Raw genomic sequence first — 120216 nt, 5'->3', positions numbered from 1 at the left:
AACATCCTATTGATGGTGTTTCTGGCACTAAAGATTTGCCTTCTTTCAATGACCAAGTAGAAGCAAGAAAATACTTTTATTTAACATACACAAAAAAGAAGTTCTTATATATTACATCTGTAATTAAGCTATGGAACTCACCAACACAGGACATTGTGAAAGCCAGAGGAATAAATGGCTTCTAAAGAAAAGGTAATGTGATTTTTTGAAGATGGATCTATCAGTAGATTTACTAAATACAGTGAATGGAATACAACTTTGGCCTCAGGAAGCCCCTCAAGGACTGGCTGCCAGGTGCACTAGAGGGGCTGAGCACCCTTTTCTAGACATGTTCATATTTCTTCTTAAGTGTCTACTACCAGCCCCTGTCTAAGTCAGGGTGTGCCCTCGAACCTGACATGGATATAGTTTGTGGAAAGCTTTCCTCTTTTATGCTGCCTGCATAATCAGGGAACACTACCCCTGAAATGCCTGGAGCTGAGTGTCCAACCACTGAGTCCTTACTCAGGTGATTTGGAAGAGTAAAACTGTTAAGCACTCTAGTCATTTCAGGGATCAGTTGCAGTATTAGTCCTTCCCTTGCTGTTAAATAGTTCTGGGATTCTCCAGTGGAAGCTACTATTTATCATGATTTCCAGTTCACTCTCCAAAGGCAAAGTCCTGGTGTACATGTGGGAAACTCTCAGTGAGGGTGCACATAAAGCAGAGGCAACAAAACTTCAAAGAAATGCCAACCAAAAAATAGCTAAGAGGAACCAATAGAACTGTAATCTAAGATACTCTAAAAACACTGACAAAAACCTATTTACTTTAAATATTTATATAAACACTGCTATTTTTGACCTATGCAATGTTTTGTTTCACAATCTAACAATAGTTTATTTATGTTTAATACCTCCATCTTCTGTTATTTGCCCCACAGCCCAAGCAGCCAGTTGTTCCCTTCCTCAAATCACAATCCCTGCAAACAGCTGCATGTATAGTGTCCTCCTCTCTAAAGACTCATATGGCATCTGTAGTTCCCATAGCGCCAGATTCTACAAGCAAACCTCTCTTACTGGCATAAAAACCCATCCCCAAACTCCTTAAGACTTTAAGTATGTATCAGCAGATTTATATTCATTTTTGTAAAAGAGTGGTCAAATGCTGTTTTCATGCAGTTCCTTCTTTCACAGTCAGTTCAGGTATTTGCTCCTGCAATATGATGCAGCCTTTATTTCCTGCAGTAGGTGCTGCCCTAGTGTTTTTTTTCCCACAAAGACAAGCAGCAAGGTTTGACTCAGTCTTCCCTCAGTGATGCATGAGAGCTGCAGATCACAAACTGCTAGCAAGGCTGACAACAGCTAATTCAGTCATCATCTCCTCCCAGGAGACCGGTGGGAAGTCAGCTGTTGAGAATGCAGCATCATCAGTAGCTGCTGAATTTTTCCTATAGATTTTTGCTATATCCAAGTACAAGATTTCCATCAGCATTTATTTCAGAGCTGCTTGTGGACTACACAGACAAAGCAGATGTTGGATCAAAAAAATAATGTTTTGGCTTACAATGAGCATAAGTATTGAAGCACTTAAGTTGGAAGAGAACGAGTAAGTCTGTGTTTTGCCATTTGCATTTCTGTTTGTTTACATGGAAGTAATTTAAAAAGAAAAAAAACAACTTTTGAAATCATGCAAATATTTAATAATATTTGTAGCTGAGGCAGCTGATTTCCATAAGTGGAACAAAAATGTCCTTCAATATATTTCAAGGACTGTTAGCAACAGGTTGAATAAGTTTTCAGGACCACCGCCTCCCTAAGATCCTGCTCTATGGTGAACTTGCCACTGGCTGCCGCATGAGAGGAGCCCCGAAGAAAAGATACAAGGACTCCCTGAAACAACATCTCAGCCTTGGCCATATTGATCACCATAACTGGTCTACTCTGGCCTCAAATCGGGAGGCTTGGAGACACACCATCTATAACGCTGCTGTCTCCTTTGAGAACGCACGCAGGATCACTCTCGAGGAAAAAAGGCAGCGCAGAAAGAACCGTGTATTGCAGAATACACCATCTAAGGAGTCTTTCTGCTGTGCCTTTTGCAATCGGACATGTCTGTCACGTATTGGCCTCATAAGCCACCAGCGTGCCTGTAGCAAATGTGGATAGAGCCTTCCCAAATCTTCGTTCGCGAAGCCTAGCCATGATGATGATTTCTGATGAGGCTAAGCATTTAGTGTTTCTGTATAACTATAAAGGAAAATTTTTGTGGGAACAAGCTTCATCTTTTCTCAGGTAGTCAAGGACAAGAGGTGCCAAAACAGGCCTTAGTAGGATCTGGAACAAGTAGGACCTCAGCAGTTAATGTCCACCATCCAGGATACCCACAGCACTGAGCAGTGTCCAAACTCAGCTGTCGTCTCTCCCATCCCTGATTGAACAATGGTAGGCATGAAATGTTGGACCTTAACCAAAAAATTGATGCCAGCACCTCAATACTATCATTGGTAACAAGTTAAAGAAAAAAAGCAAAGCGTGTTAAATACACATGAAGAGTGCATAAAAAAGGAAAACAGACACAATGGATTCCCAAGCCAGACTTACTCATCCACGGCAAGTTCTGTCTCAGAAAGCATGAGGGAACATAGGCTAAACATGCCACAATGCAATGTGGGTGCCCTGGGAGAAGACAGCTTATGTTAAACTTGTTAGGTGCAGTTCCATTCATTGAAGCATCTTTGTGAGATTTGCAGTCCAGACTTTACTCCATGGATGAAACTGGTTTCAAACAGTGTCATGCTTTGATGTTAAAAAAATAAGCAACACAACATACAGCAACTCCAAACTGTCCTTTTCTCCTTAAGGACTGTGCTGTTAAAAGTCTGTGGGACAGAAACTAAATAGCACTGTTGCTTTAAGTCTCATGTGTTCATTCCTGCTGTGACTAACAAAATTGGATGCAAAATGCATTTTCCTGTCACTCCCTAAAGGTTAGGAAATACTGCCCAAGCAATTTCGGCCTGATAAAACTACAGCAGGTTCAAAGTCAGAAGGTTCAGTTTTTCCCTTATGGAACTGTGTCACATTTCAACCATGAAACATCGGCATGCTGAGGGTCAGTTGCAAGCTGGGGTGGAAAGGAACCTCTGAAGACATGCACCAGCCCAATTCACTTATGATATTAGCAGATCTAGTCAAGATAAAATCTAGCAGGGAAAAACACATTGAAGTCAGATGAAAGGAAAAGTTTTAAATTACCATTCTTTGACAATGAAAGGGAAAAAGTGAGTCACATTGACTTCTATCTACCGTACCAGCCACATTACAAATTAATTAGAAATGACTGTATACTACATGGCCATTTATTTGGCTCATTAATAGGCACTGAATTAATTTGGAAAGGATTTTTGGTGCCTTTTTCTAATTAATATTTTTCTAAGACAACTATGATGCATCTTTGCATTAAAAACATTTACTTAATTTTCTTCCCTTCAAACACAGCTCTTCATACTCTCTTATGCAGTAACTTTCCTGTACTCACTGTAGAAGCAGAAGTACACATTTCAGCCAAGAGCAGCTGAATAATAAGACATAGGGACAGATTCTTTTCCCTCCTGATTTTCTACTTCTCATATCCAAGTGGAGCAATGGGACTTGACAGCTCTGAGTTCAAACTTAATTCATCATTAGGAAATTATTCAAAAAGTTATAACGAGATAACTAATTTAATACACTTTGCTTCAAGGTTTATTCCTTGGCTTTTTTCCCAGATATAAAGCATCTCTGTGCAATTATCATGCAGATGCTGCTGAAAAGACTTTAAATGGTTGCTGCTAATTTAACAAGATATGTTGGCAGTGGCAGAAGAAATTAGAGGAAAACTGAAGTTGACTGAAAACTTAACTGATCCCTAAAAAGAACATGGTCAAGGTATTACAGAAAAATAACTCATCTCCATTTATTGGTAGCTAGAAATCTTCACTGGAATCTTTGTCACCTTGTTAGGCTTGTATTGCAGAGATCCAAACCAACACAGTGCAGTTTTAAGCAATTAAAGAAACATTCTAGTACAGAACCTGAGCTTAAGCTCCCACTGATTTTAGTCCCTTTAGTGCTGAAATTCAGAGTGCTTGTAGGCTTAGATCTTGTACACTGACCAGGGTTTGGAGGAGGGGATGTAACAGAAAAGCAACAATAGGACTAAAATATTTAAAATTATCTGGGAAAGGGATACCAAGAAAGGTAATTTCACCATGACAGAGTAACTGCATTGCATCACGTGCCCTGAGAGGCTATGAAATCTTCACCCTTGAAAATTCTGAAACTGGACATGACCCTGGGCAAGCCTATCCAAGTTTAAAGTTAGCAGTAAGGTGAACAGGGCTGGGACCAGAGACATCCCAGGCTCCTCTCCAGCCTGATCCTTTCTCTAGCCATCAGATGATAGTTCACACATGAAAACTAAGGCAACCAGAGATGCCTAATTTAAATGAGATTCCTTTTCTACAGGAGGTGAGCCTCAAGGCAATAATAATTTCAGTGTAATCCATGAGAAGGTGCTTGATTTGATTTTTTTCAGATGCATTTGGTTGAAAATCCTATGCTGTTCAACTCAGTCCACCACAATTACTGAAAAAACTCAGTCACTGACTTCAGCCTGTTGTGGGTCACTGCACTTCACCCTACACTGCTTCTTATGAATCCCTTCAAGGGCTGCACACAGCAGCAAAGGCCTCATTTAAAAGATCCAATATTGATTTTTTCAAACTGTAATTCTTGTGGAATTTGAACAGTTTAGCACCCAAAATTCTCTGTCCTCACAATGTCCTGTGTTTGAGCCCTCTGTAATGTGCCCGCCTGCACGTGCAGAAGTTCAGGTCTCAGTGCTGTGTACCCTCAGCTTCCACTCACACAGAGCTGTAGCTGACATCCAGCAGGTCTTGTTTTTACCACGGAAGCCACGTACCTCCGTCCAGAACGTCCTCACGTGAGAAAAAAGCCCACTGCCAAATAACTGTTCATTTCAGAAGCTGTGTAGCAAAATTAAAGCTAGTAAACTACCTTTACAAAGGATTGCTCTCCTTTATGGGCACGTTACAATGCAGACCAGTCATGTCAAATGTGGTTCACTTTGAAGGTCACTATAAGATTTATGAGTTATTAAAGTAATTCAAAAGTTATTCCAAGAAAAATAAATTATATCTTGTATAAAATAATCCACGGGAGACTAGTAAAGAACAATCATTCGTTACTTTCAAGACAACTTTAAAAAGTGCAATATATGCACACAGTGTTGTCAAGGCAGTTCTCCTTGCACATCAGTAAGGTTCAGTCAGATCCACAAAGCTGGGTCTGGGATGTTTGAAAAGATTAAATAAGTCTAGAGTTTTGCAGGAATTGTATGAGCACTTGATAAACAAATTTGTACTGGGCTATGGTCTGGATCATAAACACTCTCTGCTCCCGCAGGTGTCTCAGCATCACAGGAACGTCCATTTTCTGTAAAGCAAAGGGGAAAAAAAAGAATAAGGACCTAAGTTCATTAAATCAAACAATTATTGAGATTTTACAAATGGCAAAGAGGCATCAGGGTCACAAGAACAAAGGTTCCTTGGACAAAACTAAAAGTGCACGCAAATATACTGATCCTTTCACTAAGAGAGAAGGGAACTCATTGTCACCAAAAGATCAAAAAACTCCAACATCTGACCTTCCACAGCCAAGTCTATGTTAGCAAATAATACTCCAGGAGAAATAACTCTGTAAAGTGAAACAAGGACCCATTATCCACAATACGTGTTTTGCAGACTTTAGGCCAGCAGCAGTTTGTTGCCATCTACTGAACATCCACTAGCATCCACTGGGACATGTTAGGTGTTCTCCAAGAAGGCATCTTCCAATTTGGTTTCATCCAAACAAAATTCACTCATCTGCCCCGAAAAATGCTCTGCAGCAGGAACTAAAGTACAGTAATTAGGCACGGATAAGGAGATTCACTGTGAAAGTACATCCTTAACCCCATGGAGCACACTGGGGCACAGGCACCCTATAATGATCTGAACTCAAAACCAAATGAGTTGTGTGAAACAGAGGCCCATGAGGTAAAGCATTAAAAATCACTGCAAATTTCATTAGGTGCTATCATTGGATCTCTGGCATTTAAGGAACAAAAAACCTGTGATGCTATTGTGTTTTATCTGTTACAACAGGTACACAAGCAGCTATTCAGAATTCATTGAGCCATGAAGCTCAGCCTGCTAGGCTCAAATTCAAACAGCGTGTAATATGACCCAAGATGAGGGATACAAATTTTCTATGGCAGCAGTAAATGTAAGCACTAAAATTCATGCTGTTTTTGAGGAAGCTCTTAAGCAGTTCAAGATACAAAACTGAAGAACAGCTACCGTATCAGACGACATAAGCTGCACTTTGTAATGCCAGTTTGCCATTACAGAAACACAAAAAGGAACTTAGAAAGTTTGAGTAAGGTTGCTGCTAACCCTTGGAGGCCCAACTGAGCATGGAATCTGCTTCCAGACACATGGGAAGTTTCCTGGAAAGTTTAAAATAAAAGTCACGCTGCATATCCATTTCTGTCCATATATATAAAACCCAGAATGTCCATTCCATGTAAACAAGTCTTAACTCATAGGCTATCACTTTCTGAAAACAAGGCCAAATATTCTGCCACATACCCCAACAAGCTGTTATAAAAGGACGTCTCTAGAGAGTCAACAAGTATAAAAATTTGTGATGAGTAATGCCATTTTATTATCAAATGGGTTCAAAGAAAAATGTAAGCTCTTTCCAGTTAACTTGGCCAACATGGAGAAAGCCTCCCTGTGGACTCAGATGCTTGCAAAAGCCACACGGTCCTTGCTGAGCAGAGTCATGTAGAACTTGATCTCACCTGAAAAACTGCAACAAAAATGCAGGCCAGCTTCGACCTGCACACCATATTTCTCTCTTGGCAGTCTGGTGCATGACAGCTCATTGATTTTTAGTGGACCCACAGTGATCCGTGCACCTCCTCAAAATGGAGATGACTTCACCTTCTCAGAAATGAAAGAAAACTCCATCCTGTCTATTAAACCTCACTATTTATAGCCAACTTAGCATTTGACTCCAGGTAAGGAGTCCCTTAAACTCACCTTCATTATGATGTACATGTCAAAAAAAAAAAAAAAAAAGGGCACATAATGCTTTGCTAAGCTGGCACTTGTAAACAGAACAAACGAAAATGCCACTCATTTCTAAAACTCCCAAACTAAAAGACCTCCCCTTTGAAAACATGCTGCAGTTGCAATCATGAGTTAATGTCCCAGTGCCAAGTCTGAACTAAAAGATGATAGAGCAGGATCTCAATTACTTTCCTCTACTACATGCCTACAGCAGCAAGGATGTAATGATGTGACATTTACTTGCTATGCAGCAGTGACTGAAATGCTATCCCTGCAATGAGATACACAGCTTTAGACTCAACCAGCCATTGCCCAGAAGCCACAGTGACTGAAGCTGTATAGATTTTGATTAGACACGGCTTTTTGCCCAAACCTGAAACCTCAGACTCAAGGGTTCTGGTTTTTGTTCCAGCACTACTGCAGACTTTCCAAGATGGTCTGTATGAAGATTGCCAGATTCCTTCCTCATTTTCCTTCATTGCAAAAATGTTGATACTTCTACTTACTAGGACACTTCTGAGGAAATCAACCAATTCCTAAGACTAAAACATTTTAAGTGATAAGTAATTTTATTTCAGGAGAAAACCCCCAATTAATACTACTACAAAATAAACAAGTGAAAAGGAACCATCTCTGTGCAGAATGGAGTATCTGTGACAAACCAAAAGCATACTGTTATGATTTTTAATCTTTTTTTTTCAATTAGGTTTTAACAAACCAAAAACATTAACTTAGTACAATCTAGAGCAACAAAGCCCTTAAGGAAAATTTTATTTAATATTAATGATGATTTTCATTATTAATCAAGACAAAAGAATCCTTTAATTAAGGGACATCAGAGAAATCCTTATTGAGCGCTACCATCAGGTCCTAGAGAAGTTGATGAAAATTCTTATGAATGATGTCAAGGCTCACCCTCATGCTTAGATGCTGAGGTACTGCCTTTATCTTCACTTGCTACTCAGCTACTCTTTCCCAAATGGGTGACTTCTGTAAACCACAGACAAACGGAGGTGGCAGACAGCGTTACACAACCCTTAATGTTTGTTTCCGTGCATATACAGAGGTTGCTACAAAGTAGACACAGCTACACTGATGGTCACAACCAATTCAGGGACAGCTCTTCAAACTCTCCAGCTTTCCTCTGGCATGCAGAAATTTCATGGCTACTGTGTGCACAACAGAAGCAGTCACTTCCAGGTGCCAGTGCATAAGGAAGGTCAAGGAGGCTCAAGAGTCGGAGCCATCACCCCACACAGGAGCAGCTTCTGAGCAGCAGTCAGCATAGGAAGGCTGCTGGGTTCTCAAAATGCATACCTGTGGACCCTTTCTTGTCCAGGCCACCTCCTTCTTTTCCTTCCTCACCCTCCTACCTCCCCCGCAAATAAAAAGCAAAGGAAAAAAAGTGTCAGTTGTGACATCGATCTACAGGACAGTGTCACCTCTAGTGACGCCCAAGCAGAGTTGGAGGAGGCTTGTCTGTCAGCTGACCTGAGCCCAAGATCTCTAGCCATCTTGTAACTACAGAGTGATGAGCTGCTGGAGTCTTCAGTCTTCCCTGAACTCATTCAGTGGCTGATTACTGGGAGAGGCAGATGATATATGTCTATTTGTTACTCTTGCTGCATTCCTATCTCTACAAATACTCTCCCATAGAGCATTTTCTTTGGCAAGAGAAATCCCTGGTTTCCATAGCTGTCATGAAAACTGTGTGTCACGTTGTTAGTTAAGATGCGATGTTCTTCCTAGACAGTTTCTCAGTGACACAAATGAAAAGCAAGTTGCTACACACGGTTACTCTACTGGTGATCTTATTTTTAACTCCAGACTGTATTACTCGTCATATTGTCTGCAAATCTTAAAGCCCTATTCCCCATTGGAATACATACACACACCTTATTCTTAAAACACAGTTAAGTTTCATTCCAGGTGAGATTAGGGTCCATATGAGAAAGAGGAAGAAGTCTAAAGAGCAAATTTAGAGAGCAGAAAACTTTAGTTAAAAGAGCAAGGACATTATTCTCTAACCTCTTTCAGGTACTCCTTGTAAACATGCTGTCTCTAGACTTTTAATTAAATACAGGTATAAATTAGACTACATTCTTAAAAGAGAGAAGAAAACCCTAATTTTGAATGCATTAAAATAATCCTAATAAAAAATGCATAATATCAACTAAACAGAAAACTACAACAAGTAACCTTCCATGGGTAATCTCTGCCTGTTACATTTAAGGCTCTCACATTGCTCACAAAGGTAGCAGAGAAAGAAAGCACTTCAATGCCTTTTAATTTTAACCTCAGAAATGTAGCTAGCTAGTCAAGGAACGAGCTCGGGTCAGGGATTTGTCCTGCAAAAGAAGCTGACTTACTTCATTATGCTCCAAGCACCCAATCATCAGTTCTGTTAGGATAACTACTCCAGTCCTTCCTACCCCTGCGCTGCAGTGAACCACAATGGGAGGGTTGCAGGTGTTGCTGCTGTCCAGCACGCTGTTGGTGTGGCGACGCACAGACTGTATCTCCTCCAAGTAAGCTGCAAGGTAAAATGCAGGCAATGTTGCAACATCTATATGTCTAAACGTAAAATTCGACAGGGGGAAAGGGTGAAAGAATGTGGAAAAGTCATTCTTTACCTAAGTGGCAATAATCTACATTTTTTACAACATACTAATTATTTTGGCCAGGGTGCATGGAACAGCACTGCATCCAGCAAGTACCAGCTGGGTGTCAATTATTACTTGGGAGTCTGCTCCTTTAAATTAAATAGTTCTTTTAAAAAATTAAATTCTCTTTTCCCCCTTGCAAATCTCCAGGTCCCCTAAGCAGATGATTCTAGACATTACTTACAGCAATTCCTGCTATTAACAGGCTGGGATCAAAACAACAGCTAAGTCCTATTGAAATTGCTGCCTGTCAGATGGGAAACAAGCATCCATCTGCCCTGTTTCCTCCCTTCCTTCTCCTTTCTAGACTGAGATGGAATCTCACCCACCTGCTCAGGGTTTGTTTCTCAATAGTTATTATGAGCTTTTCTGGGAGATCACTGCCTTAGTTTTCCCTGAAGCCATTTCTAGAACAGTTACACTGTGTGGCTGTCCTAGCCTTGTTCAACACAACACATTCTACTGTCAAACTGCACCGAGAACCTTAAGTACTGGAAGCTTACTTAGCTTCTCAGCAGTCAGAGTGGGAAGTGAGACCTGAGGTGAACTCTCCTGCACTGACTCTTGATGTCATGGCACTACAGCCTAAGCTGTCCTTTCACCACTGGCAGGATGCAGCTGGAGGCCTACCAACATCAGAAAAGCTGAAATTTTAATGCACAGTGAAATGGGACCGTAAGTGGTGGCAAGTAATAGGAGAGAGGAAATGGGGACAATCAGGTTCCAATTACTGCCATGCCCAACCACAGCTACAAGAGTTAGTAAAAGAAACAAAGTAGAGAACAAACTAGGAATTGGGCAATAGCTTTTCCTTAAAGACAGATCCCTTGGCACTCCTCTGCTGAAGCCGAAATGTCTTTTTTTTTTTTTTTTTGCCCTGGTGACAGAACTGGGAGAAGAAGGACACGCTATTTACATCAAGCTTGTACCATGCAAAGGAGAATGGACCACTAAAGGACTGTAGCTGTGTCAAGACTGAAGTAGAACTAAAGGACCTTCCTGAGAGGGGACTTAGCTGCCACAGAGCTACACTGCAGCTGCAAAACTTTCAGGAATTAAGAAGGCAGGCATCGTCAACATGTCAGTACACCATGGACAGGCTCCTTCAATGTTAATTTAAAGAAATCTGTATTAATTTAATTTAAAGATTCTCTGCCATAGTGCCAGATATGTCACTTTAGTTAAATAATGGTTGAATTCCTATTACTTAATATGGAAATATACATTACTTATTAAGAAGCAGGGAGTGTTATTCACACATTACAGATGAATATAATGGCTGTATTTTCAGAAATGCATGAACTAGGACCATAAGTTATTGGGAAGGCCCTTGAGCATCACATGTGGTTAGAAAAGTGGTATCAAGTTCAAACTTAATGCATGTGTGTCAGAGGCCTCTGCTATTTTGCAACAAGAAAAACTGGAGGAACTGCACCATATGTCACTAAAACCTGATCCTCTCTCACCTAGACCTCTCTAATCACATTTGTGTGCAGCCTAGTACCTCCTACACTCATTAGGTGTCTGGGAAGTGGTGATAACTTACACTGACAGATCAGCCAGCAGAGGTATCCTATTATTTAAAATTTCCTGAGTCTTTGGCATTGCCGCTGCCTTGAATTACTCTTCCTGTTAATCACCTTAGCTGCTACCTCTTGAATCCCACTTTTTTTCCTCCAAATTGCAGCAAAGTACAATCTAGTTGAGGCTTTTATATGCCACAGCAATAACCATTTAATATCAATCCCAGGTGTAACTGGGTTCAGTGAATTGAATTCAGTGTGAGCAACCTTCTCCTTGATGTATTTTATCATGCAAGATAAAGAAATCTTACATAAAAAGCCTTGGACTTCTTCTGGACACCCATGGTCTGGCCAGTCAGTATACTGCAAATGCCACACTGTCCTCTCTTGTCCAGAGAGAAGATGCTTGACCTTCAGACCAGTAGTTGCAAAGCAGCCAGAGTCTGTGCGGAACTTTGTTGTCACCTTGAACTTCCCATAAGTGGCTGAGCTGTGCTTAGAGCCCAGTTTAGGCCAATAACGATGGCTCTTACTTCTTCCTCCCTCCTTAAAAACAAAACAAAACAAAAAGCCATTAGTTCCTGCAATTATAATTCTTTGTAAACAGAGGACATAAAACCGAAGATAAGCCAAATATTCTTATTTCAAATTACTGGAAGAGAAAAGAGCATCCCACAAAGTAAAGAAAAATATCCATTAACACTTAAACCTCTCAGCCATGTAATATTTGAAAGTGTAAAACTGCTTTGAAGAACAACCTCTTGTCTTGTGGCAAAAGATAGCTACTGCCTGCAACACCTTGGTAAATATTTTCCCCCTGGGGAAGCCTCTCCTTTAAATGAAGGGAGATTCTCTCCAGCGGCTTCTAGGTATCTGCCCTTGATCAGCCTTGGGAACTGGACAGTGACTTGATGTGCTCTGCTACTCCCTGTGTTTGCTGAAAACAACCAGGCATAAAGCTGAAAGCTGTGTTAGTTAACAATGCGTGTCAGTTTTTATAACATATCACATAGTTCTTGGATTACAGTAGAAATAACTGTTTTGCTTGGCATTAGAATAAAAAAGTTGTGGGGGATTTTTTTGTTTGTTTTTGTTGTTTGGTTTTGGTTTTTTTTTTTACATGGACACTTCTATGGAAACAACAGCTTCTGGTCTCTTTTCAGCTGATAAGAGTGACAGTATGCAGAACTGGCCTTGGATGGTGTGGAACTCTCTGTCATTTTAACCAAGAGCAGTTCAGTGCTCTCACATTCCAGTGGAAACATCTTTGTTTGGCTTGGCCAAAGCAGGGGCAAGGGGGGCTTCTGCTTGTTTGCTTTAGCACTTGCCAAACTGAGTATCAGAATGCTACAAAGTATAGTATGAGAGAAGTACAGGCATATGTTCAAACAGGGTTATAGGAAAAAGGGATGTTGATAGAAAAAACAGGTTACTGGAGTGGGAAGCAATGATAACAGGAGATTTGCTCACATCAGGAAGAACTGTATGCTGTGATTTCACATACCTCTTCAGCTGTGACCATGGCTATAACATTCACTCCCTGTTCCCACACCATCTGCCAGAAGTCATGGCATGTGTGTGGCAGAGGTCCTTGGGTAGCAATGTAGTGCCATTCCTCTCCACCTACAGTAACCTGGGAGAAAGGAAAAAAGCCGAACCAGTCAGTGCCCAAATTCTCAGCAGCACCTGTGCCAGAACCACCTTTTAAACAAAAGAGACTATAATGAAATCTTTACTTCTTTGTTCTTCTGCTTTTGTTCAAAATTTTCAACAAAAATCATCCTTTTGATTAGATCAAATCTGACAAAACAATCTTCAGTGCTTCCACATCCTGTCTTGATGCCCATAAACATAAAGCTTTGACCTAAATGCCATCTATCTTTCTTGCCATTCTATCTGGATCATACACATAAAAAAACCCAAACAAACAAACAAACAAACAAACCAGCGAAAAAAATTTTTTTTTTGAGACCCCGTTTCTGATATGTCTTAAGTACAAACAAGCAACTGACTCACATCCCTGGCCTTGGTGACAGACCCAAGATGAAAGAAAAGCTGAGGACCAGAGGAAGCGCATATGTGCATTAAAAGGGCATCGCCCTGCTTTGCAAATTAACACATGGTAGTGCAGAATGTAAATGACATTGTGCATGACGAGCTAAAGGCCTCTGTTGTTTAGGACCTCCCTCGATTATTTTCCACTCAGACAAAAAGTAATTTATTAAACAGACTCTTACTACACTGATCACTGTTGAAGATGCGGCCAAGCCGTTCCTAGAGGACGCAGCTATGCCCACACTTTGTACATAACAGAGCTCAACAGGCCTGTTGCCAGCCACAGATGAGATCAAGACAGGCTCCATTTCAAGTTACTCTTTCTCATTTATCTTGGGTTTTTCTGTTCAGAAGCTGCAAATGACCATACAGTAAATCCAGTGCATTAAATGGTTTTCAAATACCACGAGAAATTAAAAATTATCTGACGCTGTAGTCATGCAAATCTATTTCCCAATACATAACTGGTTTACCAACCACATCTGACAGAAATATTTGTGTATTGCATGATGGTGAGTAATGAAATTCTTTTTAAAGCACTAACACACAGATTTACACACTATAAATCATATAGTGCCCTAAACAGACACAGCATTACCTTGGAGTTAGCCAGTGTAAAACGCTACTTCATTTAATTGATGGAGGCAGAAAGTTATACTTGTGCAGTTAAAAAAAAAAGTCATTTGTGTATAAAAAATTGTAATTTTATGACATAGTTTGCTATACACCAGGAAAGGTTTATAAAAATTTTTTTAACATTTTAGGTAAAAAGTCAAAGTGCTTTCAGAGCTACTACATATCATTTAAAAAATATGCTTAGCAGTAAAACCAGATGAACTAATTGTTTTGGAAAGTTGAAATATTTTTCCTTCTCAGGATAAGGCCTCTTACTTCTGTGTATTAGCCCAGAGCCACTTCTCGTAAAGTTATAAATCCCAGAGAAGATTTACAACTGAAATGCTGACATGTCCATAAATATCAAGGTACTGGCAGACAGTGCTACAAGGAACAATCAATAACTCTGACAGGTTGAACCATATAATGTGTTTGAGGTACATGTCTTTGAATACATTTTCAGAAATAGAATCAGTTTATTTGTTAGTGAAACAACTGCTCATTAAGTTGAGATGCTTGGGGTTTTATACCGGTAACTAACAGTTTCTGTATGATAAGTTTTTCACTTCATTGAAAACTGTTTGACTCTCTACATCAGCTCCTTTTCTTATTTCGTACTGTGCAGGTTTGGTTTTTTTTTTTTTTTGAATGATGGTTAAAAGCTGCAAGACCAATGCAGGTAGACTCCTCAAGTTCTTGTACTATAAACTGCCCAGCACTAAGTAGCATCTTGCACTTGGACTCATGGCCTTGTGCTTGCTCATCTGCAGTCATGAGTGCTGGCATAGCATTACTGAGCTTTTTGAGTTAATACTGGCATGACCAAACAGTCAGATGAAGTGCTCTTAAGAATTTTTTTGCTTAATCCACAAATTTAATTGCATTTTTTCTCTTTGGTATAGATGTTGATCTTCATATTTTAACAGCAATGATCAACGGTAAATAAGCAAAGAGTTATTGTAAAACTGTGGGGCTCACAGACTGAGGTAGTGGGAGCTGGAATCCTCCAGGCATGGATCTTATCAGGATGATAGAGGAATTTGCTTTGTCTACTGACTTCTGGTCCAAATATCCAGCCTCCTGGCACATGGTATGAAAGGACCATAAATAGTCTGAAGGGAATGGGATGCCTGGAATGTTTACTGCATTCTAATGCCCTAACTGCAGGAAATTAAAAATTAAATATTGGGCTGAAAACACAGACACACACTGTGCTACTGAGGTAAATTTCACAGATGTGATTTCACCTTCTAAGCAAAAGCACATCTGCTTGGCTCCTGCTTGCGCCGCTACGAGTGCAAGAGGGAAATACTGCCAAGGCCCTCTGTCAGGCATCAGAACATCACTGCCCGTTTCTGGGTGCTCTATGGATGTGAGATACGTGTGTGTCCAACACATCAAGTAAAATGTGGACTCAAAACTAGCCAGGGAAAACTCTTTTCTGGCTAGTACTGTTTCGTGGGCATAATGAAGGAATCCTTTTTTTTTTTTTGGCCTCCTATAAAGTAGGTGAAAAATTCTGGGCTCAGAAATCCGCCATCATAGCAACATCTGATTATGCAAAAACTCAGTATCTGCTACCTACCAGGCTATGCAGAAAAGTGATAAACTGCTAGGATCCTGGTTCAGAAATTGTTTTGTATCACCAGGATTTAATACTGTAAATCACAACCAAAGCCAGCAAGTCTCTTGGAACTTTTAAAAGGCTTTTACTCAAGGAAAATATTAATTTAACAGGATGTTTTATTCATTATTTTTGAATTATTTCTTTTTAATTTGAATTTTGACAATGAGAAAAAGCAGACAACCCTCTTTAACAACATGAGAATCTTTCATGTGAGGCAGAGGACTGCTGTTACTTCTCTCATGGTGCAGTAAAAGCCAGCAGAGGACTTTGCAAATAGTGCTGGAAGCTTAAGAGAAAACGAGCATCTGCAGTCACTGCAGCATAGCTCACTGTTAAAACTGGCCATGTTTGCAAGTAACAGTCAGATCATACCTTAAAGTATTTCTACATTGAATTAACATGAAATCTGAAATTTCTGGTTAAAAACATAATTTGAAACATGGAAGTTCAATGCAGTTTCCAGTCAGAGATACAGGGAAAGTATTAGTAAGGTCAATGCATACCTTAAAAAATTTCTTTTAAAATTAGTCAGCTCTCAGCATAAAAGGAATGAATAAGTTTCTTGTATATATAATTTCAGTATCTATATGAATATGCATTACTCATAATGATATGCCTTTCCTTTAGGCATGGAACTGCATACATGGAGCTACAGTTCTGATTTTTAAAAATCACATCCTGTATGCTAGTAAATTTAAAAAGATTCAATCAAAGCTTGTGCAGTATTCTTTCCAGGGTGCACCAGTCAGCTGTAGGGACTCCTTCTGCATGGGTTGTTGTAATCCCCCAGTGGCCTGCAAGACTTTTGGGACTGATAATTCAGAACACATACTGACTTCTCATTTTTTCTGGTGCAGGGTCATGAGAATCATATTACACTGCAGATATTGGGGCTGATCTAATGCATTTTCATGAGGCTTAAGCAACATGGCATCTCTTTCTACATTAACCAAGAGATACTCCCCAACCAGCTGGCAGAGGTGGGCATAAAAAAAGCAAGAATGGCTCTCTAAAATGACACCCGAGTCTTCAGCAGTTAAACCAACTTATGCATGATGTTAGTTGAGAGGGGACCTTAGAGACGCCCATGCTGACACACAGGTACAAGGACACATTCTGACCACGTTACCTTTTCAGAAGCTCCAGAGTTACAGAAAATGCTGCTGTGCATCCAGAAATTCAAACAAAGCTTTAGCATACCTCCATTTGCAAAGCAAAATTCGAGAAAGCTTTTACCTTTATGTGTGAAGCATTGATGTAGCCTGTATTATTTTCTTTGGTCGGCACCAGCTCTACTCGGTTCTCCTCGTAAGGAACGACCTCCCTGATGCGATTGCGCTCAGTGTTTTCAGGCAAGGCAGCAGTGGTGAAGATCCCATCTGCCTTTTTCTTTGGAATCTGCTCATATTCTGTAAACACCATGCCCTCTTCCAACTTCCTTCTCAAGATTTTGCACTAAGATTTAACAGAAAGGAACATCAATACATTGGTTCTTCTGGGAAGATTGATTAACCACTAGACCCATCCATCCGTTCTTTGAATTCCAATATACAGCCATAGCATTCTCTCACTCGCTTCTTTTTGCAGTTATCTGAGGAAATATGACAAACTTATTTCTACTGAATGAAACCACAAGCCAATTTTACAGTTTAACATTCCACCTCCACAATTTTGAACATGGATAGCATAAAAAGCAAGCTTGCGCCAAATACAATCTTGGTTCAGTAAGAATTTCAGTATGAATATGTGATTTCAACATAATAGATACTTGTAAAAATATTTTAAAAATATTTTTTCAGGAAGAAGATCATACTGTGAGAAGTGTGATGTGGCTCACATTTTCAAAATACTCCCTAACTTGCAAGCATGCAATGTCTGTGGTTGAACACAACCCCAAATATGTACACACAGAGGTTAAGTGCTGCTGTCTGTGTACCAGACAACACCAGGCTGCAAATTTCTATGCAGAAAACCAGGAAGATTCTTTGCAAATATGTTTCTCAAATTTTAACAGCAGCAACTGTTTTTAATTTCCAAAATTCCATACTCATGGAACATCTGTATGTGCAAACATCAGGAGGGAAACAACTTTTTTTTTTCCCTTGAAATTTAATCCCATTAGAGAAATTAATTGAACTCCTTAGTTATATCAGAAAATGGAAGACAGTATCTAGAGGACTGTAGAACTTCACCTGATCATGTGAAAAATGTGCAAAGTGTTAGATTTACAGTTTGATCATGTACACATAGTACAGCCAGGTGAAACAGAGAACAGCCTCCATTCTCACTGCCTTCAGTAAGTGTTCAAGACACTGAATGCTTTGCCTGCATCCAAAGACACGCCGGTTTAAACCACAGACCTTTTGCATTAGTGGCTTTGAAAACTTTTAAGAGAAACTTTTTTTCACATTTTAGATCAAATTTTTCCATTTTAGAAACTTCATGCTCTTGGGAACAAAAAGAATGAGCAACATTTCATGAGCCTCCATCTTACCCTCTCATCCATTGGCACCTTGGCGACTTCATCCTGGCTGTCCTCCGGCACTGGAACCCTAGCAACTGAGAGTCCGTTCAGTGCTGCCAACATCAAGGGCCTCTTCTGGGCCTCCAGGCCTGCCATCTTCTGCTTTTCTAGATTCTTTTGGCAAGAAAAGGCACGTTTTCATCTCTGTGTGATTATTTATAATGCCAGTAAAATGCTGGAATGTTTTTTTAATCTCCAAAATCTGCAACTCTCTGGCCAAGGAATGCAGATGATCACCATTAGCATCGTAAATTCAAATACAACCTCTATTCTTCCTCTTATTCCTCAAAGGCCTGCTCCTACATGAGCACAGAATTTTAATTTCAAAGAAGCAATCCCAGCATGTAATGCAGTTTACATGCCATCAAAAGACATACAAATACAATCTCGAGCATTTTCCTGCAGACATTATTCTGAATGCAGGACACACAAAGCATCATTCTGTTATGTTAAAGTAGCACTACCAAAGCCAAGATGCTTGGAGCATCTCTTAAAAGCAATAATTTCAATCTATCATATCAAACAGTAAAACATAGGCCATTGTTTCTCTTCTGTGATGGTAATACTTAAAATGAGAAGTCTTCTGATGCAGTCAGTTGTTATGGTGATTCACACAGCACCCATGATATATTTCGCACTAAAAACTGAGCTCACATGTCCCAGAAACTGAATATAACAGCAGCCAGGGAGGGATATTGTTTATCATATTCATGCATCATATTATGCTATGACATAGAGAACCAGAGCATGAATTTTAAATTCATCCTGCTGCCCCCTCCTTATGCCACTGGGAGCTGAAGCATCAAAAGAGACAGAGCATCTGCAGAAGTACCCAAATTAGGAACATTTTATTCTATTTCCTTAACAGTTCTTTCTGCTGGATTTGGAAGGAGAGATAAGTACACGAGATGCCTGGTTTGGGGTACACATATGGAAGCTGTGGTCACCAGACAAGCCAAGCTCAGCTCCTAGAAACATACTATTGGACCTGAATGCCCTCAGACATATGTAAATGGCTTGATTTTTCAAAAGCTTGTGAGCTTTTTCCTCACCACTGGGTTCCTCCAGAGCACTAAGCAAAATACAAACAAATAAGCAGAACAAAAATCCAAACCCACTCTGCTTTCTTTTCATACTTTCAGAAAGCAGGAAAATGCATGAATTTTTTCTTTGTTTGGGGATTTCATTATTTTTACTACTTCAAAGGTAAAACAGAAAAAAAATCTCTGTTTAACAGATCAAGGTCATCAAATTTCCATTAATATAACACTTGATTCCCATGACAAAAGGAAGGTCTGCACATGTTAAGATTCCTCATCTAGGCTGAAACTACCTTAAAAGCCTAATGCTAAGACTACCCCTTTACTTTCAAAACAAAACCAAAAAAGCACCTTTTGACCAAAGCATCTTATTGCAGAAGAAGAATATTCAAACAACATCCAAGCTCTCTTCTCACCTTCATTTCCATCCTAAAATCCTGTAGGTTCCTGCATTTCAACATTTTTTCTTTCTTCAGAAGATCAAAAAAGCGCATATATATATATTCATTGTTATACCAATGTCTATTAATTCACAAAAAGTCATGGTTTATAGTCAAGTATCTATTTCAGATTTAGAGTTTAGGAGTTGGCAAGGAGTAAATTCAGTCTCCACATTGCAACTTAGTAGCTCAGGTTTGATTCCTAACAATTACATCAGCATAAGGATCCCCAACAAACAAGAACAACAACAAATATGTTTAGAAAACTTCTTTGAATATACAGTAGTATTTTAAATCTAACTAGTTATTGATCTAGTACATTACAAACTCTTTTCTGCTCTAGACCATTTAGATACTTCATTCGTTTCAGACCTCAATTCTGAAAACAAGAACTACAGCATACACTTTTCTTTCTGTGACTGCAGTTGTACTCCTCCACAGCACTGCGTCAAGTACGTGTAAGTCACTAAGTGATAAGTACCCCTCATATTTCTGTCATTGCTCACAGGGGCACCGAAAACTTTAAATACTTTTTATTTTAAATTCATTGCAGTTTTAACAGAACCCTATTTCTCATACTTGAATGCATTTTTTAAAAAATAAACTGTCCAGATGCTCAACTACACAGCCTCTACATCTGCTGCTTCTGTATTTAGATATCTGATTCCTCGGTTACTGGCAAAACCAACAATCCATATCCTAGAGCTACCAGGGTTTTATTTAGATAACTATGTTACATAAAGTGGCAGGAAAGGAATTAAAGATCATTCGAAGAAAATCAAGAGTTCCCACTATGTTATGTGATACTTAACTCGACATCCTTGCAAAGAAGGAATAAAATGCTAGTGCTGAAACCAAACCTCCCACCCATCTCGGCAAACACATTTCAGACTCTCCCTGCCCTCAGATCCATGGAGGCTGGAGAGGTGTGCAGGCAGAGGGGCAGCAGACATCAAGGGGGGCTTTGCTGTCAGCCCCCTCACCACCGGCTCCATGCCCTGCCACCCACCTCAAGCTGGCACAGCTGCCAGGGTGGTGGCATCCTCAGCTGGGTCAGACACACACCCGGCCAGCAGCCAAAGAGCCACAGCTGAAGAAACAGACAAGCCCAACAGCAGTGCATGGGATCAGCCCCTTTGGTGGCCATACAGACCCACAAAAACAAATTGTACCTTGTGCTTAATATCACATTTCCCAACTATAAGCAAATCCACAACTTTCCACCCACACGTTCCCCACAGTTTACCTACCCAACAGTTTTCTGGTATGGAAATTGACCTGTGTGATTACTAATTTCCAAGAAGCCACCGTAACAGAGGAAGGCACTTACCCTCATCATGATTTCTCTTTCTATAATGCTGTCCTCAATAGAAAACATTTCAGACACAGGCCTTTCCTTGACTGGTTCTTTCTTGACCCGCTCCTTCACACTGGTGAGGTCTGGCTCTGAGATAGAGGGCCCAAGTGACGACCCATTTATTGCCACTTGATCAGTTCGAGACACACTGATGGCTTTGGAAGGCCCCGGCCTCATGGCCTTGGCCCTGGCTACAGCCACAGAAATGCTAACGTGGTCCTGCCTCAGGGCTCCATTGCTGACACTTTTACGAGGCCCAGGATACTCCGGAGGAGGTTTATTTGGTATTCTAGCCAAGGCAGCTTGCAGCTGAGCACTGTACTCCATGTTCTCATGAAGGGCTGTTATCTGTGACACAGATTCTTGGGTTTCTTCTTCGTCTTCACTTTCACTGCTGTGTATCAGCATCGTGGCATCAGAAAATGTCTTTTTGTGATGATAATGAGGAACTTGCTGAACTTCGTGCCCCATCTGAACCGATTCTTCTGGCTGCACCTGCTCCCGCAAAGTGTTCCTGCGTGGCAGAGGGGCGTTTAAAGTTTTTAGTGCCATGGCTTCTATACCACGCACCATGTTGCTGATGACCTCCAAACTGTGGCGCTTGTTCACCGCTGCATGGTGCTTCACCGCCATGAGGGGCTCGCTGACCTCCTGCAGCGACTGGCGGACAACCGGCGAGCTGTCCTCTTGGAAGGTTTTTACTGAGAGCTGGACTTTACGAGTGACCAGGTCAGGGCTGCTCCCGCTGACATACTTGTGCCGGTGGCTTGCCAGGTCCGGTGTGCTCGTAGCAGGACGTGGGCGCGGGTACGGAGGTGGGGGTCTGAAGAGATAGTTCTTTAACATGTGAGCGGTGTTGTAATTCTGGCTGCTTTGCAGCTGCATGTTGGCCAGTTCTGGGGTGCTGACAGTGTGGGATATGGCACTGGCTGCTGCTTTATTTTGAGCAGCATTATTAGGGTTCATTTGTTCAGAGGGGGCAACAGGCTTGTTATAGCCACCACCCTGGGGCCCGTACGTAATTGTGTAAGGATGTCTCTCTCGAATCTCAGGCTGACTGTAAACTAGGTCTTCTGGCTGGTTATAAGCATGTGTGTTTCCAATATTGAGATTCCGCAAAGACTGACTTTGGCTATCCATCTGGATCACCCCCCTCTTCATTTGCCTCATGACGGTTTCATAGTCTGGAGTTGGTCGATAAGATGGTACTATGATTGCACTATGTCTGTGGCTGGGGATATAGTCTGCTCTCATGATGTCACTTCCAGGGATGCTCAGATTTGAGGACATTGGAGACGCCTGGATGAAGTTCTGTGAGCGATTGAGGGAGTTCATGCTGTGGGCACTGCATACGCTCCCATTGGGTCCATTACCATTCAAGTAGCTGAAGTCCATTGGACACCTATCCAAACTGGTCTGAGACCTACAGTAGAAGGTTTCTTCATTTCCATGAAAAATGCTATCTGTGTAGAGCAAAGACATAAATGTCGACAATTTTAACATACAAGGACTCATTCAATCAACAAAACCTCAAATGCAGCCTGCATTAGTGAATACAGAGACAACTTAGTGTACAAGTGCAGGGAGCATGTGGTCTTGAGTCATTGAAATATAACTAAAACAAAGCTACTAAGGTAAACCTCACAACAGCAAAATATGGTAGTTCAGATCCTTGTGGGAGACATGAAAGGGGAAAGAGAGGAAGCGTTTTTGCCTGAGGTGGCAAGGAATAATAAAGGGGCATCTCCTCCCTCAGCATTCTGGAAGGGTTCACTGCTGCTGACACCTTAAAAATCCAGTGCTGCTAGCATATGGTTAACCTAAAAAGTTCTCTTATCTTTTCTGTTGATACGCTGTCTGTGATTCAAAGTAGCAGAGGACTGCGGAATTGGAAATCCTACTTCTGACTAATCAACAGTTTTGAGGATCTGAAGTATGATATCAGTTGGGTAATCAAAGCTCAGGGGAAAAAAACAAAACCAAAAAAAACCCCAAAAAACCCCCCCAAACCCAAACCAAACAGCAAACCACCCTACAGAGGTGCTATAGAATATTAATAATTCAGCAAAGCATATTTGTGAGGAAATCTAATAGTAAAGACCATATCCTGGATCATAACTTTACTTCAAGACTATCCATGTTGAAAATCTTGTAACAGCGCCCCAGACTCTGAAATCGGATAGTTCTCTGACAATATAGCAAAGTCTGTGGTAAAACTAAGGGAACTTGACAATTCTTCTAAAATTGAGAATATCCTTCAGAGCCTCACCTTCAAAGTAAACAGTAGTATCTGCTAAATCAAGTCTACTGTATGCAAGGGACTATAGTAAATGTCTCCCCTTAAAACTTATCAAATCCTACCTTAAAATTAGTCAGACCACCACAACTCCAAAACACTATCAGGTATGACAGAGACTTTCTCTGCTGGTGAGAGCACTTCAACTGTACCTCTCATGAACTGCAAAGAACATTAACCTAACAGACCTGGCTACGTATATTCCAGAAGCTGGGGTAGATAAGGGTGTCAGACTGAAGTTGTTTAGGGGCTAGGCTCCATTTCCAGACTTGATCAAAGTAACCTGGTACAATCTCTTAAAGAATTTATTTGTCACACAGGGGCATAAAAATAGTTAACCCTCCTTACGTTTGTAAGGCTAACAATGCAGGCAGATGTCGGTGAAAAACTAGCAGAAAAGATTATCTAAAGATATCGTTTCATGGACAGGATGCTATGATTTCTCCTACAGTAAGATATTTGCTTTATCCTTTTCCCTCACTTGGTTTCTCTCCCTGGCCCCAGCTGGCACTGACTTTGAGTACAGCCATCATACTCCCTTTAGAAATTATTTTTTCAGCTCACTGAGCTGGAATACCAAGTTTAAGGTCCATATAATCATGCACAGATATTTTAGAGAAATTTGAAAACTGAAATTGGACTTTAAACAGAAGACTTACTGCATCATTAACTATAAAACTGCTTGTTCTCTTGCAGCAGCAGCTCCCATTTGACCATGATGGCATTGTAAATCTAGACATAAGGGTTAGGAGCTTCTTTGCATATGCATAAAATTGAAGTCCATTAAAGGAAAAATTTACGCTCCAAGTACCTTGTGAATTATGTGTTTCAGTGTAGTGTTCTCCACACTGGACATGCATAGGAGGCAGTATAAAAGGATGTTGTCTTGGCTGAAACAAAAGCACAAAGAAAAAAAAAAGAAGTATTAGAACTTCATTCGCTACCATTTCTGCAACGGAAACAGGAAAAATGGTCCTATGCCTTTTCCACCGAATACTGCTCTTTCTTACCCAGCCAAAGGCACATGGCTTGGCAGTTCTTTATAGAACAGAAAATAACTTTTTGTAAATTGCTTGCTAAATTTTGTTATAGAGCCCAAAGCCGACCAGTTAAGACTCCTTTAAGCTCAATCACTTCAAAAAACAGCAGCCACACTTTCAGCTCTTTTAAAGTTTTTCAAACTTCTATTAAAAGCCCTTGCCCTTGAAGAATTAAACCCAAACAGACAGACACCTAATGGGGACAAAAGCAGGAGACGGAACAAATTCAAGGACCTAGAACACTGTTATACAAGCAACAGACCACAGATGGACTTAAAATAACTCTGCAAATTACATGAACATTGGATCCCCTAGCTAATGAATTAGAGCGTTCCGCCAGTAATCTGCACTGTAACAAGTTTTTTAGTCTCAGAGGGTGTGATTCAGCATTAAATCAACAGGATTATTTGCAGAAAAATAAACCAGAGCTGATGCCATATTGACCAGCTTTGTCCATTGGTAAACCAATGTGTTTGGCAATCGCATTTTGCCACCTGCACTGCAATGTCCTGCCTGATGTCACTGAGCAAAGTTTACGAAAACATATTTCAATTTATGGAGTAAGCAGAAGGAGAAGGAAGGCACTGCTTTCTCATGAATGTATCTGCCTTAACAGCAGAATAAGGGCTTTTTATCCAGGCTGATTCAAGTAGTTCAAGCTATTAAGGAATACCGTGAATGCCCAAGGCAAAAAACCTCACCAAATAATCTACCTTTGTGTGCACACACACTAAATGAGCATAATGTAAGTTTGCTAGTGAAGAGGGGTGGGCAAGGGGTTAAATTCACATTTTCTGTGTAACTGGTGAGAAGGAATGAGAATCAAAGATACTGAGCTTACATATGAATCCTTGCATAAAAAAAAGCGCCGTGTTAAGCCAGAACTGGAAAACGACAATATTTCTGCTACAACAATCACTTCTGATTGTACTCTTGCTGAACAATATGGGCCAAGGAGCCTGCTGTTGACAACTTTAGTAGAGGAGCTGAGTCTAGAACTAAGCAAGATGTTGGAAAACCTAACAAATGGAGGGCAAAGGAAAAGTGCAAGGAAAGAGAAGTGACTTCAGACGTATACATCTGAAGCAGACAGTTTTCTTTGTGATAGATGTTATGAAAGGTACCTGCAAGAAATTGGGGAATTTTTTTTGAAGGCCCATCTGCCTCTTCTGATAAAAGAGAAGAACCCTAAGGTCTGCAGAATGTCAATATCCAAATTAAAGATCACTTGGATTTCTTTTTAAATCAGGTAATTAAACATACCATCATATTAAGATCTCCTACACAGAGGGGGGTTTTGCTAGAAAACCAGCACCACTGGGTAGCCTGACAGGAAAAAAGAGACACCATAAAATTATTCTAAAGTAGTAGTTAAAAAAATACAGGTTCAGCATGATGCCAAAACCATATAAAGGGCCTTAATCTGAAAGTAATGAACATGATCCCTAGTGAAGTGGCAGTGCCTCACCTCAAAGATTCCACTTCACTTCCCATTTCTGCCTATTGATTTATTGCCATACAAGACAAATGAATAGGTAGGTGTATGAAGGTATGTACAGTGCAGACAACAGTCAGGAGGGCTTTTTTTTCCTCTTCTAAAAAGAACTGTTCCAACAAGTTAACAGAACAATTATGAAAAAGGCGGTTGAAAGTTCATCGTGAACAGGCAGCAGCCCAGTTCATTTTTCAATTGATGAGCCCACATTCCTCCTTTTGATCTTTCTGAGACTTGAGGGTTTTTAAACTTGTTGCATGCTTATGTTCAAAACAAAGTGGCAGCAGGATTTGAAGCAGATTTCCATTTTTCATGTATAAATATAGAAAGCAGCTCACTTTTTCCCCTTGTGATATATCTGAGGTCACAGCATAAGAATGCAAAGCACATTTCCTTCAGCTTTTCCTACTTATTTTCAGGGACCAAGCTAGTAGATACCAAGAATACTGTAACTATGCCTCCGAGAACACAATATATAGCCCGTGTATCACATCATGACACCTTAGAAGCACGCTAAGAATGGAAGGACAAAGAAATCTGGAAACGGCTACCACAGTTTTCCTGCCAGTGCCTGGGAAACACAGAATGCACCTTTTAGATCTATTGGCCTATATATAGATTTACACAAGCAGATAACCTCTGTTGCAGTCCGCAGTGATAAAACTACCCTAATATCAGTACCCGCTTAAGCTTAATTCTGGAAACTTTTCACAAGCCATAACCATGCTGTGAGGATTATGTCAAGAAAACACTTCTGCCCACATGAGCTTTCTGCAATGCAGAAATAGGCTAACAGAGTTTTCATTCTGGAAAGGTCTACAAAGCAGGTATAACCTATATGAGACATGAAAAGTGGCAACCTGCATAGAGATGATATTGCCCTCTGTCTAAGGAACCAGCAGTGCCACTGGTACAGAAACTCACGATCTGTTAAATAAGAGCAAGAAATACTGACACACTAGATGCCAGAATTAATTAAAAAAAAAGAGCATTTTTAGAACTGATTGTGGCAGGGGGGGAAGAGAGAATCCCATGCGATTTTTTTGGTAAAGATTTCATGAAAAAGTTACCCAGTTTTTTCAGATTTCTAGTTTTTCTGGAGATTAGTTAAATGGAAATAAGTACGATTTCAGAAAAGCTCTGAATTCCAATCCTTACTGAGTATATTAGCTTAACTTAAATTAACAGTAACTTCACACAGAAAATAGGCTCCTAACCCAAGAAGCTGGTAAATTTTAAGTAGTCTTTACACAAAAACATGAGGAATTGAAAAAACGTGAAATGTAACATTATGTAAGGGCTAGGTTTTGATGCATACAGCACAGGACACTTCAAATTCTTTCTAGAGGATATCTACATATTGAAATAACCTCAATCCAGTAGAAAAGATGTTCAGTTTCTGCAGGGCAAATGAAAATATAACGCCTTGAAGACTGTAATTTTAAATACTCAGTGGTGATATTATCCAGTTAAACTAATCAACCTGGGCAGCCACACCCTTGAAACTCATTCCAATCATATTGCCTAAAAGAAGTGAGCTAATGTGCTTATTTGAAATTTAGAAAGTACTTCATCCTACACAATGCCTCATCCCATCAGAAATTATATAGACATTCTGAAAGGTCTCACTGTGGCACATACCAAAGATGACCTACTCCAGGTGGGCCGTCGTCGGATAGGGGGAGGAGAACTTGATTGTCTGTGGAAGAAAAAGAGAAATAATAGAAACTACAACACTTCAATTCTGAGTCAAGAATAAACAGGTAAAACAAGACATGAACAATCTGTAAGTATTGCTTATTAATGAGATTTTTAGATACACGAATAAATGAAAATAATTCAGGTTCTTCTCTAAATATGGGTAGTATTCCAGTTCCAAACTATACATGCCTTCTTTTCATTATCCCGTTTGGCTTACTTGGAAACAAGAGAAAGAATGATTCATTTTTTAAACCAGAATTTAACAAACAAGTCTCTTAAGCAATAAAAACTGAACATGGCACACAGGCAGTCTCAGATGACTTAAGGTAAACATTTAAAACAGTGACAATTTTATGAAATTGATAGCAATCACTCAAGAGCAATGCACATAGATCAGGAAGAAACAGAAAAAGCAACTTTTAGACAATACTAGCAGAGCCACATACAATGTTAGAATAGCCAGGTGCAGTGGAAGGAACAAGGAGTGTAGGAGATAAAAAATATGAGAAAGGGAAAGAAACAAATTGAAGGAGGTAGAAATATAGTGCTTACGTGAAGAGAGGAAAGGTGGAATTTGTCCTCTTACAGTTTCTGATCTGGTGAATGATGTTATGTGCGATTAGAGGAAAGGCACACAGGAAAACAAACAACTCATTTTAACACAGAGAGCAGGAAAATTATTTGGCTAGAAAACACACATTGACAGCATATGCTGTCATCAATATCTGTGGCTCTAACACCGAAGCTTATATCACATGAGACAGTGGTAAGGAGAGCAGTTCTACTGACAAAAATACATTTAAATTCTAGTTATTTCACTCAGTGACCTCGTGACATTCCTTATCTTCATTAGTTTGCGAGTTGCATATGAAGCTGCTACATACACCCAGTTCGTGATACCCATATGCTTAGGGTTTAGTGATTAGAAAGAAACATGTTCAAAAGCTATTGCTTCTGCAGTCTGTATTATGATTGGTAAAAAAATAGTTCTCCCTGTTTACCCCAATATACAGCGTCAAAGGGGAAATATCCCAAGATGACAGATTTTGTTTTCTTTCTTGACTGTCACGGGGGAGACAATCAGGATCTTCCTTTGAATTCAATCTCTTTGGGACCATTAAAATTGAATTTAGTATTGGACTACTGAAATCCATTATATGCTGCTAAGAAGTATCTTTTCTGGTCTTCCACTCACCTCCCAAGAACTGTAAGCACCATGTGAAATCTAATCAACATCTCTTTTCTGTAACTGAAAAGATCACTCAAAACAATTTGCCTCATTGGACTCTCCTATGCTTTAACTCCCCATATGTTAATATAATGTGTGCACACGTAATATTAGAAAGCTAGACCTTCCAATCTTCTCTTCATCATTTTGGCTTTATTTTCCAACAGATGGCATTACCCAGTCGAACAGATGGGAAGTCCAGGTCTAACTAGAGTTGTTGATAGAGATGAGACTTCTTCATATCTTTCCAGCTAGCTAAGATGATAAGTTTTGCAAGAATTTAATGTTCTGTGCTATACACACCCAGCACATCATGAAAACTTCTCAAAACTCTAATATTTTGCAAGCTAAATTTATCTCAACATAAAAAAATGTGTGCTGGTGTAAATGAAACAGCTAGCAAACAGACATTTGACTTAAAACTAAAGCCTAATGAATCCTCCTTCAGAGTCCACCCGTGTGAGAGGACTAGCTCAAAGCCAGTTCCTAAGAAAGTGCTCAAAGTAGAGCCTAAAGGAGACTTCAGGTTTAGACTTACAACCTCTGCTGCGCTGTGCTAGTACAGCTACGCAGATTAATGTGCCCAGGTGTCCTCCCTTTCTTGGGACACATAAGAGACAGATAAATTATACTGCCCAAATTAGAAGATGACAACCTTTCCACTGCCCTTAGCTGCTAGATAAGCAGTGCATCTACTACTGCAACTCACATTTTGACATGATAACACATGTCACCTTTCACTCCAGTTTATACTAATACTCTGAGTTATAAACAGCAGAGACCAAGGCCTTCAACTCAAGATTCTCTGTAGGATTTGGCTGCTTGGGGAGCATCAAAGCCTCACAAGGCTCAGAATGAAATTTCATTTCCAATTGTCTGTTCTTGCTGTTGGTTAAAACAAAACAAGAAAAAAAGGGAAAGGGGAAAAGAATACCTGATATAAGTGACTAGGAAAAAAACAAAAAAAACAAAAAACAACAAACCCAAACAAAAACAGACATGCCAAAACTCAGATCAATTCCAAAGCAGAGTGTCAGGAAACAACTCTGAAGAAAGAATACTCACTCTGTGCAGATTTTGTTCTGTTTGTAAAACTTGTGTCTCGATGCAAACAGGCGTGAAATATATTTGGCATTTTCAAGATCGTCCTTTAAAGACAAGAAGAAAATAGGGGGAAAAGAAAGTTTATTTTGTTACTCTTACCAAGAAGTGACAAAGAAGAGTTTAAAAAATGCAATTGCAGGAATGCTTGGTAAGATCCACCATGTACAGAATGTGTCTGCCAAGAACATGTCTAGTGCCCTCAAGAGCATTCAAGGCATTAGATTACTGAAATACAGTGGCGTGCCTTTACATGCTGCCACTTCGCGGTTAAGTCACAGTAGGAGGGACAACAACAAAAAAATGGCTCAAGCTTGCTGGTCCAGTTTCTATACTGGCCTTGGTTCAGGGAGATGTGGGGTGATTTTAAATAGCACCGAACAGCAGCGCAGCCCTCTGAGTTCCAGTATGCGCACACATGGTGGCTTATGCCCAGTTTCTACAACTGCTTATGCTGCTGTACTTATGCCATCCAAAAAGCACTTCAGTTTTTTGCAGACTTCTCAGCACACTATATTTCAGGATGCTTGGAATAGAATACTCATATTGTTACCTAAATGAAGTTAACACTCTGCATAAAGTAAAATGTGAACTGTAAGGGGGGTGGTGTTATGCAAGTGAGCCTCTCTAGGAGAGTGGAATTTTAAAAGTTTATTTTTACATAAGTAGCTTTCTTGATGACACTGATCAGATCTTTTTCTTACCGTGTGAAAGAGCACATTCTCTTCTTTGTTGATCAACTCTAGAACAATCGAAGACTTGTTATGTGATATATTCCCAATGTCATTCCACCTGTAGAGTAAAAAAAATGCAGTAGAGTTTGCCAACACATACATTCAAACATTTCACAAACACATTAAGAATCCCTTAGTCAACATCAGTCTCATTTTATGGGAAAGCTTTTTAGTAGCTCTTTGGTGAAGAAACATGGTCAGGAAAATAAGGAAGTCATGTTCTGATTAAAAATGAAAGGATAGTCAGCTCTTAAACCAAAGCAGGAGAGTTAAAAGAAGACTCACAATAGAAGACAGATCAAAAATACATTAACAATAAACATTTTACTGAACTGTGGCATTTTTTAACTGATTGATTTTAGCCACGTGTAATAGAATTATTTTTTTAAGTGCCATTCCTCTCCAAATGCTGTTTCCAAGTTTCATTAGGTGCCAATTCTTGCTAAAGAAGGTTAAGTTGACAACATGGTTATGTAGGCTATGCATACCATGCTAATACTCTGGTTTTATGTTTGCAATCTTTTCTTTTTTTTCCCAAGTAATTGTCAGGTTGCCCAAGATCAGAGTTATAATCTTCTTACAAATAGCTGACAGACATTTGCGTACATTGCATGCAATCCATGGGGATGGAAAGGACTTGTTTGTTCTGTTTGCAGCACGCATTCCTCTTCATGTCATGGCAGGATGCTTGAAGTGCATATTTCCAAACAGTAAGAATCCCAGCACCAACTATAATTTTTACATGTAAAGAAACTTTTTGCTTTTGTCACCTGGCCCAGTTAAAGGATTATCTAATTTCTTCTAAAAATTAAATATGCAAAGTATCAGCTATGTGGAAAAGGGAGCCCTAACATTTTTTAAGCTGACTACTGAAAGCCCTTTTAAGGCAAAAAAACCCAAACCTGACATTCCATCTTAAGTCTGATACAAGCCTTAGCTACTGATTGAAAATCAGTGCACCTCAAAAAACACAAATTTTTTGGCTGCACAAAATTCATACTCTAGTAACAGGGACTAGTAAAAATCCACTTCAAGCAAATAGCAACAGTAATGAAAATACCCACTGGAATAGTAGCAAAGAAGAACGAAACTATCATGGAGATTTCTAGCAACATTTTCATACAGAACAAACCCACACAAGAAAGTTAATGGAAAGACTTAAGCGATTCTTAATAACCAAAATAAACCGCAGAAGAAGTGTGACACAGCCAGGACTTTCAAAATTACAGAATGAGAAAGTTCAACTTCTTTTCAGTGGAGCACCTAAATATGGCAACCAGATTTCCAAAAACGTTGAGCTCCTGGGCTGCCAGCTGTGAGGTTTAACAGATTTGCATTCAGAAGCATCAAAGAAGCAGACATAAAGACAAGAAAAGAAAAGGAATCAAAGCCTTGTAAAATAGAACAAGATACATGACAGGCAACTACAACTTTCTTGCCATCAAACCCATTCACAGACATCAGAAATTGTTCTTTATCTCATCTCTTACGGCCAAGAGACTGATCCTGAAAACAGCGAGGTGACTACTCCTTAGTTAGAGGATTGGCACTACTAAAGTCACATATGTAAGTCAGGAAAAAGTCCCACACATGGATCTCTGGAAAGAAACTGTTTTAAGACAGAAGACTCTAGTTTTTACCTATAAATCACAGTTGTCCTGCCAGTTCTGTTTTTTATGAAGATTCCCATGAAGAAAATACCAAGGTGTATGTCATTTCCATGATTGTCCTGCAGAGAAAGGATAATATATTTAGTTTAATAAAGAGACTGGTCAATATATGTATAGGAATGCATGCTGAACTACCAAAGAGAAGCCCTTCTTCAGTATAAATGCAGGACTAACCCTTGACTAACATATATTTTGCTGTTTGATTGGACTGATTTTTATTGTTTCAAAGCAGTTAACACTTCAGTGGATTCATTCTGTTGATTAATGGAAACAGAAGAAGGCTAAATGAGCTCAAGGTTCCCCTCTATCAAACACCAGGCAGACCACAAACTGGCATTCATTGTATAATACCCAACATCCCCTACCATTGTGATTATAGCTGTCTAGAGCCCCTGTGAATACCAAAAGCAACAGTCCTTTCACATTCATAGTATTTCTCCAGTCATCTGTTAAAACATGTAGAGATTTCAGAACACCACACCTGGAGATGGAATCCCTCTCAAAAGCTCTACCTTTCATGCTTCCTCCTTTAAGTATTCTGTGTAGATGTTCACAGCATGTCACCATAAAAAGTACTTGTATATCTATACAGATACATCCTCAACTGACTTTCAATTGTTGGGTTAAATATTCAACTGCATACACCACATAAAAACAACACAAGAACAGTGGACTTTGAGAAGTCCTATTTCTCTCCTATTCCCACCTGTCTCCTTGTGGGCTCCTGTTTGAGAACCATGTGTTCCTGTTCCATTTTGCAATCAGTTTTCTTAAAGCAGCTTATTACTGTTGACAAAGAGGTTATTCTACTTTTTGTACATTTATCAACAAAAACTCACCCTCAGCTGCACTTATAGTAATTGATTCATACTTTAAAGTGGTAAATAGAAATCATGCTAACACAAAGAGTGTGGTTAAAGAACTGCTAGAAGAAAGAATATGAGAGAAGTTCATGCACTATGCATGCGCATGCTGTAGAAACCTGCATTTTAATAGATCAGACTACAGCTGTTCTCCTGGCCTTGCTGTACTTGATCCTCAGAAGGCAATGATAAAGTATCTGCACCTGTTTGTAACTACTAAGTGTTAGGCCTTCTACAAAGAATGGATGCCAATTTTTAAGCCCCAGCCTGTGCACTGACTCTCCATGCTGAATATGCCAGCTTCTTCCAGAAGACTGCAGAGAGTCTTCAGTTTAGTCTGATTAGAGGGCAATATATTCTTCCACCTTCTTGCCAGAAGCAGCTTTAGAAGGCAAAAAGATTCAGAAGATGTTGGGGAAAATGTATGTATTTATACATATATAAATACATATACATATGTGTGTGTACACAAATATCTATATAGAAAAAAGAGAAATGTATTTCTAATAGCATTTTCTACCAGGGAAAAGAGAGAAATCTTTCATTTTTCCCTTTGAATGCAGTTTTATTTTTCTCCAAGGCCAGCACGCTGCTCTTTGATACAAGGTTAACATCTTCCTGCAACTTTGCAGAGCGCCCAGTATACTGTTCATACTTACCTTACTGACATGCAGTAATATCTAATGACATTTCCAACACAGAAATGTCTTTTGCAGTAGTGTGTGGCATTATTCCAAATTAATTTGAGGAAAACATTGATTTCATTCATTGGTAATAAAGATTCCAAATTTGTTGTTGTTAGGTTGAAGTTTTTTTGCCTTTCAGCTCCTCCCTTTCAGGCCAATTCTTAGATTTGTGCTAAAGGACCAATTTTGACTTCAGCAGAAAACTTGTTTTGTTTGGTGTGTGGCTGTGCTTATTTTTAAATTCCTAGTTATCTTTAACTAGCAGAAAAAACACTCAGAGTTCACCACACAGTGGCTGGGTTGGTTCACAAAGAGAAATGGGTCATGTTGGGAACAGCAGTTTTCAGTTTCTCAGCACAACTTTATCATGGCACCATGTGCTCCATAAGGCCAGGCAGTCAGACTATCCATGGCAGAAAGGGGCTTCCAGTGAAGCGAAAGTGACTGCAAATGCAAAATAATCCTTGAAATTCCCCCTTAATTATACATGTGTGGAGGACCCGTGTGCACATCTAAGACACTGAGGAAAGGTGATGTTAATGCTTGGTAAATAGTGACTTAGAAAGATATGAGAAGGTCTCATTTTCCTATCCTGTTAAAGACCAGAGCTGAGGTTCATTTGCCCCAGCCACTCTCCCACAGATAGCACTCAAAATAAAAGCAAGGAGCATCTCTATTTTCCAAGTGAGAAGGCCCAAGCACATAGCAATCTCTTCTGTGACAAGGATTTTCATGAAAGAGAAGTAACACTACAGACTGCTGCAATGTCCATTCAAACTACCAGCAGTCATTTCACCCTCCAGAAGAGTGAAACAAGTCCTGTCTCTTTTGGACAACATTACAAAGGTTGCTGCAGAGTTCTGCATCATTTGATTCAGAGGTTCCTTTATAATATACACTAACATACCTTCACAGGGAAAATTTCCTGTCCAAACCCATCCAGACGTTCCACTTCATTGATGTACATTAACTCAGCCTCCGCTGCTGTAATGCCACTGCAATTAGATTAACAAAAGGGAGCAAAGAGTTCAATATCACACACACATAAAGAAATACTACTGAAAAAACAGGAGTTTCCCAAACCACCTGAGAAGACACTTTGGAGATGCTGTGTAGAAATGCACAACACAAAACCAACTTTCAGCACTAGGATCATAATCAGTAAGGGGGGAAATTTTACTAAATGTCACTAAGATAAGGTACAAAGCACAGTTCAAATTACAGGAGGAACAAACTGAACTGACCGCATTACTCAACTTCTGTATGCATCAAATCTTTTCCAGGCTTTATCAGGCCATTGCATCAGGTTGTGGATAGTTTTGGATGGCTGATTTGAGCCACAGGCGCCCTAATTTGCCTGAATAGTATATAAGGTCACTGAAGTTTCTTAAAATGACTTAAAAGGAAAGATACACATTTTCAAGTTGGCTGTTCAAAAACACAGGCACTAAATCCAAAAGTTAAACAGATTCTCTTTTGTAGGAGAGAACAAACCAGCTGAAAAGTTTTACACACATGTCTACACATGCTCCTGTCACAGCTCAGGAATTCAGAGAGATTTCAATTCTCTAAAGCAGGTCAGAATAGATTGCAGGTTTAAAGACCTTGCTCCAAAAGAAGGCCACTATTAATTTTTCTCCTCTTTGCTACTCCTTACCACAGCTTACAAACAGAAATATAGGGCCCAGATAAATACCTGAGAGAAAGGAGGTGGAATATGATCTACCTGCTGAAGTGAGGGAAAGTATTTCTTTGTATTGCAGAAATAGCACTAAAGAGCACAGCGGGTGGGAAAACCTTCCTTTCAAGTCTGTGAGTTAACCCAGATCACACAAGCAGCCCATGGCAGAAAGAGAATAGAACCAGGCCTGCTCATGGCCAGCTTGGAAGCTGTCCCTTTGGTTGCATCAAAGGCCAAGGCTTGCATTGAAGCTCAGACTGAGAATGGCCTAAGACTCAGAGATTGGTATTCATCTTTTAACACCCACTTTGTCATGTAATGGGCAATGCTGCATCCTTCAGATAACATTCCTGTTGCATATGGCATATGGGCACTGCCATTTTTCCCAGAACAGCACTCTAGAGGTTTGGATACATCCACCACTGAAATACCTGGGCAACATGAAAGAAGCCTGCTCACAAAGGTTTTTTTACTGAAGGACTAATGCACGCACTTCTAGCGCATTAACTAGTAACATTATACTATGTCTTCTCCATGAGACTTAAAACCCAATTCCTGTTATTTTCATTTCCATTACACTGGGAGCAAGTGCATCCCCACCTCTCTTGAAAGAGACCCTTGGATCACCCCTGATCAAGTCACGAGGTCTTTCACCATCAGGATTTAAATGAAATCAAAAAGAGAAAGGAGTCTACAACATAGCACAAGTAGTGTTACACACGCTTATTAAACCTGAGGGTGCAAATGCTCGTTTATTTGGCATTAAGTTTCTCAATCATTTTGCATTTACAAGAGGCAGATACCCTTTTGTGGTAGATTCATTAAAAATCCAGTGAGACAAAGCATAATAGTAACATGAATATAGGCTAGTTAAACACTGCCAGGAATGCATGGGGGAGGCAGGGAAGTACTACAGGGATGATAAAAAAAAAAAAAATCTGAACTTGTAAGACATCAAGCTCACCTGTGAGTCCGGTGCTCCTGAGCAACCTTTTGAGTCAGCTCTTCCAAGACAGCTTCATCCTGGTTCCAATCCTGTAAAAATATGAAGTTGCATCAAAAACTACTCAACCAAAGAAAAAGGGGACAAAATGGTACACAGAAATTATGACAGCAGCTATTTTGAGATTGTTTACAGTTCATGCTCTTCTAGGTAGTTACAGAAAGAGAATCTATCACCAATCAAATTTAAAATTCAGAGCATGGGATAATGAAAATGTGCAAGGAGAAGACAAGAGTTCTGATTTTTTTATAACTTTTTTTGGGAAAGTAAAATGATACTGTTAAAAATAGGGATAAGGTGTTTATTATTCCAAAATAGAGAACAGAGTATGGAGCACAGATAAAGAATCTTTTCCTGGATAAGGACCAAAGAAGTCTTTAAAAACACTTGGAAATCTACGAATTAATATACAGCTTTTAAAACAGTCCAAAATGATACACAGAACACAGATGAATTCCTGAGTATTTTTTGTCCCTTCCTCATGTTAAAGGGATTGAAAGTTTTGCTACCTCTTCAAATATGCAATAAAACATACTTTATGCTTGCAAGACATTTCTGAGCAGAAACTTTTATATTCTGCAAATTTAATAAAGTGTGGTAGAAACAATTCTGAAATAATTGGAAGTAAGTTAATAAAGGAAGTCAGCTCATAAATTCAAGGCCAAAAAAAGGAAGCTGGAAAACTTTCTTGCAAAACCTCAAAGTTTTTACATTTATTTAAAAAAGCCTTAAGGCTGCCTGTAACGTACTTAAATACACTGCTTCTTGCTCAATGGGGCCCTCCCCTCTGATATTTGCTTCTGCCACAAAAAAATGTGAAAGTGGTAGCGTGCTAATGAAAAATGGCATGGTGCATGCCTATGCACAGCTACACACCTGTGGGGTGTACTGTGTACATAACTTTGTTCTTTTCACTGCTGAAGAAATGCCATTTGACACACATTGTAGCCTCACAAGATCAAACAGCACAAACATAGCTGCCCCTCCCTCATCCACAAGCTCACTTCACTAATGAATTTATAGCAACGTTCTCGTTCTATGCCCAGGATTCACTCAAATCCTCCCACTTGCTTAGGGACTAGTTTGTATCTGCAGCACTTAGCAACTGTTACTGAACTTGTAGTGAAATATTTACTATTATATTCTCTACTCCTCCCTAGAAGAGCAAAGACAAGTAGCTAAAGAAATATCTAGAGAAACAGCTGATCTAAGAGTAGGCTTCTAAAGGCTGTAGGAAGCAGACACTTTGCCCATGTTCTTAAATTCAGTAACAGTAGCATGGATGAAATGCAAGATATCACAAAGTGAGCACATGCAAAACAGAAGACAGCTGATCACACCAGCAGGGAGGCACCTGACTCAAAATCAGAGGTTCTAAGAGATGGGCCCAAAGAATAAAATGCTGAATCACAGAGAAATTAACCACCTGAAAGATCATCTAGAGATCTAAAGCCTCCCCTGTTTTTCTTCCGAACAGAAAAATCGTATCAGTATATCCCTGGCAGTGTTCAAGGCCAGGCTGGATAGTGCATTGAGCAACCTGGTCTAGTGTGAAGTGTCTCTGCCCATGGCAGGGGAGTTGGAACTAGATGGTCTTTAAGGTCCCTTCCAACTCAAACCGTTCTATGATTCATTCTATATTGAAAGAACTCTGCAGAAGCTCAATAATTTACAAAGTGATACCCTGACAACACATTTCTCTGTATATATTTGCAGCCATCTTCTTTCCCATTAAGGCTCTCATACACAACTTGGTAAGTCATCAACTATGCACAAGATCATCAACTACTTATCAATAGATAAGGTGGCTTACCAGAGAAATCCTGCTCCACTAGTCAGGGTAACAGAAGTTTATTAGTGAAAGGTCAATACTGAAGCCACATTCTGTATGTGTATTCTATACAAGGCATATTCATATCTCTGTACATTCATTAATTGCCCTTCTTCCTGCTGACTTTTTCAGGTGGTATCAAACTGTCTACTGGTTCAAAATTGCACTTGCACTTCAGGACACTGTGCAGATGTCACCTTTTTGGACTTAAGAATGGACTGTCCACTGCAGTTCCTGTACAAAGAGCATTGGTAAGCGGGATGAAATGCTTCTGCAAGTGCCTTTCTCAGGCCTTCAAATTACAGTCAGATGAATCATTCTCCCTCTACCGCTCCACTAATTGCAGAGGGAAACCAGATGCCTTAACTTCCAGGCAGCTAAACTCAGGGCACCCCACCCTGCTTCCAAATATTTTTTCCAGTTAGAAAGAATTCTGTGATCTTTTATATTTTATGAAGCTTACACTCAAAATTTGTGCTGATGGTCTTATTCACCTAAGATAAAGTCAGCCTTAACTTCAGCAGCATTTTTTTTTTCTCTAATTCATCCTCCCACAGAGGCTCTATGTCATGGACTGCAAGTGCTTGATGTTTGCCACAGAATTTCCAACATCACTAGTGATCTAAACTCCTTCCCTAAGCACTGAAGTTATTCGCTAGTTTCCAATGTAAATTTAAACCAAATTTACAGCACAGTCCCTGGAGAACATTTTGAGAAGACCTTATTCACGCTTCACTTCAGTCCGATAGTCAGCTGATGTAAATGCACATTCTCTTGAAGAAAGGCTGCATGGTTTGCCCTGTGACACAACATTTACTACACCAGCAGCCCTTATCTCCCTTTGATATGCCACATTACTGATACCACGGTACTGCTAATATACATCTTTTTAAATAGTTGCAAATTCTTTTTTTGATTTGAAGACATGTTTCTTTTGTTGATGCCTGATCCTAGTGGAAGCTTGACAGGAACTGAAATTGGGTTGACCTCCCATAGCATAGGATCATTCAGCTGCAATCAAGTACACTTCAGGTTTTGGGGAGCAAAAATTATTTCCACTACTATTAGTTCAGCGCTGGTGCTTTTACTCTGTTATCAACAAAGCCATCTCTGAGGCATGGAGAAATTATTCATAAAAGACCATAAAAGAGAGGGATAAGGAACTCACCATAGGAAACAACACATATTCTCGGAGGAAGTCATGAGATTCAAACTGATTATAGTCTCCAAAATCCGCTGGAAAAAAAAACAAACACAGTTACTCATTTGGGCACTTTCCACACATGTTAAGACCACACTCAACCTTGCATAGATGCTCAATTTCAAGTGGGTGAATTCTCTCTGAAGCCACAACCCAGCACAAAGATTTCTGCTTGTGCTTCAGCTTTTAACACGGAGGTCTGAAAATAAGTGTTGTTACCATAGATCAAATAACAGCCAAGTAATTTCTTTCTTTTGATCCCTAATATAATGACCATTTGCAATGCTTAACCATCAGGAGCACAAGAGTTTCTTTTTCAGTAGCCTTCTTGAACTCAACCCCATTAAAAAAGGCTGAGATTGCTCAGCCTCTTTAAAAATGGTGCACCCTTTTTTCTTCTCCAATGTTTCCAGCCTTAAACAGGCAAAAATAAGTAAACAAAATTTAACTTATCTCTACCACAATTCTATACAGTTGTACAAAAGAGGCTTAATTTTACAGCCTATAAGGTTACAATCCAGTAGTCAATTTTATTAAAAATTGTCAACAATCAACATGAGGACAGGTTTATCCTTCTGCAGCCAGTGTAACAGTACAGGCACTGTGTCAGCTTAACTGAATGGCACACACTTTTCTACTCGCTCTTCTACTTCTCCTGCATCTCTTGAACAGGTATTCATCTCCATGCTCACATTCGCTTGTATGTCAGGCTAAGGATTCTTGTCTAAATGTCCTTGAAATCATGGAGTTTTGAAAATGCTTCCTTAAAGGCTAAGCTGCATTAAAAACTCAAAACAATGCCTGTATTTATCTATCTGTTAAATACACAACAGCTTATATCAAAAGAATATCTTGCCAGGAGGTTTTTATTTTATATTAATTGAACTGCATCAAAGGCCATCTACAAGATTCTCATATTATATAAGATGGAAATCCCCAACATAAATCACATTATCTAAACCTTCTTTCAAAGCTTCTAGACAATTTCGCATATCACAGGATGCCAAAAATGCAGTTTCATTTTGTTTCTACCTCAGAGTTATGTTTTAACATAAACAGAAAGAAATCAAAATGGGCATGTAGGTTTAAAAGAAATAAGTATTTCAAATACCTTTGGTTGCATCACATGCAAAGGACAAATGAAGTAATACAATGTCAGGAATAATAAGACTGACTTGCTCTCAAAATTAGAAAAAAGCTCCAAAAACAGAAACAATGAAACATATTAAGTATCTATTCAGACCTAACTTACACAGAGGAAGATCTTCATTTACCTAAACTGAAAGATTCATTATGGAATCTTTTACATAAATTTTCCTTTATTAATAAAACATTTCAAGATTTGACAATAAACATTTTTTCCTTAAATTTTTAACCAAGATTAGATACTAAAATGGTATTTCTACTGCTCTAAAAAAGACCATATTAGCCTTATTCTTGACTGAATCTTTAATTTACAGAGTCAGATCTTCATGTTTGCTATTTATGTATACACTTCCCCCTTCACACTCAGAGAGCATCCACGGAGCTCTATTATTGAAACTCTACCTTAGGTTCTCATAGTCAGTTTTGGAAAGACAAACATACTTTATTCAAATACAGGACTGCTTCCTCTGCCCATATACATTATATGATCCCACTTTTATTGATGTCCTTAGTAGGCTCAGAGTAAAAATCATGTTGTAAGAAGTAGTTTATTATTAATTTATAACTCACATAACAATTACAGCTATGTGTTTTTTCATACTTCACATAGCACTATACAGCAAAATGAGTTTTTAATTAAAGGCAAAATTAAAGCTGTTGCTGTGCTCTTTGATGTAATTTGCATTTAAAACCAGAGAACGTGAAGCAAATTCATTATTTCAAAGTACTCCGTGGTCAGGGTTGGAAGAATTGGAGTTTTGTTCAGATTCACTTACATGAATTTTACAAATAGGAAAGTTGAACACTGTGATGTGGTCCATCATTCCCTCCCTTAGGGTGTGTTTCATCAACAGCAGTCCACCCATGTACTTTTAAATCAATAGAAAACCCAGCTGTTGTGAGTAGGAGTCATAGAAGGCCTTAGTTAGTGCCCAGTCAACATACAGAACAAACCAAAAGAGCCATTGTTGGAAAAAGGCTGTCAGGTCATGTCATCTTACCTTGCACTGCCAAGCCAGCCAGTCGAATTCCCTGCTCAAATGAAGAAATTAATCGGCCATCAAGAACATCCTTTTTCACTTGTAGGTAATACTGGTATCTACAGACAAAAAAAGAGCATGAATTATAACACCCATATGTTTGCACATTTCCTACAGAAAAAAGACTGCTGAAAGGAAGAAAAATTCACCCCAAACAGGTCAGGCTGTTAAGCAGCAGTCTGCACCTGGCATCAGAAGCTCCACATTACCAAAACAAATTAATACAATTTCTACATGTACAATGCTTCCAGGTGGATGAAAAGGAAAATAAGAAGTTCTAATTTGTGTTTCTTGTCTGTGTTGTAGAAACATATCTGCTGGGATTAGTGCTTTCATTTGTAGAGGTTACTGAACACAGTGCAATCGCCAATGCAAAAAAAGGGACTGTTTCATATTTCTTCTGCTCTTTTGCTCCAGTGTCACCATTTTGATTGAAGAAAAACAGTTTTAGTAATACACACTGGTCTGCAGATGTAATTTTAACTGTGGCCCATATAAAGGTCTCTTTAATTAGCATCTTTCATGTGTAAGAATGACTTAGACACACAAATCAAGCAAACCCACCTTCTAATATAATGCACTTTCTGATCCGCAGTAGCTAATCACAAGACAAACTGTAATAGCTAACCACACTAACAGAACTCACACATTTGGCCTTACATTTGTAGTAGAGTAGATTAAGGCAAATAGGAAACTTTCCACAAAACCCTTAACAAGTTACTGTCCCCATCCATGCATCCCCTTCTCCACTGAACTGGACCAGATCCATAAGTCGGTCGAAGCTGCATGGGTATGGTAGCAGTCCCTTTGGCATATCAAGTTATAGCCCCATGGAGACAGCTTCGTTATACAGTTGAGTTACAGCAATATACTGATCTCATGCTAATTAGCTTAAACTTTTGGTGCAGACATATGTAACCGGTCACATCTGAGATGAAACACAACTCCTTCCCCGCTGACACGCAACTCCTCATCAGGTCTGAGCCCAAAAGGTCAAGGTACTGTACCAGTGTAGCCACAGTCCACGTGTGCACTCAGCCTCATTCTCCCAACCCCTAGATGCATCTGGGTGGCCCAAGTTATGAACCCCAAAAACCAACAAAGGGGGCTTTTTCAGGCTGTGACCAGGCATGCCAGTCTGGCTGCAGCTGAATCAGGTTAAGAGGTTACTGCATTCTTCAGCTGCATGCATGCTTGCTCCCTAAAATGGAGGGCATCCACTTAAGATGGCATGGTTTTAAAAAATAATTGCTTGAGATAAAATGGGGTAGAAAGAAATTATATACAAGCATACCAGCCAGTCCCAGAGACTGCAACCTCTGTGAGGAAGACAGCAAAGAGCAGTTAAAAGTCTGTGTGCAGTAAACTCCTAACTGGGCCCAACTGCAACCAGCACAGCACATCTGAGCTTACCTTTGAACCTTTTAGCAAAGAAACTGTTCTGCTCTTGTTTTAGAGTGTAAGTTACCTTCCCAGCCCCAACCGTAAAGGAGAACCACTACAACATCACTCCTGTTACAGAGACTTTACTGCCTTAACTATACTTGCAAATGTTACCATTTAGTTCTGTGTTGAGGCATTAGAAAAATATAATCTCATTTAAAATGCTCAGATTCAGCTTTCACAAAGGCTAATAAAGATTAAAACTTCAGGGGATTTTGAACTTTGAGTGAGAGAGGCAATGTAAAAAGCATATGGCTTCTCAGCTTGAGCCCTGTGCTTCAGCCACAAGTTTCACACTTGCTTTGTCTAAGAGACAAACGAGCTTGTTTCCACTTCTTTGCAATGACTAAATCCCAATTCTGAAAATACAAATGCTTTCATAAAAGCTTGACATAAGCTACTTTATGAAGTATCCAGGTGAGGAAGTGCTCACTGAATTTGGTCTTCCAAACTTGTAATCCCAAAAGCAGCTGTTGGTGCCTATGCTAAATATACATGTGAGTTACATATCCTAGTCTAACAAGAAGAGTAAAATCCACATCTGCCATAAAGTTAGAGCTATTGTTAAACACGAAGTTAAGAGACTACATGAAAGTCAAATCAGAGTAAACTCTTACAGTGACATCCTAGATCTACAGAAGTCAAGAATGTCACCAGCTTCCATGACAACATGATTTCAACCACAGTGTCCACATAACTATAAACCACAGAAAGAATTACTTAAGTAAGCATCACAAAAAATACAATGTCAGTGTAGTTACTGTAGTATCAAATATTACGACCTAGACTTTCAAAAGAAACATGATGTGGAGGGTTAGTTGCCATTTTAGTTGCCAATACTTTAGGAAAATTAAGACAGCAAACAACACCCACAATCTGAGAAAGACACCCATTTACAGGCAATCTCACCCAATCATCAGAAACAGGTTGTATTTAAAAATCTTAATACGAATATTCTACAATATTACAGAATCACAGAATGGGTTGGGTTGGAAGGAATCTTAAAGATCATCTAATAAGTTCAGAATTTATTATGTATTGCAGATTGATATACAGTAAGAGTTTAAAGGACATATATAATTAGTGCTCTGACATTAACTAACACGTGTATCCATGACGAAAAACCTCATGGAGAAAGTTGTCAGCTTTCACAGGCTAACGCTCTGAAATGCAATCACCCGCTATGGCTGACACCTGTTTCAATGGAAGTGCCAAAATAAACTGAAGAAGACTGAGGCAGAAACCCATGGACTGTAACTGCTTCATCTTTGCCCCTGAACAACAGTGACAAGTGACAACCACCTAAGCAGTCCCCAGTACCTCTTTAGGTAGCTAAATAAAGCACGAAATGGGACATGTCCTTTCCCAAGGCATGAACTAGGGTGGCTAATTCCACTGTCAAGGCAGAGAAGGAGCATACCCTGGAGGAAGCTCCACTACAAGGCTCTAGTAACTCCACCAGCCACAGATTCATGGCTCAGCCATGCTGCAAAACTGCGGTCAGACTCCCTGCCCAGTCAATGGAGAGAAGCAATTGGCCCATATTCTGTCAGGGATTTGAGGCTCCTCCATCTGAAATTATGTTTATGTTAAATGCTGTTATTATGTCAATATGCTAGCTGAGACTGCTCTTTGTTCGCTTGGATTGCAAAAGTAGATTTATAATTTGAGGGAAATCAAACATTCTAAACATGCTTCAACTATAGATTCACTGAGGAAAGCTGTTCCAGGACAGCAGACAAAACATGCATTTCATAAGCCTTCTATGAGGTGGCTTAGTTGGGAAAGCAAATGGAAAGTGAACAAAAGATAAATTTGCAATCTGCACCTCCAAATAATAAAGGACAAAAAATTCAAAATTAAGACTTACAAAGCTTCAGTCACAGAGCCATTCTGGCATATTAGGGGTGTACAGGGCAGAAAAGGCACTGCCATAGCCAAGTGGGCTGAGAGCTGAAATCTCCCACCTTCATTGTCCACTTTGGGTTAAACATTTTTAGCAGAGCCATTGTGTATTCAATATAATAAAAAAGGCTACTGCAGTTTGCCAGCCTGTAGCTAATTCCAAGGGGAATGGGAGTGGACAACAAGTCTAAGCAAAGCCATCATTATAACGATATCATTTCCCACAACTCTATTTAGCCAACATACAAAACATTAAAAGTATATTTGCATGTATTGCATCAAAAAGCAGACTTTTTATGTGTTGCTTTAGCTGCAACTAGACAACCATAAGACATCTCAAATCCAAAATAAACATCTGTATTTTAGCAATCCACACTACACAAGAGGAAAAAAAAAAAAAAACAAAAAACCCCACAAAACTCCAATAGTATTAGTAAGCAGGAGATAAGGGTACTGGTTTAAAATTTAATTGTAATACCCAGATTCAGATTCTGCTACAGCTGTGTAAATGTAGGGAAACTCCATTTGCCCATACAATTCTGCATAGACCTCCCAAGATCAGGGTTCACGTTTGTTCTCCTGTCACTTCAAAAAGGAACGTGAGTGTTTGTATAGTGTCACTGAATTCATTGTACCCTTCCATCACCACTATTTATCTGATGTAAAACCGCTGTTGCTATTTTATACATGCAGAGAATAGCTTCATTAATTTCACCAATTTCCATTCTTTTCAACAATCAATGTTTCAGATACCAAAAACCACACAGAATCTGGCCTGATCAATATGGGAAGCAAGACCTTTGTAGAGAAATTAAAGGCTTGTTTACAAAAGTAAGAATATGGGTTAGGTTTGCAGAGTAATTACACCGAGTCTTCAGGATTTTCTTACTAGTGATTTCCACAAAGAACCACACAGCAAATACTTCCTTACCTTAATAATTACTCACTATTGTCAGATATACCAGCCTTGGTAATTAACCAGTATCCAAATCTACTAGGAAGTGCACAAAAACAGAAGAAAAAAAATGCTTTTTGCCAAAGGGATTTACAATCTAACTGTATATTTTATACAAAATGGTGAAACAATCAAGTTAATAAGGATTAATACTGTTTGAATACTGTGATGTGATCTGTCTGCATTTTTGTTATTTTTTCCCTGGTTTTACTTTCCTTCTCTGTACATCAGGGACAGGAGGGGGTTTGGAATATACACGTTATCTCTAGTGCAGCAGGAAACAACTTAAAAAGCTTTTTCTTTGATCAGTGTGTTTTATCTGGAAGTTTCAAGCTGGTATAAATACTTTACAGTTTCAGTATCAATAAATATTTACCTTTAGTGTATCTGAAAATAAACAAAGCACTACAAAACACGTATTAGTTACTCAAGAGGTACAACTCCTTTAAAATAATCTCTAATGATGCAATTACTGGCATGACTAACTTTTTTATAACTCATTAGGTACCATTTTGGCATCAAGCCTATCTATTGGATAACTGCACAGCTATGTAGCTTAACTTCTTCTCTGAAGGAAAAGAGAACTGCTTTACCATTTCCTATATCCAAAATAAGAAGCCTTTAAAGACTCAAAGAAGAAACAGATTGGTCCACAAGTGGTTCAGCTCAAGAATTTTAGCTCTTTTTTCAAGTTCAAAAAACAATTGCAATTAGAGTACAATACGACCTTCTAAAATTAGGAACACAATAAAAGTCTCATTGAGTTACAACAACAGTCCAAGTCAGCTCATTTAGGTTTATCTTAGTATGGTAATACACTTCTGAGGAGAGATGCTGCAATGTACACTTGCGCAATAGTGTGCCCATAGGGGAAGCAGTTTCTCCAGAACAGAGGTCTTTTATCATTTACTAAAATTATTTCAAGCATTAGTTTTGATATTGATGTGTCTATTTTACACTTCACACCTTAAAACCTGCCATGATTTTGGCTGTGATACTACTTAGCAACAGGATTCCACAGACACCCATTTGCTACACTTGAAACAGAAGCTCATTTTTTATTTTAAGGACAGGGTCTTTCATATTTTCTCAGCCTTTGAGTTAGATGAACTCAGTTCTTCAATGGGTAACTAAAGGAACTAACTGATAATGACCAGAAAGTGATTTCTATTTATCTATTATATATTCGAGACAATCATATTACTACTTAATTCTTACTGGTTTCTAAAATGTGCTTTAGATGTATTAGGGACCCTTAGCCCAATTTTATAGAGTATCTGAGGCACACAATTGGTAAAGCTACTCGTGTGAAGTTGGGCAGGAATCCATGGCAGATTTGAGAGATGCAGGTTTTGTTTCCAAGTCTCAATCCAGAGCACTACTTACTGGATGCTGCTTATTTGAGTGGGTCACTTAATATCCTGCAACAAATCTGACTGCAAACTTGGACTGGATTTTATATGGCAAGAAAGGCAGACAGACAGACAAGACTGGTCTTTTCAGATACAACATTCAGTATATTGGCAAAGATGGTGTTATGATTTCTGGGCTTGAGCATTTTAGATGCAAGGATTCAATCAGCACATATTAATCTAAAGTCACTTTTAAAAAAAAGAGGTACATAGATTGATGATGTCATTGTCAGTAACACAGCGCTAATGCCTCATCTTTGCCACTTTAAAAATTTAGATGGTGTTGATAAACGGAACATCTCTAGTTCACTTCTCTGGAATTTCATCAACTTCTCTCCCAGCACAAGTCTGATTTTTCACAGTACTAGACAATAGCCATTTTTCTGGGGTTTGTGTTAGAATATAAAAAACAACGGCAGTGCTTCCACTAACATAAGGGTAATATTTTTGGAAGGGTATTATTGAGAACAAGTCTACCACACCCTACTACAGATCTTCAGGAAGATCAGCAGACTTGCCAGAAAAAAAAGAGAGAAGGAGAAGAAAGAGTCTTTGTCACACACGCAGGAGGAAATTCCTTCAGAAGCTCAAACTGTCAATGCCAACAGTAAAAACATAGTCATAACATTTTGTAGGGTAAGGACTCTTTGATCATAACAACCTTACAGGGTAGGTCAAGGTTAGCTTCAGGTAACTGAGAAATGAAGTTGTTCAAAAGCAGCATCCAACTGCCTCCATCCTGGTTTTCTTTACCAGCTGGATGGAAAACATGACTGAAACTAAAAGCAAAATAAATTAAATACATGGGAAAATTTGTGTCATTCCTTTCCTCTTTCCTAATGAGACAGAACAATGCTGGCATAGCATCATATTCACATGCAGGACTGGAAGAGGAGCACAGATTAAAACACATATCACTCAATCTCTTTAAAAGCACCAGCTTATAGCTGAAGGGGAGAAGAGGCCACTTGGCTAAAACAGGCTAACTTCCCAATGATGGTCATTTTCCATTTGTTTTGATATGCAACCTGTGAGATAAGGACAAATAATGCACAGCCTGGATGCCTAGTTTGCTCAGTGAGCTGCAATGAGGAACACAGTGAAGGGACAGCTACCTCATTTGACCAGTGAAGTTCCTACCAAAGGCCAATGCCTCCCAAAGGTTAATGGCCAGCTACACAGTCAACTTCTGGCTAGAGCAGGAAATCCTTCGCACACCTAAAAATGGTCTGATGAAACTTTTGCACTGCTTAGTTGTTGTTTACCATCTCTATTTCAGCAGTTTATTACTGAAAGGTTGTTCATTTGCATGCCTTCCCCAAAAGACAGTCTACTAAAATTTCAGATCTCCACCTCCTCCAATTCATTACACAGCTGGAAGATTTCAAAAGTAAATGCAAAGTATTTTCAGAGCAATAAGTTTATTGACTGATTCATGCCAGAAAAAAAAAAAGGCAAATTTCTGCAGCAAAACTGAGCACTTAAAGAAAAGAATATGTGTATTACAAATGGAAATCTGACTGTTCAGGAGGGCTTTATAACCTCCCACATATAAGGAGTATATGCTTCCAGTATAATCTGGTATCAAAGTCTTGTAGGTCTTTGGTGTCCAGTGTTAAATGGATGGCTAGTGAAACCCTCAGCAGTTAGACAGGAGGTATCATCACACTCAGCATCCTTACTGGCAACAAAAGACGGAACTTGGACTGTACAGAAGTGCTCTTCCAGTGTTTTTCTTTTCCTGCCACTTCTGATGGGACACAAGCACAGACATGTAACACAGGCCTTGTTGCAGCCCGCAGACATGACACAAGCCTTCCAAAACACGCACTCCTTCCATAAGAGGTTTAGCCAGCAGATGCAGCTTTACAGTATTCACCAATTTCTCTCTATTTAAAAGAAACCCCCCAACCACAACAGGTCCATCCTCTGTACTGGTACTTTTTGTTAAGAGTGCATTATACTTTTTTCATACTCCAAGTTCAAATAAACCCACAAATACAAAGTGAAACTTTAAATAAAAAGGCCAGTAATGGCATGCTTTAGCAAGAAAGGAAGGCATGCCACAACCTGATCTTGATTTTCTGCCCTTGAACTCTTGAATTAATTATAACAAATTACAGGGAGCCCCACTACCATTTATAAGCACAATAAACTCCCTTACAACCACCTATAATTTTATCAGAGTTAATCCAAATACCTAAAGAATTATACAGCACAAAACTCCAACATGCCTTTTAGAGTAAAAAAAACAGGGGAAGCCATATTCTGTTTTCTTCTGAGCCCTCTCTCAGCAAAGGCTACGTTTGGTCTCTGCAAACTGGAGTCCAGCAAAGCCTGATAATACCATGACAGAATTCATATGGAGTGGGATTGCAAAAGTAAAGGAAAGCAAAACAACCAAAATTATATAATGTGAAGAAATTTGTACTTTAGCATTTTCAGCTGAAAAGAACTCCATTCAATGCAAGCATAAACATTACACACAAAAACTAGAATAAAAAATTTGGAGTGAAAAGTTTATTATCTGTACATCTTCGAAAAAAGCAGTGTATCCATTTGGTTTGGGTTGAAGCATGCGCTAAAAGTGTAGGACATGGCTGTCCTACTGACTTCACACTACTCACATCGTTAGACTTAAAAACACGCTCAACTATGTGCTCATAACTCCTAAACTGAGCAAAACACTCGCATTTGGCTACAGAGATCCAAAAGTTACAGTACAGGAGACTATTTTTTCTTTTTAGCTTTACTTTCTTTTTTGATTACAAAAAAAGAAAAAAAAAGGTATAACTGAGTTGAGTAGGTGAATTGCAGCAATGCCGCATACTGCTTTTCACACACAGACCTCAACAAGGTTGGTTTTTTTTGGTGCAAACCCATAAGGTCTCACACAACTGCTGCCTCCACCGTCACCTTTCTACTAACATGTTCTCCCCCATTCCCATATAGGAGAAGGCTCTTCCTCCTTGCCCATGAGCTGTGTGTGGCAGAGGCAGCTATCACTCTGGTGTAGGACTCTGGATAGTAAAACAATTCTACAAGCCATCACCTGTCCTTTGCTGCATGACACAAAACATGGGCTCCAACTACAAACAGGAGCTCCAACCACATATAGGCTTCACCTATATATAGGTGCTCACTCATACGACATGGCATGCAGCCTATGTGTCACTTCCCACTTGATTACTCACATCCTCAGAACAGCAGGTCCCCCACACACAGAGCAACTCATGCACCCAAATCTTTAGATGGCACAAAACAAAAGTCCATAAATGGCAGCTGTGAAGATCCGTCCTCACAAAGATACAAAAATGAAAAGATGAGCCATGGCTATGTATGCTGAAGACTTCTAAATCTCATGGGGAAGAGGAGCACAGCAAAACCTGTTGTACTTTCCTGATTTGGAACTAGATTTCTGCAAAAATTACATTAGATCCCAAAAAGTTAATAATAGCCAAGATTTACTTCCTTTATTCATATGTGCTGACTCAGTTCAAAATATGCTGTTCCCTGCCCTGAAAAAACAAGGCAGCTAACCTTCAAGCTTCATCTAGTGTGGGAAAAGGTGGTTTAAGTTACATATGGAAGCAATATGAGTCAACAGTTTGAAAATTCTCCTGGTATCCAGCCAGGTTAATGGTCAAGCAGGTTAGAATATTATGCTAAAAAATGTTGTGAGTTAACTAGAACACATGTATACTCTGCAACACTGAAAAGAAATAGATAACTTATATTTTAAATTGGGATTAAGTATATGTATAACTATTCTTTGGACCCAAAACAAACACGAAGACTTCTCATTTCCCCATTCTCTCCCCCTTATTGTGCCAACTGGAACAATAAAATAAAATGTATACACCACATATGCCCCATTTCACTTTTTAACATATATATTTTAAATATTTTCCTCCCATTCAGCTCTAAACTCTGGAATGACCCAAGTCCACCAGGTTTTTCTGGCTAAATGTACTGCTGTGCACTGATGCAAAAGCTGAACCAAGTGAACACATATACCAGTGAACAACCCGTATGCATATGTAAGCATCCAGAAGCACATCACAAAATAATTGGTTTGTGGGTGCAGAGCAGCATGTAAGTGTATTCAGGTGTTACTTTATTCAAAGAGCAAGTGAACATGTTCAAACTTACAAAAGAATGTGTGCTTGACCTGAACTTTTAAAAAAAACAATAAATGCTCTGGTAGCCTGCAGTGAAACCTTGTTCATGAATTTATAGAGCTCATTTACAAAATCCTATCAGTGAAACCTTTAGGCAGTATCCCAACCTCACATAATCAATATCTGAGAAAGCTCCATTGATTTAGTGGAATCTTGCCTTGTAGGGAGGTAAAAACCCAGTCCATTGGCTACTGCCTTTTACAGTAATCTGCTCCAGCAATAAAGAAAACACTGCTTGAAATGTGACACAATGAAGTTGCTGCCTATCTATAGGTCATCAGTACAACAGCTTGTATTCCTGTGAAAAGATTGTTGAAACACCTACATTAGTGCTCACTGCCAGCAGAAAACAGGAAAACTCAGGTTGCTTCCATCTGCCAGAGAGCTTGGTGACCCTAGTGTTTCCACAGGAATAACTGAAAACAGTCACCCCACACATCAGTAAATCATGCAATAAAACCACAGCCCAGGAAGTTGTAGCGACCCAGCGAATGCAACCCTGCAAAAGTGAACACAGCTCTGATAACAACAGGAGGTTGCCAGAGAAATATGTCAATCAGTGCCCTGTTGGTTGGGTAAAAGAGATCCATTTCATGAAATGAATAATTATTCTTTGTAAAAGCTTCAAAAACAGCTGAAGATATCAAGTGCAAAAGCAGCTGCCAAAGATAAAACAGTGAACCAGTAAACATCTCACTGCACAGGAATCTGACATCTTCCGACATTGAGATTTCTGCCAAATTCTTGTTGAGATTTTCAGCTGCATAAGGGCCTCCACACAAATACTTCTTTTAAACACATTTGGAGACTTCAGGATTGTACGGACATCCAATGGCAGCTCCTTTAGCATTATACCTTGCCAGCAAGGCAGAAAAAATATTAAAAGTATTCAACTGCCTGAAAAAGAGTAATTTTAGAACTAGTTTTCAAGGTTTATGTCTCAGCTACAAGGGAGGGGGAAAAGTTTGCTCCAGCCTGCAGTACAAACCTCAAAATTTAAAAAATTTTATTGAAGACTGGCAGCGCTACTATAACCAAGATTTCCACTGTCTGCTGAATTCTCAAACTTTAGGAAGCAGTTAGAAATCCCAATCAAAAACCACAGATCTGTTTGCTCACATGCTGCTGCTACTGGTTTGACCCTTCTTCTGATGCTGTAGGCAAATTTCAGATATCTATCTGGGACTTCTAAACAGGAGACCAATGAGCCACAGTTCCCCTTTTCAAAACACATAGTAGAAAAGAGAATGAATCACCTGCAAAAGTGATGCACAAGAAAAGAATCCTGAATCATGCTGGGGAAATGCCCATTTCTTCTCACTGATTACACAGGAAGTCTAGAGCAACCTTCACTCTTTAAGGCTTCATCGAGAGAAACTACATGACTGAGACAGGACCGATCTGTGTCATGAAGACTTTAAGTAATATATTCCCTAGCAGTCTGTATTTCCCTAAGGAGAAACTGCCAGTCACTGCTACTGCATCACATGGGAAGACAAACAGAATACTTAGCCCCAATCTAGGTAACATACTCATCTGTCAAAAACAGTGCCTTAAACTGCACTGGGAGACAAGTCAGCAGCAGCATACCAATCTGTGAGGTACACCATAATGCTGACCGTGTGCACAGTGCTCCCTAATGAATGGACAACCTCATTCTGCAGTGACATACATGGCTACTACATCTTAAGGGAAAAAAAAGGCAGTCAGGCGGTTTGCAATAGTCTAAATGACAAAGGCAGTGAGCGGCACAGTTCATAGGCTACAGGAGGAATTATCCTTTTCATCTTCATTTGAGGAGACAGAAGTGCCCATTAGCCTTTATGTGAGATTCAAGCAGCCAGGGATGACAAGTGTCTTCCCTTCTTCCACTGTTCTCCTCCTTTCTCCCATAAACCAAAAAAATTGAAGAGAAGGCATATTTTTTCCTTAGGGAAAGTAAAATCAGTCCATCACAGTAACTATTTCTGTAGCTGTTCTACTAAAATCTCACAGAAGGAGAACAGACGTTGTGTATTCAGTACATTTCAGGTTAACTTCCAATCTTCTTACTGTTAGCCACAAGTGAGAAATCAGAAACAGATATCTGTTTTTATGCATCTGTTGGTAGTTGCATAAACATGCACAGTGCCTTCTCCCAAATAAAGATTTGCTTAATAAGACCCTAATATAAACAGGTCAGAAACAAGCTTTCAAAAGTTGGGCAGGGCAATTTCAAGTGAAGTGGATGATAGGCTGCTCCTCTCTCATAAGAAAACAAGCACCATTTGGCCTTTACTTTGAAACTGTCTCATTTATGCAAACGTTCTTTCTATTTAATGGGCAACAAGAGTTTACTTTCTGATTCTCTTTTTTCTCCTCAATTAAGAAGCAAAAGGAAGCAGGTCTAGTACCAGCATGATACTAGAATTCCATGGTCTTGTTTATTTTCATAAAAGCGTATTAAAATAGGGGCTATTTTTAGGCTAGCAGATTACTTCTCTCATCTCTTCCATGCTGCTGAAAACCAAGTCCTCTGCTCCGTTCAACCTATCAGTTCAGAGGGATGACTGCATATAAAATATATACTGATGCAATGTAACAATACAACCATAAAACTGAACTGCATCCACTTACCAAGCACTTCCAGACCCTAAATATTCTCACCTTTGGCCAATCCCAATGGGAGGTGCTACTAACACCACCTATCTGCTCAAAATCAAGGCCTTTGATGTAGTTTGAGACCACTGGAAACACTGAAAAGGCAATGTCACTGATGCTCTGAAACGCTGCCATTTTTCCAGCACATAGTAGCATTCCCATTTGAAACCAATATTGTCCTTACAAATTTTTAAAACGTTGTAACTGCTGCACAGCAAAGCCAAGGAACCACATTTCTCCTGCCTCTGCTGCTGTTTCAGATTTTTAAGGTACAAGACAACCTCAGCTACTGTAATCTCTTCTCAGTGCTCTCTCTGATGTCAGTAGTGAAAAGGAGACTAGATTTAAAAAAGCTTTCAAGTTTATTCTTGGTATATGCACACCAGGAAATAAAAACGTACTTCACCTCCAAAATTATTCACCGTTAATTTAGTCCAAATTGTCTTTTCTCTTCATGCAATGCAGAGTGCCATGAAGTATAAACGAAAGGAGCAATTCTGCCTGACACAGTTGTTGAGAGTAAATACCTAGACTAGGTTTCTTGTAGAGTTTAAAAGTATAAGTAGATCTAGCAAGGCTGTGTTGTTAAATAGAACTCCAGCTGTGTAAGCAGAAGCTTACTATCCCTACACTTGTGCTCTTGCCTTAAGACATTTTGCAGTTCAAAGAAAGCAAGACACAATTTTCCACTTCATTCCAAAAAGTAGGTAAATTGCAGTTTTCATGAGGTTGTTCTACTGCCAGTTACAGCAAGATTTAAAATCACTTTTCAGCACTACTTAATATAACTGGCTACTAGCACAAAACAAGAAAAGGGGACACATTCAGATCATACAAGCAAACTTTCAACAGATTTTCCATAAATGCACATGCACACAAAATGGGTACTCCTAACAACACAGCTAGGACTATGCAATCATATGTGTGTGTGGCACTGGGAAATCTGACAGGAGAAAGCCAAGGACTAAGAAGAAACAAGATTTAAACAGAAGAGAACTGATGCTCTAGTTTGCCACAGTGCTCCACCTGACACAAGTGCTTGTCACCAAGCAGTGGCGAGGACAGCTTCCTCACACTCTGAGAAAAAGAAACAGTAGGTGTGACTCATCCCAACATGCATCTTCATACATAAACCAAGCACTCCAAGCAGAAGTCCATAATTCTAGCCTCATCACCATTTCAACTGTCAGATATCACAAAATAAATATGTAGGCCACTTAAATAGTTTTTGTTTCCTTGCAGGAAGGCAGAAGACTCCTCCTGCAACAGAAGTTGGTAAGACCTTCAAAACAAGTTTCAAAATGCTTAATGTATTTCCTTCTCTTTAAGGATCATTAAATGTCTCAAGTATTAGCTTCAGTCTTGTGGACCTTCAGCTCTTCTTTCTGGAATTAAGGTTCAATCGTGACCACCTCTGTAATCAAGATACATTTTTAACACAGTGGTTTGCAGCCGTGTCCTAATCATAAACAGTCACTTCCTCTGGTGACCAGGAACAGGACATGAGGAAATGGGATGAAGTTGTTGTAGGGGAAGTACTTACACAGGGATTATAAAATAGGGACAAAGCAGGGCCTGTTGTGATAAGACAAGGAGTAATCATTTTAAACTAAAAGAGGGTAGATTTCTCCAGATATAATGAAGAAATTATTTACAGTGAGGGTGGTGAAGCCCTGGAACAGGGCCCAGAGAGGTGGTGGTTGTTCCATCTCTGGCAACATTTAAGATCAGATTGGGCACCCTGATCTAGCTGAAGAGGTCCCTACTCATTGTCTGGGAGAGCTGGACTAGATGATTTTTAAAGGTCACTTCTAGCCCAAACTATCCTATGATTCTTCTGTGATTCCGAGTTCAGATTGGACATTAGGAAAGGGTTCTTCACCCAGAGGGTGGTCAGTCACTGGAACAGGATCCCCAGGGAAGTGACTACAGCACTAAGCCTGGCAGAGTTCAAGGAGCATCTGAATGATGTTTTGAACCATATGATTTAATTTTAGGTAGTCCTCCCTGGAGCAGGGAGTTGGACTCAGTAATTGCTATGGGCCCCTTCCAACTCAAAAGATTATGTGATTCAATGAATCCTCCTCTGTCCTCCTGTCCACATCTACACTTTCTATCCATCTGGCTCCTGCACTTTTGAAATGGATGCACAACTAATGCATCATCATACAGGACATGTATCATTTTACAGGACATGAATCAATCCCCCTCAAAGCCATATTATTATTGAAGAATGATATTTCTTTGTTTGGTAAAACTAGGTATTCTTTTTCCTTCTGGTTTTTGAAAGCTACAGAGTATTAGGAGTCATACCTCTCACATCTTTATTTCCTTGCTCTTTACCAATCCAGTTTGAGGGTTTTTTTGAACATCTAAAAAAATCCCAGACTGAAATTCATATCATTATCTCACTTCAAGAGCTGCAAAGTTTAGGGAAAAGCCTAACATAGTAAAAATCACAAGCATGCACAATAAAATTGCTATGTCATTCTACCGAGTTGCAGAATTTTCCAAAAAAATCTGAATCATTTATGGTTTCAACCATCATAAAAGCCATCCACATTCCTTATCCTCCAGCAGCAGTCAGCAAGAACTGCTCAGCATTCAATGCAAGCTCAGGCCACCCAACCAACCTACAGGTTCAGCAAGTGTCTCCAACAGCACACATGCTCACGTGGACAAGAATGATAGATACTAAGTGCCTTTTCCCAAGTGCAAATGCCTCCAGTAGCATGATTGGCATGGAAGGATTCAACCCAGACTACCTAAGACCAGAGAGGAAGCTCCTCCACTATGTGTAAATGGTGTAACATTACTATACGAGAAGAACAGAAACTCAAAATGTAGCCTTTGCTGCCATTTAAAAGGGCCCAACAAAAAAATTTAGAGCACTCCAAAAGTATCTGTTCTACTAAAATTGAATATAGAAATGGGTCCCATCAGGAAAGCAATACGTTAGAACACGTGACTTAGCCCCTGAACACAAAATTAGTATTATTTCCTTACCATCAGATATAAATGTGAATCTGCTTAATGCCAAGAAATTCCTGTTACAACATTTCTAACCATCACAGCCACTGCCTTCAAAACACACTAAAGCAAGAATGCAGGCTGAAGTACCCTACACTGTATTTATAGTTATGCAATACTATTTTTTTAGAGTTGCTACATATGTACTGCCCAACCACACACATGAAAACACATTCACTTTCTGGTCTAAAAGCACAGTATAATGTAATAGATTAGATCTAAGCATCAACAGTTTCTTAAAATATCTGACACAAAGAGCTCAGCTTTCAATTACCAACACACAGAGAACAAGCTCCCCATTCACTGAAGAAAGTCAGCTGGGAGAAGGGTTTGCCCTCCTCAGCAAATATTTTATAAACAGGGAATTAATGTTGAATCTTAGGTCTGCCTTGAAGGAGTTCTTACTTTTAAGTCAAAGTTTAAACATCCACTAAAATACACATGGAAAAAGAACCAACTCAAGAATATTACTGAAAAGCAAAACAACACATACACTGCAATAATATGAACACAAGAAAACCCAAGCAAATACTGCACATTATTTGTTGTTGCTGTCCTCTAAAAAAACACATGAAAGCTAATTAAGTATCAGCTTGTTTACAAGGCAGGTACAAGCCTAATGTGTGTGTTTTATGCTGTAGTAGCCACTAATATTAAAAAAGTCTAATAATTAAATCAAAACAATAAAACCATCAAAGGAGCACCAAAATGCAAACATCCCAGACTGTCTAAGCCTGGGTGGCCACCCAAGGCTCGTAGGACTCATCCAGCTTACATGCAGTTCCAGAGCTGCTCCCTTGCCTGGGCTACATGAGCCCAAATTCCTGCAGCTAGAAGGCAGGGGGGAAGAAAAAAAGAAAAAAATATTAAAAAGGCTGACATTATCAAGTTACTCCAGGATCCATTCACAATCTTGTCCAACAGAAGGGAGCTGGAATCCCTGGGGACTCAGGACTCCCTGAGGGTTCACAGCTGCCTCCACTTAGCAATGAATCCCATAGCTTGCCTTCCTCCCAGCCTTGGGAGATATGGTGCAGTTCCAGTCATGAGATGATCAGCACTGAGACCACAAATAAGCTGTTAGGCCAGCTGGCAACTGCCATCTATAACTAAAAGAGAATTCTGTTCCAGCAGAAATTTCTTTGCCTCACGTTGATTTATAAAATTTGAGCCGTAGAGTTCTTTTTGAGAACCACTGGCATAAAAAAAAAAAAATCCTATGGGTCTATCAGTTGTGTAGTAACAAGACAGCCACACAACCAGTCAGAGTCCTTCACTCCAGGCAAGCACAGTCAAGGATGTCTGGAACAAATCTGATGGTACGCACTGTGCTGTTTTTTCCAATGCACTGTGATATACAAAATAATTATTTTGGATAATGAAGCCAAATCAACCACCATGAACTCAAAGGTACAAATAGAGACTTCTCAGACAGCCACAAGCTGCAGGTGTGACCAACCATAAAAACCAAAGCAGCTTTATGTACCTTTACAGCCTTAACAGCCAAAAGAGTTCCACATCACTAAGCTTGCCACAAAACCAGGCTGTCACAGGAGGATAGATATATCATATTCAGCCTTAACATAGCAATTAAACCACAGTGTAAGGTGCAGTGACTAGTAGAAAAGACAGCAGTGACTGGTAGAAAACTGCAGCTGATTGTACTTTTATTAAAAGCTAGCAGTACTGCAGGATGTGAAACTTTAGCTTGTTCCAAGAAAAAAAAAAAAGGAAAGCACAGCAGACTAAAAGCAAAGATAAGCTCAAGTAGGTGAGACATTTAACAAGGACGTTTTTGAGGGGAAGCAAAAATCCAGGATTTGTTAAAATAGATTTGCCAAAACATTTTTCCATATAAATATGAAGCAGTCAAACACTAATTTTTTCCCCTCTACATTATCCTCATATGATTTAAAAATTCATACAGTCCTAAGAGTCTGTAGCTCTGTACAATTTAGAAGAATGTTTTCACTTAACACTTGCAGAAAAATAAAGAAAGCAAAAGGCAGGGAATTGTAAAGGAGAAATATTTCCTTAAAAGACAGACAGAAAAACAATAGTTACAAGAAATGGTGAAGAAAAGGGTATGGAAATAAAATATCTGAGAAAATAAATGCTCACTTAGTTACAGAAGGATAAGCTTGAGGCTGACTTTTCACAGATCCTCCAGAAAAGAGGCTTGGGAGCCACATGCTCTAATTTTCCACCTGCAAACACATTCATTCCCACACTTTGCAGGTGCAGCCATCCCATTCCAAACACTGCTTCCTTTCACAGGAAAGCTGTACAGCACGTTCTTCTGGGAAAATGCAGAGCTGACAGCTGAACTCGGGGCAAAAGCCCAATGCAGCACAGTGCAGATGCTGGAGTATGTCCCTCCCTACAGAACTGTGCATACCAGACCTACCCTGCACAGCACCACGGGGACCCAGCCCCAGGGTGGCCACCCACACTAGGAGCTGCTCTGATTCCACAGGATTATGTCCAGTCTGCAATAGCACAAACACCATTGGACATTACTAACCGCAAAAGCACATAGTAAGATACCGAAAACTTCTTCCAGGAAAGAAAAAAGAAAAACAAATGAAAGCACACCTTCATTCCTTCACAGGAGGCACAGCAGTATAACGTGCTAAGACACAGGTACTGTGGAGAGCAAAATGTGACTTCAGTTTTCCCTTAGAACTGTGGTAAAGGAGTAGAGGGGAAAAAAAAAGGCCATGGATTGTCTGATAGTTGTGCAGAAAGCAGCATCGCACCCACATTTTCAGAAAGCCACAAGAGTGTGTGGGTTCTCTGTTTTTGGAACAAGAGCACAGTGAAAGCAAGCTTGTTTACTTTAGACACTGTACAAAGGCTTTTTTAAAAAATAAATGGTTGAAAGGATGCCTCCTCTCTGAGGAGTTAGCAGAAAATAAAAGGCAGATTTATATGTCTAATCTATGCAAATATCTACTCTACAGGGCATCACAAAGACTGCTTTATATCAGACAGTATGCAGATCCCAGGTGCTTTAAATACGCCAAAAACCTGCACAGCATCTCCACCTGCGATGGCTGCTCACTGAGAACAGCTGGATGACTAAAAAGAGGCTGTCTAAGTAGCCTTTCATGAAAAATGCCTTTTGCTCATGTGCCAATCCCCATACTCCCACCCAAATTACTCCTGATGTAGCTGCCATTGAGTCTGAAGAGGGGGGTTTTTTGGTTTTTGGTTGTTTTGGGTTTTAATTTCGTTTATCACAAATTGTTCTAGAAATTTTCAAATTATAGCAATAACAATATAGTGAAACTCCTACTGACACCTTAAGAAATTATCATGGGGTTTTAAATAATCTGTGGAAATGGAGAACATCTGTGGGACTATAATGGCCAGTCTTCGCGAGCGAAGATTTGGGAAAGGTCATTAACCCTTCGAGCCTGTGCAGTGGATTTTTTAGGTGAGACACAGCGTGCGCTGAACTGAGCCCACCCTTTAATCCTGAGGTTCATCTGCCAGGGCCGAGCAAGCTTGGACAGTGGCAGTGAGGGTCTCAGGACGTAGGTTTGTTTAGAGTGACCTTCTCTTAGATGGATTGCCTTACAGGGCTAACGAGCTCCATCTGCCCGGGGGGGCTGGGAATCGAAACCGGGTCACAGCGGTGAAAGTGCTGCACCCTAACCACTAGACCACCAGGGGCGCCAGTAAAATGCCATGACCAGCAGTCAAGGAGATGCTGGAATCACTTAGATCTTGGAGGAGACAGGGAATATATGCAGATGGGAGCCTCAACTAAGAGAAAAGAAACAGGGTAGAAAGAATAGGGAAGTAAGAGGTCTAGAGGGTAGGAATTTGCTTTCCTAGGAGAAGGCCTAATGCCTAAGGCTATTACATTGAAAATAAGGCATGGAAATATTATTTATGTCATGGTCATTACCAGAAAGAAAAGACAGGTACTGTATAACTGGTGTCAGCTTTCTGTAAGTTTCCCCAGGACAGGTCAAGAAACACGGCTCCCCTGAGAAGCCTTGCCATTCCTACTCAGAACCACGAACAGAACAAGACTGACAATGTCCTGCTGGTGCTTCTTACCCTGTCCCAATGATTCACTTTGCCCAAACAGGAAAAAACACCCACATAGCTAATGTTTGCATCTTTAAGCAAGTGTCAGTTTTACAAAAAAAGAAGGGAAGAACTGTAAGCTAGAGTCAGATCTGATCTACTAAAATCAGTAACATGTCCCCCAGAGTACTCTTTGCCTCTTTTTTTTTCTTGCAGGCCTCAGAGACTGGCTTCAAAGAGCTTAAGAGCTGAATAAACTGCTCTGATAGTCTTTTCATTTTCTTTCCCAAGGATCCTACAGGCCCTTCTTTCTTATATTATTAAAAATACCTATTACAAATTAACTACAGGCACCTCACGTTAAGACACGGCAGTACTTGTGTTTATAGGACAGGTGCCTACTGCTCTACAGGTCCTCAATAACCAGTTACATGGCCAGCCCAGGCAACCCATTCACTTACTCAGTCACTCAGTACCCATCCACAATTTGAAATTATGAGGTCATTTGGGCACAAACTGAAATACAAGAAATACTTTCTAAGCATAAACCCCCTCCTTTATTGCAAGGGTGACTGAACAATGGAACAGATTTTCTGGAGAGGGTGTGGAGTCTGGCCCTCCATGAATATATTCAATATCCAATGGGACAGAGTCCTAGTACAATCTCCTCTAGCTGACCTTCCTCTGAGCAGACAATCTCCAGAGGCACCTTCTAATCTCAGCCATTCCATAACAGCTACTCATGTTTTGCTTCAGCAAGTCAACAGAGACTCCCACTCCTGTGAGGGACAGCACTGACTTCTTTCTACATTACTATTCCACTCCTCTCCCAGCATGTCACGTGCAGACAGGTTTCCATAGAGTCTGTTCCGCACTGGGGGACATAATGCTTGGAGCAGTGTTACTCACTCTTATTTCTGCATCCAGACTTCGCTTGTGCAATATAGGAAGTTACCAGCAAAACCATGAGGAGCTCCTGACCACTACCATCACCTGCAGGCAGCTAAAGTCCAGTGGCCTGCAGGTATAATTAGCATTTTATACTTCCAGTGGTAATGATAAAATGTAAAGGAGTTATGCTTCTCTAAATATTGTCTTATTTTTACTGGGATTCTTCCTGTTGGTCCTAATCACCAAACAGTAGCAGAACATAAAATGGTCCAGAAATTGTCTTGAAGAGGCAGATGGTCTTTCAAATAGAAATGATTAAGGAACACTACCTCAGAGCCACTGACTGATACCCTAAGTAACACTTCTCTCAATCATCAAAACCCAAAAGCCTCAGATCATTTTCCCTTTTTGCGATGACAGTACATAAGCAATCAGGAGGTTGCAGTCACTGGAAACAGGAAGGAATATTCAATTCAGCAACAAATCCATCAAAACCAGCTGTCAGTCTCAATCTAGATCAGAGGCAGAGTAAACCAGCTCAGGAAACCAAGTCCCAGGTTTTTGAATGTTTCCATGAACACTGACATAACGCATAATCATTCTCAAAAGACTTTTCATCATGTTCAAGGAATATTAATCAACCCCAGAAATTCTGGAGTCTACAATTAACTAAAAGCTTTGGCTGAGAGATTTGGTTTCACTTCAAGCTCCAAACATGGCCAGGCAAGCTCAGGGCTGGAGATGTTTCCACTAGAGGTTACAAAGGTTCACTAGTAGCAGTACTGTCACCAGCTTTGCAGCTTCAGCCTTTGGTGACGGTTTTGTTTTGGGGTTGAGTTTGTTTTGCTTCCCAGAAGGAGATGAAGTGTCTCATCACAAGTTTTGCATTTAAGACAGATTTGTCGTTTGTACCTAAACATAAGTCAAATACATAGGCACTGAGTGGGTGAGTCCAGTGCCTACCTCAACATTACATGTAATCATATCATGATCAAACCTAATCCTAAAAGCAGCCAGTATCAAATTAAAAACAAACGTTTAATCAGTTTACCAAGAGCAAACAACGCCAAAAAAAGCCCTACGAGCCCCCATCCATCTGTCCACCTCATCATGCTGTAGGCTAAGCCTTCCTCTGCCATTTGTTTCAGAAGAGTCCTCTGTGTCCTCACCTTTCGTTGCTTCAAATACGAATCTACCTATTGCACAGCTGAAGGTTCGCTGCCATCACACCATCTACAGTGCAGCCATTCCACTTCACGGAATAAACAAACAGACCTTAACAGGCTGTTCTGTATCTGAAATCCACTAGTAAACTGCGGGCTTTGCTACAGACATTTAAAGAAACTTAAGAGCCACTTATAAGACTCTGCAGCTTATGTTATCAATCACTTCAGAAAGAAAAACAATTCAGCAGCCACTCCAGTTGAGAGCACTGCGAAGTTCAATTGTCACTGAAATGTTTTGTTATTACCAACCCGGGCAGAATGAGCAAATATACCCCTGCAGGTGAGCTATGAATGAGCAATCAGCACTGCAGGCTGCAGCTTGAAGAGATAATAGCATCCAAGTAGCTACAATGCTTCCTTACACACAACTAGGCTAGGATTGGGCTAACAATATGAGCAACAGAACATTTCAGGCATTCTGTCTGCACATTAAATAATTCTGAAGGAAAAGAATATGAGGCTTCTCTCTCCCAATGCGTACACAACAAGAAGATACAGATACAGACAAGCATTAATGTTTGGTCTATTATCAGAGAAATTTAAGCTTTATGATGCTTTTATCCCACTGTTTGGCAACAAATCAGCATATACATTAGTCAAGGGATGGCTTGACAGCTGCCATTTTAAGAAACAAATTTTACCAAAGTCAATTTTCCAGTTCAGTGTCAAGTAAAAATCCCTTAAAATACACAATCCGTGATATAAAACTTCTTGCACACCTTCTAGAATTAAAGCCACTCTTCCTCCACTATTTATACATCTTTTTTTAGACCTTATGACCACGTGGTGAATTTCAGGTTTGCACCAACAGAACATTTTTTTCAGTGGGGAGGCTTCTGCCACCCTGTAGCCTTCATCCACTTATTCCAGGTTCTACCTCTAGTTTTGCAGATGCAACTTTCCTCTAGACCAGATAAATGAAATAATTTTGGTTAAAAGAAAACAAGCCCACCCTTTTGGGGTGAGGTGGGCTTTTGTTCCCTTGCTCTCTTTTTTTTTTCTTTGAATTAATTTAAATATAGTACAGATGTGCAAAAACCACACAGTGATGTGGTTTACAAAAATAGCCCCTCAAAACAGTTGTATTGTTACAACTGCAGCACAGGGCTTTCAATAAAACAGTAATTCCCACTGAAGTTGTTTGCAAAAATACGCCCTGATCATAATTAAAGACTAATACCCTCCACCAGTTTTAATCTTTTTGTGAAGCATAAGGGGGAAAATGAGGAGTGGAATGGGCAAAACCCACAAAAAGATGCTAAAGTTCACTTTCAGCAAACACAGGTAGACTTAAGAATACTAAACTAAAACTCTATAGGACCTATAGAGGTCCTTTGCCTATGGCTTCCTTTTCATCAGTAGAGGGTTACGGAAAAAAAAAAAGTATGGTCAACCTTAAAATTTATGACAGGTTTTTAAACATTTTAAACATAACTATTACTCCCCTTTTTTTTTCCTGCAGTTGGTCATGCATAATCATTCACCGATACAGTGCTTTTTTTTCCCCTCAAGCAGGCATAATTAAGTGGTGATTTCTCTCATTATTTTCCCCAGTTGAACAATCAGCAGGAGAGGAAATAACGGGATGATACCTGAGCAAATACTGAATGCCAGAAACAAAGCAACTGTCCATTCCCTCCCAGCTCTATCATGATAGTGTGAACTGAGGGAAACCACATACCTTGTTACCTCCTGCTGCAGCCGGGAAACACTGGGCACATAGAACATTACCCCAAAGAAAAGCAAGGGCTCATTGGCAAATTTGTCCAGCTGCTTCTTCAGAGGCTTTTCCAGTTCAACCCAGCGATCTTGCTGGTTCTTGCTGAGAAACCAAAGGCCAAAGTAGTGAGTCTAGATAAACAAACAAAATAGTGTCAGTTTACCTTTTCCGGCTAGATCACATGCACACACACAATGACACAAATGCAAATAAGAACAGATGGCATTGTATACCTTTTTCCATATGCAAAACCAGAATAATTTCTTTCTTACTGCCCTTTTTTGTAGGACAATTTAGAAGACAGTCTCTTCCAACGCACATTGAAGAGCTCTACCTGACATTAAGGCACAGGTGACATAAATGATTTACAGAAATTGTCTGAGTCTTTGTTTTCTTAAAAGACACCAGTGCCTTGCAAACAGACAGCAAACACTACGTCTGAATTAAAGCACAAAGGCTTCACGTGACTTTGGATGAGGCCCACTGCACACAAAGGACAAGGACTCTTCCAACTATAAAAAGAAAAGAATGCAAACCCACATGCATAAGTCAAAATATATCTACCAATACCAGAACCATTTACCCAATGAAGAACGTTTGCTCCTTTTTTTTTTTAATACACTCACAAGATTTTATGATGGAGAAATATACGCTTAAAATGTGCATATCACACAAGTTGTTTGCTCTAGGCTCTACAGAAATACCAGAAAAACCTCACCTGTTTCCTATCCAGTGTAAATCTCAATGGCTATAGTACCTACTCTATAAGCTCCATGGGACTGCTGCTGGTAAAGCGTAACTACCTATTGCACAGTTGAAGGTTCACTGGAACAGTGTTCACTGGAACTAGAGCTTCAAATACTATAAATTGGTAATAAGCAGCAGAAGGAATAGCCAATCCATCACAAGGGATTTTATTGAAAAGCCCTTAAAAAATCAAGTACTATGACTACAGATCTGAAGAAAAGGTGAAAAAATTTGTTCATATTTAGCAAAGAAATTAATCCATCATGCATATTTTCCATGCTTGGAAATACGTCTGTAAACCTAACTGTAAAGTTTGCATCCACACCTTTTTCTTCAGTTTTTCATCTGAGATCATCTGGAGATTTCTGGCAGCATCTTCAATATAAAACATCACTTCATGCTACCACCGGAACCAATGAAGCAAACTGTGAGAGGGACTTTTGGGGACACCAAGCGGATTTAGGGTCTGAAAGTGGGATCATTACTATTTCTGTATATTTCTCATTTTATTTCAATAAACTTTTTTCTTGGTGTTTAATCCAACTGACTCCCTGTTCAATGAAAACTTTCAAGTAGTTTCCATTAGATCAGATTAATCCTAAAACAAATAGAACATTTTATTGTTATAGCTTAATTTACCTGGACAACAATCCTACCAGAGGCAGTCACAATCCTTTAAACACAGCACCACATTTTAAATAAAGATACTTGAGACAAAGATTCCTTATTTGCTGTTTCATAGAGTTTTCATTTGAAATTATTTTTAATACATTCAAAACATTTGGCCTATATAAATCAACTATAAATATTTCACTGACTGGACTTCCCAAGTGTTCACAGTTGTAAATAAAGTCTTCAAAAGTAGCAGGCAAATTGCAGATGTTAAGACTTTGCAAAATCCACCATCAACAACCTGTTTCACTTTGCTAAGGAAGCTTCTATAAAAACCATCACATGTACCATGACTTAGCACACAGCATAAGGACAACTAATGCAATACCAAAAATTTTAAATGCTTACAAGTGACAACAAAACAGCAGGGGAAACCCTGCTTCAACCACTTTATAGCTGAAGGCACACAGGAGACAATCATGCAAATCTCTGAATGGCAACACAGGTGTATTTACTTTAGGGTCTCATTACATACGTATTTTTCACTTTGGAGAACATCCAGACTAGCATTTAACTAAGGTGATAACTAATTCAACTTGATTCCTCAATTAAGCCTGACAAACAGCTTGAGCACTGCTCAGTCTGGTACAATGAAGCAAGCTTGTTTCTTTGTAGTATTTCCTTCTAGAAATTAAAGGTATCTTCAATAAATCAATCTATCTACCAGGGCACAAATAAATCAAGAAGTCAGCATCTTTCATAGGATTAACTTAAAACAAAACTAACCAGTTCACTCATACATGTCTACTCTCCCTTTGTAATCATCAGTGGATAAAAAGTTTTTTCTGACAAGATCACCATGATAGTAATTACATTAAAATGAAAGTGGGAGGAACAGTGGAGGCATCAAACAAAAGAGATTAATGTGAAGACAGAAAAAAGCAGTGATTTTACCATCTCATAAGGGAAACCCTTTAACACAGAAATACTCAAAAATCACTGTAGGGCAGCTCACTCTCAGCAAGAAACAGTGCAGAGCTGGGAAAACAGAGCTTCCATATTACTTTAAAAAGTAAACATCCACATCGCCTAGGACCCAAATTTGCAGTGCCAAGTACTTGTAAAAGATCTAGCAACTAAGAAGGTTTGGACTCTGAAGTCTAAGAGTTATTCAAGGGCATTGCAATTAAACAGACCGAATGAGTACAGTCCCTCCCCTTTGAGTGGGGGCTGGGGGACAACAGAAGTTTACATTTGCTACAGTAAAAAGGCTCTTCAAGTACCAAATCCAGAATCCTGAATCAATTCCAAGGAACAAGAAGTAAATGAAATGCAGTGTTGAAGCTTCTGGACTACAGCAGATATCATGGACCAAACATGGCAGCATGTATTTTGCACAATTAAAAGACAACTGTTTTCCTGGAAAGCAGCCTGAAGAAGAACAAGCAATTGCAGATTAAGCACAGGAACTGAATGCAGAGCACAGCTAAAGTCACAAATGCATCCACTTTGGAGAGACAACCCACACAGTTATCTGAACAACAGCTCCCTGTCACAGGAACTTTACTTCTTGAAAACATTAGTATTTTTTAAGAACACACAGTGGAGAAGGACTTTTGCAGCCACTACTTTGAATGCCTGATAGGAACATTAATAATCCCCAAACAGAAATGGAGGATTGTGGGACTGGAAACAGCTGGACCATCAAGTTCAATATGCTAGGGCCAGGCATATGGCTGTCCAGAAGGCCTCACAGAGTGTGAGTCATCTGTTGCCATGCTCTTCAGTCCACAAAGCATTTTTGTTGTACAGACACTTTACAAATTAGTGGAGGGGATATAAAAATGGGATCTTCAATCTATAGGTGGCTGATTTAAAACTAGGTTGATTCCAAAAGCTAGTCTGTTTGTCCATCTGTAAAAAAGGGAATCACTGACTTCACTCCACTTTTCATGGAATAAATATATATACCTACAGCTGGCAGGCTCTGAAGTAACACAGACTGCTCTCAAGGTTTTAAAATTTGTCTCACCTACCACATATTACCTCATATGTAGTACAGGGAAGCTGGTTTACACTCCTCTAGGAACTGTGGTCCTCTTTTAAAGCAGCAGACAAGAACCAGAGCACTTCTAAACCCCAATGACACTATGTGAAAAGGTAATCCTGGAAATACAGCGAGTCAGAAAACTGGATACACAAAAGACTGTGCTGAGAAGTCTTAAAATAAATTATATTGTAGCTGCCAGTCAAGAGACAACATATTCATTTTGAACTTGGACTCAGCTATATTCCCAAGTCTAAGAACTACCCCTGCCTTTATACTGGGTAAAACGAGTAGAATTGTCAACAACCAGAGATGATAGACAATGACTAAACCAGCAAATGTCATTCAAAAAAATTCATCAAGACTGCCTGGTGCTTATTAAAGCATCTGGTTAAGTGGCCAGCTAAATATTTATCCTAGAGAAAGAGACAGAGTTCCATCTCCTCCGGGCAAAAAGCATTAAGCCCTGCTATCCCAGGGCACTTGCACAGAGGGGAAGGTACCATTTACAGCAGTCAATTATTCATAGAAGGCCTTTTGTCCAAGCACTGCCTCACCTGAGCCCCATCCCAGCTTTGCTGGCAAAACAAGTCAAACCAAGTCAAACTTTGAGGCAACCTGGATGCCAAACCCAGGTTTTCAGTCATGCCCTACAAGAAAAGGGCACCTTCTAGGGCACAAGAAAATAAAGGTCAGAATCCCAGCAAAAGGGCACCCCTGCACAGTGGTCAGCATCTGCCTGCAATGCTGAGCTCATCATCCTCCTGCTTTGGATCATAGTGCTGGAGACAACACTGTGAAATTTAGCTCAAAAAAATAATGTTCATTAGAAAGGACCTTCTTGCCCTCTCCCTCATTTACAATACATCAGAACATACCCTCTTTAAACATTTTAAGGATAACAAAATGAAGGAGACATGAAGACTCATAACAGATTTGTACAGATTACCCTGCTATTTCAAGCAGGTTCACCTAGTCTCACTTGAAAGGAAAAATGAGATTATATTGGAAAAAAAATCCCTTTTCTAATCTGTGCACATACATACAAGATTATAAAATGACATTTCTGACCTTGTCTTTCCATCCTTTCCCTTCCTCCCCTCTTCTCATCTTTACTTTTTACATAATGTTGGCACAAGAGCTCATTTTATTGGAAGTGGTAACTGTCCAACTAGAAGACCTGATGCTTTGTCAAGAGCCTTGCTGAAAAGGATAAAACCAGATTTTACAGTAGTTACATGGCTCCACTTTCTACTGACCTATTCCTGAACCCTGACTCAGTCAGGCAGGGAGTTGCATTCCCCAGAGATCAAATAGAAATATGCATAATCCATTAGATACTGTTTTTCAGTCATGTGTGGTATGATCGACAGTCCTTCACAACAATGCATATCTCAAACAGTTTTGCCTTTTAGCAGGAAGGGTTTGGACAATTTTTTTATTTATTTCTAAGAAATTGGCTTGAGTGAGACAAGGATGTATTCCTAACACGAAGGTAGAAGTTGTGGTATACCTGCGATTTATTTAAACGTAAGACCAAACCGAAGTATTAACTGAGACTGCATGGAAGAGATAAATGGTATTTTAGTATTATTTCGTTAGCATGGGATGTAATGAAGCTTATCCTTAATTTTACATTACAGTTTGCTGATTTCTACAAAAAGGCATATTCCAGGTGAAATTTTTGCTGCACTTAGGGAATTTAAAAAGTTTTTCTCCAATATGGATGCTTGCAAGAATTTTTGCCTCAGTACACTTAATGGATTTCTCTACTTAGCTATGCAGTTGCACAAATCTTGTAGAAATTTGAAGTTTGTCACAGTATTTTTGAACCTTCTGTAGAATTTGACTGGACAGCAAGTTCATGGTAAGCCTAGGGAAGGAAGGAGACAGTCACCAAATTACTTCATCAGCCTTGTTTCCTTACAAACCATGGCAGAAAGACCAGAGGTGTAGAAGAAGAATTGAATTTTGGGTCAGAGAAAGGACAGCATCCAGCACCTCCAAGGTTGCTAGCTCCAACTATTCCTCATGCAAGGAGCAGAAGAAGATACAGGGAGACCCTCTCAGAGTTGAAAGAAGTCAATAATTCTCTCCTAAAAAAAAAACCAAACAAACAAACCAAAAAAAAAAAAAAAAGAAAAAAAACCACTTCTGTCAAAAAGTGCTGTATTGTTGAAATCTGAACTTTACAAAACTAGTTCAATGTTGCCAAAACTTTGTTTAGAAAAAAAAAGCAGGGAAGGTGATGAAAGAAGGGGAAAGCGTTCCAACAACATCAAAGCATTCTCTTCTGTGTTGTTAAAATATTTTTTTATCTTGAAACACAAACTTTTTGTGCTGACATATTTCTTTTTGCATGACAGAAATAATTTTGAAAATGAAAAAAACCCAAAGCAATAGAAAACCCCCTTGAAACTGAACACTGACCAAAACAGCTTCCTTTGCTACTCTACTGTCCAGTCTCTTTTCTCTGGAAAATTTTGAAACTTCAGGCTTTGGAACAAAGTGGAAAAAACCACTCTGAAATCACAAAATGCTTTGTAGAAAAGAACACTAACCCACTGACAGAGTTATTGTTTGCAAATGCAGGTGGACCTCCAGAGAGAATCATTAGGTCTCAGACTCCTGCTACACCAACTAGATAAGCCCACAAGGAATATGAAGAGAATCACTTCATTCATTTCACTGCTTTCTGCATTGGAAGGAAAGGGAAGGACACAACTTCTCTCTAAGGACACCCTAAAGCATTGCCAACAGAAAGAAAAAAGAAGGGAAAAAACCAAATTACTGACAAATCTTCATCTGTAGAAGTATAGGGGGGAGATGATTCTACTAAAATCCATATTAAAAAACCAAGCTTAGTGTCATGGTTTGAGATAGCCCCAAAATCTAATTCTCTAGTCCTAGCCCCCCCCCCCCATCCCAACCTAATGTGAGATGGGTTTTCCAGACAAAACACGCCAGACTCAAAGTGGGGGAAAGGGAATATATTACAATGACTGTACAAATAAATATTATAACACATTATACACACGATCACACCTATCTCTACTATGACATATAGTATTTACAATGGATCAAATCTCTTCTCCCCTCCAAATAAAAGTCCAGGAGGGAAAGAAGGACAGATCCCTTCCAGTCTCTAAGCAGCATCTTCTAAGGCAGCAGGTCCTCCTCATCTGTCTTCCATGCAGCAGTTGATAGCTGGATTTCTTTTCAACATACACAAGGGGGTCTCCAAGCCCCTTGGCCCTCCTTCGGTCCAAGCGAAGGCCTCACCCGTGGACTGCCAGCAGGGACAAGACTCGCGTCACCACAGGTATATCACGAAATGCAGGGGCATCTTCGTGAAAGTCCCTTCCTCAGGGGTTCACCCCTGAGTCAGAACATCTTGGGCAGCATTCAGTTGCAAGCCTTTGCCTCAAGAGTTCTACCAGAGCTCCTGTGCTCTGTCTCAGGCTGCCAGGCTTGTCAGCAGCAACGGGGGGGGCCAAGGTCAACTTCCCCCGCATTCCATCTGGTCGTCCCGGTCCAGCTCCAGGACATCTTTGAGCTTCTTAGCTCCTCTCTCTCTCTGGTGCTGCATGTCCAAAACTACTCTCCAAAATAGGAGTCCATCTCCCTCTTTTTCTCAGAGGGGTCTCAAGGGAGTTTTGGGGTCTGGTATCAGTTCTTACCCGCAAGACTCTGTAGCTTTGCTGTCGGCTCTCTCTCTCTCCTTCCAGGTGTTCTTTTCTGTGGTGCTGCATGTCTTTGTTGCTTCGTCTTATCTCTTCTGGCTCTCTGCCACCGTTTCTCTGGTCAGTGCCGGCTGCTGCTCTGCGCCCATGGAGAAAACATCTCCCGGCATAACTACAGACACTTAGCCCAGTCCAAGACTGTTCCAAGTCTCTGCAGTCTTCCCCCAGCCAGGGGCTGGGAGGCCCCAGAGGCCCCGAGGGGCTCCGAGCCCCTACCTCGTGGCTCTACAACATGGCCACCACTTCTAACAACAACCAAACTACAACTCATCTCTTCTGGTGCTTGTGATATGTTCACATTTTTGCAGGAGCGCCCATTGGACAGAACTTCAAAACTTCCAGGGGTTACGACCCCTTGGGGTCTACCACTTCTCAGCCTCTGGGGGAAAAACCAAGGTCCAAACCACCACACTTAGTTTTCAACTAAGTATGAAAAATCACTGCACAATATTCTCTCTGCCCTGCTCCTGCCTGCACATTCTCCTGTCTATTCTGCACATAACAGAGTGAGATTCTTCTCTCATTCTTTATCATTATGAATGTACGAAAAGAATTTTTGTTTAGTTTTCATCTGCGATAATTATTTGCATGCTACTTTCTAGTTGCCACTACTACAAAGGTCTATGGACCAACTGCATAAGACACTGCAAGGGGCTGTAAAACACCACCACCAGTTGTGCTAACAGAAAGTGAGCAGCCAGGACAGTCAGATGACAATGCAGCAAATTCCAGGCAGTGGTTTTCAACCTGTGATTTGAAAAAGTCAAGAAGCATGTAGGATACATGCAAGGAATCCACAGAAGGTAAAAGTCAGTCAGTTCATTTGTCCCACGCACGCTGGAAAGCTACTTCTAAAAAGCATTCAACATTTAAAATGAACACTAAACTCTACAGCAAGAAGTACATAAATAAGGATTTCAATCTTTATTAAGGTAAGACTGGTTTCTTCAGCCTTTCCAGAAGCACTGGGAATGTAAAAGAAGCCTTTCAGAGTTTCAGATGTAAAATATTTCAGTTAAACAAAAGGGAAGAAAAAACCACCATCCTCAAACTGTTACCAGTTGCACATAACTGTTGCCTATTTCAGTTTTATAGTAACAAGAGTATATTTATATGAAGGTGGATATTTAAAGCCAGGGGAGTCTCCTTCCCAATGGCATAATTCAGCCATAAGTGCTGGTGAAACCAGGCTTACATTCAGAAAAGGTTAATGTAACTTGTCCCTTGGCATCCCAGTTCAGAAACTAACACCCATGGCTTTCTAAGAAAAGAAACCTCATGTTCGTATTACAAAGAGCTCTCAAAGCTATGATGGATGAGCAACAGCCCAAAACCTCGAGTGCCGTTCTGCCTTCAGTTTTCATGCAATCAGACTATGTTTGTCCAAGCTCCAGCTGCTGATCATATCTGGCCAGCTCTGAGAGTAACACAATTCAAATGAACAGACTGCCTGAGCTAAAAATGTGTCAAATTATACAGTGACAGATGGTCTTTCCTGGGTTACTCTTACCTCACGTAATTCCAGCCTCTGAGCAACAGCTTCCAAGCACTCCTGCCCAGTGCTCTCCACGGAGAGGGTGCACTCGATCACATTGCTGTCCAGCAGACGGATCCTTGTCACAAAGCAGTTCTTGCTCAAGACGTTGTAGCATCTGGTCCGTCGTCGCAGTTTCAGCCCGAAAGGCATGGCTGTTGGCCTGGAACGTCACCCCTTCCCTGTACTCTTCTGAGAGTTATCAGCACACTTGTCGACTTGCCTCAAGGGCTTCTTCAATTGGTACCACTCTCCTCCAAAAATGGAGATAGCTGTCCATTCCCGGGGCGAGCTTCAAGGGATTCCTGCAAAATACGTACAAATAAGTAGACTTAAGTGTGAAATAAGGTGTTCCCAAAGTTCAATGGGAAAGAGAAAAAGCTTTAGAGTCACATTTAAAACCATAAAATAAACACCTCCACACACAGGATTGCCAGGCACTTACTACATCTCCCAAATGAACACCTTATACAACACACCTTTCAAAATACTATTTTGGCGCTGAATTTAAAGCACAGATTTAATTACAAAGCTGTTCTTTGAGAAACTCAGTACAAACAGTAACTCTATAGGGAACACATCCAGAGGTGCTAACTCTCCCACTATTACCCCCACCACAGGGGTCTATAACATAATCTTCAAGTTTTGGTGCCCTCGGGCCAGCTTTGAAAACCAGTTAAAAAAGCTAAGGAACAGAGGCATTGAAAAGAGGTGCGATTTTGAAAGAAGAAAGGATGTCATCAGTCAGCAGGAAATGCAGGCACTCAGCACCTCTGAAAAAATCAAACCTAAAATATGCATGTGAAAAGCAAGAAGCACCTCAGCCATTTCAGAGAAGCCTCCTCTGAGGCAATCCCTGGCATTTTGCTCACTTCCAGCTCCAAAGCAATTCTGCATTTCACACTTTCAGGTGGAATGAGTAACTGCAGGAACACAGCTGTCAGAGACCAGGATAACACTGAGTGGGAGCAAGAGAACACATATTCTAGATATTGTTTCTAACTAATGCTCCTAGAATTTGTCAGGGACATATGCAATTGTTGAGCCAAAACACCAACTAGACAGAAGAACTAGAGATACAGAAATAATAACAAAGTGAGATCCAGTTCTTTTAAAACAAAACAAAGCAAAAAGTTTAGTTAAGAGCAGGTTCAAGCTAAACTAAAAGAAAGCATTTGCACTGACACAACCAGCTTTCCATGTGCTGAGAGGAATGAAATAAAAAGGAAATTACTTGCTACCAAGCCTTCCTGGTTTTATATGAACATTCTGGAGAAAGAAATGGAGGAACACTACATACTGGCATTTAAAAGTCCGTTTCTCTTAACAAATAGTACTGCAAATGAAAAACTAGATCCCATTTCCTTGCTACTTAAGAGAAGCAAGGGAAGGCATTGCCAGCAGAGTATGCATCATTTAGCTGAAGATGACATTTCAAAGAGATAGTACATTGCCCACATGTATCCTTTGGCACGGAACCACACAGATCAGTTGTTTTCACTTTTTACTGAATGTCGTTGTTATGGAGATTTTTTAAAGCTGCCTATTTGACTACAGTGGTTATCATTACACTCGAAAAATAATTATCACATATTTCATAAAACGTATTTTCCAAAGTCACTATAACTTGGCATTTATTAGGGGGTAAAAGCAACACAAGCAAAATGGAAAAAAAAACCCACAAAACAAACAAACAAACAAACAAACACAAACGAAGAGAAAACCACAAAACTTTTCACTGGTAAGGTGTGTGACTACCCTGGTAGTCTACTAGATACACCAGAGAAAAGCCTAGAGACTTTGAGAAGGGGCATGTGCTACTTGACTGAAGTGCAAACAAACCTATCAAATTAGCAGCTGTGGTTTAATCTCCCATTTTTAACTTTCATGGGTACAGACATAATGTATTATTTTCACACAATTGCATGAGATAGCTGTTATACCTTGCATTGCTGTAACATCAGAAGCCATCAAAGACACATAAATACATCCTCACAACAATCTGATGAGGCAGGGATGTGTTACTCAAGACTCACAGAAAAGGAATTGAAACAAACATTCACCTTGTTCAACATGGCTTAGGAGAATGGCTTCTACTAAAACATGCAGGCCAGGTTACAGCTTTAACCCCTGCCAGCTACTTGCCAATCACCATGCTGACCAACCTATCTGAAACTACAGCATGGATTTGTAAAGTGGGAAGAATGGAAGGAAATTACAGAGAGGGAAGGGTGTGGAGGACTACATCTTATCAGGAACAGAATTTTTTTTCAGGCTCTGGCTTTGCAGACTATTTTAAGTTGGACATATGGAGAGTTTTAGCTGGCCGATTCAGTTCAAAAAAACCCTTATCTTTCATTACTGTAAGTTGCACACATATCCTTGCAGAGCATAAGCCATTTTCTTTACAGTAATTGTAGTTACAGTTAGTAGTAGCCTAAAGATGAAACCAATGATAGTTAAAAAAACCCAAGTGACTGGCCTTGCTGTCCAGGCACATCGAACACTACAGCTATTGCCAGACAAGCTACCCCAGAAGGCACGTGTGCAAACTCCCCAATTCCCGCATAACAGAAATGTTGATATGGATTGCAAATATGTTGCTCTAAATTGTATCATAGTGTTAGGTAAACAAGGCCAGTATTTTCCCCACTTTTCAAAGGCAGAGAAGTAACTTGAGTTTTCCCTTAATGCTGCTGAGGGTGATCGGCCACCAGCATTTCCTAAAACTGCAGATGTACAAATGGGTTAACAGATGCACTTTGTGTAATATAGATCATGTTATTGTTTCATTTCACTTAAACGTATGTGAACGCCCAATGACATCTCTCTCACAAAAAATGTCGCACTTAAATTAGTTTCCAGTTAAAGTATGAATTGGAATGGCAAGACTAGGAACACTTTAACCAACTCAGATTGGCCCAGCCTGTGACAACTATTAATTCTCAATTCAATGTAGGTGTCTAAGTTTTCAGTTTACACACATTCTGGATGTCTGACCAACTTTTCATTAGGTTTTCTTGTAAGATTACTACATAAGATATCAAAGGCCCTGGTCACAGGCTCCTAAAGTAAACAAGGTTCTTTAACGTTTGTATCATCTTAAAGGCATCATAAGCATTCATTTTTACTCATAGTTATTTTGTAGATGTTGAAAGACAGAAGTGTTTTGGTCTTCCAAATGAAAGATTCCATTAGAGGATCTCCTTTCCCAATTTAAAGGTTGCCAAGGAGGAGCAACGTCCCTAACCAAGTTAACCCAACTGTGCAGTTGTTCACAACACTCCTTTTCTCAGACTCACACTTCCACTTTAAACAAAACAAAACCAATGAAACTAAGGCAAGCCTACAAAAAGCTTATCAGATAACCATGAACCTTTTCCTAATTTTAACAAAGGATTTCTATTAAGAGTGTGAAAGAGGCAGACGTGACAAGTTTCAAATTGTCATTTTCTACTAAGGATTCATTTTTCTGAAGAGAAATTAGACTGGGCTCTTTAAAAATTTTGTTTATTTTTGGGGGTTTTTTTGTTTGTTTTTTTTTTTCTTTTTGTTCAGTGTTTTCATTATTGTGGATTCTTTCTTTACCTCCCACTGCCATCCTTCGGCTTTGAGTATCAATTGTTCTTTGCGAATTAAGTTCATTCTAAGAAGTGTGCCGAACTAAACAAAGTTCTTAGCTAGAGCATAAGCTTTGGAATTTAAACACTGTGCTAAGTGGAAATTCCTTTTTTTTTAAGTACATACTTTGCAGGCATATAAAATACACAAGAAAGCTTAAGTCCCTCAACCATTTCTCAGAAAACAGCTACAAAAAAAGAAAAAAAGAAAAAAAATGCTTTGGAGAACCACATACAAGTTATATGCCCATCTAACCATCTATAAGCAAGGCATCACTATTATCTGATATGGATATCAATTCAAAAGTGAAACCTCAAATCAAAAGTTGAAATGGGGTCCCTCTGAAAAACAAAAACATGGCACTAACACTCTCACAGTGTCTTGGAAAGTAGTAGTCTGACAGACAGACTTTTGCAATGCTTAGACAGGCGTGTGCTGATGCCAGTGCTGTACAAAAGTAGAGGCACAGTTGGGGAACAGCAGGAACAGGGCAGCCATGCGAGGGGGGGTGACCCTGGCAGGATAGTGTCCTCACCCATCACAGCACAGCCTTATAGGGGATGAGCTGATAAGCAGAGCTGGGTGCTGCAAACAGGTCCATCGGTAGCCCCAGGCATGGCCTGCATTGAACCAGGTCCAGGGGGCTCCAGCATGAGGAGACAGGGCTGGAGGATGATCTGCCACACAACTTAGGAAGAGGCTGATCTGAAATGGTCGTCCCAGACACCTGTGGGCAGAGAGTGGGGTGGAAGCCCCAGATGAGGCTGGTCAGGGCCATTGAGGCACACAGGTGCACTGAGAGCCAGAAAAGGCAACATCGTTCACAGGTGCAGGACCAGGCCAGCTCTACACTCTGACTATATTTTAAATCTTTAACTCCTTCCAGTGCATGCTCATCTGAGATGGAGGCTCCATTTTGCAAAATATCTCTCCTGGAACAGTTTGATGACAAACATCGTGTACAAAATGTAAAAATCAAAAGAGCTTTTTGAGAAAGCATCTATCCTAAATGCAGTTTCATCAGTATGAAGACAAAGAGATACAATATCTTAGTGGATCCTTGGTAAAGTTTAATATTCCCCTGTTTCAGGAGACCGAGGAAACAACGAACAACGAGCCAGCCCCTTTGCTATCATAGACATTGGAATCATACCAAAAAATGTTATTTACTTTAAAAAGCCATATGGATAAAGTCAAAGGCTGTAGAATAGGGAAGGCCAAAGGTGGCAAAATACAATAAAGAATGAAAAAAATCTGACACAGAATAAAACCAAACCTTTAATCCATGATCTCATGCCAAGCACAATATAAGTTATCCTAACAGCTTTCACTAAAAGCCAGCTTAAAGATGGGCCTGATGTAAACCATGTATGTCTCAGCTCAGGACACTCTTAGCTACCTCATTTTCTACTTTGCTTGAAAGCCTTACCAGCATATAGTCTGTGTAAAGGCAGCAGACATGGAGGTGGAGACACCTCCAATGGTGTTTGATTTCTCCATAACACTACTGCACCTTGTAAGGTGGGAGAGGAGGAATCATTGATCAGTCTTGCAAAAAATCCTTCCCTGTACAGAAGGGGTTTCAGAAAGTACCACTCCTTCATTGTTTGACATCAGAATACTGTTCTTCCCATATCCAGAGGCAGGAAAAAAACGCACACCTCATACAACCAAGAATATCTCCCAAGCACAATGCTGGGTACCAAACACCTTCAGGCTGCAGATGACACAGCTGTAATTGTTTAGGGAGGAAAAGGCTAATCTGTTAGTGCTACCTACTATGAGCAACTCGCCTCCTTCACTGGCCAGTCCTGCATGAAGAACTAGGTCAGATTCACACTGTGATATGCAACACAGAATTGCTTCTGATTTTTAAGAAAACTTTGTTAGTTTCTACACGGAATATAAACTTTCCCTATGGATCTAAATTACCTGATGCAGACAAAAATTTGTGCTTTTCCAAAACTTTTTTTTTTTTTTTTTAATGAGACCTTACAGTGAAATCAGGTCAAACCACCAGTACACAAAAAGCAAATGAATGAATATTTTAGACGTTTTCCAAACCTAAAACCAAAAGAAGCCAGAAATACACAAAATTCTTCCTTAGCTCTTCCAAAGTCAGCTGGGGCTGGCCAGATTTTTGTTTATTAGTAGTTTTAAAACAAGACAGACTGAAGGGAGCAAGGGAAGCCACTAGGTGTTTTATGAGGAAGAGGCCATACAGCAGAAACTGCTTCGTGAGGTAAAGGGCACTGCTCCAGTCACTGGGCATTCTCCTGCTTCTTTAAATTTATTTGAAGGCCAGGAGAGAAGAAAGGCTTATAAATAATTGAGGCGAAAATAACTCCCAGGACATTTCCAAGTACGTGACTTGTTCCTCTGTTACAGACAACAGGTACAGACTGTACTACATTCAAAGAAGCATAAATAAATAAATAAAAATAGTGTCTGATATGAAACACACTTAAAGCAGAATGCTTTCCTCTCACTTCATTTGCTTTTGTACATAATTTCTGAAACTCCAGGAAGAAAGCAATTACTGTCAAACTGCAGCCTGTATTTACCAACAGCACATGGCACCCCTCCAGCATTCCTAGCACTGCAGGAGCAGCAGCACACCTAACAGAAGTATGTAACCCTGGGCTGGGTGTGAGACCACAGCATTTGATGTAGGCTGCAAGTGGTGCACTGGCCTACAGTTTTAGGGAAGAATAAAAATAATACTGTATGAGAGACAAGACATCTGACATAATCCATCTCTATCTAGTTGAGTTCTGTCTAGAGGAGGAAATCTCTCCCTGCAAACCCAGCTTTCTCTCCTTTGATTGCTGTCATGGGAGAGTTTCATGAAGGTAGAGCATGGCAAGGAGTATTTCTGGGCCCAACAAGGTGTCTGTATCCCACCCAGTTTTGTATCCCACTCAGTTATGGGTGGAATTCCCATAAAGCCTGATTAACTCTCAGGAGTCAAATTTATCTCTGGACAGATGAAAGGGGGTTTTAACCGCTACATAATACAAGTCTTCTGCTGCAAGGCCACTGACTTCAACTACTTGTTTATACAGTCCCTGGCAAGACATAGACCTCATCCTCAAGCATTTAAATCCTTAAAAATTCTTGTAGGGGTGGGAGGGAATTTGAATATTACCCTAATACAAATAGCAACAAAACTTAACATTCCCACCTCTACATTCTGGAAAAGGAGTCAAATTTTATTTCATTTTTATAACCATTATAATACCCTGTACAAAACTTTTGAAGTCTCTAAGCATCTAGAGATCCCGTACCTGTGTGCATGAATAGATGCCATGGCTTCTCTAGGACACTGAACTCGGAAGACAACTGCTACTGTTACTACTACTGTGAGTCATCAGACAACAATATGCAGTGGCCAAGGATCAAAAAACCATCTCAGTTAGCATTTCTACTTTCCCAATTCAATCACAGCCTTCCATTTCTGGGAAAACTTCCGTTCTCCAGTCGATCCATCTTTGCTGTAAAAGATCTTTTTTTATCTAAAATGTCATGTGTTTTCAGTGTATCCAACTTGCATCAGATTCTGCTTTCAGTAGTCCAAATAAAATGTCTAGAGAGGTTTAAATAAAATCAAAACAACAACTTCAACTGGGACCAGTTAGAATTCTACCCTTTCCTCTCCTTTGGTGCAATACCCATGAGAGTACACTGACTCTGAAGCACACAGAGCTTTGTATGTGCACCTGTTGTTATTCCCTCCTTATGTCTCCTGCTAAAGCACCACACTTTTTATGTAAAAACACCTTTCTTGGGCATCCACAGAACTATGCAGTTTTGTGGATACCAATCTATCAGGCAGCACCTAAGTACTCTTCTGTGTCAAAGTCCAAAAGTACCAAGTACTTTTATAGGTCTCAGCTAGTGTGTCCAACACAGTTTTAGCACAGAAAAGATGTGGACTTCCCGAACTGCAAATTAGCACCTTATTTATTACTTCCTTACTCATTGCTCCAGAATACCCTCAGCAATTCAACAGGTCTTTCTACGGCAACAACTGATGAAGAACTCTTTTTGAGATAGTCTAAGCATTAAAGTTAGGAGTAGTATTTGCATAAAGTAACATATCTACATGATGCTTGCATTGCCATTGTGATCAGTTTTAATGCAGATAATATCAGTAATGAAGGTAGAGTTACGACTCACTTTGTAGAACTTTGTATTCCAAAGTTGCAACAAAAAAAAAAAAAAAACAAAAATGCCAGATTCTGGTACTTTTCCTTCCCAAACAGGAAATGCTGCCTGTTTATGCCAGGTGTCTGCAGTAGCTCCACCTCCCTGTCATGGCAGGGTTTAGGTCTGCAGGGTACAGCAGTTAACCATTTACAACCCTCTCACACCTTGGCTATGGTATTCCAAGATCTCAAATAACACACAGCCAAGAGTGCCTAGATGGCACCTGTCCCAGGATGCAGTTTTGTACCTGAGCCAATCTCATTTAAGAGCTACCTACTACTGGGAATGGAAGGGAGGTCCTGCTCTCTTCCCCCTCCCTTAATTCCAGAGCACATTGCTACAGCTTATGTCAGCTCTGGAAATCTGCTGGGACCTCCTCCTGGCTTCGGCACTTCACCTTCCTGACTTAATAAAAGAATATGATCCTTTTCAGCTTGGTTAGTGAGTTTAAATAGCTCACAGTGGGGCCTAGAACGAGTAGCTCACTCGGCACAGGGAAGAGAGGAATCACACAGCTCAGAGAAGGCAGAATAAGAGCAATTCTGCCTTGACAGCAGTTGGTCAGGTCAGTTGAGCACCTTGTGAAATCATAGCCCCAGGAAGGGTCCTGGTCTCAGCAGGCAAATGAACTCCCCAGAACACACTCCCATTATTCCTCTACGGCAAAGCTATTTCAGAATAAAAGTTGCTTTCCGTGAAATAGGCAGTTGATTCAAATTGCACAAATTTTTGGGGGGGCTTGTTTTCCCTCCCTCTTCCCCTCCCCTTCCCCCCCAAAAATAAAAAGCATTCTGTAACTGAATGTCCATAAGAGGAGTTCATGTTGCAACATCTGGATGCATTATGTTTCCTACATGGGACAAACCATTCAGAAGAGAAGCAAGACCAGCATTCTAGTATTTTGGCACATCTTTCTTTTGAACCTGGTACTACACTTCATCTCCAAGTGCCACCCTTCAGAAAAAGCATGAGGTCCTGCAGCCTACATTTTCACTAAACACCTCCTAGCAATCGAAGATTAGGAAAACTTAACCATTGTTGTAAGGGTCAACTATTTAAAATCCATTATATTCAAGTGACTTAAAAATTTGTGAGAAGATTTGACAGGATTCTTTATTTTTTGTCCCTATTTTATGCCTACTGGCTACAACATGTAGCAACATAGTATCAGTGCCGTTTACTTTCCTTCCAGTTAGTGACCTTTCTGAAAGGTTTTCAACTCCAAACTTGATGGAGCTACAGTGATTTTAAGGGGTTACATTTCTTGCTAAATGTGATTGATAGGCATGCAAAAACATTGTAAAAACAGTGAATTATATGCTTAATAAAAACCACAGAAAAACTTACAGTATATTTCATTATTCTCGCATGTTACAAAGATGTGAGTCAAACTAAAAAGTTCTAAACACAAGATAACATGAACAGCAGGATCAATTGCTCCTACAGAAGCAAGTATCAGATAGAAAGTAAAATTATATACCCCAGAGCATTTACACTAGCTAAACATCCACTAGTACAAACTGGTGCCCGTTGATGTGTAATTTTAAATAACGCAATAAAAAGTTGGTTAAAAAGACACAAAAGTTCAAACATCACCTATCCATCTTTAACGAAAAAAGTATCTATTCTCAAGAGCTGGGTGCAGTTTCACTTCTGTACTGGGATTCTGCAATGGAACAATGACAAGAGAGCAGTTGGAGATTAGGAAGCAAATAGCCACAATGCCTGTAAGATTGAAAGATCTGCCTGGAGCAGATTACATGGCTTTGGTGTCAGATGAAGACTGGAAGCTTCGTACCTGGATTCACACAATTCTGCTCTCAGCTGAGACCCTGCCAGGAAAGTGTTACAGAAGCAAAATATGGTCCTGTACATTTAATAAAGGTGTGATATTTCTGCTCCTGCCCTTCTTCTGATTTTAATACAGCTTGTACAACTGAGTTTTTACAATTTCTACTCAAACAGTGGTCATGCTTAAGTACACTCCATTCTTCACTTCCTTTAATATCTCTCTCTCTCTCTCTCTATATATATATATATATAAAATAAAGTCTTTCAAATAAACAGAAACTGGAAAAATTTGGATTATAACTAGAGATTTCCAAAATGTAGCATACTACCTCTAACTCTTGAAAAAGTCAAAAAGGTATCTGTTTAACATCAGGAGGTCTCAATATATGTGGATTCCTTGGATCACCAGGAAAGAAAATGTTTTCTTAAAAAGTCTGTCTTGTAAAATCCAAAGAATTTTGAGGGTACAATTGAGGGGAGAGGGGAAAGATGAACAAGAAGCACTCAACTAGCAATGGATCAAGTGTAAACAATGTGGTGGCCACTCTAAACTGCAAACCTGTCCTTTTCCTTACAGAAACAAAATCCAGTGCTGCTCCCACTGATGTCAGTAACAAGACCAGCACCAACTGAAGCAAGACCTACACCTGCAGGCTTACAGTAAGAATAAAACTTTGTTCAGTTTCTCTGAAGTTTGGAGCAATGGTCCATTCTCTTGGAGAGGCTCAATTAGGCCCGTTCACGTATTACATAATGAACTGGGATAATGCAATGGAGGAAAAGTGGCTGCAGATAAGCAATGAGAGCCAAGCATGATGGGGTGGAGGAAAAAGGGATAAGAGGGAGGGAGAGAGAGAAGAAAAATACAATTAAAAACGCATGCACATTGTAAATCCCAAAACACAACTGGGCACATTTAGTTACACAAGTAGATACTTCATACAAGATCATAACATGAACTTTTGAACTTGCATGGAAAAAAGCCTCTCCACTACTTAATGCGTTAAAACATCGACGCTACAAAATGCTGAGAAAATTCCTTCAAGTTGTATCAAAGGAGGATTATATTGTGGGCACATGCATGAAGAAAGCAAATCTGTTATCTTTACTGAATATAGGCCTTGATGTAAATCACACAGCCACAGTCTGTGAATAACTGCATTTGTTTCGACAGCAAAACACCTCATCTGAAATACAGAATAGCTGCCGGAAATGAGCTAATAGTACTTTTCTTTCTGTATTAAAGGATTATTTTCCAGTGCCCACTGTGTGGGCTTAAACACTAGACTGAAACAGTCAAAATACTTAGAAGTAAGATTTATGGCTAAAAAGGAGGGGGCTGGGGGGAACCTTCTTTGAAGTGACTGACTTCTTTGACCAGTGTCTCAGAATTACTAGGCTACAAAAGGACCCCTCTCTGTGAGCAGCCCTCTGCATTTGTCCTTCATCTCTGTAGCAGATCATATTGATAAACAAGATTTGAAAACAATTACCTGGGTATCACACAGTTGGACAGCGCGTAGTAACTGAAATATTATGAACAACCAATGTCTTTTTATTTTCTAATAATCTTTAGCAGGAAAACTCTCACACATCTCAAATACTACTCAAGCCATCAATATGAATCCTTCAGCACTAGTATGTTTTTCAAAACCTTTCAAAGGAGCTTGGAGGAAAAGAAAAAAAATCATGAAATTACTTCCACAGGATTCCAATAAGTGTTGCTAATTACACTGACAGAAGAAGAAATTGCACAAACTATAACCCCACAGTCTTTCATTGTTTTTAGTTGTAGCAGTGCTATAATAGATCTGTTTAGATGGACTGCTTATTTTCTCTAACATATTACTTGTCATTAATTCTACTTAAGAGAACATCTGTGCACTGAAGATGAGTAAAATTGTATTAGTTTTGGAGTATAAAATACATGTTGCAGCTTTATATACAAACACACTGTAATAAATTCTAAAAACTGTGGCATGCCATTCTTTGTTCACCTTTCCTAACAGTGCTTCAATAATCACTTTACTACCTTTCCCCATGAGTCTGGACAAAATACTCACCCTTTACATATGATGATAGCTTTATTCAGAATCATACTTGAGGTTCTTAACTTTTAATGAGATTATAGCCTAATTCTTAACAGGTTAACCAACCCTTTAGAGAAGGTAGTTGCCTTGTAATGCTTCAGAGTAAAATATTGTTTTCTAGAAAATTTTACTTCATCATGAGCTGAGAAGTTCTTTAAAATAAATAATCTTTATTTCTTGCTCAGATTAATCCATTATGTTAACATTTTAGCATATGACTGGAGCAACAAAGACCAGAAGTGACTTGTAAGCTTGTGACCCTCTGTAGCTCACATAATAGACTTTGTATATTAAAATGGGGAATTGGTATGTTAAAATGGAGAGAGAGAAAAACATTACATCAAACATTAAAATTTTCTTGTTCTGCTGTTCTTTACAAGCAATTTAGCTTTAAAACAGAAGAGTTAGGTTGACTTCTAGTTCTCAAATGAAAAGTAGTAAGGTTACTCCAAACTTAAATTGCACAATTTAGTAAAAAACCCTAGGTCTAGACACAAATTGCACAAAATCAAAACATCTTTGTACAACCACAGGTAGGTGTATTTACTGTATGTTTGTATCAAAGTGGCACAAATAGGCCTTTGATCCACTGGATACACTGTAGTGGCCATTGAAGTTCTATTGAATGCAGGCAAACAAAAAAAAATTATATATAGATTATGTAAATTTATTTCTTCTAAGTACAAAACCTAAACACCAGAACAGAAGAAGCTGGAGCAAGATAAAAAATAGTTAAACCATCTCTCAGTATGTATAATGTTTGGTATCACATAAATGGGCTCACTGAATTCTAAGGTGATGAGGTATGCCTAACATTTACACTCAGCTTAACTGCAACACAGAGGGAAGTAAGAGAAGAAATAAGCAACAAAAATAAGTGGAGAAAACCCATGTGGCACAGCTCTCCCTGTAATCCTGTCTCTGGTTAGCAAGTTGGAAGCATTTCATTTCTTTAACTTGAAGCCTGATATTCACATTCCTCTGTGGCTTAATGTGGACATGGACTACAGATTGCACTCATGTCTTAAAGGAGCTAAATGATTTAGCACAGCAAGCCTGTGAGACGGATAGCCAGAAACGTTATACTTACATCCACTTTGAAGGAGGAAATTAAATTTCATAGTCCCCAGCCCTACTGCAGAAGTAGGCAATGCCATGTGGAGGTAGGGATTGCCTTAAACTAAAATCCGTCCTTGGCAGTTGTGAAGACACTCGTGCCTTCTGAAGTGCTGTTAAGAGTGGCCACCACTCCCGTGAGATCAGTTAACCTGTACCGACGCAGTGCGGGAGTGAGGCACGTTCCCAACTACAGCCTTTCTAGAACCGGTGCAGAATGGCAACAGGTAGGACAGAAATCAAACTGCAGACGAAAATGTGATGCCAGTGTGCATCAACAACTGACCACAAAGACAAGTCTGTGATAATACAAATTCCTGTAATCATGGAATACTAAATTGTTTTATGTGATAAAAAAAAATGGGGCAGACCAAACCATGCATGATGCTGTCTTACAGCAACATCTACCACATACGAGGCAACAGTGTCACTGGAAGGGAAAAGGGAAGCACTCCCCACCAAGTGGCCATCTCACGTCAGTTCCACCCAAGCGGTTTATTACTGTTAAAGTTCATAATTTCCACTTCCAGATACTAAGCTCCAGGACAAACTTGCCAAGAATTAACTGGTCTGCCTCTTTTATAAAATGATTAGCTGTGCTTTTGAAAGAGTTACTAAAGACCAAAGGGTCACAGGGTAATTATTTACAGAACTGATGCCAGGGATGAAGTGACAGATAAAGCTATTATAAACAACGTGCAGAGTACGGAATGAGAAACTCCTACAATTTATTGTCTATGGTTGTGAAGTGCAATTCGGCTCAGAGATAGCACCAGCTCTGCTTTCCTCTTGGTACTGGATAGACTATAAAAAAAATACAAAATTTGACTCAAGACCTTCAGTTGTCCAGTTCCAAGTTCATACAGGGTTTACTTAAGAAGGAAAAAAAAAAAAAGAAGAAATCAAGTCCCCTACACAGTAGACATCATGAAGAGGTGATGTTGCCTTGCTTTGGTTTGGAAGGTAACCAGCTCAATTGGGACAGAATTAAAGTGTTCTCTTTCAGCTAAATAAAAGCTATGGTTGCAGGATAAACCACTGTCATGCACTTCGGCATAAGGAGGTTTTATAACCTGCTCTTATGGGAGGGAGATTGGAGGCAGCAGAGTTCAGGCCATGACTCTCTAAGAGGGAACAGGATCACTAGAAAAGAGTTTTAAGTATCCTCATGAAAAAAAAAAAAGAACAGCTCATATCTTCCCCAGCCACTCCCCCATTGCAGAATACAGGACACTCAGTCCAAAAGTATTTTCAGTGCCTAAATATAACGCGGGCATTCACATAACATAAATAGGAGAATCCTTCTGAAGGGCTGTCTTGAAAACATCCTCCATTTTTCAGTAAGACTAGAGTTCAAAGTCATATACTGGCATGTCAAATTCAGGATACCCTTGTAAGAATAATGCATTTACTGTTATTATACCTGGCTATTTTTATAAAGTTTATGGAAGCAAGAAACACAAAATGTGCTTAATGACGACTCGAATACCTTCACGTTTCTTTCTGGTCACAGACCAAGAACATGTGATGGAATCCTTATGGGATTTCATAATACCAGTCTTCATTGTCAATCACTGATTACATACCCCAACATCAAACTGCTACATTTTTTCAGTCTTTTTTCCGAAGCTTTGATATATAAAGTCAAAGTAAAAAGTAGCTGGCCCTTAATACTATGGTTTATGTCAAAAATAATATGAAACAAGGCCTAGAATTCAATTGGAACACTAATACTGAAAAACATCCTAGCATCAAGAAAGAGTAAGGAGTTTTGAAGAAAAGCTAATAGGTAAAAGAGAGAAAAAGGAAAAAGCATAATCCAAAAGAAACCCTCACAGAAAGAAGGCTAATGAGATCCCAAACAGTCACAAAAAAAAAAAAAAATCTAAAAGTCAGTCCAAGACTGTTTCTTTTTGTGATCCTTCTACTCTACCAGGTGTTCTGGTAGAGGAAATCAATCATCATTAATTTCCTAATAAAGCACCATGCTATGAAAGGATTTGTTCCTCCTTCTAACCATGTTATCCTATCTGACCCACCAGCTCCTGCTCCCGCAGGACACAGCATTAGCTGTTCATGGCTATTGAAATCAGCAATCCAGCTGTGCCATAAATAACATGGAGTGAATTAAACCCTTAAAAGTGACAGATATCTTCAGTTTTTACTGGAGGAAATGTGAACCAGCTTGGGGATGTAGCATCCTGACACCCCCTTCCCATGATGGACAAATTTCAAAACCCTTCGTTACTATCTCTAAACATTCAAGAAAACCAATCACTTTACTGGCAGTAGGATGTATGGATGTCTTCTGACAAGGACAGTACAAAATCTACTATCATGTTTTCACAATGGAAATTAAAAAAATAAATTAGTAGAGTCACAAGACCAAGTTCATATTGCAGGATCCTCCTTGAGGTCACTGGGCTAAACAATGTTCTGCCTGTTAGTAAGGCTCAAACTGCAACACCTCATTATCATGACCTATGAAAGTATTCAGCCTGACACTAGGAAAAAAGGTCAAACTTTTTATTTTTTTTTTTTAAATTAGAGCAAGAATTTAATTTGCAGAGGAGGGAGAAAACATCACTTTGGCATAAAGTGGAGAGAAGGTAGGGAGAAAAAGACAAAAGATTGGCAAAGATAAGCAAAGAGCAGAGAAAACATTTTTTTAATGCAGATAGGAAAGGGGGGGAGGAAAAAAAATTTTCCAGCTGTTGGTCAATTTGTAAAAAAATTTCTAAAATCCTTTGCCTATTCAGGCTGCATTTTTTTCCACTGCAATCAAAATTCATCATATTTTTTTTTTTGTAAAAAGCTAGTAATAAGCAATTCTAACTCACCAAACTTGTGTTCAAAGCAAAAAGCACAAAAATCTGGGTCTCATCCTACTGATCAAAAAGAAATCTAGAAACCACCTCAGCCCTAATTTATGTTTTAGCTCCTTCAGTAGAGAGGTCCAACATAACTACTCACTACCAATTTTCAAGAGTCAGGCTCATCCTTTTATGTGAGTTATTATTCAGACAACAGATGAGAGCAATTATATCGTTCGATAAAAATAAGTTCACATTTGCATATTGCTATCATCTAGTACCTCACAGAAGTGAGAATGATATATTTTTGTCATCTGTACACAAATATTACAGTAGTTCCAAAGAGTAAGCAAAGTGAAACACCACATTCTAGAATCAAACCTTCCTGCAACCATAGACATCAAATTGCCTCCCAGTTTCTCACCTTGCTTTTCCCTGGAACAGTCTTTATGCATCTTAAGGGGTTCTGGAAAAAAAAATCACTACTTTTATAGACAAGAAAAGTAATAATGTACTACATAATTTCCACTACCTGTAGAGTCTTAAGAATTTACAAACATGACAAGACTATCTGGGATCTTGAGAAATGAAAGGAGACGTTCAGGCAAGAAGACCTATATTAAATAATGGTCCACACAGTTGAAGAGGTTTCAACACCTTCTTTCAGCTGGAGAAACAATATAGGAATGATATAAAAGCTCTCAAGTGGTATTAAAATTATGTGCCTTAGAGTATCCCATATATAGCTAGCTTCCCTTCATAGGGTGGTACCCTGAATACTGCAGAATGAAAACAGAGGAAGATTTTGGCTATAGGTGTTAGTATAAACGTGCTTGTATTCCTTCTACAGAACAAGGAGTGAAATATTCCATGTAACATTTTATTCTCCCGTAAATGAAGAATACAGCATGCAGACTTGTAGTGGAACACTTTTCTTTTCCATGTGCAGTTTAAACTGCCAGCTTTAAACAGAGAAAAATATTATATGTATCCATGGATATCTAATTTTAGAAAGACAAACAGTTCTCCTGCTCCAGCAGCAGGAAAAAAAAGATGGTAAGAAACGAATAGTTATTTCAAATCATACAGAAAGGAACTATGACAGTACGACAGTACGTGACGTGCGCAGTGTAGTAAGGACTGAGTTGGGCAAGTGCCCATGAGGAAAACAAGGCTTTTGTGGGCTCTGCATCTGAAATCGACAGGCTACAGTTAAACCATCACATCTTACTGCCAACTTGATAAGCTAATTTTTCTAAAATGGAAAAGCTTTGGGGAGGATAAATGCCTTTAGAGCCTTTACAACCACTGTCAAGCCCTATGTCACGTTGGTAAGCGCTCAGACTGGCATTATGATGACTCTATAAAGAGGAACTGTAACATCTGCATGTAATTTATACACTTCTTTTCCCAAGTCATTGTGGTTTTGGCTTACAGAATTTGTCCAGAAGTCTTCAAAAACTGAAAAGGGAGATTTTCCTGTCTATAATCTGAAGTAGAGAGCTAGATAGTTCTATTGCATGCAAGCACACATTCATCATATATTATACTTCTTGCAACCAAAACACAGTAAAATCCAGCATGTGAAATGCACTATGAACATCCCAAAGGAAATACATTTAAAAAAAAATCCATGAGGGAGTTGAAATTTGTTTTGTTTTTTCCCCTAAGCGAAAAGAAAAATCACAGTTCTCAAAAAAAATACCTGACTATAAATGTATATTTTCTGGAACACTGGAAGCACCCAACAGACCTGTTGGAGCAAGTGATTTAACAGGGAAGCTTAGGACACGACTAAAAGAGTTTTCTGAATTAAATTAGTAGTTTAAAAATTAGAAAAAATGAATGGGTAACACAAAAACTTCTGTGGAGAATGCAGTTTCCATTGACATAAAGCTACAGAAAATGTTTGGAGATGCACTGTATAAAATATTTTGGATGCTAAGCATAATCTTTTTCTCATTCTAACTGTAAAAACAAATAATTCATGCTTGAATTTTGGTTTATTTTCTTTAATTTTAATTTTAGGCAATATCATAAACATATGGAAACCTTTAAGGGAAGATATTTATGTTCATTAGAGCACACATTGGGTCTGTGTGAAGAGGTCCCAATAAACAAAGGCAAGGATCTAAATAGAGAAAATGCATAAAAACCCTGTATGTCATGGCTTCTGGACCAAAAGGCCAGACTTTCCTTACAAATGGAGTGCCAGTGCTGGAATATTGACACCAAAACCAAGATATGAAAAGGTCCTTATATTTCTCTTCAGCAGCTGTTAAAGGCAGCAGTCTGCTCAGTAAAACTCACTAGTCTCCACTACCAGAAAAATTTATTTCTCAGAATATGATTCCTCAGAATTACAAACGGTCTAATTAGCAACTGAGTTAGCCAGCTACTTTCAATTATGAACAAGCTTTGTAATTCAGATACACTTTCAGGCTGTATTATGCAATTTATAAAACACTTTCATTCTTCAAATATCCTGTTAACTGGGATCCATTAAAACAATTGCTATCTTACCTTCGGAATTGAAACCTGCCTCGCATTTCTGATTTCTTGTCCAGAGTCAGCAGACAAAAGTTTACCAGTCCTCAAGGCATACTGAATTGTATTTTAACTTTCCAGGTCATCTGAGCTTGAAAATTATTTTTCCTTCCCCAGCTCTTACTCGTCGAAACTCCCTACAGTATTGTACCAACCACAAATTTAATCAGAAATCAAATTAGTGATGTTGGGATGATCCTAAATGCTTGTTTTTGTTTGTTGACAATATCATTAACAGAAAGCAAAAGAATATTATCCAGAAGGACACAGAAATTAAAAATAATTGAAATATGATTATGTCAAAAGTATGACAGGGCTTGTGACTCTCTAAAGACAGACACCAAAAATTCAAACTGAGATGCTGATAACATTAAATCCTAAGAGATATATCTCCCTGGCCTTAAGTTTGATAAAATATTGTTCAGAAGTGCACCTCCTGTTTAATCAGATTTGCAGTTAATTATCTTGGTTTAAAAAAACATTAAAATACACATAACTAAAATTAACCTCATTGTTCATTAATACTACTAAAATTTACATAGATGGGCTGAGGACAAAGTAACCACCCAAGGCCAGCAAAAAACAAAAGGCCTGAAAAACAAACTAACAAAGCATTTTTTAAAAGGTAGTTTTGAAATTTACTATAAAGTCTAGAAATAACCACTGAACAATTACAGTTACAAATTTAGCTTGCCAAATTACAATTGCATTGCATAAATCCAGCAAGCTATGCTGGATCCCATGCAGGGCAGTAACACCCCCATCTCAAAGTCCTACCACAACCTTTTTAAATACAGACCAGCTGACCTTCCTACTTTAACTCTCTCTGCAGTTCTTTGTTAATGCCTTGCTCAATTTTCTGCTTCCTTATTTTTATCACATATGAGAACAGTGGGGTATTTTGGCTACTTACAATGTTCAAAATGTTTTTTTTAATTAAAATAGCCAAAATAATCCAAATAAAATTAACCAAGAGAAAACAGTGATACACGACACTCATTTCCCTCAGTTAAAACCTTGCTTTTTAACCCAAATTTTATCTGCTAAAAGTTTACCAGCCAGATTTCCTCCCCCTACTCCAGCCACTCAGGCACTGGACAGTGGCTGAATCTCTCTCCCAGCAGCCAGCCAAGAATTCCCTAATTTCTGACCCTTGCAGTGACCCATGCTGAAGTGCTGGGCCAGAGGCGCCCTGACAACCAGGTAGTCCTTGCTTTCCACTGTATGCACTGAACAAACCTCGACACAAATTCTTTTTTTCAAACCATAAGACTTCAAAACAAACCAAACAAAGGCTCCTAAAAATCCCCAAAACGGGGAGCTGAAACATGTCCATGGAAGCACACAAAGACAAAAAAAAAAAAAGCTAAACCAGATCAAATGTTGCATAGGAAGCCAGGACCCTGTTTGTGAGCATGTGTTCAGGACCCAACAGCCAGAATGGTTTGAAACATGATACAGTTTCTTTGATACAGCTCACTAGTTTGGAAGTGGAGGGGCCGTATCCTATTAAAAATAACAGGAAATTGACCACAGCAATAAATCTAAAGCTTTGGCTGCTACAATTTCTTATCTTCCATGAGCAGTTGTTGGTGTGCAAAAACCATGCAACTTTTTCTTCTTAGAAAAAGAAAACAAACAATTGGAAAATCACTCCAAAACTCTGGCTTCCACTTGGTGATAGCTTGCATCAATCAGTGACAGCCTTGGGAGACCTAGATCCCCAAGATCTTCCCCTTGTCATACCAGGATATTGTTATATTTTGATGGTTTGCTGCTGCCTCCAGGCAAAACCATGTCACTGAGAAAGTTAAGACGGGTCACGAAGACTGACAAGTCCCAAGGAATCTCATCAGAGGTTTTGGCACTCCTGACAGGACTTGCATTACTCTTCTCATGCAATTTCTGCACCCAAGTGATCTCTCTATCTCCTCTGATAGCATTTTTCTCTTTATCTACTGAAACAAATTACGATCCAAGATGACAGCAGCTTCTTCTAATGGCTTACTAACACTTAAAAGGGATTGCACCAGGCAGTGTTAACTCTGCAGTTCCCACTAGTGGACATGCAGTTTCTGCTGGGCTGGAGAAAAAGGGATGGGGGAGGCAGGGAAGAGGTAGCCAAGGTTCTTCCTCGGATGGAATAAAATACATAGGCCAAAGGATTTTATTCAACTGGCAGAGACTACACGGAGTTTTTTGCCAGCATAACTGTGTCTACTGTGGGTATGACTTGTTTCCCCACTCATAAAAGGGAGAGCTTTGCCAACAAAACTTTAAAGACTAAGACCAACAGCGGGGGTGTGGGGTTCGGTTTGTTTTCAGTACACATGAGTGAAGTTAACTATGGTCCAGTTTCCTGCCAATCTAATCCACACATCATGTAATGCCAGTATTTTTTTTGTTTCTTATTCTGATTAGGTTCTGCAAGTATTTCTGGAGCAGTCTTTTCATTCAGGCAGGCAATCCTCCTCTGAAGCCATTGTTTTTATTTTTGTTTTTATTTTTTTTAAATCCCAGTGTAAGATCCCAAAAATGGGACAAATATAAGGGACAAGTTGTTCAATACAAAGAGCAGATACCTACTTTGAGAGCTAAAACCCTCTAAAACATGTATATTTTGCCTGCATTTACAACATGCTAGTTGCGTGAGATATTCACAATGGAAAGATGAAACCACTGCACCTACTGAAAAAAACTCCATCCGTCAAAAAAAAACCAAAAAACAAAACACCAAAACTTTCTTCCAGCCCTAGAGACTTAAAAACCAGAAGATGAACTGCCTTGCACTAGGACTAATTATAGCAGAGTAGTTACAACATGTTTGTAGATAACCTCACCTATGAGTATGTGCCAAAACCAGGGCTCAGTTCTCTCCTGCTACCCTGGAAGAAGGTGGGAGGGAAGTAAGTTCCATTTTGGATCCTGAAGGACTCCAAGAACTATCACCCTTTGAAAAAAAAAAATATATATAAGCAAATGGATTGAGAAAACTTCCTCTCCCTTGCATAGACTATTTCTGTAAAGCTGTTTAACTGTGTTAGACCTGAGACCACTATGTGCACCTTCTCATTTCAGTCATCCAATTTTGAACCTCAACCAGCTCCTAACCCCAAGCATGAGGAAGACTCCACGTTTTTCAGAAGACCTGCCTCCGAGCGCAAAAAGCTGTAAGGCAAAAAGTTCCATTTTTTGACATTACTTCTAGATAGTCTCTTCTTTAGCACCAGAAAGCCTAATACAGAAGTCCACAAACTGCATGGTGATCCCACTGGCAACAAAACTATGTAACATTGGCAAAGGAACCATTAGGCCACCAAAATTACTTTCTACTAACATATTAGAAGGGAGAGTTAGAGGTTTGGAATTTCTTCATGCTTGAGGGCTAACTCTCACCAACACCAACCCATCTGTCATACACTGTTTTATGTCTGCTTTGATTTCTTTTTTGCTGCAAAAAAGGGAATGCACATCAGAAATGTTACGGACCACCAGACCTGTTTCATATATTATCAAAGCTAAACATTCAAGCATTTTATGGAGATTAAGAGATTAGAGTCCGAGAGTTTTTAATTCTTCTGTGTGCAAGGCTCTCTCTTTCAATCAAATTAAAAAGTGGAGTTCAGGGTATGTTGTTAATTCCTGAGGGGAAATGATACATAACCCACATGCACAAAGAAGTTGGCTTGCATGCGGTTGTTTTTACAGCACGGAATCTGTTTCAATCTATGTTTGTTTAACAAGATGCAAGTCTAACAATGGTAATTTACTAAAAGCTTGTGCACTAAGTATGTACAATACCAGAAACAATGGTCATAACTCCTTCCAAAGATACAAAAGCATCTACAAAACTATCAAAACATAAGCACTGCCCTGGATTAGTTGTTTCAAAACCCCACATTCCAAATAGCTTCATCATTTCAATAATCCATCTATAAACATTTAACTAATTTTGGACTACTGTTTCGCATTCCAGCAACGAGTTACTGCTAGTCAATCCAGCACAAAATTTCATTATTTGTATTTTCATTGATTTTTTTTTTAATCCGTAGTATCATTATGGCTTGCTCAGGCAACTTTTGCAACAGTAAATCTTGGCTTAAGTATTGTATTAGAAACACCAATAGTTCAAATAATTATTTACTATTAAGCTCCTCAATCTATATTTAAGCACTTGAATTACCAGCTGCTTGTACAACTAATGGCCAGTGACAACACCGCTGCAGAAGGCAAGGTGGCATTCTGCCTCTCCAACAAGCCTGTTTGTCAATGCTCAGGCCCAACCAACATCCTGTAGTATTACAATCATAATCACATTTTGAAATGATTCATTATTTACAGTGCTGTTTGAGGCTTACTAGGTGATATTCTGTTTTCCCTGAAAAGCCAATAGAGCTAAATGAATCTTTGTGATGAACAACAACCTCCGCCTTTAGCTATTGCATCAGATGGGTCAAAGGTTCTTCAGGCCCTACCTGAAGAAATGTGCTCCCAACACCTGTACATTACAGAATGTATCTCACCACGATTTGGGCTAATATCTTACCTGCCTAGTGTCTGCACCAGAAGACTGAACCATTCTTTGTCTTGCTGAACACATGGTCTGTGAAAAAATGTTGGTTCAACATCTGCATTTTGCTCTTACCATCAGAGCCTGGATACAATTTTAAGTCAAGATAGCATGGAAACTTCTAAACAGGTAGGTTGCTTCATTAGAGTAGAATCAACCAGAAAACAACTAGGTGTAGCAATTCCCCTTGAGCATCATTCTCATCAGAAAACAATTAACACCAACATTTACAAAGTGTATTAGAAATGTTAGAAATACTTGCTTGGCAACAGCAAACAACTAATGCACAAACTTATTCCTAAAGATACCTGGCGGATTTTGGAGACAGTTATACTGCAGTAAGGTCTTTAAACTATGGGTGTTTACAGTGCACTTTTTACTACCTTCAAAAATAAAGTGTTTCTTATTTCAGACACATTTGGTCTTAATCAACTGCAGCAATCAGTTAACCATCATTCAATCACACATACTTGGAGAGTGACTCACCAGATGTCAGGTGTTTAACTTGCATGTTCCTCAAGTAACCATCTAGCTGCTGACATTTTTTTCTCCCGTCTCCAAAGCACTGTGCACAAATAATCATAGTAGTGGAAAATTTGCATCAGAGGATTAGTATCATTAGTTATCATGGTTAGGATTAATATCACTAGGAGAGATATGCAATGCCATAACCACTCTGAATCTTGTAACAACCATGACCTAAGCTGAGAGTTGTCTCTGTAAAGAAAGCAATCAAGGGAATGGAATTTTCAAGATTATTTGAAAATCCCTTTTTTCTGATAGTGTTCAACTACTCAATTCTTCAGCCACAACAATGAAGGCACTATCATTATTCTTTTTGGTTTTTAATATAAATTCAATGGTGCTACCTATTTGAAGTAGACCCGGCATTTTAATTTAGCACATTTCAAAACAGTACCAAGTCATATAGCTCATAGTTTTTTTCCTGGCTGGTTGGTGTCAATATATTCAGCACTCACAAAGCATCTGGTTAGCAAAATGTGGCAGCCTTTAAGTTTTGGAATTCCTTTCAGCATTTTTCTAAAAGAGAATTGTTTTGATCCCCAAGTTGGTCCAGATGGTATCTCAGAATTGTGGAACTCCTCCTTTAGAGATAGCTGCCACTATTGTTCCAGAGGGGCAAGCAAACAGGCTTTTCAAAGCAAGGCATCACTACTGGAGATGGCCTATCTAAGGAAGTTCATAACAACTAAATTCTCCGATAAGCACTGACAGGAGAGTTTTTGTAAATCAAAACTATTTCTCCGGTATGTTAGACTAGAGTTCTGAAGTTTGATGCAGCTGCTGGGCTAGTAGCACCAGGCGACGGATTTCCTCAGAACTCTCAGAGTGCTGATCCTAAAATTGCAACAAATAGACTAGAGGGTTAGCTTGGAGAGCCTGATCCCATGGTTGGCAGAATGCCAGAGCTTGCATGAAAAGAAATCAACACACTAAAAACACTTAAGAGCAATACAAAGAGGAAAGAAGAGAAGATTTTTGTTACAAAGGCACCTTGTGCAGTGCCTCATGTGCCTAGCAGGCCTCTTATAATCATTAAGGTTGGAAAAGACCTCCACGATCATCAAGTCCAACCTGTGACTGACCACCACCATGTCAATTAAACCACACCACTAAGTGCCATGTCCACTTGTTTTTCGAACACTTCCAGGGATAGTGACTCCATCACTTCCCTGGGCTGCCCGTTCCAATGCTTAACCGCCCTTTCAGTACAGAAATTCTTCCTGATGTCCAATCTGAACCTCCCCTGGTCCAGCTTGAGGCCATTTCCTTGGGCTACTTTGCATAGGCAATAACTTAATGCAATTCATCATGTAACCAAACAAATAAAACAGATCCTTCAGTAGGAAAAAGTACACATAGATGTACATGCAGAGAGATTCACTGATAAAAAAGCACTGCAGACTTAAGCCAGGCTTTTTGTACCAAAAAAATTTAAAAGAGAATTATAAGGCTATCCTCAACCTCTTGAAAATAAGACCAAATTTTCTGCAAACTGTATAAAAAACACTGACGTTAAATGCACCAGAAACACTGTATTTCTACAAAATCCAGGCAATATAATATAAAAATGCACTTTCTACAAAAAGGTGTATTTTTAGCAGTTTAATACACTGAGAAAAGAAATGCCAGTGCACATTTCCATCTCTACAATTTAATCCTTTTTACTTGCACTGAATCTTCATCTAGTACATAAAGCTATGAGAAATCATGTTTTGCAGCTACTAAGCTAGTTTTGAAATGAAACAGGGAAGTGTTTATTTGCACCTTTTGGATGGTGGCACTTAAAGGAAAGAGTTAATTAGTGTAACTAGAGTAATACCTTAGAGTATACAGAAAAAGATACTTTGTAGGATTCAGTCTAAGGGGAGAATAAAAACCAGATATCATCATCATCATTACTATTATCCCTTTATTACAGATAAAACAGCCAAGAAGTATAAGAGGTGAAAATGAGGTGCTCAAAGTTTCTTAATAACCCCAACCAATCAGAGAAACCAACACTTCTCAACTCTTTGGAGAATTCCATTTCCTAATCCAAACTAGAAGTGAAATTATCCTTCTAGAAGTGCAGAAAAAAAGCTGTGCAGAGAAGGTGACTGTATCACTGTGATTAAGGAAATCCTCTTCCTACAAATTGTTTTCCCCACCACAACACTGCAAATTCAACAAACCACATTTAGTCCAAGTCTTTAACAGCTATATACACTTTAGGAGGTCTTTTAGCTAGCAAATATTATGTTGCCCTTAAGCTACCAAGGAAAGAGTGTCATAATTCCAGGAAATGCTCCAAAAATAAATCCCGATGAATGAAAAATTAAAAGTCACCTACAATTATTCATTACAGTCCTATATATCTAAATGTATAAATACATTATGTCACTTGGATAAATGTTTTTCAATAAAAAGCCAGACAAATCATCAAAAAACATTTTCAGGTTTGTAAACAACAAATATTAACTCCATTGGAGGGATATGAAAAACATTCCCTTGTGTTGAGATATTTTTATTTTTAATGGAAAACCTCCCTTTTTCAATATCCATTCCTCTTCTTTAAAAGGTGTGTTTTCCATTCAACCAAACACTAAAAATATAGTCTTTAAATGTGGCTGATAAGGCCTATTTCCAAATACTGGATTTTTTTTTTGCCTGTGTTCTAAACCAATAGAATAGTTTACTCAATGTCAATCTTTTCTTCAAATTGTTACAATGGATTATATGTGAAGTCTATTTAACAAAATCTTTCTACTTTTTCCATCAGCGTTAGCAATTCTGAGAACACAAGAAGGGTGTTAAAAGCAGAGGTTCTTGAGGAAGAGTAGCTTTAGACACAAAGCTGACCTCTGGTGTAAAAGCAGTAAAACCTAGCAAAGGGGTAAAGAGACTGCTCCAAAAGAAGAGGGTTTTACACCTCTTCTACCCAGACATGTAAAATTGACATCTAAATAATGTATTTCTAAATGCTGAAATGGATTTCATAGAAGAGGTTTTGGAAGGTAATACTGAAATCCTTCAGAAAGACACTTCACAACAGAATCCTCTGCGACAAAAGGCTTCTCTTTCACTAGCATTATCCAAATGTGGTTCCTTACATGGTGCAAACTAGTGGACCTTTAACGCACATTACCGTTCAAAGAGAACTGAAGCGAAATATTGACCCCGGCTGATAACGTGCAGCAACCAAATTACAAGACTGCAGTCACACCTAGCACAAATCCTGGACAATGATGCACTTCAAAAGCTCTACCCTGCCTGATGAATGCACTCACACACCAAAATACAAAAGCAATCTATATTTCTGTGTTTGCACATGCAGCACAGACAGGATCTTAAACTCATAGCGGTGTCTGGTTTCATAACATATGCCCTTCCTTATCAAATGTCATTTGTATTGCCATCTCTGCATCTGTCTCCACAGATGTCATCCCATGTAATGAAGCATATGGGCTTAAGCTGACATTGTTTGCAAACAGGAAGAGCTTTTGGCAAGAGGAATCGAACATAAAGTGTTTTGCGGGCTGCCTCTCTTAACCCATCTTTGGTTGGCTCCTCTGCTCAGCTGAAACTGGTCGGCTACTTTCTGAGAGGGCAAAGTGCCAACCTAACAGATGGGCAGAAGTAAAGTCATGCCAAAGAACCAGAATGTGCATCTAATTTGATAATTAGGGGCTGAATTTCCCCTTAGAAATATTGCAACGGCAGCGCGCACAAAGTTTCCAAGCTTACGGGTAAAAGAATATGCTTCAGTCTATCCGGTTGAGGGGTTAATTCTGAAAATGACAAAAAAACAACAACAGAAGAGAGCCATGGAGGAGGGAGCACACCAGCCATCAGCTTCTATCATCCAGGATTAGTATTCTTCAAGGAAAGAAGAAACAGAGGGAAGGAAAGGAAAGAGACAGTAAGATTAAGCCTTTATCCTGAAATAGCTCTCCACAAGGGGCACCTGCAAATCTTGGCCAGAACAGTTCTGTGGCCTTGCAGAAAATAATTTATGCTGAATAGAGATAAAAGCAAGGAACTGATGGCCACTTTACAAAGCATTAAACACAGCTTTCCTGTCCACAAGGAATAGCCAAGCCAATAGCTAGTAAAAGGCAAAGGACAAAGAGTGTTTATGGCTCGGTGGAAATTAAACATAATAATGTACACACGTACTTGGATCTGTTGACAATTATTGTCTTGATCTTGATATACAGAGCAGTGGCATTCAAACAAAAAAGTTAACGGTAAAAGAGAGAGAAAGCTGGAGACCCAACTGAAATTCTCTTTTCATACATTTTACAAATTTTCCTGAAATAAGGCAGTGGTCCTGTAACTATCCTAAAGTGTTCTGCTGAAGCAGGCTCTTCTGGGTCATTTTTCTCTTCAACTTGTGTGTTCCTTCTCCTTTCTCAAACCACTTTATTCAGCAGAATGAATGCCAACAGCCACGCAAGGCTCACTTTGGAAAAAACATTGTTCTAATTCATTCTTCTTTTTTCCAGTTCTACAGTTACTCTTCCAATTTACAGCTTTTGAAACAAAAATATTAAGAGCAATAATTACAACGCTTTCAGTTAAGTGGACTTATAGGCTTATATTTTGAATAAAATAGAAAATTTTTAATCTTTTTATCATAAGCCCTGTGTTGAAATATTCCAAGGGGCTGAGATTACTTGCTCTCACTTCGCCGGCTTTGTAAATATGATGTTTCAAGAGGGCTTTCATGGTGGTGGTGGATGGAAATTAGCTCTCCAGCACAAGTTGCATTCTGAGTCACATCTTTGGAGCAGAGCAGAAGGCTCAGCCACAGATTTAAAATAATTTTAAAATGATAGCTGGTAAGTGCCTAAAATCACATGTGTTGCTTTACAGACCTCCACTGAGACATTTTCCTCTGAAGAAATTGGTCAATGAAATGTCCTTTGTTCTACTGTCAAATTCTGGCAAGCTGCTTCCCAGTATAGCGTGAGACTTAATTGGACTTTTGTTTAATTACCATCAAGACAATGACGCTCAAATGAAGAGCACAACATCAGCAAGTGAGTGAAAGCCATCAATTAGAATGAGCCTGAAACCATCTTTTAAGGGAAAGGAAGAGACTACTCATTACTGCGGTCATAGGCTAAAAATTCAAAATATAAACATGTCACTTACTAAAATAATATGTAGCTTTTAGAAGCAAATAAATTAAATGCAGATAGTAACTACAAAGGAGAAGTGCCATTATGAAGCAAGATCAAGATTTTTATACCACAGCACCATTGCCAAGCTTAGAAAAACAGACTTGAGTTAGTGGATTAACGTGAATGCTGGTGTCAAACTGGGGAAAACCCTCCCATTCAACTCTACCACAGGTGCATATTTAGAAAAAGCCTAGGTGATACAATAAATAAATCAATGAACACAGAAAAAAACGGTCGCAGAGCATTTCTGGTAACAATTAGCATGCTATTAGAAACTATTTAGCATCCCCAAAAATAAAATATAAAAAACCCCAAATCTGAATATTATCCTGATAACTCCCAAATTCAGTATTACATTTGAAGGCAAAAGAACACAAAATGAGCTAAGGTATATTCTATGGCAATAACACAAGAATTAATGTGAAATCCACAAAGAAACATCAATTGGCAAGACAGCAGCTGCATTTGCAAAGCCAAGAAAAGTTTAATGAGAAGGGTAAAACCTGAAGGCCTAAAGCCCTTCACATTTAGTTTTCACTTCCATTAAAAGGTGCCATGTCACCAACATTATAGGCAAACATATACCCTAGCAAGCAACATCTATTAGTGGGAAATGAGATTTAACCCAGGACATAGAGCAGGGTATGCAGTAAGGGCAAAACATTTTTCCATGGTCTAACTAAGGTGTGATTGTCCTGGAGAAGTTCTACCTCACTGTTCTGAAAATTCAGCTCCACTTTTTATTTTAAAACCTCAAGTCTAGATTTACCTCTTGCTTTGATAAGTAACTGAGCACATGTGAAATCTAGAAAGTCAGTTATTTTCAGTGCTCACAGTTTCCGTGCTTAATGGTAAGAGAATATATTAAAATGTTAGGTATTTCCAGACTTATGTATTGAATTTCTACCCTAGATGAACCGAACATGACGCTGTGCATCTTATTTATTTTCTCAGCCTGAGTTCACTGTTGCAGGGCCACCTACTAAACAGCACTTTCCCCACAAGAGGCCAAAGCAAAGTAGTGTAATGCTTAGTTTGAGCAGGCAAACAACAAAGTTCACACCATTTTTATTGTCCAACCTGAGCTATCACACAGGTGAGTTTACCCCTCTTCCTAACACACAGACGTCTCACAAACTGAAAGCAAGCAATTAAACTACTCACAACATGATGCCATACACTAAGGACCTCTTTTGATTCATGTAAACTGGAGTCATCAGTCTATGGCACAGTGAGGTCCTACAGCACACATACCACACTTAGAAGTTAATTTAAAAGCCTGGGGTACTTCACATAGCAAGAAAAAGGAGTGATACAGCTAAGCAGGTTGTTGACCTTTTTATACAATTTATTAAAGCACACCAATTGCAGACAGAAGTAGTATTATGCTTTCTTGGCCTACATGTTATTACAACAGCATATGCCATTAAAAAAAATCTGGGAAAGTATCAGAGTTGAAAAGGTATTTCAGACAAAGTAAGGGAAATGAAGAGAAAAAATTAAAAAACACAGCAAGAAAAAACCCCGACACATAATTTAAGTGAAACCTTTATTACAGAAACATGATATCAGTACCTTCTGAAAGAGATTGTAAAAATAATGGAAAAAACCCTGGTGAGACAGGAAACTTAAACACAGCTAATCTAATGATAACTTTTGTAATACAGGAAGCAAGCACACTACCAAATAGATGACAAAACCAGAGATTACTTTAGATGTTTACTTATTCCCAGACCCAGCTAAAAAGTGTGCTAAAGGAACCTGGGTTAAACACAATCGGTCTTACCGCTACAGCTTTGTTTTAATATAAAATCACAGCACCTGACTGTGCAAGTAGTAATCTTCCAACAGAACTTTGCAACAAACTGTCAAGAGTTACTGACCCCTTTCACACACTCACCTTTGGAAATGCAATTTCCTGTTACAAACTGATGTTCTGATCCTGCAAACCTCTGTTCACATGAACACTCTGGTTTGGTAAGCAGGGCTGCCAGTTATGCTGGTGCCAGCGGGGCTGCTAAACATTCGCCGCAGGCTTTGGGATGCAGTGCTCACAAGCTGGACTTCCTGCTTGGAGCTTACGGTGCCAAGGCAAATAATTAGGATACCACATTGACAGATGTGTCAGAACTATGAGGTATTAACTAGATTTACTACTGCTTTGAATAACTGAGTTGTAATTTTCCGCTCTCCTGGCATGTCACATAATGACGCGAAGTGTGTTACAATGCCAGTATGTACCCAACTGCAGCACTTAACCTTTCATATCTTAGAATCCATGTGTATTACACTGGCTTCTCTTGCACAAGGACTCTAAGCCCCCTTTGTCTAATTATGCCGCTCTGTAACCATCTCCAGAAAGAGGGCTGAATTTAACCTAGCAGTCTCAATTACCATTGCCTTGTAATCCACCGTGACTGACAGAGTTCAAGGAGTGTTTGAACAACATTCTCAGGGACATGGTGCAATTTTGGGGGTCATCCTGTGCAGGGCTAGGAGTTTGACTCTGTGATCCTTGTGGGTCTCTTCCAACTCAGGATATTCTATGATTCTATCTGGTCAAAGGACATGAGACAGTTGTCATCATCATGATCCTGGCAGGACAAGGATAGTGTAATCAGTGCTCAGTCTCAGCAGACATGGTAATTGGGCGTTCTTTTGTTTTTAATTTCCTCTGACCTTCCAGTTTGTCCTTGTAAAGTTCTCACTGTTCACGAGCTAATGCATCTCTGTTTGAACAAACTTAGCACACAAACTGCTTCCACATATTCAAAAACATCTTCTGCTTACAATTCCACCAGATCATCAGAACCACCATTCATTGCCATATTTCTTAAGTCAAGAAGATATGAAACTATACAAATTACAGAAAACATAATATGAAAGATTTGATACATAGTCTTTAAAGGCATATACAGACAAATACTACAATAAAATAATTGATTGCAGTATTTCAAAGTCCCATAAAACCAAACAGAACCTTTCATTGTCTGATGTTTCTAATTCCTGAGACATATAAACTGCAGAGGTAAAGGTTACAGCCATGTCTAGACATCACTTATCCTATGCACAATGCCACAGTAGTTGTGGTGATAGACAGCACACGATGCAATTGTACATAGCCTGTAGTAAAGAACATCACATTTGGGAGACATGGATTAATCGTTTTCATCAGCTGACAGAACTACTCTTAAAAGCCATATACCTTTGATATTTTATAAACTTCATTTACCTTTCCTATATTTCTTTACCATTATGGGGATGAGATATACATTGTGTTTTAAAACAAAAAGCTACAAAACCCCCACAACATTTCAAGCTCTCCTCAATCTCTTTTCTTAACAGTTAGAGGAATTACTGCACAACGACTTGATAAAACACCCGTCCCTGTCATCTTCATCCAGGACAGATTCTGTACTGTTTGGTGCACAGTCCCTTCCACTGCAGTTAGCACTTGATACCTAGCACTACCAGTTTGTTACAATATCAAATTCTTTTATGTTTGACCCCTGTACACAAAGATCACCACACATGCCAGTAAAATAACTTCACCGAGATAGCAGTGGAGGAAATCTACATTTAAGTCATCACCCAGAGGGTTCCTATCCACACTGTTTCTCCACAGGATGCATTTAGCACCTTGCTTGGAGCATGCTGTAGAAAGCAGGTCTAATGATGCCTGATGGAACTTGACATACAAAGCACCCAGCGTGGCCAACATGAAATGATGTGGGGCATACGCCTCAAGGCAGCCATAGGCGGGGCAGGAACATACATGGGTGAATGAATCTATGGCCTGTCAAATGCCTCAGGATAAAGCAAATGAAGTGTGTACCAAAGTACAGGTATGAAGGTATAAAATACATATTAAAAAGGAGATCACTGTTCATGAATGTCCCAAAACACTATACTGCCAAAACTATGTACTTAAAGATCTCTGGACTGGTTTTCTACTACTGTTTTATTAGATCCTTTGCTAAAAAAAATGGGTTTAAATGTCTAAGCCAAAAAAAAACCAACCACAAAACAATCAAAAAATCCTTGACTTTTTCCCAAGTTCAGTAACCCCAGCTCATCTTCATCCTTAATAAAGCTGTGGAAAAATACCAATTACTGGAGCTAATATCACGCGCTTTTAATTTCAAAAACTGAACAACGAGAGAAAATGAAGAACGAGACCTATCTGATTACGAAACCACAACTTTGTCTACTTTTCTGACAGAGACTTAGACCCTTCAGTGAATGCTCTAGGGGACTGTCTAGTATTATTTTAATATGATTCCCACAACAGTGCTATTTCTGAGAGATTAATACAATAAATCATAGAGCTTATTATTAGGAAGTTTTTCCTAATAAACAATCTATTGTCTTCCTTAATCCTATAGAATTATTTTATTAACTGTATTACCAAAGGGTCTTTTTCAACATGTAAGTTTTAAATGTTATTTTATTTTCTTTCACATAACATAGCCGCTGTAAAAGGCACTCAAAATAACTAACATGTTCTGCTTTCAAAACTGTGGCCACAGTGCTCTCAGGTTGTGGCAAGAAGCCTTTTTAAGATAAACATGCACAAGTCTGTTTTTTCATCTCCGAAAACATTGGAATAACGGAGGATATCCTTCCCTGTCATTGTCCTGCCGCTCTCTTTGATTGAAACATGCAACATGAAGACACTGACAAACGCATTTGCTTTGATTCCATCCCAAGTGAAAAAATAAATTACTTTATAAATTCACTCTACTAAAGAGAGCAGAGAAAGCAAAATTAAGTAGCACATAACAGTGGACAGCGTTATCTGAAGTTAGCTGAATGGCCCTCTCATTGACAGATTTACATGGATGGCACTTATTGCATTATCACAAGCTCACAGTCTGGCTGGTCCTGACCATTTTACTGTATTGCTGGGTAGGGGGAAAGGAAGTGCAAAATTTTACAGCTCTATGCAGACAGCTAGTGGTACTTGTCAAGGACACTGAACACAGAGCGAACATGAAAGTTAAGCTACATGTTAACAAACTTCTCCTGTAACCCAAGATGAAAGTACAGAACTAGGAAAGAAACCTTATATAACATCAACCAAAGCTGGCATTACTGACTAATAGGACAAAATGACTAATTGTTTCCAAAGTGCACCCACCTCTTGTGAGATGTTTTGACAAATTAATTACTGCATGGGTCACAGTCTTCATACCTAAGTCAGGTTCTAGGAAAACTGTAAGACTACATCAGTCCCTCTGAATAAACCATTTGTACATTAGAAGCAACACCTAACATTGTTAGACAAGGTTTAAAGGTTTTTGAAAGCTCATCCTGCCCACTTAATAATTTACCTTTTCCACAGTGAAGTTATATGCAAACGTATACTACAAAAACTCAGAGCTGCTCTGTGACCAACTGTTTCACGTTACTACACCAACAACAAAGAACAACAGCAGCCAGAGCAAAACTAACATAGCAAGTAGAAAAGATGTCATACTCCAAGCCACTGTACTCTCCTTAAAGGTTCTTCTCTGTATAGAAATGCTCCAGAGAAACATTCATCACTTCATAAAGTCAGGTGGTATCAGTAATTCTCTTCTGAAACAAGTCTCTTAACTACTGAACCGTAAATGTGCAGGAAATGTGCATTTCTGGATTTGCATATTTAAATGCATATGTTTATGACAATTCACCAATCAAATAGAGAAACCAGAAAAAACTTCCAAGAAATGAACCAGCTACAGAGGATGGGGAGGTTATGACCAAATAAATGAACATCCTTAGAATACATGTCAGCTCTCCCCAACATACCATTTGCCTATTACACCAAACCATTTCTTCTCCTCTTCCTTAGACTGTAATTCAAGACACACATTTTGTCTTTTGCTATTTGTAAAGCTCCCAGTACATTCTACAACACAGAAAGGAATTAAAAAACATTACTGTGGTCCCATGGCTGGTACAGAGACAGCACACCGGCGTGGAGAGGAGGCAAAAGAGAGTTTATTGTTGGGGATGTTACATTTATAGGGTTTAGGGGGATTCACAGAGTAACCAATTAGAAGTCCCAAGGGGCTTACAGGAACACCCAATCACAGGATGGGGTTAACAAGGACCAATGGGGACACCTCAGGACACCTTTCCCAGGACATTCCTGCATGGGAGATAACCTGTCCTGGGGGGTGCTGGGAAGAAGAAACACGTGTTTGCAAAGAGACCACAAAAGGCCATTTTAAGACATGTTTAAACAAGTTTCTCATCAGATTTAGTGCTACACATTACTTATAAATTGAAACCTATCCATATACAGCATTGTATTTATAGAAACTTCACTCTACATAACATTAGGTAGTATGAAACACCCAAATGCATACCAAAAGCCCTAGAATATGCAAAAACTAAAAATAAATTTCATCTTTAAATGGCAGCTTTTATTTCTTGCTTGACAGAAATAAAGATAATTAAAAAATGGAAGTGAAATAGTTACCATTGAACATACTTACCATTTGGATGCTAAATGCTAACCCATCTCAATAACGCTCTCCTGCAATATTTTAGTTTTGTTTTATAAATAAGATTTCCAACTATGCGCAAATGCATTTTGAGGCACCAAGCTATGAAGGGAAACATGGACACATGGAAGAGAACTTGCAAAAAAAGACCCATCATTGCCTTTCCCTGTTCTCAAAAAGAACCACAACAAAGTGGGAAGCAGCAGCACATGAGTATCAGTACTGTGATTTAGCTTTCTCTGCTGTCACAGAGATTCCCACAACACAGTCTTGGCAAAGGTGGATGGAATCACAGGACCTTTACTCAAATACATCTACATGAGTTGTCTTGTTCACAAGCAGAAACTTGCCCTGTCCACTCTCCATTCTGAACCTGCCAGAGCTCTGAAGCTCTGTCAATATTTCTGTCTACCCACAGCAGACTGCATCAGCCATCCCCTTCAGTTAGCAGCCAACTTCTTTAGCTGGTAAGCTGACCAAAGCATCTTCCTAAACAGACTGAATCTTAACAAGATTATGAAGAATGTAAATAGACATCAATCCTACTCAAGTAGCTCTTAAAGTATGCCAAAGAAGGGAAAAAAAAAAACACAAACACACACACAAAACAACAACAACAAAAATACCACCACCACCACCAAAAAAAAAAATTACTATTATTCCAGATGCCTGTTTTCTAGAGCCTTTTAAATAAATTCCTATCACCTCAAAAGCTCATCAGGGTTCTTCCTCCTGAGGCAGGTCTGCTCACATTGAACATTTTGGAAAGCTCTTAAGGGAGAAGTCAGATTTCCTCCAAGACCCCTCTTTCCTATTTTTGAGGTAGGACTTTCAAGGCCTGCTCCCTCTGAAGGCATCAGAAGTTTCACTCCACCTCAGCACAAGATGAATTAGGCCACTGACTACATTGCTTTTCCCTCTCCTCTCGCTCTGTCCTAGTAAACAACAGGCACAAAGTTTTCTGTAGAAATTCCTTTACAGATTGTCTGCTCACCTGAGATAAGCACTGCATATCACATTCCCAGAAAATGCAGAGTTTCCACTACCAACACGATATATTTTGCACTGAAAGAACAAATGAAAGTCCTGCAGGAAGGAGTCAAAATCAAAATGGCATTTAGCAATAGACATCAAAAATAGGATCTGGCTTCTACTAGTTCAGTCTCTGATTGGCAAAGTCCCTTGATTTTGCCCAGGCTTGTCCAAAAACCTAGCTTAATTGTCATCATCAATAAAAAGCTAAAGGCATTTTATCTACAAGGTAGTGAATGCCTCCTCTAAAAAGAGGGAGTTCCATGATAAGAGCTAATCTCAAAAACCTTAGGAATGCAAACTATTTTCTCAGTTGTAAAAACAAGAAAGAATTTCACAAACACAAGTTAAAACAACTACTGGTAACCTCTCACTTCTCCTACACTGCCAACTTCTGCTGGGCTAAGGCTCTACCTTCTGTCCTTCCCAGAGATATGCTTCGAATCAAGTCAAAAATTCAAAGGAGTCGCAAGAGAAGACATCACTTTTATGCATCTTTACAAAGGAGTGCCTTTCCATAAACCTTATTTTCTAAATTCAAAAAGCACTGCTAGGCTGCCTTCACAACAGCTTCAGCCTTTTCAACAGAGAAGCCAGAAAATCAGTCCACATTTTATTTGGCAGATAGCTGCCAGGAAGCCTGTAAGACAGCCCATTCTGGCTGGTTTGACCACCTAAATGTTGCACAAGTGCTGGCTTTTTATTCTTTAAGCTATAGCATAGTTTCCTGAAACTTCTACAGACAACTCTTAACTATGTTATACAATAGTCTGTTAACATGAGGTGTTGATTATTAGCTCAATCATGATGCCTGCTACTAAATCAATTTTTTCCCACACTTATTCTTTTGCAACAGACTGGCATTTGCAGCCTATAGATATACAAGAATTTCATGGTGTTGGTACACCATTACTTTGACAATATTTTCTTTGAAAGATTCACTAAGCTGCAGAAGATCTAGTTACCTCTAGAAACTGGTCCTTGTGCTTCTCCCAGACACAACTATCATCATTTTGTTACAGAAATCAAAAATATTTATATTAACTACCCAAACTACAAACTTTGTCCATTAGAACACATAATAGAAATCACTGATCATCATAACCAAATTGATTAATAACAGATACCAGTGCTATCTGCCTTTCAAATGAAGCCTAACCATCATTTCTGTTCTTCTCTATGCCAGTCCAGGCCACAGCGTAGCATGCCTCAATAAATTAAAACATCAAACTTTAACATGTTAAAGACTTAAAGTCCAACATGTATTTTCCATGAAACCTGAACATATTTAAAGAAATAAATCTTTCAATTCCATCTGCATTAATATATAATAAAAATCAGCATAATTCACATTTCAATACAGGAACTAAATTACTGTAGTCGGTCAGATAATCAGCCCAACATCCTGTTTCTAACACCAGCTTACCCTGTAAAAAAACACACAAAATATCATAGCAGGCACTTATAGCATAATCTGTCCTAAGAGAAATTTCTTAATCCTTGTCAGATAGGGTTGATTTATGCCCTAGAGCAGTACAGTTAGCATCCCTTCAGCTGTAGCTGTGACTGTTCCTCCCATCTCTAGATCAGTTCATTTACCTTGTTCATCCTGCCAGGCTCTTGATTTATATGATCGCCTTTGGTGGTATACACCAAAAATGGTGATTTAGGGGTATTATACACATTGTCTTTCAAACTACTCCTTGTGACAAGTATGTACAAAAGGGTAGTGGCCAAGCATTATTTTGCACATGTCCATCCTACCTCCTCTAACAGACTGCCTTGAAACAGAGTTATGCTAAAATTTTCAGTTCTACTTCATATGAATATTTTTCAATCTCTCTTCTTTGATAGGAGATCACAAATTGATTATTCCAGGTGAATTTGAGCACCAGTTTAATAATATCCTTTGTGTCATTAACACATTGCAAAACAACTGTGGCATTTTTCTTCAGCTCAACGCTAAGCATTAAGAAGGTGCACAAGTTTAAATAAAACACTGTTGAAATCTTCCTCCCCACCTTAATAAATATAGGTAATTTACAATCCAGTAACATGAACAAGTAATTTGATTATTCCCTCTAACATGCATATTCTTGAATTTATCAACATCATCTGCTACGCTTCCCTTTTACCCAGCTTTCTTGGATTCCCTTTACAATTTCTCAGTCTTCTTCAATCTTGCCTAATCCAAATACTTTTGCATCATTAGCAAGTTTTGGCACACCATCATTCATCTAGTTTATTAGATCACCAACATATATGTTCACCGCCCTCTTTTCAGAGTTGTTTCTACATCACATGGTAATTTAAAGTTTACATTGTTACTGACAAAAAAAAGGCATTCTTAGTCATAAGGACAGGTACACTGATTGAGAATTAGAAAGGAGAGTTTCAGTTTCCAAAAGACATGCTTGATGTTGAGCAAAGCTCGGTACCTAAACTCTTCACATGAGCAGAAAATAAGAATGTCACAATAGCTGCAGGACATCAGAAGGGTCAGTGTTCTCTTCTTCCCAGGCCATCACCCATCCAACATGTTATACACCCAACACCCTCCAGAAAAATCCTTTGGTCAGAAAATCTTCTTAATGTTGGCTAAATTTATGCTTAATTAGGGCTAAGTTTATAATCCCTTAGGTATTCTCAGAAGGTGCTTACCTATAGGTGACTATAACATGTACAACTGCTTATTAGGGCAGACATGATAGGCTGGGAAATACATTTTAAAACATACATGCATGTTCTTTTTACATACTTTGTGCTGCACCGTAGTCTAGCGTCCTTAATTCCTTCCACACTCCAGAGTTCTCCTCATTCCCTCCTACAGCCCAGAGGAAAGGGGAAGAGTCACGGACTGCCCCACATTTGTGAGGAACCCTATTGCTTCAGGGCTTGTGACATGTCTTTTCATAGATCACCTCCTCAGCTCCCCACACACTGCAAACCAAAAGGCTTTAAGCAGAAGATGGGCACCTCACGGGACAGGCTACACTTGCTCTGGACATGGAGAGGAAGCTCCATGTGCCCACTGAGTCTTGAGGTCCCCTGTACTAGGCACAGAAAGATAGGGGTTAGCCAGTGGAACCAAAATCATACTTTTATCACAAAGATGGGCTTCAGCTCAGGTCTATCTCGTTTCCTTTAGGAACTAATCTTTAATTATTACTTTTTAATATACATATTTTAAGTGTTTTATAGGTGGAAGTACCAGGTTTTACAGAGTCTCTGAATAGAAAACCAGTAGATTTTAAAAATGGAACCAGACATTTTCACATAAAACTTCAGAGAATCTTGTGCACAGGCATACTCTCTCCTCACAGTAAGAACATCTACACGGTAATGGTTTGTTTTCAAAGATTAGGATCTGTTCCAATGGAACTCCACAAAGTATAATAGGCCAAGGCATGCTGTACTTTGCAGTGGATTTAGACATAAAAAAATACTTTTATGGCATCTGCTCAGCATAAAAATTAAGCCTTTATTCAAATCTTCTGTAATTGAGCTGGATACACATGCACAAATATATTGCATACTAAGTGTTACAGCCTGGTTCCTGCAAAGACTTGTATATATGTTTATTATTATGTATATAAAAGAAATGCCGTGGTTTCAAAAGCACTATTCATGAATGTGAGTTTAAACACGTGTGTGTGGGGGGGGTGTCTTTGCAGGACTAGGACCTATATGGTACTGAGCAGCACTGCCTGATGAAAACTTTTTACCTGTTGTATACTACCAGCAGTTTATAAACCCCCCTCAGCTGACAAACCCTTGCAACAGAGAAGAACTTGCTTCCAGCTGAGGAGCTGGAATTCAAGTACACTTTTCACACTGCATATATCTACAGTAAATTTAAATCCCAATTAAAATGAGCTACTTAAATGACATTTAATCAAACACAGCCTCACTGGATATGAAGAGAAACAGAATGAAGAGCAGTACTTTGGCTGAAGCAGTACCAAATAAACACAGAAAAAGGAAGCCATAGAGTCACTAGAACTATGTACACACCTATATAGGCATATGTGTATATATATATATATATATAGATACTTTATCCATTATTGCAGGAGCCACTGGCAGCCAAAACAATTTGCTAAGTGCACAACAGTATATGTATTTCATAGAAAGCCATTACATACCTAAGTTACAATAACTGACTCACAGGCTTCTGCTGGACAAGAATGACCAGGAGAAAAATCTAGTGCTAACACTAGTTGCTAATTAACCCTCATGAACAACACTGCACCAAAGCTACTTCTGCTGCTCTTCCAGAAACATTTAAAAGGCACGTGTAAAACATGTATATACATATAAAAGCTCAGTTTGCTCAGTACAGAGATGAGTCTAGCAGCCCTTGCTCTGGCCTTGGTCTGAACCACTAGATTCTCTGAGGATGCATTGAGACAGTCATGCTTTCAAGCTTCTCGCACACAAATGCAGTTGCAGAATTGATGGCCACAAGGTCGGTGACAGATTGTAGGGATTACCTTTTCACTGATGAACTGTGCTTCAACACAGCAAGTTTGCAAAGCTCCCAACTTTTGTATCATGACCCGTGAGATACACACAAGTGCCCTCTGCCTGTAAGCAACTCTGGCACAGTCTTCTAAAGACACCAAAAAGAGTTCAAGTACTGACAATAACAGAACAGGGCCTACAACTTATTTACATTACTATAATATCAACACATGCTCTATTTTACACCATGTAACAAGTACTAGATGTCAGCTACAAACTCCCCAGAGGGTAAGACCAAAAGCTGCTTAATCTGTATTTTGTCACTCATATTTGATAGGACGTTCTCAGCTGGATAACCACAGAGCAGTCTCTGCTGGGACTGCCCCTCCTTACATCTCTCCCCCAAAAGACCTGACTATCTCCTCTCATAATATGGAGGTTGGCAGGTGGTGACTTGTGATTTGGGGAGAGCCATTTTATATGTATATTTTTCCAAACTCTGAAAAACTCCAGCATGTAAGAGTGCTTTCAGAATAACCAAACCCTGTTGCAATTATCTGCATAAAGTTTAAAGAAAAAAGAACTGGCTTCTGGTAAAAACATTTCTTTCAGCTATGGTTTCAGGCTACACGCCAAAGATCCCAGAAAACTTTTTGGGCAAAAGCATATTTTATCTGAGCCTTTTACCAGTCGCTGTTTGGTCCCACCTTTTTAAAGTTACAAACAGCCAAAGAGTTGCTTCTAATGGAAACATATGATTATTTTATGTAAATCAGAGATAAAACATTCTCGATAGGAAAGCTCCAGCAAGCATTATATCCACATACCACACATACATTACGTAACGCTTGTCCCAAATACACCCCAATAAAGTGAGCTAGTTTGAAATCTTAACAATCCATCCATTTTGCCACATCAGAAATGAGAGCAGATGTCACTCTTCCCTGCCTCGCCGCGATCTTCTCTGCAGAACTCGTCAGAGTTACATACTTGCTGAAGACGAACGGCCAGTTTAGGCTTGACTGTAACTAACAAAGAGCAAGGTAAACCCCCGGGCAGGGGGAAGGCAAACACGGGCATGCCGCGATGTAAATACGGGCAGCCCAGCACGGAGCCCTGCCCGTTCCTCGCTATTTACAAATATCTCTCGAGTGTACAAACGCCGTATTATCTGGGTGTCTAACAGATTAAATTCACGGGCTGGACGGACAGTCCGAGGCTCGCTTTATCTCAAGTCACCGGCTGGTACTTGCAACCCAAGCTTAGCTATTTTCGTAGTTTGCGGACAGCAGTGCATACTCGGCGGAGCTGCAATAGCTCCCTGCAGCGCTCAACGAGCCCCACGCCGGCCGTGCCAATCGCACACGCCGAGCACAAGGCGCAGCTCGGGCTGTTTTAAAGTCGGCGCGGGGACGCGCCCGAGCTGGAGCGAACTCGGCGGCTCCTTACCTGCTGGCGGCCGCCCGGGCAGCGGCGGCTCCGGCTTTGTGCCTCCCGCGGGAGGCGGCTGTCCCGGCCCGGAAGGCAGAGGCTGCCGGCGGGACCCGACGCGGGCGCTGGGGAGGGAGACCAGTCCGGCTCCCGCCGCCCCGGCCCGGCCACCGCGGGGAACTTGTGCGGGGCGGCCGGAGCTGCGGCCGCCGGTGGCGGCGCGGAGGGCCGGGGCGCCCTGAGCTCCTGCTGCCGCCCGCGGGGTGCGGGAAGGAGGGAGGCAGGGCAGGAGGAGGGGACTGGTGTCCCGCGGGGGCGAGCGGGGCTGGCGGGCAGGCGAGCCGGAGGCGGCGGGGCCGGGGCCGGGCTGGGGCCGGGGCGGCGCGGGGAGTCACGGCCCAGGAATGCCAGGAATGTGGGGCGGCCGCTGCGGCCGCGGGGCCCGGAGACGTCGGGGACGCAACTTGGGATTTCTTTTCTCTTTCTCCTTCTTATTTTTCTTCCCCTTTCTTTTTTTTTAACTCTTCCCCCCTCCCCAAGGAAGGAGGAGGGCTGAAACCCACCCCGCGGAGGAGGGAAAAGGAGGGAGGAAGAGGAGGGCGCAGGCTCCTGCCAATCCGAGCGGGTGCCGGCGGCAGCCCTCCCGAGGAGGGCAGAGCTGCCAGGTGCAGGGTGCCGGCCCTTCCCGCCTCCCTGCCGGGGGGAGCCGGCCCCTTTCCCGGCCCTTTCCCGGCCCCTTCCCCGCCCTCCTGCCGGGACCCGCCGTGGAGCTCCGGGCACGTGTCGTCCCGGCCCGAGCGGGAGCGGGAACACCCCCAGACAGACCGGGGTGGGAAGGGACACGCAGGGACCTGAGGCGGGCTCTGCACGCGTGGGCCTGGAATCTCCTGAGATCCTCCTTCCAGACCTCCTGTATGAAGGCGCGGGGCCGCCCTGCTTCTCTGTGGCCTCTCCTCTGCCCTTCCATAACCCCCTGTTTCATCTCCTACAGCCTTGCGCGACAGCATCGTTTCTCTCCATCCCTCCCTGTCTTTGCTTCTCCTCTTCCCATTTCACTCCTTTCGGTGTCCTTCTTACTGTGTGACCCTCGCTTCTAGACGGGTGGTTATCCCTGCTCTTCTGGCTGCACAGAGGGCAAAACACTCGTGATGGAAAAACACCCATGGTGGTGCCGACCTGAAGCTGACTTGAAACGTGTTAGTTGATAACTGCATGAAATGCCCGGGATACTTGGTGCTTGGCTGATGTGAGAAAGCCCATCTGATGTCTGCTGTAAAAGAGAGGAGCAGGAAACACACCACCCTGTAGGAGTACTGTCAGGAAGGTTGCAACTACCAACAGGTGTTGAACATAACACACCAAATCAAGTAGATTTAAGAACAATGTGAATATTAGAAATTATGCTCTTGTGCATCATAGCTGATGGGCAATTTGCAAAGTTATTTTTGCCTTAATTTACATTTATTTAAAATTATCCACATTCCAAAAATAATCCACATTCCAGAAAGTGTATACAAATACCTCTGGTACCAGTGGGCATCTACAGAAATGTCAAAGGGAGGCATCCCTCTAAAACATCTGTGACACCAGAACTTAAGGACTCTTACAAACATGTAAAATTATGAAAAATAGTGCTAAATGAGAATTTATACAATTTTTGTGTTGCTGTTACTGTTTGTTACTTGTACACCTTACTGAAGGAGTAAGTGAGCAGATCCATTGGAGTCAGGATTATTCAGATTATTAATGGGAAAAGGATCAGGAGCTGAGAGAGGGAGAAATAGCACAGATTCTTGATTTTGATAGATAAGTAATTGTATTTAAATACTGTACATGGAATCACAGGCCTATGCCTTACCTCTGGCATAATATTATAATTACATTTTGAAGCAATCCTTTTCATCTGAGACTCTCAAACATTTTACAAACACCACACCTTAATGAAGTAATTATCTGCATTTTACATATGCTACACTGAGGCATTAAGAAGTGACACGATTTAAGATTTAAACTTGAATTGTACTTGACCACATGTAGATAGAGAACTTTGAGTAACAATCTGGAAGAAATATCAGGTGTCAAAATGAGATGATGAGATGCATCATAGAGCCACTGTGCTCTGACTTGATAACAGAAAACAGATTACCTGTACTGAGTAGAAAGTTGCAAAAGAGGGTAGCACACATAAAAACTAGGGTTTAAATTATTTGATTTCTATCCTGTTCTCCCCATGTTAGTCCAGGTGTAAGGATGATTTTTTTAAGACAATAAATACTGACTTTTGCATCTGTGCCTCAGGGTGGTGTGCTCCCTACCTAAAGTCTTTTAGTCACATTCCTGCTTTGGAGCTGGTTACTTTCACTTTCTTAAGTCTCTCTGCATTTGAAGTAACTTTATTTAGGGACCTTTACTGCAAAGGAAGCAATGTGGCAAGAAGTGTGTACATGCTGACAGGTGGGAAAATTTCGAGGGGAAATTTTGTGTGTTGGTTACCTGCAGGATTGGGTCTCCTAGAAGAAATAAAATGAACTAGAAGAAATAAAATCACACTGCTTGCCAGCAAGAGCAAGGTCGGCTCAACAAACTCTGCAAAATGAAATGCATTTCAAATTTACCCAACCAAGAGAAGCTCCCAAAACTGGGAATGATGATGATCATTACTTTTCTTGAGATTACTTAACGCAGTGCTCAATGTCTGTATTAAACTATCAGAGATTGTAGCAGTAGGTGCTTTTAAAAAACAAGCTTCCCAGAGATAGCCAGTTCCTGCAAAGAGGTTTCCATAAGCAAATCTGTTTTGTCAGTACTACTGCAGCTTTCTAGGACCATTGAAACCTGCAATCTTTACATACATCTTTGTTCCTCAAGAGCTGTCAGGAGTGTATGAATTTAGGATTAAAACTAACAGTACATACCTGCTACTTGGGAAGTGATTTAATAAAATACTAAAACCAGGTTAGGTGTTACTCAAACTGTTTCAAGGATTGGATGTAAAAATGATACAAATTATTGATTTGGTTCCTAACTCTTTCGCTGTTTCTAATTTGTCCAGAAAACTTTGATGGTTAATCTTGTGTCAATTGTATGTAGGCATTATTATGTATTGTCTTTCTATGCTGCTAGGGAATCACTTTACAGCAATTTTTTTTTTCTGAAAAGATGACACCTCTAAATTATATTTAGAGACTTTATTGGCTTGCTGTAATATTCCTTCTGCTCTGTTATAATTTAATTTTTACACTGGATCCTTCTACAGTATCACCAGAATTATTATAATTAATACTCTACAAAATAGAAACATCTAAAGTACAAATGGGAAATAACTTATTGACATAGAATTGTACCTCAGTTACCTTAGCTACCAGTCCTTGTTCTGATCTTGGGCATGTAGCAGCACATCTCTGTGTCTTAGTTTCTTGACTGAAAATTGAGATAATGATAGTGATCTTAAGAAGGTGCTTTTTGATTTCCAGATGAAAGCAATGTATGGGAGAGAGACATTATTTAATTTTTTTTCCCCAAACTGGGGGTTTGACAGGCCTGAATGTTGTCTCAAACCCTTGTGAAGATAAAGCCCAACACCATTCATCTTGACCAAATGGTTAACTATCAGCAGACGAAAACTGACTTTATCTGTGTCAAAATATAGAAGACATTTATTATGAAGCTGTGCAATGAATTTTAAAGTGTCCTGGCACCTTGCTAGCAAATCCTGTATTAAACATATTTTGAATGTGCTTAAGAGTCTTGTTATAACATGGAAAAATCTCAGTCCTTGTTGGTTGGTGAAACCATGTCATAACCTGTTTCGTATAAAACTGTCTTTAAACTGTGCTTAAGCAACAGCTGGTGGTTTCTCCTGTGAACAGTAGATGATGTTTAATTAGCCTTACAGTCATCTACATTACAATCAAATCAAAGAATGCAGTTGCAACACATTCCCGATTTGTATTGTAAATGTGACCCTAACTGTGTTCCTAAAATCTCTGTCATGTGCTACAGCTGGATACACTGACCTGATTGTAATGTAAGCAGAAACTTAGTGCACTAGCAGAAATTCCCATTTCTAAAATCATATTAGTTCTTTACAAATAGATACATTTATTGTTTGAAGCTTACTACCAAAAAAAAAAAGTTTACTTCTCTAGTATGCTGTGCTCTCATTAATTATTCTGTTTAATAGTGCTTCTCAAAATCATCTCTTAGAAAAGGAATTTGGATTACACAATTTTGGAAAACAAACCTGTTGCCACCAAGCATGAGCTAACATGTTATAGTACTCTACGGCTTATCACAAGTAAGCCAGCACCCAGTTTTGTAGTCCAGAAAAAGTCTTGGTTGATTATCTGTGCAAATAAACTACGCTGTGTTGAATATTCTAGTTTGCTTAGAGTTGTATTCTGCCCGAGGACTTATTTAATACCTGTGTCTCTTTTCAGCTCTCCAGTAAGGGTTCTAAAATGAAAAACTTTTTAGCATTTGTGAGTAAAGTAGTGAACTTT

At 39.6% G+C, this 120216-nt stretch overlaps 1 protein-coding gene across 1 annotated transcript; it reads right to left on the bottom strand.

Annotated features, from left to right (window-relative positions):
• Positions 1 to 2131: 2131 nt before the first annotated feature.
• Positions 2132 to 115814, bottom strand: PTPN14 (protein tyrosine phosphatase, non-receptor type 14). Its single transcript, XM_017811703.1, has 19 exons — positions 115733 to 115814; positions 73823 to 74151; positions 65125 to 65294; positions 41681 to 41778; positions 39501 to 39568; positions 36463 to 36533; positions 34725 to 34812; positions 32239 to 32327; positions 30569 to 30656; positions 29829 to 29911; positions 27476 to 27533; positions 24111 to 24189; positions 20977 to 22466; positions 18137 to 18280; positions 16879 to 17097; positions 12850 to 12978; positions 11657 to 11891; positions 9529 to 9692; positions 2132 to 5477 (listed from the first exon to the last, which is right to left on the bottom strand). The coding sequence occupies exons 2-19, from the start codon at positions 73997 to 73999 to the stop codon at positions 5349 to 5351; spliced, it is 3579 nt and encodes a 1192-aa protein (XP_017667192.1). The 5' UTR covers positions 74000 to 74151; positions 115733 to 115814; the 3' UTR covers positions 2132 to 5348.
• Between the last annotated feature and the right edge of the window lie 4402 nt (positions 115815 to 120216).

This window comes from Lepidothrix coronata, unplaced genomic scaffold (assembly GCF_001604755.1).
Source record: "Lepidothrix coronata isolate B3197 unplaced genomic scaffold, Lepidothrix_coronata-1.0 Scaffold33, whole genome shotgun sequence".
Classification (NCBI taxonomy): Eukaryota; Metazoa; Chordata; class Aves; order Passeriformes; family Pipridae; genus Lepidothrix; species Lepidothrix coronata.
The sequence above is the reverse complement of the archived record's forward strand: the minus strand, read 5'-3'. Positions and strand labels throughout refer to the sequence as shown.

Bases quoted from the DNA above. Each gene is read 5' to 3' on its own strand.
- PTPN14 (XM_017811703.1), bottom strand. From the start codon at position 73,999: ATGCCTTTCGGGCTGAAACTGCGACGACGGACCAGATGCTACAACGTC. The intron at 65,295-73,822 runs GTAAGAGTAACC...TTGTTTATCTAG, and splicing joins AGAGGCTGGAATTACGTGAG to ACTCACTACTTTGGCCTTTG. The intron at 9,693-11,656 runs GTAAGATTTCTT...TTTACCTTGCAG, and splicing joins AGAAGTCCAAGGCTTTTTAT to CTTACTTGGAGGAGATACAG.